Below are 144,179 nucleotides of genomic sequence, written 5' to 3' on the forward strand. Positions count from 1 at the left end.
AATACAGAAATCAAGATAAGATTGCAAAAATTAGTGTGTATCAAAGCTTACACTAAAACTGAAATGATAATATAAAATTCTTCGGAGTTCAAATACAGAAATCAAGAAAAGATTGCAAATATTAGTTTGTATCAAAGCTTACACTAAAACTGAAACGATAATATAAAGTTCTTCTGAGTTCAAATACAGAAATCAAGAAACGATTACAAAAATTAGTTTGTATCAAAACTTACACTAAAACTGAAATACTAATATAAAATTCTTCTGAGTTCAAATACAGAAATCAAGAAAAGATTGCAAAAAATTACTTTGATCGCACGCGTGGGTTTGAAGAATAGATGTGTTCGAATCTTCCATTGCCCCCAGACACTGTAGTAACTTGTTATTGGGGGGTAACTTTTAAGTTTCGAAATGAAGTGGAGGCAGGGTTTTTTTTATTTATTTTATTTCTACTATATTAGAAGAGTGAGTTGGATTAGAATTGTGCTTGTGTATGCCATCGCGTTCTCGAAAGGTAGGATGGCTTTTACAAAGGTAGCAACAAAAAGCATGAGTAGGTGGGGGTGGGGGCGAAGCAACAACTGGTAGAGACTAGAGCAATTGCTCATTCAGTGAAAAAAAAAACTTAGACTTGTTCTTATATTTGAGACTGCTTCATTTTTTGTATTGATTTTAGACTAACTTTATCTTCTCAAGTTAAGGATGGCGATTCTATTGTCTGGGTCACAATCTGTTGGATGTTATCCATGTTTTTTGCAATACAATCTATTGGATATTGTTGTATAAAATTTTATTTACTAATATGAAGATGTGAGTAGTTCAATTCAAAACTATAAAATAGTTCTATGAAAAAAAATAGGCAGTTTTTTTTTTTTTTTTTTTTTTTTATAAAGTCTTTTACTTTTTCTATAAACTTCAATATGTCTGAGAAAAAATAAATTCATAAAATTTATTATTAAATTTTAGGCCTAAAGCACAAGTTTTACTAGCCTCCCCTTGAGCCACGCCGATTGAAATATAACTGTAATTGTTATCTTAATTTATTTTTTCCTTCATGTGCAAAAAGGCGATCCTTTTTACTTTTATTTATATGTATTTTTTTTTATATTTTTATTTGTATGATTATAACTTAAAATGAAATTTTAAAATAGAGAAAAATGAATCTTATTTGGATCCCTGACTTATTTGGACACTAGATGATTGAAGCCCGTGCAACACAAAAAATAGTACCACATTTTTCTTTTTAGTCGGTCTTAAAAAGGATGATATATTTTTATGTTTAGAATCATTTAACTTGAAACTTCCCCTTTTACCTTTAATGAAATGATTTAAATCTACACAAATATTTATGACTTGTTTTAGACCACAATTTTCAAAGATCTTTTTTTTTTTTAAACTTCGTGTCTAGTCAAACTATGTCACATAAATTAGGACAGAGAGAGTACCTTTTAATAATATAATTATGGAATTTTTATTATAAAACATATTATAATTCAATTAATTGAAAATATCAATAAATTATTTTACTTAGTCCGCTTCTCGCATATATGACTTTCCTGGTTTAATTTTCCAATTGAAAGATTTGAAACACATCTTCTCCTACCGAGTTTCATGTCATCATCTCTTTCTACTCAATAACACCGAAAAGCGCTTTCACGTGTTAGTATCTGTTATAGTCTTAAATTTGTAAGTATAGATCAACTTCATCATTTTAAGAAAATATGTGTATACGTTTCTTGACCGTTTATATTTCGTCTTCTTGATAATATTCCTCATTATCTGTGTGAGACGTATGTATCTAAACTTATATCCAAAGGTGTAAGTTTTAAATCTTTTGATTTTATGACTTCTTTAGCGATTTTTGTGTTCAATTTAAATAGTTATTTCTTTTCATGAATTTGTCTTCTTTAAATTTTATCTAAGTGTACCTTTACCATTTTCTGAATTTATTATCATTATTTAAATGTCTTTTTTTTTTTTGTAATTATCTCTTACTTTTTCACGTGGACCCCGCCTTAATTTTTTTTTATTTTCACTATTATAGAAGAGTGAACCCTATCTTAATTTTTATTTTTTTATTTTAATTATATTTAACTATATTAGAAGAATGGATGGATGGTAATCCAAACTCACTCTTCTATAATGTATGTATAGTTATTGTTATTTTAATCTTTTTATATCGTCTAGTGGGAAAAGGCGATCCTTTAAAGATAGTTTGGATCAGTTGTGTCAGTTGTGGCTAAGGCAAACCGATTAGATTCTCTAAACGATCATTTGGACATGACATCATAAAACTTGAGGCTCAAATTTCTCTCTTTCAACTCCACCATTTTCTCTCTTCATTTCCACAGCACATAAAAGAAAAACACACACACACACACATAGTGACCCAATAAAGAAATGCCACTTCTTCAAGCTCCATCTTCTACTACTCTCACTTTTCATCACTTCACTTCACAACCCAGAGCAGGTAATTTTCTTTGAAGTAATTTATATTGCATTTTATGTGAAGGTATTACTATTAGTCAAGCAGTTTTGTTTTAACTATAACTTTTTAAATTTTTTAAAAACATTTTGTATACTAGTTAGTTATGTTGGCTTGTATAACTTTTCGTGTGGTTTTCAACTATGTAAATTTTATTTTAAAGTAGTTGAAGAATCTATATTGGAATTCATAGTCAAAATTAAGTATTGTGACCATCGCGCTCTGTACAGAGAGAGTAACAAACTAGTTGGGTTCAATTATATCAATCTTTTTAGTTATTTTTGGGTCTTGAAATTTGGTTTTGCTGAAGTTTGTGCTTTGTTTGTTAATTACAGGATTATATGTAGCTGACAAGTCTTTTCTTCAGGCCACTTTCAGTGGTTCTTGTTTTTCGTCTCAAAGATATGTGAAAGCCTTGAACTTATTGTATACCAGTTCAAGTTTGAGCTCATTTACATCTAAAGCTGCTTCAAACGGAGGTAATTTGATGCCCTCTTCAACTAAAAGCTCGAAGTGTCGGCTGTTTAGATGTTGAGACATAATACAATTAAGTTACTAATTAAAAGTATCTCTGACTAAAGCTTTTAAATGAGTTGGTCGCACAATTTAATATTGTATCAAAGGAGACAGGGGTCCTGAGTTCTAATCTCACTGTCAGTCAAAAAGCAAAAAGTGTTATCATGTATTTGGCGCACAAACACATGAAAAAGAATCAGGCTCACGCGTAAGGCATAATGTAATTAAGTAATTAAAAGTGTGTTTTCTCCATCTGCTAGAGGCAGAGCTAGAATATTTAGTTTATGGGTTCCGAACCACAATTCTTATTGCGTACTGGGTTTTGGGTAAAATATTTATACCTATTACATGGATTTCTTTATACAAATACAAGATTTGAGCCAAAGCTACTAGGTGTTGTAACCTGTAACTTTAAAGGCTGGTTCCGCACCTGCCAACAGCTTAAACTTTTAGATGAGGCTTGTCACATACACCAGCACCATAATTGTATGATGTTGGTCTTTTTGTACTTACTCTTGCTGTCGTGTATGCTTTTATTCTGCTACTCCGTTTTGTTCAGCTCTCTTTGGATTTCTCATTATGCTTGAGTAGTTCTTGGCTTCCGAAAGTCTAAATACATTGAGATTAAGCTCTTTATCCCTTTGAAATTTCCTCCCTTACATGTATTGTCATACATCGTTCAGTTTACATTTTTGCTCTTTGAGCTCTTGTCTAAATATACCTAAACAGATTCTGTAAATTGCAGCTTATGGTCCTTCAGTGTCAGGCCAAACAGCCGAGTCTGAAGTTCTAAAAGCCCTATCCCAGATAATTGATCCTGATTTTGGGACGGACATAGTGTCTTGTGGATTCGTGAAGGACCTCGTGGTTGATGACAATCCGGGAGAGGTCTTTAAAACAGTACATTCTAACCTTCACAGCATATATGAGAAACATTCTCCTAATCCAAATCTATTGGAATTTCAGGTGTCATTTCGGTTAGAGCTTACTACACCAGCATGTCCGATCAAGGACATGGTAAATGAAACACAACTACCACTATTTCATCAAGAATTGATGTGTATATCAAGTGGTACATCATTTAGTTTTCTTAGTTTCCTTTTCACTGCATGTTGTTGGCTTATCGTATAGGGATAAGGCAATAAAACACACCTAAACTTTGGTGAATGCCAACTACACACCTAAACTATGCGGGGGTCTTATGATCCCTCAGAAGTTATTTTTTTCGTATTATTTCTCCCCTCACAAGTACCTGGTAAAAGAATAAGTTAAAACATTGCATGTGCAATTTATAACACACGCTTATTCATTCTTGCATCCCAAACTAAAATACACCTTGCAGCATGACTCGTTGGTATAGTATATCAGATCTTCAACTATCTTTCCCCCTCCAAGTAGCTTCAATATTGCTAAATTTGCCTTAAACTCTGCCTCAAATGTACTTCTTGCACATTTCCAAAACAAATTCCCTCTTTGAAGACCCCTTTTTTAGTCTTGCATAAACACGTGATTGCCCATGCTGCGTTTTAACTTATTTTCTTACCAGGTAATTAGTGAAGGAGGTAAATTATACGAAAACGATAAGATCGGGGGGGTCATAGGACCCCCACATAGTTTAGGTGTGTAATTGGAAATTTCGCCATAGTTTAGGTGTGTTTCTAGGCCTTATACCTATCATATATTAGGGTCTAGGGAACATGAGATGAGGACATATTTTTGTTATTTCTTTTAGAAATTCATGCTCTTTGGTATCATGTGAGGGTGTTCTTATGTGGATCATCTTAAGTATGATAGGACTACAAATCTGACTTTCAATTTTTGGACAGTTTGAGCAGAAGGCGAACGAGGTGATTGCTGAACTTCCTTGGGTTAAAAAGGTCAATGTGACAATGTCAGCCCAACCAGCAAAACCTATATATGCTGGACAGCTTCCTGCCGGTCTACAAACAATCTCCAACATAATTGCTGTTTCTAGTTGCAAGGTGAATAATTCCACAATCTTCAGTTCCTATGCTTTTTAACTCATCAAACATTTTCTTCCAGTCTGTACTGAAGGTCTATCCCTGTTGTCAAGAGCAAATTAAAAAATAAGAAAATGGTTAGAGAAGGACAAATAGCCTTCCTCTAAAGCAGTATTTTAAGACTTGTTATGCTGCAGCAGTTAAATATGTTAGCTGGTGATTTATCTCTGAGAAAATGACAAAAATGGTCCCTTATCTTTGATAGTAGGTTCAAAGTAGTTCCTTAAGTATCAAGTCCCTTAAGTATCAACTGAGCAGTTTTGGTCCTTTAAGTTTGCCAAAGTGAGCTCTTTTGGTCTCCGTTAAATATTTACTAAACTCTAATCGTTAAATTTAACTGTCACGGTGAAAAAAAAAAAGAACCAGAAACACCAGAAATTTCCATCAAATCTAGAAACCGCAACTTAAAAAACTACGCCACAAAAAATAGATTAAAAATAACAGAAACTGCACCTCAAGAAATTTTACCAGATTCTTGAAATAGTCAAAAATAACATAAACTACAAAATCTATACTTCCAAATGTGAGTTTCTGATAAATATTTTCTATTTTTACACTTCAGGTTAAATTTAACCATTAGAGTTTGGTAAATATTTGACGGAGACCAAAAGTCTTTACTTTTACAAACTTAAAGGACCAAAACTGCTCAGTTGATACTTAAGGGACTATTTTGAACCTACTACCAAAGATAAGGGATCATTTTTTTCATTTTCTCATTTATCGCTCATGCATGTCTTGATATTATTGATCCTTATGTGTGTATTATTATGTGTTGCTTCATGTGTTTGGTATCTTCACATTTTGCTGTCTTATTTCTCTTACATTTCTGCATTCGACTACGTATTTTTTAAGCCGAGGGTCTATCAGAATCAGCCTCTCTACCCCATAAAGGTAGAGGTAAGGTCTGTGTACATCTTACCCTCCCCAGACCCCACTTGTGGAACTACACTGGGTATGTTGTTGTTGTTTGTGTAATTCGCGTTTTCCCAAATGTGCTAGGACTTGTAGTGTTGACTTAGCTTGTGTGGAGATTGTTGTGCTTTGACCAGCTTAGCATATGAAATCTCTTTTGTCCTCTTCTTTACTAATATTAACCTCTATAAACAACAGGGAGGGGTTGGTAAATCAACTGTAGCTGTCAACCTAGCTTACACTTTGGCTGATATGGGTGCTAGAGTTGGTATATTTGATGCAGATGTATATGGTCCTAGTTTGCCAACCATGGTGTCCCCAGAAAACCGGATACTTGAGATGGTAATTATCATTTCGTGGAGTAAAATATGTTTTTGCTATTGCATATAAACCACTGAGAGACTTTTTGTAGAATGCAGAGAAAAGAACCATCATTCCAACTGAGTACATGGGTGTTAAGTTGGTATCTTTTGGATTTGCTGGGCAAGGGCGTGCAATTATGCGAGGTCCCATGGTCTCTGGGGTGATTAACCAACTTTTGACTACTACAGAATGGTATGATATGCTTTGTATTTGACAAGAAGTCAAGAACCATTGACCAATTAATGATATTTTGAAATTTATATAACAGAGAAATTCATCAAACTTTATTGAAGTTTCCTACTTCAGAGAAATATTAAAAAGCTTTCTTTTTGTCAAGCTTTTCACTCGAAATATCGACATGTTTCAACTTGTAATGCAAATGAATTAGTAAGTAACCTGGAACAACTACTTAGTGGCTATCTTGAAGCAGATGACTAGCCTGTTTGGCCAAGCTTCTAAAATTAGCTTATTTTGAGAAGTGTTTTTACAAAAGTGCTTTTCAAAAAAGGACTTTTGGTGAGAAGCAGTTTGTGTTTGGCTAATCAATTTGAATTTCACTTCTGAACATCAATTAGTATTTGGCCAAGCTTTTAAGAAGTGTTTCTAAATGTATTTTCTCAAAAGTGCTTTTCAAAAAAGTACTTGCAGGGAGAAGCTACTTTTTCAGCTCCTCAAAAACAGCTTCTGCTAATGCTCAAAAGCACTTTTTGCTCTACTAAAAGCTTGGCCAAACACCTCACTTTGAAAAAAAAAAAAAAAAACTTTTGTCCTTGGAGAAGCTTGTCCAAACAGGCTATTAATCTTGATACAGGCGAGTATAGTACCTATTGCATTAATGTTTTGTTGTAAGATTAAGGCTTATTTAGGTAGGTTCACATATAGCTTTATAAGTCTTTTTTTTGGGGTAGATCATTGTAAATGATCCTCTCGAGAAAGATGTACATGCTTCAAATTTTGTGATCTTGAATTGCTTTGTTATCCTAAATGTATGCAACTATGCAGGGGAGAATTGGACTATCTTGTTATTGATATGCCCCCTGGAACTGGTGATATTCAACTTACTCTATGCCAGGTTTGCTTAATAACAATACGACTAATGTGTGCTAATGCTTGTGAGAGTCATTGGTGGTAATACTTTTTGCTCCTCTTGTTAGCATAATATTAAAATATTCTTCTTTGGCTGATTCAACTGTCCAGGTTGTTCCTTTGACTGCTGCAGTTATTGTTACTACACCTCAAAAGCTAGCATTTATAGATGTCGCGAAAGGGGTCCGCATGTTCTCAAAGCTTAAGGTCTGTTTCTTTTGTTGTTAATTCTCTTTATCAAGCTGAGAAGATTGTTTGCTGCTTCATTAAACATTTCACGTTTCAACGTACAGGTTCCTTGCGTTGCCGTAGTTGAGAACATGTGCCACTTCAATGCTGATGGAAAACGTTACTACCCCTTTGGCAGGGGTTCAGGGTCTCAGGTCTGCCCTTACCCTTTATCTGAGTAAACCAGATTTTATCTAAGGTTACTATGGTTTTAAGATCAAGATACTCTAATTTTTGCATTTTGAAACTTCTGGGGATGAGCTGAACTTGGGCGGCTCAAAATGGGTGGAGTTAATAAATGACTGAAATGGGCTAAAAAGTGGGTCATAACCCAACCCGCCCAATTCTTACTAAGTTTTAATTTCTTTGTTTGTTCTTTTATAAATTTTTAGTACCTAATAAGACTATATTTTATCTTTACTATGGCTTACATAAAACATATCAAATGAAAAAAATGTCTTTTTGAAAATATTTTGACAAGATTTCTCATGGGTCATTTTGGGCTACATATCAATCCAATTTTTTGATGACCTGAAATAGGTTGGGCTGAAATGGGCAGGTCATGTTTTCATGGGTTAATTTTGCCACCCTTCGGACTAACCAACCTGGCTGTGGAGATGCGAACAACAAATCTGAATTTTAATAAAACTTTATAATCAAATCTTCATTGCAGAATCTTCAATGCCGTGAGAACAATTTTCTTAGGGGTTGTTGGCATTGAGACATTATCATTAAACATGCAACTAACCATTGAAGAGTATGTTTATATAATTTCATTTGTATCTCGGCAGGTTGTCCAGCAGTTTGGAATACCCCATCTATTTGATCTCCCAATCCAACCAGCTGTAAGTTGCAACATTAACAACTCTTGACTGATTCAAGTATTTGAATATTTACATTTAGCACTTATTTCCACACTAATATAGTTAAAATCTGAACTACTGAAGTCTTTCTTTAGTTTATTTCTGTCACTAGCTTCAATAAGTACTTGTATAGTTGCAATTGTTACTTGGCGCATTACTGAACAATAAACTGATTTTGTTTTAAATTGTAAAGCTATCTGCTTCTGGAGATAGTGGAATTCCTGAAGTGGTGGCTGATCCTCAAGGTGAAGTTTCTAGAACGTTCCAAGAGTTAGGCGTGTGTGTAGTACAACAGTGTGCCAAGATTCGTCAACAAGGTGCGCTTTATTTATTTGTTTTTTTCTTTTCAAATGTTTATTCAAGCCAAATGCCATAGGAGGAAGAAGAAGTTTTCAGTTCTATTCAAGAATTCTTGTTAAGTACTCAAGTGAAACAAGCTTCATTTTGTTGGGAATATAAGCCAATATTTCTTAATCTACTTTTCCTAGAGATATTTGACCTATATATATTGATTACAGATTGCTTTTTTTTTTTTTTTGGATACAGTATCAACTGCAGTGAGTTATGATAGATCTTTCAAGGCGATCAAGGTCAAAGTACCTGATTCCGATGAAGAGTTTTATTTGCACCCTGCAACTGTAAGAAGAAATGATCGGTCTGCCCAAAGTGTGGTAGGCAGTCAAGTTTTTTAAGTTACTTTCCAGCTCGACAGACGCCTGCACTATTTATGACATGCTAAGACATTTATAGCAAAATCAATTGCCCTTCTTCCCATAGTTGTTTGGGATACCAAAAATCAACTAGAAGTACATGCATAATTTCTGTCCGCCATGCTCTCTCTTTAATGACAGTACTGTGAAACATTAGCCTATACCGTCTCTCTTCTTCATTAACTTTTGAGTTCCCAACACATAAGTTGATTTTAAATAAGGATCAATTTTGACGAACCTAGATTAGAATCATACAAAAAATAGATACTAATATTTATTAATAATTCTAGTTATGTATCGTGATATTTGCACCCTGCAACTGTAAGAAGAAATGATCGGTCTGCCCAAAGTGTGGTAGGCAGTCAAGTTTTTTAAGTTACTTTCCAGCTCGACAGACGCCTGCACTATTTATGACATGCTAAGACATTTATAGCAAAATCAATTGCCCTTCTTCCCATAGTTGTTTGGGATACCAAAAATCAACTAGAAGTACATGCATAATTTCTGTCCGCCATGCTCTCTCTTTAATGACAGTACTGTGAAACATTAGCCTATACCGTCTCTCTTCTTCATTAACTTTTGAGTTCCCAACACATAAGTTGATTTTAAATAAGGATCAATTTTGACGAACCTAGATTAGAATCATACAAAAAATAGATACTAATATTTATTAATAATTCTAGTTAGCATTTCAAAAACTTCTAAAAGTAACTCTGCTAGTGTTTTACTATTGGTGAGGCAAAGCAAACAGAACTGATTTTACGGAGGAAATGAAAACTTTGAAAAAGTCACTCTGCTTGTTCCTTTCAGTTGATACAAAACATTTTTCTGGATTTTGACTTTTTTTCTCATCTCTGACTTTGGTTCAGGATGAATGGACGGGTGAACAGAAACTGCAATATTCTGATATTCCAGACGATATTGAACCTGAAGAGATTCGGCCTTTGGGAAACTATGCTGTGGAAATAACCTGGCCAGACGGATTTAACCAGGTCTTTTCACACACCTATTTTTCCCACATGATAATTTTAAAAAAATATCGTAGGAAACCTAACATCTACAACTGAAGTGCAAAACTGTTACAAAATGAAAACTGTTTAACTATCTGGACTCATTTTGGTTTATACAAGTGAAATAAAGTGAGAGATCAGCCAAAAACTGATTAACTAATGAAAATACTAGTTTCAGTTGGGCTCTTTAATTGTTTGAAGCTAAGTCTTTTTTGGTTTATCTTTGTGTTGCAGATTGCTCCTTATGACCAGCTGCAAATGATGGAGCGCTTGGTTGAAGTTCCTCAACTTACTCCTGCATAGGTAAATGACCGTCATGTAGTTGAGGGCGTGGCCTTAAGGATGTGTTTGGTATGGCGACTTTCATCACACCAAGTACATCCCGGAATGCTTCAATATTTCTTACTTGGCCTAATTATTGGCATAAATCTATCGGTCAAACATCCGTTATTTATTTGTAGGGATGAATTAAAGATCCAAAATCAGATACAAATACAATTTGGAAGATCATTGCTCTTCTACCTTGCCAAAGTCACAACAAAATTACAGCTAGCTGGAACTACAAGGACTTCAGTGATGTTCCATTTTAACTATCTGTAGATAGTAATCTTCAGTACCATTTGTTCATAGTATTATTTTTGTAGCAATCTTCACTAGTGTGTAACATTTTGTCACAACAGTCTATGCTTCATTATTGTTGTAGAGCACGCTCCCGTGCTTGTACCTTGGTCAGTCAGCAAAAGAAAAGGTGATAGAATGAATTGGTGGTATAATCAAACCTTAAAATTGCGGAGATAATGAGTTGCAATGAACTATTATGTTTACTCATCAAGTCATGTTATCTCTAAAAATGGAAGCTGACTTTTTAATGAGGATATGTACATTTAAAACAGGAGATCCATTGTATGACCTTTGACCTTTTTAAGTCTCTGATTCAAGAGGTAATCAAAATGAATTAATTTGTTATCGGAGTTTACACCGAATCAATAAATTTAATTTTAATAGTTGAAAATTATAGTGATTACATCGTGGTTAATTTCATCAAAGTGTGTATGAAAATAAATGTATTGCATTCATTCATTCATTAGTTTGGTGTAAACTTTGGGGTGATGTAACGACTAAGTAGGTAAAAACTTAGCTACCTAAGTAGCTTAAAAACTAATCCGCATTTGGAGTTGACACTAACCTAATAAGTACACGACACATGTCTTCACATACATTTTTATCTCTAGATCATAATTAGTTAATGTATATTCACACCTAATCATGGTAAATTAATATGCTTTGGTGTAAACCCGAAATGCAAATAAAATTTTACCCTCCTAAATAATAGGGATAAGGCACTAGTACCCCCTGAACTTTAGTTAAAGTTCCAACGACACACCTTATCTTTGCAGAGGTCCTATTACTTCCCTGAACTATTTTAAAGTGTAATAAATGCAACCTAAGTACCGACGTGGCATAGAGAACCAAAGTCTTGGGAGGCAGTGATTTACATGCGCTGCCACGTGTATTTTCGCATTTTTTATTTGTTTTAAATTTATATCATTTTCTTCCTTTATGTTTACTTGTTAATCCAAAATATAATGGAAATATTACTCTATATTTAGAAAAATGAAAAGAACAATTGTTGTTGTTATTATTCTTGTATGAACTTGAACAAGAATTGGAGGTGCTGAACAAATTCGAATGTTTTTGAAGTTTTAAAGTTGAGATTCAAGTGCTAAACTCATTCTAGATCCTTAGTTGCTGCTGAGATTCGAAAATGGAGATTTTTTTTTTTTTTGAATCCACCTTTGTTGAACCTTGAAAATGCTTTAAAAACAAAAAATGGGTTTGTCGAAATTCTTGGTTTTGGCCAAATCGATTACTGGAGTTTGGTGATGGTTGTTGTGAAGTTGCACTTGATATTTGAGCTTAATTGGTTCTGATTTGATTGGGTTTTTGTTGAATTTTGAGACCCAAAAATGAAGAACATTGCATTTTTTTAAGTTCTTCAAAATCAGCCTTTTGTAATGTTAATTAGTTATGTGTATTAATTAATTGTAAAATTGTCCAATTAAAAAAGGACATGTGTTCACATTATTCAAAATTTTAGCTCATTTTTCGTTTCTCACATGCCTCCAAGAGAGTGAGCACACTCTCTATGCCACCTCAACATCGAAGGGTGTAATTATTACACTTTAAAATAATTTAGGAGGTAATGAAACCTCCGCAAAAATAAAGTGTGTTATAGCAACTCTGGCCAAAGTTTAGGGGTATTAGTGCCTATCCCTAAACTAATACTATAACAGTGAAAAGTTCTAGGAAACCATAATTATAATTTGCTAGTGGTGTGGCAATTGCATAATCAAACTTTGCTAAGTGCAAACACGAAATAATAAGTTTTTTTAAGTTTAACTTAATAAGAACTTAAGACCATTAGGTATAGAGTTTCTGGTAACTCTACATATCAAGTCTAGTATGGTTACCTAAAAAGAGTAGTGACGTGCTATAATTGATCAAATTAAATTAATAGTTTAAAAATTACACGCATTACACCATCACTATATACAGTGGTGTACGCAGAATTTTCATTAAGCAGTATCGATATTCATAGAAGAAAGAACAAAATTTAATTATCACATGCATAATATAAGGCATATCCTTGACCCAATGGTTTTCTTTAGTTTTAAGTTATAAGAGGTCTTGGGTTCAATACTTACTTAACCACAATTTTAAGTAAAAAAATGTTATTTTTCCAAAAGAATCACTTAAGTTCAGGTTCAAACCTACAACCTTGAAGACCAAAACTAGGCGTTAAACCATCTCAACCAGAGCTATACTTTATTAAGAGGTGTCATTTCGTTAACTACATTTCTTTATGCATAGTACTAATATATATATATATATATATATATATATATATATTTAGTAAAAATTTCTGACAAAGGGGTGTCGGGGATACCCTTCGCTCAACGTGGGTCCGCCCCTGACTATATATATGATTTAAAAGCCGGAGTATTATACCTTTTTTGTATAACATTTGGCATTCAGTAGTCTATTGACCTAACTAATTTAGATTCACATCGCGTAAGACCTATTAAACGGGAAAACGCTCCTTACTAGAAATCTCTCCATTGTCAAGATTCAAACCCTAAATATTTGGTTAAGGGCATGAAATCTCATCCATCCACTGAAACCCGTTGGTTGTTAAATACAATACATCTTTGTCACTGCCGCCAATGATCTTAGAAGCTCCAAAACTAAAACAAAAGAGAGACGTCAAAGAAAAACATGAACTTAACCACAAAAAAATATTTTAAAAAGATGGAATTAGTCAAAGTGTTGGGCTAGCGTTTGACGACTCTCTAGAATAATATAATATAATTTATGCTTGTAATAAGGCTTCATCTAGAAGCATTAGATAGGTAGGTGGGAAATTTAAGTAAGGTTAAAAGGCCTAATTCATTAGGTAACACCGTAACAGCTCAATAAAAAACATTTGGTGAAAACGTGACATAATTTGGTTCTAACAAACAAAACATTTAGGAACATGCAAATACAATGAATTATGTACTATAAAACAAAAACAAATAAAGTATTTAGTCATCACTATCACCATAAACTTTGAATCGCCCGTCGACATAGACAAGTAGAATAAAACTAAAAACTGGTGACTTCTTTTCTGTACTATTTGAGATTGAACAATTTCATCAGAATCATACTTCTTTTGTTAGACAAAATGTATGTTAATTCTCTTGATCCCTAACAAAGTTTTGACTTGAAGTATAACAAAAGATAAATTATGTCATGATCAAAAGTAGAGAGATAAGTTTGGATCTTTTTTTTTTTTTTTTTGGTAATATTTTGACATGTGAAGTTCATGCATTTCGTGCTAAAGTTCTTTAAATGACAAATATAAACACGAGACGATTTTGCCCAGGAGCAATTTGGTAAAATTAGAGATCCAATCAAATATCAATAATGAGAATGAATTCCTTTTCCCATCTTTTCTCTTTTTTCTTTTTAGAATAAGAAAAGGAAAAAGAAAGAATACAAAAGTGAATTCAACTTTCGGGCTCGATAAGAATATGAATGTCCCAAAGTGATAATAGGGAAAAAGTTCAGCAATTTCAAGTAGTAGATACACAAATTTAGGTCTTTTCCGTTCTCAAATTTTGGAAGTGATGTGATTTAAGCATTCAAATTAGACTTCAATTATCGGAGTACTATAAAAGTGTGAATAGATCACATCTACTAGCTTAAATGAGTAGAGATAACACTTTAATTCTTTTTATATTATTGTAAGTGCGTCATAATATCACAGCATTATTAATCCGATTTTTCTTCTGATTAAACACGTGAAGATTTTTGTTAATAGTTGATGATAAAAGTCTAATCGAGGATCTCTACTTGATCATAAAAATAAATAAAGAGCTTTTTTAAAGAAATTAAAAAACGAAGTATATACTCCGGACATTAAAAAAATATATATTCCAAGTCAATGAGTAGGATAAGATTGGGTAGGCAGATGCTATGCTTTGTTGATTTTGGCTTCATTGGCCCTACAAACAACATGTACAAACAACAATATCATTCAGTTAGAAGAAAAACCTCTTACACTCTATGAGAGGCCACAGATTTGGCTTGCCTATTGTTTTTTATAATCGTAGTGTTCAGATCAATTTACGTATACCTCAATTAATGATATCTATCACTTCCTACCAGCAGAGATATTGATAACTTTATTCATCAAAACTTAGAAAAATAAAAAAAAATTACCTAATATTTTTGTCTTCCGCCGGAGTTCTAGCTTATTGTATTTTACTCTTTTGCTTTTTTTTTATATTGGCAGAAAATATAAAATATAAAATGTGGGATGATCACATCCCACATTCTTGATGACAACGTTCCACCAAGTACAATCGGAATATAATTTAATGAATTAATAACCTTAAATTCTTTATCAGAAATTTCAGATTCGAGTCCTGGTGTGAAGTCAATTTTATTAGGAAGCGCTTTACCCTAATATGAAATTTATCTACGTAAATCCAAATTTAATCGAATCTTAATATGGATACCAAATAACGCGTAAGAAACCAAAAAATATAATATATAGAATATCTATCTTGATTACTGAAGGGAGTCCTGGAACAATGGAAAAGTTGTCCCTGTGTGAGTTATAAGTCATGAGTTTGAGGCGTGAAAGCAACCAATAATGCTTTCATTAGGATAGACTGTCTACATCATAACCCTTTCCCGGACCTGCTAACGCGATATGTTTTGTGCACCGTACTTTTATTTTATTTTTTATCATGATTACTAACGGGTCGTATGGTACATGGTATAAGCTGGAATATTCCAGCACTAATTTTGTATCATGTTTGGTAGAAGGTGGGATAAATTTATACCTTCTACCAAACAAAGTATAAATAAAGCACAAACTTAAGGATGAGATATCTCATCTTATCCCCAGGGGCGGACCCACATACAAAATACCGGTGCTCAAGCACCCATTAACCCCGACGTAAATCACGTATATCTTTATAGAAACTATACAAAAATTTGGTTATATTAAATCATCAGCACCCAATGAACAAAATGGGTGTTGGGTGCTATGGTTGGAGCGCTGAAATGGAGGCCCCGGGGAGATGGACGAGGGTTCGATACCTCACTACTGCTCACTGTCATTTTTTCTTGCTTTGAAGTCAAATGGTTTCCTTCTTTCTCTCCGATACAGGTTCTTCACTTTTCTTTTAGTTTTGGTCTCAACTTAGTGATTCCTCCTCCTCCGTTTATACTTTATTTATGTACTTCAAGTTTAGTTTTGTTAGATTATTTTTTTTATGTTAGATTATTTTTTTTATGTAATTTCTTGTGACAAAGAAAGAGGAAAAAATCATCCTCTTGTTTTTCTTGAGAAATGTTGGGTGGCTAAGAAAATCCTTAAAGTTATTTCATTTTTTTCTAAGAAATGAAGAGTTTTTTTTTTTTGGAATAATAATATAAATCGCATTTTCTCATTCACTTTTTTAAAACTATCGTGTTTAAATAGTTGTGCACTTATACTATATGATTTGTACTAACTTTATATTAAAAAAGTGAGCACCCACAAGCTTAAAATTTTGAATCCGCCACTGCTTATCCTATTAACCTTGACATTATTTTATCTCATCTCCAAATAAAATAAATTAGTCCTGAAATTATAATCTCGAAATAATTTAGTCCGCCCTAAAAATAAAAAGAAAAGAAAGCTCTTGGATGGGACCATGGAAAAGGCAAAAATAAAAAACAAAAAACTCTTAAATGGGACCATGACAAAGGAAAAAATAAAAACAAAAATCTCTCAAGTGGGACCAAAAGGTGGCCAAAATCTTAGCTCTATAAAACTACAAATTAATTCCTCTTTTCTCTTCCTTCTTCAGATAAACTTCCATTTTTAGAGCCACCAAATACCAATTCACAATGACTCTTTCCTTCTTCTTTTCATCATCGGAGTCTCGCCGGAAAACTCGCCGGAAAACTGGGTTCCGGCAACGATCTTTGACTATGGTCAAACAACAAAAAACAAGATTTTATATCCTTAAACGTTGTATTATCATGCTTTTGTGTTGGCAAAGTCATTCTGTTACTGATTGATAGCGCAAAAAAAAATAAAAAAATTGATCTTTTTTTTGTGAATATTTGTGAAAAAAGAAATGAAAGATGTGTTCTTTTTTGGTCCCTTTCAAATGGGTAAAGCTCTGTTTGGAGATATCAAAGATTGAAATCTGCAAAGTTGATCATTTTTGTGAATATTTGTGAAAAAAGAAATATCAGATGTGTTCTCTTTTTGTTTCTTTCAAATGGGTAAAGCTTTGTTTCAGCTTGTGGAGGATTTGGAGATATTAAAAAATGAAATCTTGATGAGGAATTTTCAAGAATTCCAATGGCCAGAATTTTAACAAGAATTCAGATTTGTGGAATTTGAATGTAGTCTTGGCTTAACTGGTAAAGTTGTTTCCATGTGACCAGGAGGTCAGGGTTCGAGCTATGAAAACAGTCTCTTCCAGAATCCCTTACTTCGAGCTATGAAAACAGTCTCTCGCAGAAATGCAGGGTAATGATGCGTCTATTTGTGGGCTGGTCCTTCTCCGGACACCGGGCTGCCCTTTTCAGATTGTGGAATTTGGAAGAGTGAGAAGTGTTGAATAATTTTGAAGATCTTGATTGAATTGTATTTTTGTAAACAAATGGAGGATCTTAAAGTCAACAGGCCATTAGTGTACAAAGGATAAGTTTTAGCAGTGAGCAAAAAGGAAAAGTATTGTGATCGATTGAGGATTTTGTTTCCTCTTTATTCTGTAATTTTTATTTATGTTTGATTTCTTAATGTTTATAATGATTAGAAGAGGAAATTTCCAGCACCAAGTAGTGTATTTTACTTTCTGCAAACTTCGCATTTCTTGGCTAAGCTTCTATCATGATTCAATATTAGAAAATCTTAATCCTGTAACGTAATTTTGAGTTAATTGGTTATTTATTAAGAGATTTTAAGTAGTCCTTTTTCAGTTTCCAAGTTTAAGCAAACAATTCTTTTCATAGAATGATAGAATAGATACGAGAAAGGTTAAGAAAAGAAAGGAAGACAAACATGAAAGAGATATAGTTTGGTTTTGATCCTTCCCTAATGTCATCCTTGTTATTAGTGAAAAGATACAAGGTCTCTTTACTCTTAATTAGGGGGTCGTTTGGTTGACGGAATGAGATGGATAAGGATATTTCATGGATTAATTTCATCTTCCATGGATAATTAATTTCATCATTTTTGTACAAAATGGTTCTCGAGACTAATTAATATCCATAACCAAATGCGGGATAAAAATAATATTTTATTTCTGAATTGTTATCTCTTTTCCCACCAACCAAACGACCCTTTAGAGATCTTAGTTTGAGCTCTGGAAATTGAGTTTTAACCTTCTAAGTGAGCTTTTTATGACCTAAATCGATCTGCACTAGTTGAGCCAATGTATTTCGAACATCATATGTTTGAAAAAAAAATCCGCTACAAGTAAAAAAAGTTATTGTAAACCTTGAGAGGGGTCCAAAGGGAAGAGGCAAAGAGGCAAGATACTCCCAAGTAGATGAGAGAGCTATGAGAGGCGGAATCAAAATTTAAAGGTGACGGGACACATGAGCGGACTTCTCAACCAGTGCCCTGTCGGACTTTTGATCTTAAGGGTTCCAAGCAAAATATATGACCGTTTTCAACAGATATACACACACACACATATATATATATATCTAGAATTTTTTAGTTTGCTGAGCGTAACGGGGTTCGATTACCCCTCTTATCCATATATATAGATCAAGGGTGTGGTTTAATGATTAATGAAGTGGGTTGAGAATCATGAATTTTAGGCTTCAAATTTCAAGGAGGTAAGAACACTAGGTGGTTTTGTCCCGTCTATCCAAGCCTTGATGGATATCTCTGCTGGTGGAAGGTAACAAAATATTCCGTGGAAGATGTTAGAGATACCGTGAGCTTACCTGAATATCAGGATTATTAAAAAATAAAGAAAGGGATATAGAATAGGATGATCTTACTAATCACATGATCACATCCCACATGCTCAACCTTTTTTGGTTTAGATACAAGTGAACCACCTTCCACTTGCATAGACGACAGCTTAACAACTTGAGCTTAGCTAGGGATTCCCCAATTTTGTCGAAGCTTTTTTACTCTTTTGCTTTTATATTCAGTTAGTGTGTTACAATTGATCGAATATAATCGAATAGTAGAAATATGAAAGAAACATTGTTTTCAAAGAATAACAGAAAGGTTCGGAAAATAAAGGAAGAGAAATGTGAACGAAATATAGTTTAGTAAATGTGAATGAAATATAGTTTAGTTTTTTTTCTTTTACATGTTGCATTCTCAGTGCTCATCGTTCCTTATTATTCGAGAAAAGAAATTAACCTTTATCACAGGGACGTGATGAAATAGTAAAGATTCCTTTATACTTAACCAAAAGATTTTTGAGTTGAACCTGAAATAGAGTTATCTTTAATAGGGAGACACGTAAAACCTCCAACATAGACCTTTTAGTTTACGACACATTCGAATCAATCTGATCAGTGTATTTTAAAATAATGATAAAAAGAATGCTACAAGTTGATGAGAGGGATGTAAAATAGGACGATCTTTCTAATTGGATCCACTGCTCTACTTTTTTTTTCGTTTAGATACAAGTGAACCATCTACCATTTGCATAGACAGCCTAACAAGTAACAACTTGAGGTTTAATTTTGCTAGAGATTCTCCAGCATATTTTCTCCAAGTTGGTTTATTTGTTCTTTTATATTAAATGGTATACTGTGTTACAATTGATAGAACATAAACAAATTGAATAAAATGTAAATTGCATCCACAAAATCGTGTTCTTTGCATGAACCCAAATAGAAAATAAACAGGTGACGATAAGCCACGCTCACAATAATATTTTCCCCATTTTATTTTTTATTTTTTGCCTATTTAGGCTTTAGCACATAATCGACATCCACCACTATATTAAGGCTCATTTATGTAATCAAATTTTGATATAATTTCAACACTGGAAAATTTCATTCATGTAATCAAATTTTTATATAATTGGTTATCTAATTAATGAGTATATGGAACTTTGAGGGCTTTTAGGTAGTCTTTTTTTAGCTTCCAATTTTAACTAACCATTCTTTGCAAAGAATAACAGTATAGATGAGACAAAGGTTAGGAAAAGAAAGGAAGAGAAATATGAATTAAAGAGTGATCAAGTTTGGTTTTGTTTTCATTACGTGTTGCGTCTTTATTGATGTCATCCTTTTCGTCATTTGATAAAAAGAAACCCACACGTGGAAGTTGCGATAATATGATGAAAGTTTGTTCTTTGTTAATTCTTAATTATATGGCTCAGATTTTACTTTCTCCTCATCAAAACAAGTGTCCACTTAGCCTTTTTTTTTAGATTAAAAAAAAATGTTCACTTATTAAATTAAGAAACAATTAACTTTATCTTTTCAAATTTGCCCCTATTAAATGTTATGTGATCAAATCTCAATGCCTATTTAATTAGGGGTAGTTTAATCAATTTACATATTTTTTTCTTGGAGTGAGTAGTTTTTTAAGGGGTGTGCAAATGGTTAAGTGAACTTTTTTTTTTTTTATCTGGAGGGAGAATTATATATATAAAAAAAAAATCTTCACCACTAGGAGTGAAGCTAAAATTCTAACTACCAATTTAGGAGAACTTAATAATTTTGGCTAAAACCCTATGTTGTGTTAAGAAATAAATTTAATAGTCCCTCTGTTCCAATTTATGTGATACTTTTCTCTTTTGATAGTCAATTTGACTAAAATTTGATGTTAAGTTGAATTAAATTAACTCAATATTTTCAAATTAAAATTTAAAAATTACATGAAAAATACTATAAGTTGCAACTTTTCTTATATCAATTTTGTGATAAAATACATTTTAAAATGTCGGTCACAGTTCGTGCAGTTTGAATCTCGGAAAGCGAAAAGCATCACCCAAATTGGGATAGAGGGAGTGCATATGAACAAATTATCCAGAACTCAGTAAGTTGCATTTTTTAAGATTCAGAACTCATAAACTCAAAATTATGAATCCGTCTCTGCAATAACCAATTGAAGGTATGATAAAATGTTAATTTATCCTTAGCCACATATCTCAAATTTGAGTCCAAAGAACATAATTATCTTCGATACGGAGCACTAGAACCTCCTAATGAGCTTTCTATAATCAAATCTCTCTATAACGATGTCATTTGCCTGGATATATTTTCACTGTTATAACAAAATGTTGTTATAGAGAAGATATAATTTAACAATAACTACAACAACAACATACCCAGTAGAATCCCTCAATCCCACAATGTGGGATCTGGGGAGGATAGAGTGTACGCAGACTTTACTTTCACCTTGAAAGGTAGGGAGGCTATTTCCGAAAGACCCTCGGCTCAAGGGAGAACAAGAAATTAGTTCCAAAGAAAACTTGATTAGTATAATTACATGTTACTATAGAGAAGTGTGGCTATGAATCGGATGCTTGGCAATTAAAAAAAAAAAAAAAAAAAAGAAGAAGAAGAAAGAAATCCTCTACAAATAGAAAAAGTTATTGTAAATCTTGAGAGGGGTCCAAAGAGAAGGGCCAAGATACTCAAAGGAGATAAGAGGGATGCACAAAGTAGGAGGAACTGTACGATCATCCCACTGCGTTTATCTTTTTAGTTAGATACAAGTGAACCACCTTCCATTTGCTTAAACGACCTAACAACTTGAGCTTTTGCTAGGGACTCTCCAATTTTCTTAAAGCCTCTTGAATTGTCCTTTTGTATTAAGTAATTTGATGTGGTACTATTGATAAAACATAAACTATCAACTTCTAAATATATCATGTTTAAATTCATTTTCAAATACCTTTTTTTTTTTTTTTTTTTTTAATTTCAACCAAGTATATCCATAGGCTTCTTTTTAGTTTCCACTCGGTATTCGCCCGTTCGGTACTAATATTGAGACACGATCAAATCCGAACTCGCACCAGAAAGTCTACATTGCAGGGTAGAACACTTCTTAATGAAGCGATTTCATATCTAAGGCTCGAACCCGAGACCTTTGATTAAGGAGGAAGGAGTACTTACTATATTTCATCACAATTCTTATTTGTATCTAGTAAGATTTAGAGTTATTATTTAGAGAAAAACAAGCAGGGATAGCTCAGTTACTATCAAAATACTCATGTTTAACTTCATTTTCAAATGCCTTTTATAAAATAATAATAATATTTCAACCAAGTATATCCATACGCCTTATTTTTTATTTCCCATTCGGTATTCAGTACTCACATTGAGGACTGCTTAAATCTAACTTGCACCAGAAAGGGTAGATTTCATATTGAGCATATTGAGCATTTCTTAATGAAAGTGATTCCATACCTAGGGCTTGAACTTGAGACCTTTGATTAATGATAAATGATTATTTATCATTCCATCACAATCCTTATTTGTAGTTAGTCAGAGGCGTATTTAGCATGTTAAATGGGGGTTCAATTGAACCTCTAACTTCCGACGTGGAGCATAAATTTATGTGTAAAAAATTACTAAAATTGTAATAAATAATAGATATGAACCCATAACTTTAAAAATATAATGGGTTTAATGCTAAATTTTTTAGAATTGAACCCATAAAATTTATATCTTGGATCCGCCTCTATATTTACTATTAGTATTGCAGATAAAGTAATTACTCACAGAACAGCAAGCGGGGATAGCTCAGTTGGGAGAGCGTCAGACTGAAGATCTGAAGGTCACGTGTTCGATCCACGTTCACCGCATTATACCTCTTTTTACTGCTTACTCCAAATAGCATTTTCTTTTCGCTTCTATTGTTGGATTTTTCTGTTTATATTATTTTAGACACCCCACTTGCGTTTGGGACATTTTGCTGTTTCATTCTCTTTCAGTCAAAGCTCTAACTAGTAAATATTCAACTTTTTGATAATTGAAATGAACTAAGTATGATTATACAAGAAAATTATTTGTATTTCTTAAAAATATTATATAATTGAAATTCCAAACTCCACTTTGTGGGATTTAACTGGATATGTTGTTGAATTATATAATTGAAATTATGAGATTAAATTGTGGTAGTTTGAAACAAATGATTTTTTTTATTTTATTTTTTTGGAATTTTCAATTGTAGAATCATGAATTCTATGACAATTTGGCTTCGAACTCTAGTGCAAAAATTTCACTATTAAACGATTCAAATTTCAAGTATACTGTGTTGGAGTTTCATTTGTAAGAATTTCGAACTCTAGTATAGTGTGATGGAGTTTCATTTGTAAGAATTTTAAACTCTAGTGTATATTATGATGGAGTTTCACTTGTAAAAATTTGCACTCCATAAAAATAAAAATTTAAACTCACGCGAATTTCGATATTTTGCACTCCATAAGCATCAATTTAAAATCTAGTAAGAATAATAACTGAATTTTTATCACAAATTAAGGTTTACTAACAGCGTAATTTATTTGAGAGATTGACAAAAATGATCCCTTATGTTTGCGTGTTGGTTCAAAATAGTCCCTTAAGTGCACTAAATAGTTTTGGTCCCTTAAATTCGTTAAAAATTAACACTTTTAGTCTCCATCAAATATTTAACAATAAGAAAAAAATTTAACCAAAACATCAACAAAGTCTTATGTAATTCTAAAATACGCAATACAAAAAGCTGGACTAGACACTAAAAAGATATACTGTAAAAAACCTTAAAAGCTGCACCAGACTCTAAAAATAAATAAATAAATAAAATACTAGCAAAAACTAAAAAAAAATGTATCTCAAAATGTCAGTTCTCGCTAATTTTTCTTCTTTTCATAATTCTCGTCAAATCTAACAGATAGAGTTCAATGAATATTTGACAAAGACTAAGGGTGTGTTCGGTATGAAGGAAAACATTTTCCGGGACAAAGACTAAGGGTGTGTTTGGTATGAAGGAAAACATTCCAATTTTCTCATGTTCGTTTAGACAAAATTTTTGAAAAATATTCTCTTTAGGAAAACAAGTTCTTTAAAAATAGGGAAAATGACTTTCCTAATCAAAGTAGGAAAAAAAACAAGTCCACAATTGACATTCGCCAATCATCCCCCCCCCCCTCCTCCCCCACCCACCCCGCACCCACCCTAATTTGTTTTTTTGGGTTTTCTACACCACCCATCCCCCCTCTCCCCTCCCGTGTAGGACCCCCACCCCCTCCAAAAAATATTATTTTTTTCTTTTAAAAAAGTTTTTTTTGTTTTCGTTTTTTACACACCCCCCCCATACACACACCAAGACCCCACCACTACCTCCCCAGCACCAAGACCCCACTCTCGCCCCCCCCCTGGCCCTAACACCCCACCACCCCTTCAAAAAAATTAATTTTTTTTAAAGAAAAGTTTTGATTTTTTTTTTCTTTTTTGATTTTCTACAGCCACCCACCATTCCCCCGCGAATTTTTCACTTCATAGTTAATTTTACCTTTATAAAAATGAAAAGTTTGCAGGGTTAAATTTGGTATGGGATGGGTTATAGTTGGGGGGGGTGGGTGGGATGGGGTTGGGTGGTGGTGAGGGATCATGGGTGGTGGTGGGGTGGATAAGAAAAAATTTCCCATTGTTTAAAAAGTTAAATTAAATATATGAAATAGAAAATTTGGAAGAGAGTGGGAGGTTGAATAGAATAGTGGGGTTGGGGTGAGTGAAGATGAAGTGGTTGGAGGGTGGTGTGGGGGTGGGTGGTATTTTTCGAAAAATGTTTTCTACCAACCAACCGAACATGAGAAAATAAGTAAGAAATTTACTTATTTTTTACTACCCAAACGAACATGAAAAAATAAGTAGAAATTCACTTATTTTTTAAGAACACATTTTCCAGGAAAGCATTTTCCTACATACCCAACACACCCTAAAAGTGTTTCGTTTAGTAAACTTAAAGGACCAACGTTACTTAGTGCATACTTAAAGGACTATTTTGAACCTATTCTCAAACAGAAGGACTATTTTTGTCATTTTGGTGTCAATGTAATTCCAACTAATGGCCCGTAAAAAAGGTTATATTTTTCTTCCCCAAATACTTTACAAAATTCACCTGGAAAGTTAATCCGCCCTAGCCGTTACGTCTCTTCAAATCTCACCTGTCCTCACTTGAATCTCCAATTCAAAAAACATAAATAAAATTCTATAACAAAAATAATCAATTCAAACTTAAAAAAAAATACAATTATTAATACCGCCTTTTCCATTTTTGAATTTCACTAACGGCCATTTCCCTTTCTTCTTCAACTTCTCTCTACAAAATCTCATATATAAATTTTAATTTTCACCATATAACCAACCAGCAAACATCAATGGCAACCCTTACTCCAGGTATCCTTTTAAAATTACTTCAGTCAATGAACACCGGTACACGTGTCACCGGTGACCACCGCACACCGCTGCTACAGGTAAATATTTTTAAAGCTATGTGTTCATGTCTACTATTTATCGTAATTTTTTATACATAAATTTATGTTTCTCCAATCCATGAACACGACCACATGTCACAGGCGACCACCGTACACCACTACTACAAGTAACCAGAGGCCGATCCAGGATTTAAACTCTCCGAATTCCAATTTCAAGATTTAGCATAGAACCCATTATATTTTTGTTTGACTTCATTTTTTGATCTTGGTTTTGCTGAATAACTTTTTCTGTCATAAGTTTGGCCTTGTGTTTCAGTAATAATTGGAGGTTTTGTTTCAAGATTGGATTTTTCTGCTTTTTAGTGATCAAGCTGAGATTTTTATTGGGTTTTGATCTATGTTGCTCGGACTCTCTAAAAAATATTGCAGCACCCTTGTCGGATTCTCCAAAAATACACTATTTTTGGAGTATCCGATACGCACCCATCAACAGTTTTGAAAAGTCTGAGCAACATAGGTTTCGATTCAGTCTTATTTTGGTTTTCTTGATTTTTGTCTTTCATTTTAGTAAATTTTTACGCATAAATATATGTTCTGCAGGTGATCGGAATAGTTCCTGCACTCTCCACAACTGATAATTCTCTCTGGCCCCACAATGGCTTTTACGTGCAACTCTCTGATTCGCTTAACTCCACTTACGTGTCCCTATCGGATCACGACACGGATTTAATCCTAACAAACAAGCTTCAACTTGGTCAATTTGTTCACGTTGACCGGTTTTGCTTTGAATCTCCACCGGTCCCACGTGCTGTTAATGTTAGACCAATTGCTGGTAGACACGGCTTCATTGGCTCCCCAGAACCGTTAGTTGCGAGGATTTCGAATGGAGGGTTTCTCATCCAACCCGTTTCGGATTCGGATCCTATTTCTGTTTATTTGTCAAAAAATGGAGCCGGGTCGGGTGGGGGCAGATCTAGCTCTTCAGGTATGGGTTTCCTAGAACTAAGTAGCTTTTGTTCATACAGTAAAAAAGATAAAATTACGCTCTATGTCTATTTTTGAAAATATTTATACCATGTAGCTCATACTTTGAGTTTGTTACCCGATTTAGCCCATATTTGTGTTTTATACACTATTATACAAGATTGATACATTATGTATAATGCTTTCCTTCTTGGCATAATGTTGTATAATATTGTATATCAGGCTACGTGGCATAATAATTTATGTCGGGCTATATATTTTTGAAAATTCCTCTAAGTTTTATAAATATTCTTTTTTTAATCGAGTTATCATTGTAAAATTTAAGTAGGTGTTTGGCCATAGAAACCGATTTTTTTTCACTTTATTTGGAATTTTTAATGTTGGAGTTGAAGATGGAGGAGTTGTGTTTGGTTATAATTTTTGCAAGGAATATTTGAATGTACTGAAAGTTGAAAAAATTTGAATACAGCGTTTCAAGTATTCTCAAAATTATTCCAAATAGAGTGATTTCGAAATATCTTAAGTATCAAATTTTCATGGCCAAAACCTCATTTTCAGATAAAGTGAAAAAAAATTTCTGAAAAAAGTGAACAATTCTCATGGCTAATCGAGTCCTTATAATTTTCGATTATTGTAGGAACTCATAAACTTCAAATGGATGCGTCTCTAGGTTCGGGGCCAAATTCAAAAGATGGGAAGGAAAAAGTCAAGGTTAGAGAAGTACTTGCACAGAAAGAAAATGTGGAATTGAACAAAAATTCTTCTGAAAAAGTTCAACCACCAAAGAGATTTTCGTCTCCAGCGTCAGTGAAGCAAAGATCAGTATCGGCAGGGAAGAAAAATATGAGTGGTGGTGGTGAAAGGGATCCATCACCAGCTGGGAAAGTGAAGAGATCAGCATCACCAGTTCCATCAAAAACTGTAGTGCCAAGTTTAGTAGCTGCAAAGGAGGAAAACAGAAGGACGTCGAAGGAAGCAGCTATTATAGTTCCATCGAGGTATGTTGGAAAAAACAATCCAAAGTTGTAGGAAACTAAAATTGGTCAGTATTTGGTAGTCAGAATGATATAGGAATAGGTTTTCTTATTTTGAGTTATAGTAGGTTTGTACTATTATCAATAGAGCTTCTTTCATTTCTGGCCCGTCAGCCAAACTTAATTACGGGCGCTAGCCGAAATATGCAAAACCTATATACTGTTATGTATATTGTACGTATATTATAAGTATATTACATGTATACTTATACTTAAATATACAAAACCTATACTTTTGCTGGCGATTTTGTAGATTAAATCAGTGAAAGGTATATTGGACTGTAATTATCTCATTACGAGTAGGGAGCTGCTAGCTATTTTCATAGTGTGGAGAATTGTCGAGCCTATTCAAAGTCTTATGAGATTATGAATAAATTATTTTTCTTCAAGGTATCGGCAACCATCACCTACAGCAGGGAGAAGGCAAGCAAGTCCATTGGTGGCGAGAAGGATGTCGTTATCGCCTGGCCGACGATTGTCTGGTGGTCTTAAGGGTGGGGATTCTTCTGGAAAGAAGAAAATGGCTGCTATTGCTGCTGGAATCTCAAAAGTTTCGGAAGCAATTGTGGGGTCCGGTAAATCAAGTAGAAAGGGTTGGGATGAAGGTCCAGCAAGTAGTGGTGACTCTTTTGAACAACCAGAGAAGTTTTTTTCAAAGAAAAAGCCGGATATTCAGGCAATTCTGAGAACACAGGTGATATTTCTTGGTACTCTGTTGATTTAATGTGCTCAATGTAATAATGTCTTTTGTTGTATGATTCATGATGCTGAGTCCTATGGATGTGCCTCTTTGTTTAAACCAGTTACCTTTAGGTTGAACTTATATGATTTGGTTGAGTTTCTTTTTTGAAAAAGAATGAATCTTTTATATTAAATTCCACCCATTTGGCAGCGAAAAGTAGTACTCATTCCGTCCCAATTAGTTTAAGAATAAAATGAAGACTTTTGAAACTTGTGGTCTAAATTGAGCAATAGATATTTGTGTGGCTATAAATCTCTCATAAGGGTAAAATAGAAAGTTTAAATTGACACTAAATATAGAAATGTGTCATTCTTTTTGGGACAAACTGAAAAGGAAAGAGTGTGACACATAAATTTAGACGGAGGGAGTAGATGCAATGGTACTCCAGGCATATTGACTTAAATTTCTTAATCTTTCTTTGAAAATACTTAATACTATTCACATACTTTGTAATTGTACCACTAGTCATTAGTTTTTGATTGATGATGGCCTAAACAATTTGTGTTTATTTTTCAGGCTGCTATTTCTAGGCGTTTGAGTGATGTAAGCTGTCATGCTGAGGATTTTGGAAGTGACGGGAAAGTAAAATCTGGTGTTGCTGAAAATTCCCCCCACTCTGAAAAGCCTAATAATGCAGCTTCAGTAATTCCAGTTCATGAGAAGAAGTGGACTGATGGCAGTATATCACTGCATTCTATGTCCTCAGAACTCGCGAAGCTTGGGAAGGTATGGATCAAAGCTTGTAAATCGAAAGTGCTAATATCCTATGTTAGCTGACTTTTTGCATCTACTGATTACATTAAGCTAGAGCACAACCATAATGTTTTTCTCTTTGTTGGAAATAATGATAAGAATGACAACTCGATTCGTTTTGGTGTTGGTGCATGCATACTGAGACAAAATAAGTGATTGCAAGTAGGAAGCCACATTACAGCAAATTAACAGTTGTTTGTCCTCTCCCTGTTTGTAATTGAAGAATGATCATTCAAATAGTCAATTTGCTGGTGCAGGAGGCTATGCAAAGGAGAATAATTGCTTCAACAGCTGCAGCTGAAGCCTTGGAAGAGGCCCTTGCCACTGAGACTATTGTTAGAAATTTGAGGTAAATGTTACCATCCTTTTAGAACTTTGCCATCTCATATATATGCCAAATGAGAAATTTTATAGCTTTGCCATCTTATTATTATGTCAAAATGTATGCAACTAAAATTATTTTGAGCTCAAAGGAAATGAATACAACCAATCTTAAAATTACTAAGATTTCCCTAGTAAAAAAGGAGCCAAGCCTTGGTAATTCTGATGAAAAAGAGAGCTACACTTCTTTTTGCTTCCTATTGGGGGTGGGCGGATTTGGGTGGATGGGTGGAGTTATAATGCTATGGAACTACCCTGTGATCTTGAGCACTCACAAGCTAATGAAGTTGTCTATCATAAATCAATGGTAATGAATTTTTTGACTTCTTGTTTAGTTAATATATGCTAGGTTCTTGAACATTGTCAATGTTGTTAAAAGAATTTTCTTCTCAATCTCCTTAATTTATACTTGTCTACAGAGGAAAACACTATTGGGACTATAAGGAAATTGAAATTGTAAAAGTCACACTTTTACAATTTCAATTTGGGTGGGTGGGTGGAGTTATAATGCGATGGAGGGGTGGGGGGTGGGGGTTCGGGTGGGCGGATTTGGGTGGATGGATGGAGTTATAATGCTATGGAACTACCCTGTGATATTGAGCACTCACAAGCTAATGAAGTTGTCTGTCATAAATCAATGGTAATGAATTTTTTGACTTCTTGTTTAGTAATATATGCTAGGTTCTTGAACATTGTCAATGTTGTTAAAAGAATTTTCTTCTCAATCTCCTTAATTTATACTTGTCTAGAGAGGAAAACACTATTGGGACTATAAGGAAATTGAAATTGTAAAAGTCACACTTTTACAATTTCAATTTGGGTGGGTGGGTGGAGTTATAATGCGATGGAACTACCCTGTGATCTTGAGCACTCACAAGCTAATGAAGTTGTCTATCATAAATCAATGGTAATGAATTTTTTGACTTCTTGTTTAGTAATATATGCTAGGTTCTTTAACATTGTCAATGTTAAAAGAATTTTCTTCTGAATCTCCTTAATTTATACTTGTCTAGAGAGGAAAACACTGTTGGGACTATAACGAAATTGAAATTGTAAAAGTCACACTTCTAGAGGTCATTTTCTTTGTACCAAAATGAAAAGTGAGGGGATTGTAAAGGAAAGAGTGGAAACATTTCATTGTTTCAAAACATGCAAATAAGAATTGCTTGTAGGACAATGCTTTCCAGGTTTCTCTTTCATTTTCTTATTTCTGATATACTTTTTGCAGTATGTTTGCAGATCTACGCTCAACATCCAACCCTAAAAACCCTCTACCAACAATTGATCGTTTCATGTCAATATACTACGAAGTAGTGAAATCAACAAGTGTTGCTGAATCAATCACCAGCAGTCGTGGTGTCCAAAAATCTATCGAGAGTATGACTACGGAACAACCAAAATCATCTCTTCTTTGGGTGGAGGCTGCTCTAGCAACTGATCTTGAAATCGTATCTCTCTTAACAAATCAGAACAGTGGAACTCAATCAGCATCAGCAAAAAGCTCTCCAACATATCAATCGACAAAAGCATCTAATAAGAATCCTTTGATGGTTTCAGCAGTTACTGGAACTTGGACAAGGGGTAATGGGATGAATGAGACAGTAGAACTTGCAAAGAAGTTGCAATCCGAGATGCAAATTTGGTTCATCACTTTCGTTGAAGAGTCGTTAGATGCAGGTTTTCGTGTGTTCAAGAATTGCTCCTCCCTGGCTTCTGATGGAGCTTCCTCCAACTGTGGTTCAATTACAGCTATTTTGTCACAACTCAAGAGAGTCAATAGCTGGCTGGATGGTGTAGTCTCTAAAAAGGACGAGCAATTGATACAGAAGATTGAATGCTTGAAGCGGAAAATTTATGGATTTGTCATTCAGCATGTCGGAACGACTGCTGAAAATTCAATCCCTTCATCTTAAGTTTTGTATTTTGTCACTTATAACTGGAGTTGAAGAAATTCTTCACCTCCATCGCTTAAGGCATTTTCCTCCACTCATGAAGATGATAGTCACTGCTATCACATGTTAATTCAAGTGTTTTTGCCTTTCATAAGTTGGTTAAATTAGTTTCTTTTCAGCATCTTAATGTATCACCACGCTCTTGGTAGTTCTTTTGTTGTTTACATTGTGTAATCAAATATTCACATCACCTCTGCTGTAAGTGCTAACTTGGGTATCTCTTGATGAAATCTTCTGTTCTATGTCAAAAGAAAGGAAAACTTGGAAGAAAAGAGGCAAATCTCACAAAAAGTTTATTGTCTGGATACATGTGCATTAGATATTATAGCAATAGTACTCTTCTCTTTTGCAGTTGATGTCTGCAAGTTTACAGCCAAGGAGAGTTGTAAATGGGAGTGGCTACAGATTTAACTTGAAGAAACTTATGAAGTCCTTCCATTCCCAAATCTCTTTCAAAGCCACTGCATTTGTACCCTCCATATGGACAATCTGGATCGAAAGCAAAATAACAGTTGATCCAGATAACTCCAGCTCGAATCGATCTTGAAACTGTGTTGGCAATGTTCAAGTCCTTTGTCATGACACCTGCTGCTAAACCATACTTTGTACAATTAGCTCTCTTGATAACCTCCTCTACTGTCCTGCAATTCATCACACGATGAAATACTAACCATATAAAGATATACTGAAATCGTTACTATTTAAAGAAAGATTGCTAGTATTGGAATAAACTTACTTGAACTTCATTACTGACAAAACAGGTCCAAATATTTCCTCTTTTGCAATTATCATGTCATCCTGCCAAATGCATTAAAAAGATATGGCATGATGTATATTTACAGAGACGGAGCCAAACTGTGTTTTGACTTTAATTTATGTACGTATTTAGTATATTTCTTATAGGATTTGGATTAAAGTTACTGGACTCGACCAAACTCGTTTTTGACCTGCTAGCTCCACCCTTAATATTTGATAGCAGCATTCAAATGCTAACACTCATAGTTTTAGAATGCTTACTTCAACATCAATGAATATGGTTGGCTCAATGAAATAACCCTTCCTATCCAACGCGTTGCCCCCAGTTAATAATGTCGCCCCCTCCCTCTTGCCATGTTCAATGTACGAAAGTACTTTTTCAAACTGGATTTTGTCAATCTGCACCAGGTAAACTGCATTTTAGAGGACACGTGGTAAACAAAGCAAATGATAGCAACAACATGTTAAGCAAAATTTCAAATGTCTACTTGTGGTCCGTGACGAGTATTTGGATCAAAAGGATCGCCAACCACCCATGTTTTCGCCGTCTCCTCCAATTTCTTGACAAATTTATCATAAATTGCTTCTTGGATGAAAAGACGTGATCCACACACACAACCTTCTCCCTGAAAAGAAATGGAAAGAGAAAAGAACACTATCTCACTGATTCGTTTGAGAACATAACAAGGAAAGAGAGTATGGAATTCAGTTTACCTTATTGTATATTGCTCCAACAAAAGCAAGAGATGCAATTTTGTCCACATCTACATCATCAAATACTATAAAAGGACACTTGCCTCCCATTTCTAGTGAGCCGGGTTTCAAATTGCTTGTTGCTGCAGCTTGCATTACTAAATGTCCTACTTCTGTCGACCCCGTGAAGGTTATCTGTAAGAACACTTTGAACGGGTGACATTAGCCATGTCGGTATGCTAACTTTTGTTAATACCCCACTACAAGTGGCTGAGCCACCTTTGTATAAGAGGCGTCAAATCACTGGAAAATTACAATGTGTAGAAAGGAAACTATTATTTTTATAATGTGTATATACTATATGTTGAATTCCCTTTTTCATGTGTTTACTTCTTTATATTTTGACTCACCACAGTGAAAATCCTGGCTCTACCACTGCCCACTACATTGCTGTGTTTTTCAACTTTCACAGACAGATGGGAATTACCTTGTCCACGTCCATATGAGAGCTAAGTGCAGCACCAGCAGTCGGTCCAAATCCTGTTACGACATTGATCACTCCATCCGGAATTCCTGCCTGTTTCAAGAAAGTATACAAGTAAACATAGCGTTCAGTGACACAAAATTATCTGTCTGATCAAGTAGTTCACAGTGCAAACGACAGCGGATGGAGCATTTGAGCTACAAGTTCCGCTGAATCCAGTATTTTTTAACAAATCTCAGATTCTAAACCTATAATTTCAAACGTACAATGAATTTAGTGCTAAGATGAATACCTGCTTAGCCAAATACGCATAATAGAGAGCTGAAAGAGGAGATTGTTCAGCAGGTTTAACAACCATGGTGCAACCAGCAGCTAATGCAGGGGCAACCTTGTACGCAAACATCTGGCTCGGGAAGTTCCATGGGATAATATGTCCAACAACACCAATTGGTTCGAGCAAAGTGTATCCTTGTATCTCGCCTGACATTTTGAGAGTCGTCCCATGAATTTTATCGGTTGCACCAGCATAATAACAAAGAACGTCCGCAACATTAGGTATTTCAATGGTCTTAATAGCACTAAACAACTTTCCTGCATCCATTGTATCCAATACTGCTATTTCCTTCACATGTTCAAGGATTAAGTCCGCAAACTTCAGCATTATCCTTCTCCTCTCCTGATTAAGCATTTCCAAAATGAACACAAAAGTATGTCATTCGAAATTAAGATAAAAACAGTCACAACTAATGAAATAGAAATCGTGAGTTATCCCATCTACAAAACTGTTAGTATCAAGACATGTTCGGAATGTTGACTGAGCGTAGACTAGTCTATTCAGGCAATCATAGGCTTACTAAAGCTAAAATTAACAATATAACTGACAGTAATATCTTGATAAGACACTACATTTTTCTTACTACTTATACAGGACTTACAACAATTTATGATGAAAATAAAAGTCCTTTAGGACTGATATACCTAGTAGAGTAGTGATTAGGATATATACTACACTGTTTTTTTCTGTTAGGATACCGATCTTGCTCCTACACCATGTGAATGAAGAGGTAAATTCTATTGATAATCCTTTTATGCACCTGGTTTATTAGCACTAAATATTTCCGAAATAAAAGGTGACAAAATGATTAACATAATGCTCTATTCACCAGAACAACCGAAAAAAGCTCATGGACCCTTAAAATTACAGCCATTCATGTTCCTTAAAGATGCATCAACGCAGCATCATATTGCTCTTCCATATTTTAGATCAAGAAAGAATTTAGTAATGCCTAACGCGAATTTGTATAAACAAATTAAGATTGACATTTTTCATCATTGACCATCAATATATTACTATTTAGTATTATAGAAAACAATTTTCGATATTTGAAAATCTTTCATTTTACCACATCTAGATATTGATTGTCTTTCTCTATAGTCAATGAGAGGGATATAATTGTTGTATACCTTGGGTGTTAAGCGAGGCCAAGGGCCATGATCAAAAGCTTCACGTGCAGCTTTTACTGCTAAATCAATATCTTCCTCGTCTCCTTCAGCAATTCTTGCAATCACCTCCTCATTTCTTGGATCTATCGTTTCAAACGTCTTTCCTGCAGAATAAATATCCGTATTTTGTTTACTTCTAGATTTAAGTCTATTACATTGCATTTCAAACTAAAGCCATGAGGAAAAGTACTGTCTTCTTCTCTTCTGATGCCTAGTTGAATTTGTTTCTAATTCAGTCCACTGGAAACACTCTTTTTTTTTTTTTTTGCTTATTATCTGTTTCAACACTCCATCCAGAGACGCAAGGGCAATGAGTGGATCTAGAGGCCTGGTTTCGGATTCACATGAACCCACACTGTGCATATATATATATATATATATATATATATATATATATATATATATATATAAAGAAATCTACTAAATACCAATAAGTATTTGACTGTGAACTTGATTCTTGTTGTAATATAAACTTGAGGTCCTTGTAGGAACACATAACTTTAAATCATGGATCCGCCTTTAATGAGAGAAGTAACTGCTTATTTGTAATATCAGTTCACCACTTTGTTTATCAGCTACTTTCAATCTGCTAAGTCAAACGGGCTCTAAAACACCATATTTATGGTTCCTATATACTTTACTTGGCTTTCTTACTCTCTAAAATTAAAGGGTGTCATCACATCTTCCGCACTTTTTTCCCCTTGCATCATCGAACTTTAGATGTCATAGTACTATAATATCATCAAGTAAGGGGAATTGAAAAACAAAAATTGGTTTTTATTCCAAACTATGTTGTGACTTGCGAAGACTATCCAAAAATGTCATGGGGTGCCCGTCGGATCCTCAAAAAGTAGTTCATTTTGGAGGATCCGACACAGGTACAAAATATTTTTGAAGAGTCCAAAAAATGTAGATTCCAACATAAGATACAACTGTTTTAGCTTTTTTGGAAAGTTCGAGCAACATAGATTCTAACGTCAGACTTTCACATAAGATAAACAAAATAGAGACGAGAAAACAAGTAAGAATGGAACCTGAAACAGAATCCACAAATTCTCCATTGATGAAGAGTTGTGTGAACTTAATCTTTGGAATCTTGAAGTTGGATTCTTGACTATCTTTAGACAGCATCATCTGTCTTTTTCCCCAAATATTTAGAAAGTTAGCTTGTTGTTATTGTCAGTGCAATATGGGTGTATATATAGGCATAAAGTGCCACAAATCAATAAAGTAAAAACTTGCATGTGCCTAATATTTGCACGTAACCAAGTTTATTTGACTCTAAGAGAAGCACTAATCACATATATTTAATACTCGTATTTCATTTTATCTGGCCGTGTTTGATATAACACGAAGATTTTTAAAGTACGGGCAAAAAATTTCTATGCACTTTTTTTCTCGTCAATTTTTCATTCACGAAGCAAATATTAGAAAACATTTTGAGGAAAATATTTTTTTCACGTTAATAACTTATGGTACCAAACACATTCAAGGATTTTATAGGCACAAAGTGCCTCCAAAACAATAACTTACCCAAGTTAATTTGACTCTAAGTGAAGCACTAATAACATATTTAATACTCTTTCCATTTCATTTTATCTGGCCGTGTTTGATCTGACACGAAGCTTTTCAGAGTACGGGCTAAAATTTCCTATACACTTTGGTCTCGTCAAGTTTTCATTCACCAACCGAATATTAGAAAATATTTGTCATGTTAGTAACTTTTATGGTACCAAAACACATTTAACATTTGATGTTAGTTGGAGGTTTCTATTAGTACCAAATAGTTGGGCCATTTGGCTCAGAAGAAAGCTGAAAACTGAGTATAAGCTGAAAACTGAGTAATTGTTCATGTATACATTTAACAGTTCCATAAAATGTTGGTCCTAATTTGTCGCAAAAAATGATTTTAAATAAAAAAAAAGAGATGATTTTGTTTGAATTTCAAATATTAAATATAACATGTAAGAATTTATAATCAGGTAAAAAATAAAATAAAATGAATAATAATTAACCCATAATATATATGACATTTTAAAATATGATTTTAAATTCATTTTACTGTACGTAAAATAAATTTTAACTATTATGTTGAATTTTACATCAAATTAACTAAAGTTGGTATAAATATCATATGTAGACAAATTTTCCTCAGTAATAGGCTACGGAGAGGCTACTGGCATTTTCAAATCAATGATTAGCTTTGAGTTAAAAAGAGATTAAAGAAGACTTAATGTAAGGCTGTAAGATAACAAAAGGTTACAGTTGCATGAATAAGATTTTTTCGATCTTAATTAGAAGTTTTGGGTTCAAACACTGAAAACGGAAAGATCCTGGTGAGGGGCACTTCCCCTTTAATAGGCCTTACAACAACAACAACATACTCAGTAGAATCACTACAAAAAAAAAAAAAAAAAAAAAACTAGCAACAATTTTTTTGTTGTTGCTATAGATTGATTATTGTTACAAAAAATATTTTTGATAATAAAAAATATATTTTGTTGCATGAACTTTTCCCAACGGCTGTTACTGCAACAACTTTTTTTTTTGTTGCCAAAAGTACTTTTCAATACTATGGCAACAAAAATAAATTCTTTGGCAACAAAAAAATCATTTGCCAACAATAAAATTAAGTTGTTGCCAAATGTAAAATTTTTTGTTGCGATTTCTATACTTTCTTGTAGTGAATCCCACAAAGTGGGGTCTGGGTATGATAGAGTATACGTGGACCTTATCCCAACCTTGGGAGGTAGAGAGACTATTTGCGGTAGACCCACGGTAAAAAAAAAAAAAAACAGTTCGAAGCAGTAAAAAATAAATAAATGGAAACGAATAAATCATGGCAAAAGACTATAAAAAGCTTGATATGGCAGTCCAAAAATAAGAACAGTAACTATCACAAAGTTTATCGAGGCTCTTATGCATATATTGAACATCGAGTGAGAAAAAGAAAACGTCGGGCCTCTTGGCAAGTTCACATCTTTTATTTAGCCAAAAGCTAGTCACTCATTGAGTCATGGGCCATCCTTGTAATTTCATAAAGCTACTTTTGGGAAAAAAACATAACTAGTGGGCTCATATTTTCTTAGAAGATATGGTTGCATTCAATTATTAAAGTGCAACATGCGATGCAATAATCTATTTAAATAATCATTTCTTCTTAGGCTTGTAAAAGAGTATATTTGAAGAAAGAATTGGCGCTACTAATAAACAAAATGAAGGTGCAATTTATCACGAGTTCCATCCATTTTAGCTGAATGCATTTGTGATGAGTCTTTAATTAGGCAGGTTAGAAACTAAGATAATTAGTTTTAGAGAGACATGAATTTTGAAAATGTTTATTATACATTAATTTAGAAATGAGATATGAGCTTAAAAGAAAAAATGACTCAGGCTTACACCAGTGAGTATCAAATGTCAACAGTTTGGATTTTGAACTAAGCTTTTGTGGGATGTAGTGCTCGTTTGGATGGACTTATGGAATAAGCCAAAAGCCATAACTTATGGCTTTTGGCCTAAAAATAAGTGTTTAAAAGCATTTTTTTATCTCACTCAAACATTACAAAAGTGTTTAAAAGCTATTTTGACTAAGAGCCTGTTTGGAATAAGTTGGGGTAGTCTAACTTATTTTTTTTGGCTTATAAGCTGCTTTAGATAAGCTAAGTCAAATGGGCCCAATTATTTTTTGAGCTTATTTTAAGCACAAAATGACTTTAAGCTGGCCAATCAAACACTCAAAAAAGCTGAAAACAGCTTCTAAGCAACTTATAAGCAACTTATAAGCCAATCCAAACGGGCTCTAAGAAGCACCTAAAATAAGCCAATCCAAACAGGCTGTTAATTTTCTCATGAATTTCTCTTTTTAGTTGGTTGATTATGATTTCATGTTACTTTTTCCTTTTTACCTTTCATGGTAATTAGATAAATAAATTGACTTTTAGGTTTCAAATCTCCATTTTAATAATTAATGTTGTTGTTGATCATAATATTATGCAATGGATGATTCACATTGCTCGGTTGCAAGTGCGGACCATTCTCGACCCGTTAACATGCATAATATAACGGAGCAACCAGCGCCTTCAACATCTCTCGTAACTTGTTACATTGTGAATGAAGAGAAACTATAGAGCTAAGAAAAACTCTCATGTCAAAGCCCTGAAAGTGATAAGTATGTTCAAACCTCCTTTGCTAAAAAAGCACATTGTACATATAAGGTCAATTTATATATATATATATATATATATATATATATATATATATATATATATATATATATATATATAATAGATGATGAACTTCCTTGATAAAAATGTTGTTTCCGCTACTGCTCTTAGATTATCTAGTCCATTTGATATCTCTAAATGAAATCTTCCTGTCATCCAATGGCAGCCTGAAGATTTGGGTTTGTAATTGTTGTAACTTTTCCAATGATTATGATACTAGTAAGTCCAAGTAATTACATTGTGAATCTTGGATACAGGCAACTTTTGGTACAATACGAAGAGTCATTGAATTTCTAAAGATCATTTCCAAGGAATATGCATTTCTTCTTGCATTGGAGTTAACTCAGCCACGCTTAAACAATGTCAATTCTATATTTGAACAAGTTGAAACACTTGCACTGTCAAACTGAATTCTCTATAGCCAAAAATCCGAAGGCACTAAAACACCCAAAAAGATGTACTTCAAAGAACAAGTTTTTATTGTCTGGTATACATGTATAACATGAGATACTACGACACTAATATATTTCCTTTCTTGAACACAACGTCTACAAATTTAGTGCCAAGGAGAGTTGTAAATGGGAGTGGCTACAGATTTAACTTGAAGAAACTTATGAAGTCCTTCCATTCCCAAATCTCTTTCAAAGCCACTACATTTGTACCCTCCATATGGGCAATCCGGGTCCAAAGCTAAGTAACAGTTAATCCAGATAACCCCAGCTCGAATCGATCTTGAAACTGTGTTGGCAATGTTCAAGTCATTGGTCATTACACCTGCTGCTAGTCCATACTTTGTACAATTAGCTCTCTTGATAACCTCCTCTACCGTCCTGCAATTCATCACACGATGAAATACTAACCATATAAAGACAAAGGCGCATCCAGGATTTAAATCTTATGGGTTCAACTTTTAAGATATTTAACATTGAATCCATGGTATTTTTAAAGTTACAGGTTCATATCTATTATTTATTGCAATTTTTGTAGATTTTTACACATAAATTTTTGCTCCTCATCAAAAGTACTAAGTTCAGATGAACCCGATACTGATACTCTGCATCTGCCTTTGTATAAAGATATGCTGAAAACCTTAGTATTTAACAGAAAATGACTGCTAATATTGGAATCAACTTACTTGAACTTATCACACTGCCGCTTTTCTGTCATACATTCACTCTAAAAAGTGAAGAAAACTCTTTAATCATCACCAATTCAACATGAGAGCTAAGTGGAAGAAGAAGCGTATGAGGAGATTGAAGAGGAAGCGCCGAAAGATGAGGCAGAGATCTAAGTAAAATGTATCTCACAGTTCCTAATGGTGTTTAGTTTTATGTTGTTTAAGTTTTAGTTTGAAATGGCAGTAACAATGACTGGTGATTTTGTCCTAGTCGCACCGAATTCAGATTTTGATATTCGTTTTTGGGTTGTGGTATTTTTTTCATTATTATTCGTGTGTTTTGCTCTATTTTATTTACATCGTTGCTCTTGATATAGTACTTTGTTTTGATTTAAAAAAAAAAAAAAAAAAAAAACTTACTTGAACTTCATTACTGACAAAACAGGTCCAAATATTTCTTCTTTTGCAATTGTCATATCATCCTGCCAAAAGAATTATGAAGATGTAAGTAACATACTGTATATTTCATCTCAGCATTCAAATGCAACAATGATAATTTAAAAATGCTTACTTCAACATCAATGAATATAGTTGGCTCAATGAAATAACCCTTCCTATCCAATGCATTGCCCCCTGTTAGCAATTTTGCCCCCTCCCTCTTGCCATGTTCAATGTATGAAAGTACTTTTTCAAACTGTTCTTTGTCAATCTGCACCAGGTAAACTGTGTGTTAGAGGACAGATGGTGAATGAAGAAAATGATAGCAAATAAAATTTCAAATATATACTTGTGGTCCATGACGGGTAATTGCATCAAAAGGATCGCCAACCACCCATGTTTTCGCCATCTCCTCCAATTTCTTGACAAATTTGTCATAAATGTTGGGTCCATCTCATAATTTGAGGAAGGAAACATCTCCCTCATTTTAAAGAAGAAAACAAGGAAGAAAACATTTCCCTTGTTATGAGGAAGAAAACATATTCCTTGTTTTAAGGAAGAAAACATCTTCCTTGTATTTGACAAATTGTCAAGTGCTTGCTTGAGTCACAAATGACATCAATAGGTTCATTTCATCCCTATAAATAGGGAAGCCTTCTATCATTTGTAGCATAACCAAGAGTAAGAGAGAAAAACAGTAAGGAAACACTTGAGTGAGATATAGGTATTAAGTTTAGGATTGGTTTTTTGTAATAGTTGAGTGTGAGAGTTGCTCCTCCTATTATAATTCTGTTCCGGTTATGAATAGAAGACTTTTCCAATCCTAACAAGTGGTATCAAGAGCTTGGTTAATCTTCCAGGCCAATCTTTTAAAGTTTCGTAAAATTTTCAGTCAAAAAATTTTTGTCCCAAAATTGTGCTCTGAGTATACCATTAGAAAGATCTCGTTCCGAGGATTCTGAATATATATTTTTCGGAATTTTTTGACCACCGGAAGACCTAGTCCAGTCAAAGTTTCTCTGTCCACCATCGCCGCCGCCGCTCTGCCACCTTCCGGCCACCAGCTCGCCGGAGAAAACGACCGGAGCAACCCGATCCGACCAACCCGTTTGTCCAAACCAACCAGTTTGACCAGAACTAGATCTGGTCAAAGTCCAATTGCCACATCATCCTTTTGTTGACTCTTTCAACCAGCCAGTGGTTAAACCGGCCCGGTTCGGTTTGAACTAGTGCAGCCCGGTTCACTCTGTTTTTGTCCGGTTTTCAGATTGGTCAGACCGGTGCCCTAGGTTTTCGACCATTCCGGATTCAACCGTGAGTCCCGTTTTGCCTGATTCTGCTTCCACAGTCCAGTACAAGCAGATTAGGTGCACTTTATCATGGAGAAATCATCATCGGATACCATGATTCCGCTAACATCCTCAAATTATAACATGTGGAAACCTCGTATGGAGGACTTTTTAAATTTGAAGGATTTAGCCGAGCCGCTCGAAAATAAAGGTGCCAAACCCGACAAGATGACAGTCGAAGAATGGGCAAGAATGAATTGGAAAACGGTCGCACAAATTCGACAGTGGATTGACCATAGTGTATTCCATCATGTCGCGCAGGAAACGAGTGCTTACAAACTTTGGGAAAAGCTTGGGAGCGTGTACCAAGCAAAAACGGCTCGAAATAAAACATTGTTGATGAGGCGATTGGTAAATCACAAGCTACGTAGCGGTACCTCTGTCACAGAACACACAAGTCAGTTCCAAGATCTCGTGAACCAGCTAAGTGCAACCGAATGGGTTCTCAAAGATGAGGAGCAAGCAATCTTGCTCCTAAGTTCTCTACCTGATAGCTGGGAGACTCTTGTCGTCACTCTTAGTAATTCCGCCCCCAATGGTAAGGTGACCATGCAGATGGTCACGGACGCCTTAATAAATGAGGAATCGCGAAGAAAAGAAGCCGGGGTAGATCAATCATATGCCCTTGTTTCTGAAAATAGTGGACGCAACGGAGGTAGAAGCGGAGGTAGAGGAAGAGGCCGAGGCAAATGTAGAGGTCGAGGTCAAAGTAGAGGAAGATCTCAAGTTCGAGGGAGATCACGAGAGCGGGGAAAGTCCGTCGATACCAACATTTGGTTCGAGGGCTATTGTAACTATAGTGGCAACTATGGACACAAGAAGGTGGAGTGTCGAAAGCTTAAACGGGAGCAGCCTCAAACTAACCAGAGTTCGAGCAAGGAAGATGGTGAGACCATGGTCACCGTGTCACCAGACATTGCACTTGTTACATGCGGAGAGGAAGCATGCCTACACGTGGGCACAAATGATATTGAGTGGGTGATTGGTACTGCTGCATCATTCCATGCCACTCCACACCGGGATTTGTTCAGTACTTATAAATCTGGAGACCACGACGTTGTGAAGATGGGAAACACCAGTTTCTCGAGCATTATTGGCATTGGTGATGTGCACATAAAAACCAACAATGGAAGCTCACTTGTGTTGAAAGAGGTTCGTCATGTTCCGGATCTGAGATTGAATCTGATCTCAGGAGTAGCTCTGGATCGACAGGGGTATGGAAATCTGTTCAAGGATGGTACATGGAAGCTTTCCAAAGGCTCTATGGTTATTGCTAGAGGACATATTTGTGGTACTCTTTACAAAACCAATGTAAAGTTGTATCGACCGAGTCTCAATGCAGTTGAAGAAGAGACATCACCAAACTTGTGGCATAGACGATTGGGCCACATGAGTCTGAATGGATTGACGACTCTTGCAAAGAAAGAAGCCATCTCAATAGATAAAGACGTAACTTTGGATCCCTGGGATCACTGTTTATTTGGGAAACAACATAAAGTTTCTTTCAGTTCCAGCAGAAAGAATCGTTCCGAGTTGCTGAGCCTTGTCCACTCTGACGTGTGTGGACCCATTGAAGAAGAATCTCTTGGTGGTAGCAAATACTTCTTGACATTCATCGACGACGCATCACGGAAGGTTTGGGCTTATTGTCTCAAATCGAAGGATCAAGTATTTGATCGTTTCAAGACATTCCATGCTATGGTAGAAAGGGAGACTGGAAAGAAGCTGATTTGCCTCCGATCCGACAATGGAGGCGAGTACACTTCCCGGGAGTTTTTGGCATATTGTGCTAAACATGGGATCAGACATGAGAAAACGGTGCCACGAACACCACAACATAACTGTGTAGCTGAAAGAATGAACCGCACTATTGTTGAGAAAGTCCGATGCATGCTCAGTATGGCTAAACTGCTAAAGCCATTCTGGGGCGAAGCTGTTCTGACAGCTTGTTATCTTATAAACAGGTCACCTTCAGTCCCATTGAACTTTGAAGTTCCAGAAAAGATATGGCCTGGGAAAGATATTTCATATTCTCACTTGAAAGTGTTCGGGTGCAAGGCATTTGTGCATGTATCCAAGGAGTTGAGGCAGAAGCTTGATCTCAGATCAACTCCGTGTATCTTTATCGGCTATGGAGATCAAGAGTTCGGATACAGGCTGTGGGATCCCGAAATGAAGAAAGTGATTCGAAGTAGAGACATCGTGTTCCATGAAAACCAGTTTCATAAGTGTGCTCCAACAGTTAACAAGCAACGAAGTTATCATGCTCCAGATGATGTCCCTGAATCACCACACATTCCTCTCAACAACGAGGAACTTCGTGATAATGTCCATGATGAACAAGAAAACATTGATCCGGCAGATGTTGATGATGATCAAAACGAATAAATTCTTGAGCAGGGGGAGCCTTCACCCCAAGACGCAGCTGGAAATAATCAAGTTCGACGTTCTGCACGAGGGTTAATCCCTCAAAGGTCATACTCGCCAACAGAATGGATCCTTCTTACCAGCGAGGGGGAGCCAGAGAGTTTTCAAGAAGCTCAATCTCATTGTGAAAAATCCAATTGGCGACAGGCCATGGAGGAAGAAATGAATTCTTTACAAAAGAATCAAACATATGAGTTGGTGAAACTTCCTCCGGGAAAGAAGGCCTTGAAGAACAAATGGGTTTTCAAGCTCAAGAAAGATGCTAGCGAAAATATCGTGAAGTACAAGGCGAGGCTCGTAGTCAAAGGTTTCCAACAGAAGGAAGGAATCGACTTTGATGAGATTTTTTCACCGGTTGTGAAGATGATGTCTATCTGAGTGGTTCTCGGATTGGTGGCAAGTATGGATCTTGAACTTGAGCAGATGGACGTGAAAACAACTTTTCTGCACGGTGATTTGGAGGAAGAAATATACATGGAGCAGCCCGATGGTTTCCGAATCCCAAAGAAAGAGCATCTCGTTTACAAGTTAAGGAAGAGTCTCTACGGTCTCAAACAAGCCCCAAGGCAATGGTACAAAAAGTTCGACTCATTCATGCTGAAACATCAATACAAAAGAACAACTGCAGATCATTATGTGTACTTGAAGAAGTTCCCCGATGGAAAATTTATCATCTTTCTGCTCTATGTGGATGATATGCTGATAGTAGGCCAGGATGAAACTATGATCAACAACTTGAAGAAAGATCTGTCTAAGTTCTTTGATATGAAAGACTTAGGCCCTGCACAACATATCTTGGGCATGAAAATCATTCGTGATCGAAAGGCAAAGAAGTTGTTCTTGTCACAAGAGGAATATGTTGAACGTGTGATCAAAAGGTTCAACATGAAAAATACCAAGCCTGTTGGTACTCCACTAGCAAATCACTTCAAGTTGAGCAAGGAAAGTTGTCCTTCTTCCGAAGAAGAAAAGAAGAAGATGAAAGCAGCGCCCTACTCTTCAGCAGTTGGAAGTTTGATGTATGCAATAGTGTGCACAAGGCCAGACATTGCTCATGTTGTCGGTGTTGTGAGCAGATACTTATCAAATCCAGGAAGAAAACATTGGGAAGCTGTCAAGTGGATACTACGGTACCTGAAGGTACATCCAGACTGTGTTTGTGCTATGGGGGAGCTAAGCCGATTTTGGAAGGTTACACTGATGCTGACATGGCAGGAGATTATGATAGCAGGAAATCAACTTCGAGTTATATAGTCATATTTGCAGGGGGAGCTGTGTCATGGCAATCCAAGTTACAAAAGTGTGTAGCACTATCAACCACAGAAGCCGAATACATTGCCGCAGTTGAAGCTGGGAAGGAGCTTATGTGGCTGAAACGTTTCCTTCAAGAACTGGGTTTCCGACAAGAAGAATACACAATTCATTATGATACTCAAAGCGCTATGGATCTCAGCAAAAACTCGAGGTGCCACTCACGCACAAAACATATTGACGTTCGATATCACTGGCTCAGAGAAGCAGTCGAGCAACATGAACTGAAGCTCTCCAAGATCAACACAAACGACAACCCTGCAGACATGCTGACCAAGGTGGTACCGAGAGACAAGTTCGGATTGTGCAAAGAACTTGTCGGCATACACTCAAACTAAAAGCCAGTGTACTCTCCTTCAGGTGTATGGGACTGGAGGGGGAGATTTGTTGGGTCCATCCCATAATTTGAGGAAGGAAACATCTCCCTCATTTTAAGGAAGAAAACAAGGAAGAAAACATTTCCCTTGTTTTGAGGAAGAAAACATATTCCTTGTTTTAAGGAAGAAAACATCTTCCTTGTATTTGGCAAATTGTCAAGTGCTTGCTTGAGTCACAAATGACATCAATAGGTTCATTTCATCCCTATAAATAGGGAAGCCTTCTATCATTTGTAGCATAACCACGAGTAAGAGAGAAAAACAGTAAGGAAACACTTGAGTGAGATATAGGTATTAAGTTTAGGATTGGTTTTTTGTAATAGTTGAGTGTGAGAGTTGCTCCTCCTATTGTAATTCTATTCCGATTATGAATAGAAGACTTTTCCAATCCAAACAATAAATTCCTTCTTGGATGAAAAGACGTGATCCAGCCACACATACTTCTCCCTGAAAGAAAATGGAAAGCGAAAAGAACACCATTTTATTGATTCGATTGAGAACATAACAAGGAAGGAGAGCGTGGAATTCATGGAAAGCGAAAAGAACACTATATTATTGATTCGATTGAGAACATAACAAGGAAGGAGAGGATGGAATTCAGTTTACCTTGTTGTATATTCCTCCAACAAAAGCAAGAGGTGCAACTTTGTCCACATTGACATCATCAAATACTATAAAAGGTGACTTCCCTCCCAATTCTAGTGAGACAGGTTTCAAATTTCTTGTTGCTGCAGCCTGCATTATTAAGCGTCCTACTTCTGTCAACCCCGTGAAGCTTATCTGTAAGAACACATTATAAAAGGGTGACATTAGCAACGGAAGTATGGCAACTTTTGTTAATACCCCACTACCCGTGATGGATCCACTTTTGTCCATTGACACCCCTTCGCTGGAATATTACACTGAGTAGATAGGTAATTGTTTTTAATGAATATCTACTATATGTTGATTCCCCTTGACTTCTTCATATGCTTACTTTTTTTTATATTTTGACTCATCTTAGTGAAAATCCTGGCTTCACTTCTCTATGTTTTTTTTTTAACTTTCATGGACATTTGGGAATTACCTTGTCTACATCCATATATGAGAGCTAAGTGCAGCTCCAGCAGTAGGCCAAATCCTGTTACGACGTTGACCACTCCATCTGGGATTCCTGCCTGTTTCAAGAAAGTGAACAACATAGAAAACATAGCATTCAGTGACATAAAATTACGATGGCGGATGGAGTAGTTGAGCAACGGGGATCAACTGATCTCGATATTTTTGACAGGGAATATGGATATATACTCCCTCAGTCCCAAATTATGTGGCACACTTTTCCTTTTTAGTCTGTCCCAAAAAGAATGTCATTTTTCTATAATTAGAAACAACTTAACTTTAAATTCCCTTTTACCCTTAATGAAATGATTTATAACCACACAAATTTCAGAAGTCCTCCTTTCCTTCTTAAACTTTGTGTTTAGTCAAATGGTGCCACATAAATTGGGACGGAGGGAGTACGTAAAAAATCACAAACCTTCAAGAAACGTTAGATTCTGAACCCGTAATTACTCAAGTACAAGGGGTTTAGTGGTATTAAGAACGTTAAATCTTGGATCCACCTCTGAGTGTAGATGAATACCTGCTTAGCCAAATAAGCATAATAGAGAGCCGAAAAAGGAGATTGTTCAGCAGGTTTAACAACCATGGTGCAACCAGCGGCTAATGCAGGGGCAACCTTATACACAAACATCTGTGTTGGGAAATTCCAAGGAATAATGTGTCCAACAACACCAACTGGTTCAAGCAACGTGTATCCTTGTATCTCGCTTGACATTTTGAGAGTCATCCCGTGAATTTTATCGGTTGCACCAGCATAATAACAGAGAACGTCCGCTACATTAGGTATTTCAACGGTCTTAACAGCACTAAACAGCTTTCCTGCATCCATTGTATCCAAGGCTGCTATTTCCTTCACATGTGTGAGAATTAAGTCTGCAAACTTCAGCATTATCCTTCTTCTCTCCTGCTTACGTAGTTCCCAAATGAATACGAAAATACGTCATTTGAAATTAAGATAAAAACAGTTACAATTTATGACATAGGAATTTGTGAGTTATCCCATTGACTGAACTGTCAGTATCGAGACAAGTTTGGAATGTTGGCTAAGAGTAGACTAGTCTGTCCAGGCAATCATAGATTTGCTAAAGCTAAAATTAAAAATATAACTGATAGTATATTAATCTTGATAAGAAATTACATTTTTCTTACCTCTTAAACAGGACTGAAAAGAATTGATGATGAAAATAAAACTCCTCTAGGACTGATATATATAGTACTAGTAATTAGGATAAACACTACAGTGTTATTGTCTGTTAGGATACCAATCTTGCTCCTACACCATCTGAAGGTAGAGGTAAATTATATCAATAATCCTTTATGCTCCTTGTTTATAAACACTAAACATTTCAGAAACAAAGGCGAGTAATATGATTTTACATGATGGTCTATTCACCAGACCAACCTAGAATGAGTTCCTAGACCTTTAAAATTACAGCCATTCATGTTCCAAAAGATGCATCAACACAACATCATATAGCTCTTCATATTGTAGATCAACAAGGAATTTACTAGCCAGTAAACGCAAGTTTTTTATATAAACAAAATAAGAATGACATTATTCATCATTGACCATCAATATAGTGCTACTTAGAATTATAGAAAACAATTTTCTATATTTGAAAATCTTTCATTGTACTACATCTGGATATCTGTTTCTCTTTATAGTCAATGAGAGGGATATTTGTTGTTGTATACCTTGGGTGCCAAGCGAGGCCAAGGGCCATGATCAAAAGCTTCACGTGCCACTTTTACTGCTAAATCGATATCTTCCTTGTCCCCTTCAGCAATTCTTGCAATCACCTCCTCATTTCTTGGATCTATGGTTTCAAAAGTTTTTCCTGCAGAGTAAATGTCCATAGATTTAGTATCTCGCATTGCATTTCAAAATGAACTCACTAGGAAACATATTACACCCTCAGTTCCATTTTATGTGAACCCGTTCGACTGTGCATAGAGTCGAAGAAAGAAAGACTTTTGAAAGATATTGTATTAAACATGCAGTTAAATTCTGTGGCCAGAAATTCATGTCATTAAGAGTAACATTAGAAGATCAAAGTTAACATTATAAAATGTGCCATTCTTCTTGGCATATGTTGAAAAGAAAAGACTTACACATAAAATGGAACAGAGAGAATACCTTATTCCCTTCTAAAGCCTAGTTGAACTTGTTCCTAATTCAGTTCAATAGAAGCTATCTCTTTTTGCTTATTATCCGTTTGAATACTCTATCTAGACACATAACTATTTGTTTGTAATATCAGTTTCAACACTTCGTTTATCAGCTCTAAACACCATTTTTATAGCTCCTATACATATTTGGCCTTTTTACTCTCTAATTAAATTTAAGGGTGTCACCACATCTTCCACAATGTTTTCCCCTTCCATCATGGAGATTTAATGTCATAGTATAAAATCATTAAGAAGGGGAATTGAAATGGAGAAATTGGTTTTTATTCCAACCTATGTTGCTAGGACTATTCAAAAATGTCGTGTGCCTGTCGGATCCTCCATAAATTAATTCAGAGGATTCGACACGGGTGCAACAACATTTTTGGAGAGTTCAAACAACATAGATTCCAACATCAAAATTTTGGAGGATCTGACTGTTGCAACAATATTTTTGAAGAGTCCGAGCAACATGGATTCCAACATCTGACTTCTCAATAGGATAAACAAATAGAGACAAGGGAAAACTGATAAGAATGGAACCTGAAACAGAATCAACAAATTTTCCATTGATGAAGAGTTGTGTGAACTTAATCTTTGGAATCTTGAAGTTGGATTCTTGACTATCTTTAGACCGCATCATATTTTTTGGTTCCCAAAATTTAAGAGAAGCTGGCTTGTTATTATTGTCACTGAATTATGGGTATATATAGGCATAGAATGCCACCAAATCAATAAATTTAAAACTTGCATGTGCCTAATATTTGCACCTAATCAAGTTTATTTGACTCTAAGAGAAGCATTAATTACATATTTAATACTCCTGCCATTTCATTTTATATGACGTTTGACTTGATACGAAGTTTTTCAGAGTAAATTTCCAATACACTTTTGGCTTGTTAATTTTTCATTCACCCATCAAATATTAGAAAATATTTTTCATGTTAATAGTAACATTTTATGATACAAAACACATTCAACATATGTAAGTTGGTTAGGCAACCCATGATTTGGTTTTAGGTTTCTATTAGTACCAAATATTTAGGCCACTTGGCTGAGAAGAAAGCTGAAAACAGAGTAATTGTTCATATATACAATTGAGAGCTCCATAAAATGTTGGTCCGAATTTGTCGCGAAATACTGACAAAGTTCATAAATATAGAATTATGCCAAATATTTTGGAAAGTGTCATATAAATTGGAATGCATGAGTAATAGAGTAATTAATCATGATTAAGTATTAGGGAAAATTTCAGAGACTTCCCTCACGTCTCGCTTCGTTTCAGTGACCTCCCTCACGTTTGTAATATTACGGCTACCTCTCCTGTTTAAACTTTTTTGTAACAATTATTTTATTCTATTTATTACTAATAAAAAAATAATATATCTGGACTGATTTGCCCTCCTAAGATCATGCTCTTTTCCGCTAGCTTACTCTACCAAAATCTGCATTGACGCTTCATCTTCTCCGGCGAAATCCATTGTCCAGCAACACATCATGCGATACTGTGATGGGTTGTTGTATATCTCAACTTCTTTCCTTTTCCCTCTCTCTTCTCCCCTACAATAATCAAACAAAATTCAAGAAACCCCCATTTACCCTTTTTCTGCCGTTTTTGCCTCTACATTTACATACAAACAAGAACAACCACATGCAATATTCCTGAGTTGGGTCTGTAGAGACCATTATTCAGCTATTACTAAGGTGGTGGAGCTAAATCATACTAATAATAATGGGTTGTTGTAAATCTCAGCTAGCAGCAAAATTTGCATTTTTTCCTCCATCACCAGCTACATACCAAGTCAAGAAAAGGGATGATGGAAAGCTTGTTGCAGTTTCAACTACTTCATCTATGCCTAGTTGTGGTGCTACAGATGACCCAAATCTTAATGTGTTTTTGGTTGACACTAAAAAGGGAAACAAGATTGTAGCTTTTTACTTGAAAAATCCATATGCTAAGCTTACTGTTCTTTACTCTCATTGAATGAGCTCTCTGCCCTCAAAGAACAGGTACTATAATATTCCTTTATTTACTAGTTGTGCCAAGAAATAGCTTCAGATGTAGATTATGCAAACTGTGCTCCTTATTCACATTTCCGTCGGGTATTAAAAGGAGCCCTTCTTTGTTCTCTCCTTGGAACAGGGTTATATGGCCGTATATGGTATATTTGTATGTGATTGTAGAAGTAGAATTTGATATTAGTGTCCGCTAAATCTGGTTTCTCTCCGATGCCAGCACTTTATGTCGATACAAAATTAGTGCATTTTGATCTACTTTACCTGATTTAGAAAAGAAAATAAAGGAGCATGAGGGCAAATCAGTCCAGATATATTATTTTTTATGAGTAATAAATAGAATAAAATAGTTAGTACAAAAAAGTTAAAACAGGGGAGGTAGCTGTAATATTGCAAACGTGAGGGGAGGTCACTGAAACGAAGCGAGACGTGAGGGGAGGTCTCCGAAATTTTCCTTGTGTATTACATTGAAAAAGAGTAATACGTATTTATATATTTATAACCATTAAGTGTCGATAAGTTTTTTTATCCAATAATTATATGACACGTATAAGCTTTTTACCTAGTTCATTTATTACTCAAAAGCTATTAATTTAAGTAAAAAACTAAATGGATTTTTGAATTTCAAATATTAAAATAACATGCATGAATTTATAATCAAGAAAAAATAAAATAAAAATAAAATGAATAATAAATCTTAACCAATAATAATGTATATGACTTTTCAAAATATTGTTTTAAAATCATTTTATTGTACATAAAAATAAGATCTTAACTTATGTTGAATTTATATCAAATTAACTAAATTAGGTGTAAATATCAGCCCTGGAATGGAAAATAAAAAATCCTTCTAGGAAGCACTTCCCCCTTAATAGGTCTTATCCGTTACAGAATTAAATTAATCGGGGCTCCAATGCGTACTCATCTTTTATTTAGCCAACAACCAACAAGGCTAGTCACTCATTGAGTCATGGACCATCCTTGTAATGATCATTAAAGCTAATTTAGAAAGAAAGAAAAAGAACAAGGTAAACAAGTACCCGAATATTATCTTACAAGATCTGATTTGTATTCAATTATTTAAAGTGGAACATGCGATGAACTAATCTATTTTTAAATCAGCATTTCTTGTAAGACTTGTAATAAAATATATAATGAAGTATCCAACAATGTCTCAATATGAAGAGTTCTGGGACTACTAATAGACAAAATGAAAGTGCAAAAATACGAGTTCCATCAATTACACTTAGTTGAATATATTTGTGACAAGTATTTAGGCAGGTTAGCCTGTTAGAAACTTAGATAATTTATATTAGAGAATCATTAATTTTTAAAATGTTTATCAGTTAATGTAGAAATAAATGAGCTTAAAACTTAAAAGAATAAATGACGCAGGTTGTGGGATGAATAATTTTCTCATGAATTTTCGGTTGATTTATGACTTCATGTTAATTTTTCCTTTTAACCCTTCATGGTAATTAGATAACTTGACTTTTAGGTTTCAACATCTCCATTTTACTTACTAATTAATGTCGTTGTTCATCATAATATTATGAAAATGAAGATTTACATAGCTCGATTGTAAGTGCGGATCACGAAAACATGAATGTGAACCAAAATTTAAAAATTACTAGACCCATTAGCATGTATATAATGGAGCAACCAACACCCTTTTAACATCTCTCGTAATATATTACGTTGTGAATGAGTAAATTAGGGCTATGAAAAACTCTCTCATGTCAAAGTTTGAAAGTGACAATTTACTATGTATTGTTATTGACACTCTCTTAGATTGTCTAGTCGATTTGATACCTCTAAATGAAATCTTCCTGCCATAGAATGGCAGCTTGAAGATTTGGGTTTGTAATTGTTGTAGCTTTTCCAATGATATGATTCTAGTGAGTCCTACATTGTGAGTCTCAGATATAGGCCACTTTTGGTACAATACAACGTTAAATTTTGGGAAAATGACATAGGTACATACGTAAAACTCTTTATTACAAAATATATAGATAGTTTTTCTTATTTACAAAACATAACGATATTTTACGAAACAGTCATATTTTTTTATTTTCTTTTGACTTTTTTTTTAATATTTTTTTTTAAAATTAATTATTTAATTTCTTTTTAAAATAATTTTTTATTTGTTTTTAAAATAATTTTTTATTTGTTTTTAAAAAATATTTTTTTTTAGTTTTTGAAAAATAATATTTTATTTTCTTAAAAAAATGCTCGAGGCTTAAAAAATTAACTCAAATTTTTGTGCATGAAATGTGTATATGTGGGCAAAATTTTTAATATAGTTTTCATACACAAAATTGTGTGCGAAATTTTAAGCCTTGCATATTGTATGAAAGTTTTTTGTAGTTGTATTCATTTTCTTGAAACCTAATATGAACTTTATACACAAAAATAGTGAGCAAAATTCTAAATCTTGAGCGAGATGTATACATTTCATACCTTTTCCATACATAAGATTTTGAGCGTAATGTGTCACGACCCAACCCCGTAGGCCGCGACTAGTGTCCGTGCTGGACACCCATACGTACCCAATAACCCAAATCAGCATATTAGCAGAATGTATCAATATAAAAGTCAGTTGGCGTTACTAGTTATCATAGATGAACAGATATAGTACGTGGAAGCCAATAAGGCTTTCACAGATCATATCAACCCAAAACATATACAGAACCCACACATGTATGTCTACAGACCTCTACAGAACATAACAGAATCATAAGACGGGACAGGGCCCCGTCATACCCCTGAATAGCATATATATATACAATAGCAGCAGACTGTACCAACATATAGGCTCTGGACAAAAGAGCACTCCCAAAATAGCAGAATAGATATCCTAGGCAGGCGGTCAGCAAATCTGTCATCTGTACCTGCGCGGCATGAAAACGCAGCCCCCGGAGGAAGGGGGTCAGTACGAAATATGTACTGAGTATGTAAAGCACGGAACGTAGTAAACACAGTCATAATCGAAGCAGAAGATACAGAAAATGAACTGAATATCCAGATTAGCAAAATGCTGATCATATAGCATAAATAGTATTCGCTGAAAACATATGTCGTACCTGGTCCCATCACGGAACAAGATCATAACCGAAACAAAACTTACAGAGGAGTGAGTGTAACATCCGAAGTATCAAATGCATATTTTCAAAACATGAGGAGTGTGTACAGAAACATATACCATATCATATCCGACCCATGCTAAGGGACTCGGCAAACAGAACGTGGTCACCCCCTGACGCTGGTGCCACAACATATAAGGAGCAGAATAGGGTATAACCCCGTAACATAACATATCATATCAGATGGCCATATCAGATCATATCATATCAGAATGTGTGTACATGGCACAGCATACTCCACAACCCATGTACATATATACCTGCCCCCTCACATCGAGGCACGGCGAACAATGCAGTGGAAGTCGCTTGAGAACATATCCTGGCCCGGGCTCAGTGTGGGAAACATTGAGGCATGCACGAATGGAGTAGTGAGAAACTAAATGCAATAAAAATACCATATATTTCCAGAGACTCAATGAGGCATATCGAATGACAAATCAAACCAGCGAAATCGGACAGAATCATAGTAAGTGTATGTCGTATGTCATAATGAGTTACAGAAGAATAATCCTTCTGGGATCATTTTCATATTCCAAAATAGTTTACCAGACTCGAGGGAATCATTAAAACAATTTTCCTTAGTAGTTAAAAGGATAGTTAAAACGTTTCATTTTATATTGTTCGAAAATAAGGCAATAGTACAATAAAAGGCAAAGCGGGAATAGTGGGAGACTAAATGAGACACAAAATATCATACCTTTACAGAGATTCAATAAAGTATTTAGAATAGGTATCATTGGTAGTTAGAAGAGTAGTTAAGGCGTTTCCTTTAGAACCGCTTGAAATTAAGTTATAAACACACAAAAAGGGTAAAATCGGAAATAGTGGGCCCACCTCGGGACAACGAAGCGGTGGGCTCAAATTACGTATATTAAGCTTATGGGGTCACCTATAGAGGTTCTAAGGACATTTCATAACTTTCTAGACAATTTGCGAAAATTTACACAAGTCTTTATCAAAACATACTTATAGGGTTCAATTCCATTGAATGAAAAAGGGATATTTTCAAATGCGGATTCCGATGAACAGAATATTTTCCGAGGCTCAAATCCGATCCTAGTACACCTAGGACATGCCAAAAGAAGAATCGGGATAGCTTTACATACCTTTTTCGCCCTTTACGCTAGTTCAAATTCAATTCCCGTTTCCTTCAAAATCTACAATTGGTCACAATTACCAAATATCAACTTCAAGCCTTTAAGAATTCAATCTTAATTCATACTTGTCTACGGAAATTTGGGCAGCATCTCCCCTATACATATAGCATCCCCGAGAATTTAACTCGGCCAAAATAATTCAACAACAACCCAACAACAACACCAACAACAACAACAATCACTACACAACACAATATAGCATAACTAGTCCTCTTTCCAACATAGTGCAATAACTTTCATTCCAACTTCATATTTTCAAATCAATATCAACATTCTCGTATTCATTACTAACCAAGATCATTACAACACAATTCGGAAGCATTTCATATCATTTCCGCAAAATATTCACAAGATATACAAACTTTCCACCAAAACCATAATCCATCCAAAACTTCTAATCTTCAATCTACATATTCATAACATATTTCCATCTTCCAATTTCATCAACCATAATCATAATTTACATCTTAACGACTTCATTTTCACAATTTCATAAATCTACCATAAAATCACAAAACTTCCCATAACAACTTAACAACCAATCTTTCATGCTATTATGGACTTACATCCCTCCAAATCCACCAACTAACATAATAATTCACATTTAGAACTTCACTTCCATAATTTCATAAAAACTACATTAAAATCACATAATTTCCTATAACCATTTTCAACAATTTTCCATACCAACTTGAACCATTTCCTTCCATTTCCATTACAAGGCTTCAACAACACAATTAACATAACAAATAAAATTGGTTCATCCTTCTACACACATACATACCCACTTTGCAAACTTCCATATTTCCATAATTTCCACTCATTTCTACATACTACAACATAAACAAACCTTCATAACATAAGAAAAAGGAATTGATTCTTACCTTTTTCTATAAATTTCTTCACTTGAACAAGTTGTCAACTTGAAGAAATAAGTGCTCCTTCTTCCAAAACAACTACACCAAGTTGTAAAGGACCCTTGAATTAGTGGAAATACCACAAGCTAATAATTTTTGGAGGAAGATTTTGAGGGGTGAAATTCCCCTAGCTATGGCCGAAATTGCTCTTCATTTTTTTTGCTCTTCTTGTTTTGTTTTAGTTCTTGAAGTTTCTAATGGATAAATGATGCATATATGGCCCCTTATATTAATGGAATAACTACATGACATAACAAACATATAGTGGGTATTAACATTTAGTAACTATATATATATATATATATATACACACACAAAAAATAGAATATCCATCAAACTATTCATTCCAACCTAACCCTCCCATCTCTCGCCCCTCTCTTCTCCCCACTGCTTCGCTGCCGGCCACCACCGACCGCCGAAGCTCCGGTGAAATGCCGTGCCCCTTCACCACCGTCACTGCCAGCCCCTTCCCCTTTTCCCTTTCTTCTCTGGCGGTACCCCTTTTTCCTTTCTACTCCGGTGCCAAAAAGGAAAAAAAACTCAGATCTATACCGGAAAAGAGTCAATACCGATGGATCTGAGCATTGTTGGAAGCAAAAAAGAAGGCCCACGTCACCGGATCTGAGCTTATATTTTGACAAATCTGAGTTCATTATATTTTGACACATCACCGGATCTGAGCTTAATCAAACAAAGTCTAGAATTTATATTTTGACTACAATTTTACATATTTGTTCTTCATTCGTTACTTTTTCCATGTCTGCTTTTAACACAAGATAGGGGCATGGTGGATAATACAGTCCAAAGGCTTCGACTATTATCCAATATATCCGTAGCTTAAATATACCCTACGACTAGGCATAAAATACTGTAACTCTTTCATATCACCTTTGCTAAACAATAGTTTTCAGCAAACACGTAGCACACACCACACCATATTAGTTACAAGGACGAAGAATAGAATCAAACATGAGTGGCACCACCATCTCGCCGCCGCCTACTCTGAGCTTCAGACCTGAGCTCCGGCCAGTCACCGCCGTCACCGGATCTGAGCTTCATTTTCACTGTATTCAATTTTGTTTATTTTTAGATTGTATTCTTTTTGTTATTTTTGTGTATTTAAATTTTTGTTTGATTTTTAGTGAATACAAAGAATATTTTTTTTGTATTCAATTTTCCGGTGTTTGGGGTGTATTTTATGAGTGTATTCATTATTTTTTTAGTGCAAAATTGTGTTTGGGGTATATTTTTATTTCTGTATTTTGAAGAATATTTTTTTGTATACAATCGATTTTAAATATAATAAAATGAATACAGTGTATATGTATTCAGTTTTTACTTATTGTATTCATGAATACAACAAGCTAATTTATGAATGCAGATAGTTATTTCATGAATACAGTGAAAAAAAATTATTGTATTCATGAATACAGCTAAAAAAAAATTGAATACACATGTGGGAGCTAGGCTGATTTGCTACAGAACGTAAATATTGAAACATTAGCTATGCAGTTTGATTAAACTCCAAATGTTTGCTATTTATGTAAAATGCCCTATATTAATTTGGCACATGGAAAATTATTAAAATTGTGGGCTTGGGCCATAAGATGGCCGGCCACCCCTCTCCCCTGGGCTTGATTTTTATTTTTTATTTTTTTGGGCCAACCCGGTTGGTCCCGAGGTTGGCCTAGCCCACTGACCTTTCGACCTTAAAACGTCCATATCTCCATGTACCGACGTCACCTGGGAACCCACGACCTATGGATTGAAAGCTAATTCAATTATCTACAACTTCTATTTCCTGGTATTTTTCCAAATTCCAAACTTATAATACAGTTTTTTCCCCCCAAAGTCAGGTCACCCGAAAACGTTTTCTTAAAAATATTCGTTTGGAGGACTTCCACTTTGATTTGGCCCAAGGGCCCTTCTTGAGTTGTGTTTAACTTCACATATGTGATTCATATAATTTGTCAAATGTCCCAAAAAAATCTTGACGTGTGGGCCCCACCTCAACTTACAATTAATCCGACGTTCAAAAATACGGGATGTAACATAATGTTTAAGCGTTGAACGAGATATATACATTTCATATATTTTTCATACACAGAATTTGAGCGAACTTTTTAAGTCTTGAGCAAGATATATACATTTCATACACAAAATTTTGAGTGAACTTTTTAAGTCTTGAATGTTGTATGAAAGTTGTATAGAATGTTGTTGTGGTTGTATTAATTTTACAGAAACCTAACACGAACTTTATACACGAAAATCTGAGCGAAATTCTAAGCCTTGAGCGAGATACAAATTTCATACCGTTTTCATACACAAAATTTTGAGCGAATTTTTTAAGCCTTGAACGAGATACACATTTCATACAGTTTACATACACTAAATTTTTAGCAAACTTTTTAAGTCTTGAGCGAGATATACACATTTCATACACAAAATTTTGAGCGAATTTTTAAGCCTTAAGCAGGAAAAAAATTATTTTTTATTTAAAAAAAATAATTAATTTTAAAAAAAATTAAAATATTTTTCCTTTTTAAAGAAAGTTTGTATGAAAGATGAAAATTCGTTATGTTCTGTAAATTAAAATGTTTCGTCATATTCCGTAAATACTTTTCTTATTATGTATTTATATGTCATTCTAAGCTGTTTGGCACAATTATTTAGTAAATGACCCTCTTTTTGTTTCTCTCGTAACTTATGGATCTTTAGACCAGGCTCTAAAATTCCTTTTTGATTAAACTGAGAATCCTATGAGAAAATGTTGGACCATAATCTAAAATTTTGCAAGTTAATGCAAATGTTAAACCATAATCTAAAATTTTAAGTTATTGCAACGTTAGACCATGGTCTAAAATTTTGCAAATTATTGCAAATGTTAGATCACAATCTAATATTTTGTCTGTAAGGTTTATATGAGCAAACATTAGAAGACTAACATTGTCCCAATGGATAATTTTCCAAGGACAACAGTTGCACTAGTTTTAAGAATAGGGACAAAATCAAAATGGTGACCTTAAAAGAGTCATTTGCGAAAATTAGCCAATACAAAGGAGTAAGAGGCATTTTTAAAGGGCCTAAAGTCCCGAACCTCATTTCCAAGGAATATGCATAATCTTTCTTGCATTGGAGTTAACTCAGCCAAGCTTGGAACAATTTCATTTCTATATTTGAACAAGCTGAAACACTTGCTGCACTGTTAAACTGAATTCTCTATAACCAAAAATCCAAAGGCACCAAAACATCCAAAAAGATGTACTTCAAAGAACAAGTTTTTATTGTCTGGTATACATGTATAACATGAGATATTACGGCACTAATATATTTCCTTCCTTAAACACGACGTCTGCAAATTTACTGCCAAGGAGAGTTGTAAACTGGGGTGGCGACAGACTTAACTTGAAGATACTTATTGAGTCCTTCCATTCCCATATCTCTTTCAAAGCCACTGCATTTGTATCCTCCATATGGGCAATCCGGATCGAAAGCAAAGTAACAGTTTACCCAGATAACTCCAGCTCGAACCGATCTTGAAACTGTGTTGGCAATGTTCAAGTCATTGGTCATGACACCTGCTGCTAGTCCATAACTTGTACAATTAGCTCTCTTGATCGCCTCCTCTACCGTCCTGCAGTTCATCGACACAATTTGAGATACAATTTAAGTTATATACACTATATTGTGAAGATTTTTATACCATCCATGTAGCTAGCCACCATTTTTATCCTACTTATTATAAAGATTCATCTGTTAGTGTATAGAACTGAAACTTCGATACGATTTAAGAAAGAAAAAGAATGAAGTGAAGGATAAATGTATACGCATACATATTGAATACTATATCAAATGATCCGTATTTTTTCTATAAAAAATAGAAGAATTGGTGTGAATCGATCCGACTTCTATATGCTCCCCACAAACTAGAAGAAACTCCTGGGAAGGTCAAAGAAAGAACTTGTGCTTCCGATGTTAAGAATTCTTCCAATAATTCCGAGCCCGATCTTTTCAAAAAGGTGTGTAGTGCATAGAACTGAAACTTCAATACGATATAATTTAAAAGTTTACTCTGAGAGAAATGCTAATAAGGGAGTGGACTTACTTGAACTTCATGACTGACAAAACAGGTCCAAATATTTCTTCTTTTGCAATTTTCATATCATCCTGCCAAAAGCATTAAGAAGATGTATAGCATACTGTATATTTCATCTCAGTATTTAAATGCAACAATGATAATTTTAGAATTCTTACTTCAACATCAATGAATATGGTTGGCTCAATGTAATAACCCTTCCTATTCAATGCATTGCCCCCAGTTAGCAATTTTGCCCCCTCCCTCTTCCCATGTTCAATGTACGAAAGTACTCTCTCATACTGTTTCTTATCAATCTGCATCAAGAAATATAAGTTAGTATGAACATTGTAAAAGTAGCAAATTATATCTGTTTTAGTGATGTCAAGTAGCAAAATGTGAAAAGAGAAGTTCAAATATATGTATACTTGGGGTCCTTGATCAGAATTAGGATCAAAAGGATCGCCAACCACCCATGTTTTCGCCATCTCTTCCAATTTCTTGACAAATTTATCATAAATTCCTTCTTGGATGAAAAGACGAGATCCAGCCACACAAATTTCTCCCTAGAAATTAACACAAATTACCTCATTGATATTTTTGAGATATAATAAGGAATGAGAATGATTCAGTTTAATTACCTTGTTGTATAGGATTCCAATAAGGGCAAGTGGTGCAACTTTGTCAACATCGACATCATTGAATACTATAAAGGGCGACTTCCCTCCCAATTCTAGCGAGACAGGCTTTAAATTGCTTAATGCTGCAGCCTGCATTACAAGACGCCCTACTTCTGTCGAACCTGTGAAGCTTATCTGCACAAAGCACACATTACAAACCTGTATGATTAGCCAAGGCAGTATTTTATGTTTCATTTCCCTTTCTTTTTTCATGTACAATATGTCAAATGGGAATCACCTTGTCTACGTCCATATGTGAGCAGAGTGCAGCACCAGCAGTAGATCCAAATCCTGTTACGACATTGATTACTCCATCGGGAACACCCGCCTGTTTCAAGAAAATCATTGAAAAAGAGAAAACATAAGATTCATTGTCATATAAGTTATCTTAAATGATAGTATTAGGGGTGTCGGGCAGGCGGGTCAAAATGGACAAAGTTAATAAATTGGCGGGTCAGTAATGACTCGTCCAAAAGTTACTTGGGCTGAAACTGATTGGGCTAAAATGAGCTAAAAGCGGGTCATAACTCAACCCGTCCAATTCTTCCTAAGTTTTAATTTCTTTGTTTGTTCTTTTATAATGTTTTAATTTCTTTCTTTTATAATATTTTAATTACTTAATAAAACTATAAAGGGCAGCTCGGTGCACTAAGCTCCCGCTATGCGCGGGGTCCGGGGAAGGGCCGGACCACAAGGGTCTATTGTACGCAGCCTTACCTTACATTTCTGCCAGAGGTTGTTTCCACGGCTCGCACCCGTGACCTCCTGGTCACATGGCAGCAACTTTACCAGTTGCGCCAAGGCTCCCCTTCTACTTAATAAAACTATCTTTTTCTTTATTATGACTATATATAAGATATCAAATAAAAAAGAGTTTCTATGGGTCAATTTGGTCTACATATCAAGCCAATCTGAACTACATATCAACCCAACTTTTAGATGGAATGAAATGGGCTGAGCTAATAAATGGGTCACGGCTTGGACAGGTCATGTTTTTATTGGCTAATTTTTCCAGCCCTAGATAGTATACTTACATAGTGCATATGAAAATGAAGGATTACCTGCTTAGCCAACTGAGCATAATACAGAGCGGAAAGAGGAGTTTGTTCAGCAGGTTTCACAATCATAGTGCAACCAGCTGCTAATGCAGGGCCAACCTTGACAACAAACATCTGTGTCGGGAAATTCCAAGGAATAATGTGTCCAACAACACCAATTGGCTCGAGCAAAGTGTACCCTTGCATGTTGCGTCCCATTTTGAGAGTCGTCCCATGAATTTTATCCGCTGCACCAGCATAATAACGAATGGTGCTTGCTGCAGCAGGGATGTCTATGTTCTTTCCAGGAGCAAATAATTTTCCTGCATCCATTGCATCCAATGCTGCTATTTCCTCTGCATTTTCTATGATTAAGTCTGCGAATTTCAGCATTATATTTCTCCTCTCCTGAATGTATCCCCAACGCAAAGTAAGAGAATGCAAACTTAATTTAAGCCTTTGCAAAATGAACCATAACTCTTGGACAAGAATAATTAGTTTAACAATGAGGCTGAGCACAACATCTTGATCACTAAATGATTTTCTCAAAGTGAGGCTATATTTTCATTGTTGCATCTCTTAGACAGGACTAACAATCATAGATGATGAAAACAATCATATATGATTACAGAAAAAAGAACTCATTTAGGACAGCTGACACAAGCTGAACATTTTGAAGTGAACATATATCAATTTGAATAAACATTATTGGGGTCTACCATAATTTGGCTAACGGAATAAGGCAAACACAAGGTAATATTATATCTTAGAAATTTAGAGATATCTTTTTTGCACTGTAGTTAGAGCAGTAATTTGACTGCAAACTTAAATCATGACAGAAGACTAGTGAAACATTTACTACTAGTCAGCTGAACATTTTGAAGTGAACATATATCAATTTGAATAAACATTATTGGGGTCTACCATAATTTGGCTTAGGGAATAGGGCAAACACAAGGTAATATTATATCTTAGAAATTTAGAAATATCTTTTTTGCTTAGTGGTTAGAGCAGTAATTTGACTGCAAACTTAAATCATGACAGAAGACTAGTGAAACATTTACTACTAGTAGGACTTACTAAAGTTACAACCATTAAATCACATTAGTAAGGTGTTTGTTTCAAAAAATTTCATTAGAACCTATTTGACTGACCACGTAGTGTAAGAAAAAATGAAGACTTTTGGAATTTGTGATCTACAACATGCCATAACAATTATGTGTAAGTAAGACTTTTGAAAGTTGTGAGCTTAAGACTTTTGAAAGTTGTGAGCGTAAACATGTTAAAACATTTATCTGATTATTAAAGTTTCTCAATTAAGATAAAAATGGGAAGTTCAAATTAAATTGTTAACAAACAGACTAAAAAGGAACTAGGTTCGCATAAATTGAAACGGATGGAGTATCTTGTTCCCCGTTATTCACCGGACCATCCATCAATAATTTTTTTTTTTTAAAAAAAGGGAAAAGAATCTAGTACTTTTTATTGATTATAATTTTTTCTGCTTTAGATATCCTGGTCTCAGGTTCTGTTCCAAGAAAGTTCTCAAACTTAGCTTTCTGTCACTATTATGATGTAAGCATAGAAATTGATCGTAAATAATACTGTTACCTTTAAAAAAGATTTCAAACATTAAGAAGCTAAAAGAAGAATGAGAGAAAAATTCTCTGTCCTATTACTATCAATCCTTTTCCCATATTGCAGAAAAAGGTAACGTTACTTGTAATCGTCTACTTCCCAAAGTCTTAAAATAAATTAAAATAATATTCTGATGGCTGTAACGTTACCATCATTTATATATATCGAGTCCAGCTTTATCTTCCAATACTGTAGGAACATCAATTTGCTACCAATAGAAACCAAAGGAGGATTTGTGGAAAAAATAAAACAAGATTGACACTGTTCATCATTGACCATTCATTAAGTATTGTTGCAGCACACGTTTAATGACCAAACCAATCATTTCATACTCGAAATTCTTTACCTAAAAGGGGTTTTCTTTTCACTTTACTGCTGGTACCTGTTGACTATCTTCTTTTATTTGTACATAAAATAATTTATTTCGAGGAAAAAATAAAAGACGAAACATAGAGAAGAATGTTAATGTTATACCATAACTTAGTTATTATCATTTGTCTTTTAAAATTTTATAAGCTAATATCATTTGTCTTTTAAAATTTTATAATTCCATAGGATTAAATATTTGATAGTCTTAATTATAAAAAGCATTTGTTTAAATTACTATTTACCATCTTCAAATATTTCACTTAATTCAGCACTCTATTAATTAAACGGTAAAGGTAAATTTGAGAAAAAAAAGTCACTTTTTAAAAAAAAAAAATCAAATATTTGTAACAAATTCAATTTACCATAGTAATTACTCCCTCCATTCATTTTTTCATAGCAGTGTTTGATCCAACACGAAATTTAAGAAAAAAAGAAAGACAGAAACTTTTGACACCTACCTAATATACCTTTTGAACTTGTAATCCTAAATAAGCTATGACATTTCTACAACTCTAAAAGCATATCGTCAAGGATAAGTTGGAACACTTAAACTTAAAAAATTTCATATATGTCATTCTTTTAAGAACATGCTAAAAAAAAGGAAGGTGTTCCTATTAAATAGAACCGAAGAATAGTACCCCCTCCGTTCTGCTTTACGTGACAATATTTTCATATTAGCCCATTCAAAGAAGAATGCCACATTTCTATATCGAAAACATCTAACTATGAACATTCCATTTTACCCCTAATGAAAGTTTTTGTAGTCACACAAACATCCATTTTTCCTTAATGAAAGTTTTTGTAGTCGCACAAATGTTCTTATAACAACAATAACAACAGCAAACCCATTGTATTCCCACAAAGTGAGGTCTGGAGAGAGTAGAGTGTGCGCAGACTTTACCCTTATCTTAACAGGTAGAGATATTGTTTCCAATAGACCCTCGACTCAAGTAAAACATAAACACAGCTAGTGTACACAAATGTTTTTATTGTCACACAAATATTATAAGTAGCATATTTAAGATCACAAAATCGTCTTTTTTGTTTTTTACTTAATCTCTATATTGAGTCAATATACGACATATAAATTGAGACGGAGATCGAGTAAAAATTTACCGAGGGGGGTAAACGAGGCCAAGGACCATTGTCAAAAGCTTCACGGGCAGCTTTGACAGCCAAATCAACATCAGCCTTGTCACCTTCAGCAATTCTTGCAATTACCTCCACATTTCTTGGGTCTATCGTTTCAAACGTATTCCCTGCAATACATTGTACACAATTCACAAAATTAATAAATCGCATGGCACAAAATACCAAAAACACATTAATAGGTATGTGTCCTGTGTCCACCAGTCAGTTTCTGGGGTACTAGGAAAGTATTATGCACGACTCATATTACTTTAGGATTTGATTGTGGCACTGGCGCATGGTTCAACTCATGAGGGACCTTTCTTCTCTCATGATGAGTGAGACTATTAGTTGGAGGTGTAAATGAATGCAGGTAAATTTGACATATTTCGAATAATTTAATGATAAATAGGTTCATTTTTTCTTGTTCTGCAGCAATCGTTAGTAGGAGGATATTTTCGAACAAAAAAAGTAACTTCGAGGGTATTTTTAAGTCAAAAATGTAATGTCGAGGGTAAAGTTGATTTATTTCAAATAGTTCAGGAGTATTTGACTGTTATAACTCAGTAAATTTGACCTAATTCTTCTTGTTTTGCAGCAATCGTTAGTAGTAAAGGTATTTAAAGCTGTTTAGAGGCATTTTTTTTAGCCAAAAACGTAACATCGAGAATATTTTTTAACAAAACACTAAGTAGGCGTTTGGCCATAGAAACCAAAAAAAATTTCACTTTTTTTTTTTTTTTTTTAATTTTGGAGTTGGAGTTGGAGTTGTGTTTGGCCATAGTTTTTGCAAATAGTTTTTTTTGTTGTTGAAATGTACTTTTTCAACAAGGTTTTGGTTGTGAAAAAAGTGAAAAACAAAATTTTCTTGTTTTTCAAATTTCTTTGGAATTTTCATGGCCAAATACTAATTTTTTTAAAAATTTAAAAAAAAATCCAGAAAAAAAGTGAATAATTCTTATGGCAAACAGGTCCTAAGAGAGGGTAACCTATTTCAAATAGCTCTTTGACCGTTATCCCTTCATTGAATCAAAGAAAAATGACTGTGCTAACACGGTAAATGATAACTCTCATTCAAAATTTATCAAGAAAGAGTAAAAACCAACTCCCAAAACACAAAATCCTAACACCCCCCCCCCCCCCCCCCCAAAAAAAAAAAGAGATAAACCCCATCACAAAAACCGTAACCGTTTATTATATATTATAGAATCATTCAAAAGTAAAATCTGCAAAACATAGCTGATTTTATTCATTGACACAATTTAACAAACAGAGAAAAGAAAAACAGATAGCTGATTTTATTCATTGATACAATTTAACAAACAGAAAACAGGAAGAAAAACAAAAAGAGAGTAAAACAGAGTAACAAAGATTAGAAGGTATTAATTAATTTACCTGAAACAGAATCAACGAATTCACCATTGATGAAGAGCTTTGTAAACTTAATCTTTGGAATTTGGAAGTTTGACTCTAAATTCCCATTTGATTGCACCATTTTTTTTTTCTCTTAATTTGTTTCTTGAAAACGGTCCCTGGATATATATATATTTTTTTCTGCTACTATTGCTGTGCTGCGTTTTATGGGTCTATAGAATAGAAGCAGCACATACATATATGCAGCATATATATAGGCTTAAAATATGGTGGGGTATTTTTTTCGTGGGAGGCGGTTAAAGAAATAAGACTTTATAAGGTAACATTTCAGATTTAAGTAATCTATGTACGTAAAGGAAACCTCGTAAATTATGTAAGTGACTTAATAACACTTTTAAGGTGACAATTATCTTCAAAGATTTAAGTAATCTTATATACATAAAGGAAACTTTGTCAATTATAAAGTTGACTAAATAATGGACACCCTTTAAATTTATTAGTAAATTACATTTAGATACTCGAAGTATAGCTTGTTTCAATTAAGCGCCTGAAAACATGATAAATAGTTCTATTAGACACTTTTAGTTCAAATTTTCAAAAAGAAAAAAAAACTTTTGCGCGTATTCTCCAGGCTAATTATGTAGATAAGTTCAACACTTAAAATATGTCATTTTTGTTAATTATACACATCGACTTCAACTTGACCAGGCCTGAAGTTTTACCGGTAGTTGAGGTTAATGCGTGTAATTAAAGAAAATGACATATTTTAAGTGGCTAACTTATCTGCATAATGGATACTTGAGAATACGTATAAAAGTTCTTCCAAAATTTGAACTGCAAGTGTCTAATAGAAACATTTTATTATTTGTTCAGGTGCTCAATTAGAACAAGTCGTAGTTCGAGTGTATAAATAAAATTTACTGGCAAATTTAAGGGCATGTGCATGTATTAAGCCAAGAAATGCGTTACCTGTTTATATCATATTAACGTTACCTGAGAGTGTAAAATTATTTTTGTTCTATCGATAGATGTAATCAGACTTTTCTATAACAAGCATTCTTTATAATAATATTTCACTATAACGGTCAAGTTTTTTTTTTTTTTTGGAACCGATTTTCATGTTAAGTTATATTATATGTTTTATATAAAACATTTTACTATAAGTCAAAAAGTATTAAGACAAACGACATCGTTATAGAGAGATTTGACAGTATAAATTAAGTCAACTTATATATACTAACAATGTAAAAACTCAAGTAAAAATCTTAGTACCTTGTCTTATATACCAAATAACGTAGAGAATTTTTATACTATTTTTCAGTCACTTTCCTACTCTATTTTCAAGATTATGAATCTATCTTTTTATGAAGGGTTACATATAGGTAGGGGTGTACAAAGTACACCGACAAACCGCATCAAACCGATAAATCAAGTCAAACCGAGAAAAAAAAACCCGACTAGTGGTTTGGTTTGACTTGGTTTGGTGTTGAGAAAAAAAACCCGATCATAATTGGTTTGGTTTGGTTTTAACTAAAAAAAGTCAAACCGAACCAAACCAACCCGACATTACATGTATTCAATTTTTAAAATATTTTATACATAAAAATATTTATTTGTAATGGAATTTATAGATATTTCTTTTATTTTTTCGTAGTTTTTTTTTATCTATTATCATATTATTTAAGCTTGAACTTAGAATTTTGAATGTCAATAAGTTTTATATCCTATGGATATTTGTAACTCAAATAAAGTTCAAACCAAAACCAGCTCAACACTAACGCTAACAAAAGAAATTCAATTTACCACTAGGAATGACAATAATGTTGGATATCTATTCTTTAGTTTTGCATAATTAGTTTAGAGAGTGAAAATACATAACTTAAGTTTTTTTTCTTTTTCATGTAACTAATACTTATTAGCCGTGCTTATTTTAGCATGACTTAGTATTTTTAGATTATGGTCATTTTCTTTATGGCTTGTTAATTAGCAATATTTATTTTAACCGATTTTATTAGTTTTTGTTGAATATTTTAATACAATGTTATCACTCTTCTCACATTTTGTGTTATTTTCTTAAGAAACACATTAATTATATAGTTGTATCTTACTAGGACAGAAATATTTGAAGTAAAAGTTATATGTATTATATGTATTGTATCAAGACTATTCCGAAAAGAAAAAAACCGAAAAATCCGAAAAAACCGAATAATCCGAGAAAACCCGAGGTTGAAAAACCCGAATTTTATTGGTTTGGTTTGGTGTTTAAAAAATCCGAACCAACCCGGTCCATGTACACCCCTACATATAGGCATCTTTTGAATATTGGTAGTGTAATTTTTTTATTAGCAAGGTATATAAATTAAACTTCAACTTTTTATACATTATTAGGTCAATTTACCTAGAAAAGTAACTCTCCGTTGTAAGCTTGATATAACAAATTAAAAATACGGTAGTAATATGTTACACATGGTTGAATTGATCTGATAATACAAAAAAAAAAAAAAAAAAAAAATTGTACAATAAATATAATTTGACATATTATAATAACTTAGATGTTATATTTATGAAGTTATCAATTAATGTTCATTATAAATATTTATATGTGATTATATTATAAGTAATCTTATCATGTAGATATAGAATGTAAACTCTTGCTTCAAAATTTTGGGGTGAGTTTCCGAAAAAAAAAAGTTCAATATTTCAGTCAAACAATAAGAAATAATTTTTTTTTAACATAACTTTTCTTTTTGACGCAGTAACGGATTCATGAATTTCACCAAGGGAATTTCCATCTATCATATATAAATATGAAAATTAACCTTATATATACAATAAGTAAACCCCCTTTTCACCTCTCTAGGTCCGCTCTTGCCTTGCCGTTTACTTGAAAAATGGTTGTCAAAGTTTTCATATAAAATGTTTCTCAAACGGTCTAAGTAAGCATCACGTTAGGTCGTTAGCAGCCAGAGATGTATGGCCTTAGGCCTTTGGTCAATAAAGACAATTTGCTATTTTTAAAAGTTAATCTTAGAGGTGGAGATTTGACGCTCTTGAGGGTCAAGATACTTTAATACAATGTATATGGTTACTAAACAACAGTATGTGTAAACATCTTAGCCAACTATCAAAAGCACTTGTCACATACATTATTAAAGTCATGGACCGTCCTTGTCATTTTGATAAATTTGATTTAAAAAGAAAGGATCGTGATTAATGGAAGAAAAACGTATAGAAAATGAAAGAAAACGGGAAACTATATATAAATGCGTGATGAAATTAAATTATACCGCTATATATAAATGCGTGATTAAATTTGATTTAAAAAGAAAGGATCGTGATTAATGGAAGAAAAACGTATAGAAAATGAAAGAAAACGGGAAACTATATATAAATGCGTGAAGAAATTAGATTATACCTCTAATTATGTAAGTTGAAAGCTACTTCTGGTATTTAAGTTATTGGTATGGAACAACCGTTGCTTCTTTTACGTATGCATTTATTCGCAGAGCGGTAAAATGATGATATTGATGCAACCTAACAAAGATTTTGTAAATTACATAAACTCCATGGAGCTTTTTGGGCTATTATGAATATATATGGAGGTGCAGAAAGACTATCACCAAAAAAGATTTTTGAAGATGCTAACTGCGTAATAAGTAACATTCCAAAAAACAAGGACATCACCATGTGTAGAGCAACATGGTGCATGCATTTTCTAGAATGTGAAGATGGGGTAGAGTTGTACTCTCATTCGGTACTTACATTAAATCAACGACGAAGTCAAAATTCAGCTTACGAGTTAGTCAGAATTCAACAGTTTTGGCTCATATCATGTATTTACATTTAAAATTTACTAATTATATAGAAAACATTAATTCAAAATCCAATAAGTTGTATTTTCTACAATCCATAAGCCATAAACTCATAATTGTAGCTCCGTCTCTATATCAAACCATACTAGACTACCAAGGTTAGGTCAAAAATTAATGCCATAGACAAATTATTTTTGCTCTTATAGGTCACATAGACAAATAATTGTTGCTCCCATACTCCAAGGAATATGAATAATATATGCTAATTATTGATTAGATCATACTTGGTCAAATTTGTTTATGCTTAATTACGTTGTGTTAATTCATTATATGAGTTGGCCAAACAAAAAGTTCAATTTATAAGAGTTAGGGCAGTAGAGATCATTACCCTAGGATCTATATCGTGCCCAGGGGTGGCTCAACCGGCTTGATGGCCTAAAGACGAAATGTATTAAAAGATTCTTCAACTTTTCGTAAAATTCATACAATAATACAATATGAAAAAAGCCTACATGATTTTTATCTAGTGGTGAGACCACAACACATGATGTGGGGTTAAGTGCACAGTGCAGTATCAAATTATTTCCTTTGCCAAAATATGATATTTAAGTGAAAAGGGTACACGAGGTATCCTATTATCCATCGATTTCAAACCTTGTGACATTTGCCTTGGAGATTTCTTAGTTTAAAAAAAAAATAGACACAAGAAAAACTACTTCCGATATATGGATCATTCAAATATGATAAAAGGAATAGCTAATTCCGAAAAATTGAGTTGAATTAGAAAGTGAATAGTCATAAACTTGAAAAAATTCTTCACATAGAAAAAGACAAATTAGAATTGATGAGAAGGTAAATACACTATTTAATGCAATGAGAAAAAATTATGGTTATTTACGCATTCAACTGTACAACCTCTAACAAATTTAAAAATCATTTATAGTAATTACATGATTTATACTTCTTCTGTCCCAATTTATGTGATACATTTTTCTTTTTAATCTGTCAAAAAAGAATGATATGTTTTCTTATTTGACAACGATTTAACTTTAAACTTTATTTTTTACGCTTAACGAGATATCTATCACCACACAAATATCTTTAGCTTATTTTAAACCACAATAATTAAAAGTTTTCTTTTATTTTTTAAATTTTATGCCTAATCAAACTATATCAAATATATTGGGACGGAGGGAGTATAATTTATTTGATGTAATTTATATTTTTGAAGTCTTTTAAGTAATATTGGGCCTAAGATAAGTCTTCACTTACCTTACTTATGATCACCGGTCCCCACCTGATCATGTCTGATAATGAGATTACAGATAAGTGATACGTTAGGTTTGCATTAAATTATAATTTAATCACTTCTGAGTTTCTTTCACTTTGTGATTTTAAAAGAGTAAATGACGGAGTCTTACATCAATTAAGTACTCGAATGACCTTAGCATTACAGTTGCTTGCAATTATTCTATACAAAACAAAGCCAATAAGTTTCATTTGTCGACTCATTTATTATTTACTAGTTGTTCAATTGAATCTCGTTCGTCCAAAAATTGTATTCCTCAACTATAATAAAAATAATTCTTTTGTATGCGGTTGAATTTTGTTAATATGACAAAAAAAAACTCTTAAGTATAATTTTTTGTATTTATTGAATCTCTTGATTAGAATGAGTGCTAATAATCCGAATTCGTTTTTAAATTTTTGGTGGATTTAATATATTCAGAATTGATATGACCTGTTTTTTGACTCGCTCCATAAAAAAGGGCGCTAATTCCCTCAAAATAGAGAACTTCAACATAAAAAAAAAAAAAAAAAAAAAAAAGAAGAAGTTATGATTAGGTGCATTTTCTAAGTCATTTGCCCTAGAGGTTAAGGGGGTGAGACTTGACATTTTCTCCTAAACCTAATACGTTACTCTTAGAAGTACCGAACTTATAATTAGGTACATTTCCTAAGCCATTTTTCTATCATTACACACAAGTAACATATAGTTTCTTTTTACCATATGATTAGTGATGGTTTATACTTTATATAGCTCATCGCTCAATTGTATATGTAAAATTAAAACAAAGTTTGTGGTTTGTGATATACAAGAGTAACAGAGTTTTTGTAAATTAAATTATAGTAGTGATTCATTTTATTTTATTTTTGTTCGATCAATATGTGCTAATTAGTCAAGTGCGTTACACTTGCAACAAGGGTATAAATATGAATAAGAGATCGATAAATTTGTCTGGTGTATTTTATCACTTTATTATTGTATTGACCAACGTTTTTATTGGAATACCATTTCTATCGAATTCCATAGGAATATGCGTTATTTTAGTGCTGGTGTAGATTAGGCTTGTGCACAAATTGGTTCGGTTCAGTTTTGGCCATCACCGAGTTGAGATTTCAAATTTCGGCTTTCTAAAATTTTCAACCAAACTCGATCCATTCTAGGTACAATTTGATTCGTTTTTTATTGTTTCGGTTCGGTTACACAAATCGATTTGTTCGGTTTATTCGAAATTTAAACAAGCAACAATTTCATTTCAGTTTTAGAGTAAACATAACAAAAAATAATGAGATCCTAAACTTGCAGCCTTATAACCAAGACATTAACCAAGAAAAAACCATAAACTTGCAAGCATAATATCATATAAATAGCAAAACAAGAGCTTGACAACTTGTGCAAGCATACAAATCCGCCAACACCACATTACATATACCAAATTAGTCATATTAGTCACTAGTGGCATACAAATTCGGTTTGTTCAGATCGATTCGGTTGATAATTGAAGCAAACCGTATCTAAACCGTTAAACCGTAATATTTTACAATTGCATTTGTAATTCGAAATCGAATTGTATTATCCAAATTGATTCGAATCGGTTCGGAAATTCGGATTGAACCGATTAGTGCACTGGCCTATTGTAGATAGTTTGTTGGTCCAATTGTATTCGATCTTCAGTGCTTTATCTCATCAGTATGAATATAATCTCCAACAAATTAAGGGCGAAGTCTCCATAAGAGGTTATCAACAACAAAAAAAGATACATAAACGGAAAACTAGCCTCATAAATGATTTGGCCCAAAAAAAAAAAAAAGAAGAACTTGTTTCCTTTTTGAGTCCGGAACCAAAATGCCCCAAAAAAACCACTTTGAACCAAAATACTCCAATAAAAAAAAAATTACAAAACTACCTTTAGCGCAGTAATTTACTCAGTAAAATACTGCGCTAAAGCAGTTCACGGAGACGGAGCCGTTAACTGCTTCAGCGCAGTATTTTGCTGCGCTATAGAAGCAGTTAAAAAAAATATATATAACGCAGTAAAATACTGCGTTATAGAGTACCAAAAAAAAAAATTGGCCACCTTTATTTTCTGCAACACTTAGTGTTTTTTTTCCATACTTTGACCAATGATTAGTCGTGTATCAAGACTCCGAAACGTCAATATTTTATATAGAACCTGGTATTTTTTTCTGCGTACAATAATGTAGGCTCAATACATCAAGGATACGTAAACGTTCGGATTGTCATTTTAGGGGTTGAAAAGGTGCCCGAAGTAAGTTTTATTTGTAAACTTTAGGTTTTATTTGTAAACTTTAGGTTTAAGTGTTCTATATACATAGACGTCCATTTTTGTTTGAAGACTTGTTGTCATTAGCTTAAGGTTTTTTATTTTTAGGGTTTAGATTTAAGTGTGTTATTTTTTAAAGCGTAACTTTATTTCGAATATATGCGGTTTTTTGCGCTCGGACGTCCGATTTACGCGATTTTTTTTTTTTTTTGGCAATATACTCGAAAGGAAGTTACGCATTAAAAAATAACACACTTAAGGAACTTAGTGTTTTTTTTCATAAAAAGATTGCAACATCTTATTTTAATAAATCTTTTCTTTGCAGCACTTAGTGTTTTTTTCATACTTTGACCAACAATTAGTCGTGTGTCAAAACTCCGAAACGTCAATATTTTATATAGAACCTGATATTTTTTTTGCGTACTATAATGTAGGCTCAATACATCAAGGATACGTAAACGTTCAGATCGTCGTTTTAGGGGTTGAAAAGGTACCCGAAGTAGGTTTTGTTTAAGGTTTAAGTGTTTTATTTTTTAAGGTTTTGATTTAAGCTTGTTATTTTTAATCAAGACATAACTTTATTTTGAATATAAATATAATTCTAAAAAATATAGGAAGAAAAACTAGTTGTAAAGTGGTCAAACTTTAGATGGTCATAACTTTGCGCTCGGACGTCCGTTTTACGCTTTTTTTCTTTTGAACTTGCGTATTTTTTCGAGATCTATGCGGACAAACTGCCGCAAGGCGGTTTGGCCGAGCCGATTTTTTAAAAAACAACTTTTATCCCATTCAATTTTAATTTTTCCCCAAATTGGCGTGAACGCAATAGATTTCAACGTAAAAATCCCGGAGTAATGTAGCTGTGAATGTCAATTTCACTTCTGCGGTTTCAATTTTTGAAAATAAAGCTAACTAATTTTCTCGACATATAAAGTTGACTAAAATAACCTTACAGTCAAACACTAAGTTTTTTCAAACAAAACTTACTTCGGGCACCTTTTCAACCCCTAAAATGACGATCCGAACGTATACGTATCCTTGATGTATTGAACCTACATTATTATACGCAGAAAAAAATATCAGGTTCTATATAAAATATTGACGTTTCGGAGTCTTGACACACGACTAATCGTTGGTCAAAGTATGAAAAAACACACTAAGAGTTGCAAAAAAAAAAAAAATTGCCAATTTTTTTTTTTAGTGCTCGCTATTTTATTGCGCTATACAAACAAAAAAAAATATTCTTTAGCGCAGTATTTTACTGCGCTAAAGCAGTTAAAAACCTTTTGGCAACGGCTTTATTTTCAATAAATCTAAACCCTAAAAATAACAAAACCTTAAGCTAATGACAACAAGTCTTTAAAACAAAAATGGACGTCTATGTATATAGAATACTTAAACCTAAAGTTTATAAATAAAAGTTACTTCGGGCACCTTTTCAACCCCTAAAATGACGATCCGAACGTTTATGTATCCTTAATGTATTGAGCCTACATTATTGTACGCAGAAAAAAATATCAGGTTCTATGTGAAATATTGACGTTTCGGAGTCTTGATACACGACTAATCATTGGTCAAAGTATGGAAAAAGACACTAAGTGTTGCAAAAAATAAAGTTGGCCAATTTTATTTTATTTTTGGTACTGTTTCTATAACGAAGTATTTTACTGCGTTATATAATTATTTTTTTTAACTGCTTCTATGGCGCAGCAAAATACTGCGCTGAAGTAGTCAACGACTCCGTCTTCGTGAACTACTTTAGCGCAATATTTTACTGTGCTAATACTGCGCTAAAGGTAGTTTTGTAACTTTTTTTTTTTATTAGGATATTTTGGTTCAAAATTTTTTTTTTTTTTTTTTTTTTTTTGGCTTTTTGGTTCCAGACTCTTCCTTTTTTCCCTAAATAGGCCAACGTACGAATCTAGGAAGTTAGGCTTACTCATTACTCTTGGTAGGAGGAGTTAATAAGGGAATATATCGTTGTAAATGACCTTGCAAATCACTCTTTTCGGTATTACTTACTTGTTATATTTTACAAAAATAATTATTTCAAAATACTTGTCGGTTTGAAATTAACCAAGAAAGTATTAACGATCTATTGCTCAATTTTATTGTAGTGTTAAACATTTATTGGGAGCGAGATATATGGTGGAAGATCGAAGAATAAAACGATAAATTAGTCAAATACTCAGTATTAATTTATTTCTTAAAGAGTGTAAAAAGATTAATATTATTTAAATAGGACCCGTGGGAATAAATTCGAAGATGAATATTGGAAAGGAGAATAGAGTCTCTTTTCATTTTCCCCAATTGATTGACCAGAAAGATACGATCTTTTGTTTTTTATTTTTTCTATTTAGCACTCGGTTCAATATCCATATTAGAATACGATTAAATTTTGATTCGACGAAGAGACCCATATTTCAGGTAAAGCGTTCTCTAACAAACGCGGTTTTATACCCAGGTTTCGAACCTAAGAATTTCTTATTAAGGATGAAAGAGTACTTACGATGTTAATCTTAATGATAGCTACATTTCTCCGTGCAGTGTTTTTTGAAGGAAAAGAAAAGGAAAAATAAACTAAAATCCACCATTTCACATCACCAATTAAAGGAAAGGGGAGAACAAATTTAAAGACAGTATAACATGTAGTTCGGTAAATGAAATAAAATCTTAAAAAGGACAAAAATAATAATTAAAAAAAAAATTAGCTGCTAACCTCATTCCACAGGACTAAAACAATTAAAATGTATACTACTTCAAGCAGTAACTACAGATAAGAAGAAGAAGAAGATAACAAGAAAACAATGAAAATGATGTCATAATATATTCTTGTCATATAAGATAACAAGAAAACAATGAAAATGATGTCATAATATATTCTTGTCATATATCATCTAATCATTTGTTATTTAATTAGAATTCGTTTTTGCCCCAAATCCGTGTCTACCACGTATCATAGGTTTGATAAATACAAATTGTAAATTAAATAGTCAATTCAAATTAAAGTAAAAACATAGCTTTGTCAGCTCAAAAATTATATTATCTTCGATTTTTTCTCTTCTCATGTTTAGACAATAAAAGCTCGTTAAGATTCAGATTACGTTATTTTTATCTCTTCCTTAAAGGAGTGGTTAATGATTATATGCCTTTTCGAAGTAGTAAAGCGAGTTTGGAGATAAATATTAATGTTTTTTTTTTCTAAAAGAACAACAATTTTGGACCAATTTTCTTTTATTGAAGTGACAGATAAAAGAGCAGCCTTGTGTCTACCACTTATTTGTTGTAAACTTCATGAAAACATCAACACTGGGACAAAACTCACTTATCCTGAAGCAAAATTATATTAAATCATAACTTAAAGAAAGTTGTGATTTTACAGCTATGTCCAATCCCAAAAATATAGAGGCAATTTCGAATTTAGTCCAGTAATCTACTCTTGTAGCTTGTTAATTTCCACATAATAATGAAAGAGAGGGGTAAATTAAAGGTGCACCTCAAATAATTATAGTAGGCAAGGCATTAGGGAGTTTCATGGTATACTGTAAACTTTGGTTCGTTGATTTTAATTTTCGATTTTTAAAAATGGCTAGCATTAAAAATCATACCAAATTAGTTTGGTATAGTTTGATATTTTTAAAATTTGATTTTGATTTGTACTGTACGATAAGCTAATAACCACGATATAGTTGACTTCAACTTACCTACAACGGAGAATTATGACTTTGATAATGATAGAAACTTTTCATACTTGATATTATGTTATTTTTGACACTTCAAGTTTGATATTACAATGTTACAAATAGCGAATTCAATCATGACTACTCTGAATTTGGAAGAATTAGAAATTGGATGCTACTTAGAAAAAAAAAATATACAGATAACATTAAATATATTTTTTAGGATTGACATTCTCGATTAGAGTTCATAACGTCTAAATGGGGTGGGACATATCTCTATTTTTCTTCAAGAAATGCAATTGTAGATTGTGGAGGGATGGTAAATATATTTTTATTTTTAATCAGAGGCCTGACGGTCTTCTCCTTTGATAGGGAACATTTTCATCGAACCTACAAATAATACGGACACTGAATACCAAACATCGAATAGGAAAAGAAAAATGGCTAGAATTAAGCGTCAAAACACCCTTAGCTTTCTTATAGAAACTTGACATAACGCCAGTATTAGAAGCATATACCGGATTTTGGCTCATTCTCTAAGTCGGGATCCTTTCATTATAGGAGTAATAGTCCATTGCATAACATCAACATTAAATAACAATTTATTAGAGACACACTTATCTGTTCTACTTGTCAATCACATTAATTACCTTCTCTTGCTTTTGTTTGTCTATATATCACAAAATTGGACCCTTAGTTTGATTTGTTTGTTTGGCAAACATAAAAGAAAATAACAAAGAGGAGTATGCACGTGGAGAAAAATCTAGAAGGAAAAGGTTTGTTGATGCACCACCAAAAATTATGATGGGATGAACGTACCAAAAATTATGATGGGATGAACGTACATGATTCTCCATCTTTAATTATCTATAAAAGTGTCGAGTTCAATTTGAATACTAAGAATGAAAAAATGGTAGGAAGCACTTTCCATTTAATGGACATTATGTGCCGTAAACAAATTAATCGGTCCCCAATATAAACACCAGAATTGGACGAGAAATCAAAAGAAAAGAAGGAACAAATTTATGTAAAGAGACAAGTCTAGAAGGTCATATTTATTCATTAGCTTTGGGTAAAATTAATGTTTTCCCTTTGTCTCAAATTATCTGTCGTAGTTATTAAAAATTGTTATCATTATTTGTCATTTTGGAAGTTTAAGGCATAAATAATTAATTTTTTCTCCATTTTACTATTAATAGAATTTTGTCATTAATGGAGATGACACATATAGAGTAAACATTTAATGGGGGGAGATATAACTCATACATAAATAAGGGTAAAATAGGTCAAATACCCCATCTTAATTAATATTTCTTAAGGATGTGTAAACAAAAAAACGACACATAATTTGAGACGGAAGGAATAACTTTTAAAGATAAAACTGGGAGGTCTTCCACCTTTTTATTCAAAATTAAGAAAGATTAATTAAAATGGGACTGTCGTCGTTGGCAATAGCGACCTTGGAAATTATTCCTAGTGATAGCATATTTTTCCAATTCTAGATAAGGTGTACTCATTAGACGGAAAAGAAGAAAAAAAAAGGTCCATCACTTATCATAATTCAACGGATAGGAAGCAGGTTGTAATCTCTTTGATTTTACCGGAGAAATTGAAAATAGAGTATTACTGAATTATTATATGGTAATCACTATAGGCATTCAAGATATTTTGTCTAGAGAAACGATTAGATAGGACTACTATTACTATTAAATGTATCGTTAAGTAACGCCGAATCAAATTATTTTTATTTTTTTCTGTTGCAAAAAAGAGATCTCTTTCCAAACAAGAAGTCCCATTTCTACCGACTTCACATATTATTGGAATCTCTAGTTCGATAGGACAAGGAGTCCCAATTATTAATCTATGGAAATGACTCTGTCTCTCTCTCTCTCTCTCGCTATGTGTGTGTATATATTGCGTGTGAGTAAGTTTTTTCGTTTGTATTTGTGTGGGGGCTTCGGGCAAATCAAGGGATGCTTGTCTGAATATATGGTTTAACAATTGATTATCACCACTTTACAACCTATAATACTACTATTTGTTTATCTAAATCTGATATGAAATTCTTAAAGAGCATATCAAGGGCTTAAATAAGCATTATTACTATTTTAATCTGGTAGCAAAGTTGACTACATAGTGAATGACAAAATAAATTGTTAACGGATACATCAGCTGCTATCCACATTCTACAGCTATTAAAAACTAGAAAAATAACTACCTCAGAAGGAGAAGAAGAAATCAAAATGTTAAATTAGGATCAATGTTCGTCACTTAATTGTTTTATGGTTTGGGACAAACATAGAATAATAGAATATCTATCAAGCATGACGATAGTCGATAGTTATGAATTCACTAATAAAAAATGTTGCGATATACTTCGAATTGATTAAGTCCTGGATATTGTCGTCTACCACTTCCAAGAACTTGGATATACACATAAAAAGAGGAGTTTAATTAATTTTATCCATTGACAATATAGAAATAATCGTGTGTTCGAGTCAATTTGTGCGCGTTTTGATCAATTTTGATACTTGTTATCCCTCATTGGCAAAGGTACCTAGCAATGACAGAGTCACATGTATCCAAGGGGCATTACTTTATGTAGATAGGTAAAAGAATTTTTTTATGCATATATACTATGTGTTGAATTCTTTTGATTTCTTCGTATGTATATTTTTACATATTTTAACACTATTTTGTAAAAATTCTAGTTCCGCCACTAATTTCGTGCTAATCACCCAAAGCTTGAAGAAATGAAAATTTTGCCGAAAGTTGAACCCGCTAAAATCCATAATTCTCAACACACCTTATTAACATTAGGCCACATCTGTGGGTGCCACAATTAGGTTACTCGGAAAGGCAATAACATATAACTTTATGTGATAGAATTTACTTAAGTTATATACGCTGACTTTGTAATGACTTCTTATGACATTAATATAATTTAAGCTATTATTGCATGTTACTGACAATTTCATCTAACTCAAATCAATAGTATTATTAAATAGTTACCTGCAATTCTTCAAATGCAATTTCTTTTTAACCGCAAATAACATTGTCATTGCATCAAACTTAAGCCCAGATAAAAAGTATGCATTGCAGCTGAAAAAAATGATTACGTTATAATTGATTAAAGTGCATGCTTGATAGTGTAAATATTCTCGTTGTCGTTACATATAACTTAAACAGTTAAACCCAAAAGAGAGAGATGTTACAGCCAACGGGAGATGTTACCTAATAACTAAAGTTAGCATTCTAATATTATTTTGCAATGTTTAGGGCGTTGATGAACCACAGGCTTTTTCATCAATATTAATTTGCTATGTTAGTTGTTAATGACGACCTTACGCATGGCTTTATGTAGCAAATTGAAATATAAAATTTTATACACATCATGCAACATGTTACTTTCCAAATTTTAACTATTTTTGGTGCTGGTCATATAGGACTATATTACAAAGATAATGAAGATAGTACGCGTTTATAATTAAGGGAAGGTAAAGTCCAACAATTTTATCCCTCATATTTTATAACAACTTGTATAGTACATGTGACGGTTTAAAGTTAAGGATTTTGACTGGCTTCATTTTATAATTGCAAAAGTAAAATCATATGTATTAAAGAACTCGTGATTAACAGAAAATGATGAATTTACATGTTACAATTGTATAGGTTAAACGAACTCTTGATTCACGTAAAATGATGCAATGAAGAAACTAAAAGAATTGTCAAATCTCCTTTCTCAAAGGGTTTATACTTTTTGACTTGTAATGGAGATACTCAATAAACTACAATTAAGTTTAAGTTCAATGACCATATGGTGAAACTAATTATTTATATAATTAAATCGCCTATAAAGTAATTACATATATTGTTTCTAATTTTTAGCATATTTAATTTGGATGAAAAGGTGGTGCCTCTTATATCCATTGTCGATTCAACATTAATTTCATGCCTGAATGGAAGGATTCAGAGGTAGGACCCACATGAAGGGCTCTGAGCAGAGAGATCGTGAACCGATAAATGAAAAAGGTACATCACTCTAAAATAATTGAGGAATGTAAAATTCACTAATCATGTAAAAAAAATTATTTAGATTCAACGGATACAACTTACATCAATTATAATTACACATTTAAAAACTAAAATAAAAACAATTGAAATTTGTTACTCCATAGTCCATCCATTTCCATATTCATCCGTTCGAAGAAAAAAAATGAGACGTTTTATATTTGAAAATAATTTAACGTTTAACTTCTCAATATACCTTTAATGGAAACTTTTATAGCCGCACAAATGTTATATATATAGCATGTTTAAGACCATAAATTTCATAGTTTCATAGTCATAGAAATATTATGACATATTTAAAATGCAAGTCACAAAAGATTTTTTTTTAAATCAAATCAACTTATGTTAAATAAATTCAAACGGGCAGAGTATCTCGTATATAAGCATGATATTATTACGTCATAGATCGAATCAAGTTTCCACTTTGAATAGTGAGATTTAGTTAATCAATAATTTTAAACATAAAGACATCATTCAGTTGACATTTTGTGAAATCATCAGAATACATTACGCAATCTTGATATATTTTACGGATTGAAATTTATCTTTCTGACGTTTCAACAAGACCAATTCCAATTTTAAGATTTAATTGAATTTTCAATTTTATCAAGTTGGAGTGTCGGTCAACTATGATGACATGTTAATCAAAACGAGGAGCATCAATTATAGAGAAGCATCAATTACAGAGACCAAATAATAGCCTGTTTGGCCAAACTTCTAAAAACGGCTTATTTTAAAAAGTATTTTTTTCAAAAGTACTTTTCAAAAAAAGTACATTTGGCCAAAAACAGTTTGTGTTTGGCCAATTAATTTAAAAAGTAATTTTGAGCAGCAATTAGTGTTTGGCTAAGCTTTTAAAAAGTGCTTCTATGTGTATTTTTCTCAAAAGTACTTTTCAAAAAAGTGCTTTTGGGCAAAAGCTATTTTTTTTAGCTTCTGAAAAACTGCTTCTGCTACTCCTCAAAAGCACTTATTTTCTCTCAAAAGCTTGGTCAAACACCTCACTTTTTTTAAAATAAGCACTTATTGAAAAAATAAGTACTTTTGGGGGGAAAATAAGCTTGGCCAAACAGGCTATAAAAGCTGTATGTGAAAACTATATTTCTGATATCAAATTTGTGATTTTGAATTAAACGAAAAAAGTGTGACGATTTTTTATTTTATTTTTATTTTTTATTTTAATTTTATAGCGCCATCACTATGATGGAGGAGTTTAGGCATGACTCCAACCTGTATATTTCCAAAAGATCATAATTACCCGGAGGAGGACTTTTCGGAGGTGGTCTTAATTTTTGCCAATCAAATTTGTGGTCTTTAATTTTTGCCCGTTAGCACTTTTCACGCGGCATAAGTTTAGATTTCACTCGGCATATAAGTTTAGATTTTCGTATATAATATCTCACAAGTTCGCCGTACACAACAAAACTTTCAAAACTCAACATAAAAATGGTCAAAAACACATCAAACTCCACAAAAAACATGCACAAAAAAGGATAAAAAACATATGTACCAAAAAGCATAACTCCAATTTCTAAACACGACAACAAATTCTAAAATTACTACACAGCTTATACCGCTAACTTAATTCCTACAGAACTTATGCCGAACGAAGCAAAAGTTCAGTTTCTGGAGATACAGTAAATGTTACAGCCAAGCAAAGCAAAGCCTGGATATTTTCATTAAATTAGCAGCAGAAGCAAAATATAAAGACCACACATACGGGGGCAAAAATAAGAGTAACTTACATAAACAACTATAGTTTCTAGGCTTCTAACCAATCGTAGCTATTGTTTTTATAATTACAATTCGTAGCTATGCTTTACCTGTTTCGCATGTATGCGCATGTATTCAAATACACAGTTCCAAAATACAGTTAGCCAAATACATATGTATATAGATCAGTCAAACAATACATATAGTCAAATACTCTACTTTGCCAAAATACAGTCAGTCAAATACATATGTATATAGATTAGTCAAACAACACATACAGTCAAATACATCTAGTTTGTGCAAAAATACAATCAATCATTTTACACATACCTTATAGCTACGAGCTGTAAATACAAATACCTTATAGCTACGGTTTGTAATAGAATTAAAGTGTAGTTATTATACTTAAATACCTCTTATATATTAGCTACACGGCTACACCAAGTAAATTTCCCAAAAATTAAAAACCAATGCGTTTGAAGGCCAATCCGTGCAAAAAGTTCAAGTTTAAATCCAAACGGAGTGTACTGGGCCTGAAAATCACTTCAACAAAGGCCTCATTTTTTATCCAGCCAGCCCAGCTTAATAATAATCTGGTTCATATACAAGGCCCATGGGCTTAAATATAGTTTAAAAACATTTTTTTTGTGCGGATTGTCCTTCAAAGGCACTGGTATTTAATTTTTGTCCCTCAAATTGGTGGTCTTTAATTTTTGTCCTTCGCCTAATACCCCGAGATTCTTGGTTCGAACCCCAGCTCAGTACAAAAAAAATAAAAAAAAAATTGCAAGGCAGAGGTTTGGTTTCGCAAGGCAGACTCTGCCTTACAAATCCAAACTCTACCTTGCGATTTGTTTTTTTTAATTTTTGACTGAGCGGGGGTTCGTACCTGAAACCAAGAGATTTTTTAGTGAAGGACAAAAATTAAAGACCACCAATTTGAGGGACAAAAATTAAAGATCAGTGTCTTTGAATGGCAATCGTGCAAATGACCGGTTTTTTTTTTTTTTTTTTTAAAAAAAAAAAAAAAAGGTCAAAATTGATTTGGTGGGCTTGCGAAATCGGAATGGACCATCCGGGCCTACTTATTTATCACTCAGGCCTAAGAAATGCACCAATAGCCATTTTTTGGGCCATTGTTTAAGTTTAAACCAGAATTTGCAAATTATTTAAAGTTTAGCTGACACTTATAACAAGGCTTTTCATCTCGTAATCGCACACTTAGATCATATATGTTCATCACTTTATTCTTAGATGAGTACCAATTGAAAGCTGAACTACACAATTCGAACTCAATGACACATTTCGTCCATTTTTATTTAATTTTATTTAATTACACATCGTAAATCTATACAACAAAAATTATTGACAAAAATTCCGAATTCTGAAATTTGAGCTGTGAAATTCGAACTTAAGGACACAATTTCATGAAAATATGCATGATTTGGTCATCAAATTGTAATGAACCTATATCAAATTGGTCATTTTGTCCCTTTTTCTTTTTCTCCAACAACCTGAAGTTGGAATCACAACAATTGAACTTCAAGACATAGGTCTGAAGTTTGAACCATGCACATAGTTCGAACTTTAGGACATATAGTGCCCTGAAGTTTGAGCTGGAAAAATTGAACTTCAAGATACTATAAAGCTAAAATTCTGAAGTTTTAAATTGAAAAATTTAACGTAAGGACAAAGTGTCATGAGGTTTTAATTAAATTGATAAAAACTGAACTTAAATGCAGGGTGTCCTTAGGGTTGAACCGAAAGAATTGAACTTAAGGATACAATATTTTGAACTGAGGAAGCAAAAAAGAAGAATGAAGCAATAGCTGCCTACTATTTTGAGTTTTGACTAAACATTGAACCATTTACAGATGCTGACTAAGACTCAACTATCCTAAAAGTATTGCCTTGTGCCATTTCTCCTAAAAGGAGAAAAAGTGCTAAAGTAAAACTCTTTGCAAACAATAGAACATATAGTATAAAGAACATCTTTATATAGTATATGTAGTACATAATTGTATAGATTTTATATACTTAGACCACTTTGCATCATGAAGTAAATTCTTAGATACAGCCTCAAACTTAGTCATACAAGTTCAGTTGTTGATTCTAATGTTGCCTACACCGTAGCTAGCTTATGTAAGTAGCAAATCCATTAAAAGGCACTATTAAATATGCATGCATGAAGCTCCCACATTAATCCAAAATTTAAAGAACAAAACCTGCCCAAGGAGATTAAGAAGCTCCTGCTTGCATTGTCACTAATTACTTGATTTATATATCTCTTAATCACTTCAAAAGGAGTTTAGATGGATCAGCATAACGAACAGAGAATGATTTGAAAAGATGATCAGGTTCATCCAAACTGAAGCCTTTGTCAAAATTCTGTGAGTAAGTGTATTCATCATAACAAGGAACTTGAACATGCACAGACCTAGAACTCTCAAGCCTTGATTTCTTCTTTTCCTTCTTCTCTTTTGACCATTTCTTCCACAAATTTTTCCAAATGGATCTTTTGCTACCTCCACTTTTAGGAAATGATTCTTTCACTCCTTCAATATCATCTTGATCCTTACTTCCTAGTCGAATACTTCTGCTTCTTTTAGGAAATGATTCGTTCACTCCTTCAATATCATCATGATGCTTACTTCCTAGTCGAATACTTCTGCTTCTTGTGCTAAAGCTTCTGTACCAATTCTTCACATCCATTGTAAGCAAGATCTTTTTGTTCAACAACAACAATAACAGTTACGTCTCAATTCCACTTAAGTTAGAATCAGGTATATATAAATTCTCACTGATCGAGAATTGACAAAAAAATAATCAATTGCTCGGAGTATAGTGAGATTTGTATATATGGTTGTGAAAAAGTATGGATCTGGGAGTGAAATTGAATTTGGACATTTAAAGGAATTGGCTGTAGCTTATTATGACAATTGGAGTTTTAAGCATAATGGTCCAAAATAGCCAGCTAGAAGGAATATTTAAAATGCTTTTGGGAGGAGATCAATTGGACAAAGATGGTGGACTTAGACTTTATACCATAAGGTTCGGCTGGTTTAATTTGAACAAATAAAACAGATGGCGTTATTCAATTCAAGATTATTATGTGATAACGTTTTATGTCTTAAGTATCATACTTATCAAGCACGTGATATTGATTATATTTTGTTTAAGGGGTTTAAAGTAAACAAAAGAAATGTAACTGTTGGATTAGGTCGTTGGCAAATGTTGCGGATTTACACTTTAACATATGTCCTGTGCATCTAATTATAATAGATAAACTTATAGGGAAAGAGTCTTTTTTATTTGAGCAAAACAAATTGAATTGACTTTAATAGCTCTACAAAGTAATATAAATTTGTCCAGCTCATTTTTACCTACAGAGCAAAACAAATTGAATTGGCTATATACACTCACATTTAAAGAGATTTATGGAACGTAAAGGAAGTTCTAGTGTAAATATATGTCACGTACTATATGATCTGAGATAAACAAAAAACGGAATATACGATCCTCCCGCTATATTGTACCCTTCGGATTTTCAGGATTATATCAATGTATTTATTGATTGATGTAATTAAACATTGGGTACGAATAAAGTTTTATTATGTGAGTATTATTGTTCCTATTTACAAATCAAAGTATTGGTAGTGTATTTCAATATCAAACTTACAATTATTATATTTATTACTTTTGCCACAATTTACACAGGGTTTCATTCGATTAACGCAACATCAGATTTTTGACTTCTTCAAATAGCGCATTTATCCATTTTCCTTGCTTTTTTAAGATGTAATTTCCATAATAACATGACGGATTTTTGTGAATTGTGATAAAAAAAAGAATGGAATGGAATTAAATTTAATACATATAAGCCCATCGGAATATCTATAAGACAAGTGTCCGTGGGATTAAATTTTGAGTTTATATATATATATATATATATATATATATATATATATATATATATATATATATATATATATATATATATATATATATATATTGTCAGCAAAAAAAAAAGGTTTTTACATTATCAAGTCACTTAAAGGATATCTATAGACTACAGATAAGATTTCATAAAATGCGAGTTTTGTAATCTTGAAATTAAGATATATTACGTGCTATATAGTGACACTAAAGCCTTTGCTTGAGGCCCCACAATTTAGGGGCCCCATTTTCTAATAGTAGTATGTGCATATATTATACTTTCTTCTTTAGAAAAATAATGAATACTATGGAATAGAAACTACAAAAATAAAAAAATAAAAAAAAAATAAAAAAAATAAATATATATATATATACAAAAAAGGAAAGAGAACTTTTGGAAAGTAATATTGATTATCTTAAAAAAAAAAATTATGCAATAGGAATAACACGTTTAGATCCGGTATACTGAACACAAATCTTGTAAAGTCATTTACATTTGGCAATGGAGTAAACGACTCAAATTATGTTTCTCATTTTTTTCGTCTTACAAGAAAATCCGCAGTCTTACTTTTTTCACCTTCATCCAAGTAATATATTTTTGTGTGTGAGAGACTGGCTGAGCGTGTGTGAGGGTGCACTTATGCGACGTTGTTTTTAAAAAAAAAATAAAAAAATTAAGGCCTATTATTATAGTTTGGCTTTAGACCACCAAATTTGTTGAGCCGCCCCAGGTGCTATAGCAGGTAAAAGTGACACCGCGATGCAAAAAATCCTCCCATTGACACTTAATATAACTTTAAACTCAACTCTTAAATTAATATGTAATTATGTAAATAAGGACTACATTATATTTCAGTCATGTGAAATTTAGAATCTTCCACAACATCCTTCGCAAGTTGCAAAAAATTTTAGTTTCATCCTGTCAATATGAACCAATTCCAATAAAATCCACAGATATGAACACACGGGCTCCAAGAATCCAAAGTTAAAATACAAAAACTACCTAAGGAAAACTAATTAAGCTCCTCCACTTTGCATTTTCACTTATCAAGTGATTTACGTGTATATCTCTTGATCACTTTAAAAGGATCAATTTCGACGGATCAACATAACGAACAGAGAATGATTTGAAGAGATGATCACGTTCATTCAAATTGAAACCATCATCAAAATTTTGTGAGTAAGTATATTCATCATAACGAGGAACTTGCACATGCACAGACCTAGAAAACTCGAGCCTGTTAGGAATCAATAACCTGGAAATTAAAGTTACTTTGAATGTTTTTACTGTTTTATTAAGTTTTCGTGTTGTCATTTTAGTCCTTTAGGTTTTTGCTTTGTGTTTTGCAATTCAGTCCCTAAGGTTGTTAGGAGAAGGGACAGCTGTCACTAAAATCCAATGCTGGATTTGTATATATCCAGCTGCTATGTACTGCATTTGGTATCTATTGAATGAAACAACTTTCTTCTTCCTCAATTCTTCTCTTCTTCTTTCTCTTTTCTTATTTCTGTAGAATTTCTCCTGAAATTCATAGTAACAAGAGGCACTCTCTTGTTACAAATGGCATCAGAGCCAACTGGGCTCATTGCTTCCGCCGCCATGGTTCCGATTTCAGATCTTCAGAGCTTGCAAAATGAAGTTAAAGCCATGCAAGTCCAACTATCTTCATTTGTTGAAGATTCCGGGAAGAGGTTTGAAACAATGGAAACAACTCAGACTCACTTTCAATCACAGTTAGATGAGGTCCGAGAAGCTAATAAGAAGCTGGATTTCATCATCTCCAACATGGGATTGGCCTCACGAGCAGGTTCTGCCCCTTGTACACCACCAACCGCCATTCAATCTTCTCAACCTATCAACACCAACAGCTCCTTGCAATCTGTTCCACCGGGAACTTCTGTTTGTCCAGTGATTCAAGAGATTGGAGGAACACCAGGTAACAAAACCCCGATTCAAAATACCCTTTTTACTCCTTCCACTTATCCTATAGGTAGAGGATTCACTTTTCCTCCTGCTCCAGTGTTCAATAGCCCTCCAATTTTTCAAAACCATCCTTACCTCCAATTTTTCAAAACCATCCTTACACACCTACTGCTTCTCCTCTTTTACCCACACCTGTAGACCACACTGATTCTTCTTTAAAAAATTTGAAGCCTAAAATTAATTTTCCAGAATTTGATGGAACCAATCCAAGGGGTTGGTTGAGGAAATGTGAGAAATTTTTTGAACTTTACCACATTCCTGAACATGAGAAGCTAAACTATGCTTCTATTCATGTTAGGGATAGGGTAGATGTGTGGTTGGATAGTTATATAGTCAACAATAGAGGAAGGATAACATGGGCTAAATTTTGTGTTGAAGTCTGTAGGAGGTTTGGTAATGTAAGGCCTCAAGATATTGTGGATGAGTTTAATAAGATAATGCAGGCTGGCAGTGTTGATCGATATCAGGAAAAATTTGAGGAACTCACTAGTTACATGTCCATTATCAATCCCTTGTTGAATGAAGCTCATTTTGTGTCCAGTTTCATTAGTGGCTTAAGACCTGAGCTAAAACCTTTGGTGAAGTTAGCCAATCCCTTAACCATAATGGATGCATATGAAACTGCTAAAGTATATGAAGAATCTTTTTCAGCCTTAGCCTATCTTGTTTCCCCTCCCAGACAACCTCAATACAACTCTTACCCCAGAAATCCCTCAATTACCTATCCCAGAACCCAAACTAATCCCAAACCACCAACTTTACCAACCCCAAACCAGCCTTTAAGATTGACTTACCCCACTAAAAAACCAAACCCAAGAGCTGCCCTCAAACCAAACAACTTGGAGACTCTTAGAACTCAGGGACTTTGTTATAAATGTCATGAGAAGTACTTCCCCGGACATCAATGTAAACCTAAGACCCTTCATGCCATGGAAGGGGTGGAAGGTGAACCAGAACCGAAAGTTGAAGAGTTTGTTGATGTTCCAGAAACCTTGGAAGAGCCAGTGGAGGAACAAGCTGAAATATCAATCAATGCGATACTTGGCTTGTCTAATACTAGTAGTCCCCATAAGGCCTTCAAAATTATGGGATTTGTCAAAAAGATTCCAATAATTGTGCCCATTGATACTGGTTCCACTCATTCATTTGTGGATCTTATTGTGCTTAAGAAAATTAACAAACAAGCACAATTCTTGTCTAAAACAATGAAGGTGGTGGTAGCTAATGGACAAATCTTAACTTGTGATAAGATTTGTACTGGTTTTAATTGGAAAATGCAGGAGGAAGGGTTCATTTTTGACATCAGAGTGCTAAAAATTGGTGGTTGTGACATGGTACTAGGAATGGATTGGATTGACATGATTGCTCCAATCATTCTGAACACTAGACCCTTGAGTTTATCATTCTTGAAGGAAGGAAAAATGATCACTCTACTGGGAATGACAAGAAAACAAAACATATCTCAGGTGGACAGCAATGAATTATACAAGATGCTCAAGTTAGGCATTTGTGACATTATGGCAAAAATGTGTATGATCAGTCAAGGTCATTCCTCAGGTGGTGGGAACCAAGCAGGTGTTATACCCTATTTTAACCGGAGTCAAAATAGTTTATAACATTCCGGTAATTCCGGGGTTAATTAAGGTTAAGGAGTCGCCACCTAATTATTTTGGTGAATTAGGACACCTAAATTTATTTAAAGTGATTTTTAAAGTTAACTCCGTTTTAAAGGTCTACGAAACTTAAGATTCTAGGTAAGGGTTCAACTAATTTAAAGGGAAGGTATTAGGCATCCTTTAAATTCCATTAATGATGGTTAACCGACCGGACTTAAATCAACTAGGCTGAGTATATATAAAAAAAATCTAAAAAAAAAAAGTGCGTTTAAAGTCAAGCATCGAAAGAAAGTGATTGACTAAAATAAGCTGGAAGAGCAGTGTTAATTTATACTGTTTAAATTAATTAAAGTAATTGATATGTTGACAAAAAAAAACTTCTAATGCTGGGTTGAAAAGTGAAAAGGCTTCAGATTTGAGTGAATTAAAGAGTTCAAATACATTTTTTTTCGTATGAAGAAACAGCTAGTGTTTAAAACAAGCTAAGCCGCAACGTTTTTTTTTTTAAAAAGAACAAAAGGACGGATTTGTTAATTATTCTTGTAATCTCTGAAGGAAAATGTTAACGATTCTAAGCTGGAAATCAAGATAACGTCTACAGTGGCACGAATTATAAGAATACCTTATCCTAAAACTAATAAGAAGTGAGGGATTGCTGAATTATATATCCTAAAATACATGTCATAAAACGGAGAATTTAAATGGCTAACTACGGATGAAGCGTCATATGATAAATCTAACTCTTCTAACAGCAAATATATAATATAAATAACAGTCGGTCTCGGACATAAGTAAGCAAACAAGCGAACAAATTCAACAATCAAGGGAGTATGTCCAGGTTCAACACGAGCAACAAATCTCTTCGGTATCCCGCTGTTTGAACAGGACGACGGTGAGAAGGAATAAGGAATATGCAGATAATTGGCCTGACGTAGTGGCCTCGTCGGGTCCTAAGATGCCATCGAGTCCCAGGGGAACTCTTCGACTCCGGCATTGTCATGCAAAACAAAGAAAAGTAATATAAGAGGCAGCCCATTATAATAGTAAAACAGTAGAGCAAGCACAAACAACAATCTCTCCTCAAAATAGGCACCAAAATAAAGAAACAGTCCAACCAAGTATAGTAAACACTTGCTGCAAATTTGCAGCAGCTAAGTTAATCTAAAAGCAGTGTTTTCAACCAATAATACCTATCACAGTCAACATATGCAGCTGTATAGAAAACACACATCAGGAGAATAATTCGGGAAAAGTGGACAGGATGATACTCGTGTTTTAAATCTCGAAAATGATTTTAAAGAAGGTTTCAGCAGTTTATAAGACCGTAAATGTCAAGCTAATATCTGCTTGATTCATTAAACACTAATGGCTCAAAACATAAAAAAAAAAAAAAAACAGGACAGAAAGTAAGCTGATTACAGAAATGAATTTCGATCGCTCAAATTAGTTTGTCTTTGAAATCGTCAAACAAATGCAAACGAGTATATCAAACAATAACGTGTCCTAATATGCATGTGACCTCTTTGTGCCAGAGGTAGGCCTAACGTTTGTTTGAAGCGTAAAGTGTGCCATAATACGTCATCTCATTGCTTTTGATTAATTAAACAAATTCTATTTCCCAAAATAAAGTACAAAATCAACGTAATATTTATTACATATCAAATGAATACAACGTAAAGTGTTTCCTAATCTAAGTAAAGTAAATACAATTCCTATGTCTAATTTCTAGCTCCAGTTTGTGATGTCCTTGATCTTCGTCATTTGTTGTACTCCAATGTAAATCCATACCTGTCATAGAAACGTTAGTCATTCCCTCCCTCCTAAAGTTTAATTAATTAGAGCAAATAGTCAATATTTAGGCACAATTATCCTTCAAACATGCACATAAAGTATGATTATTGTCACTTGGGGTCATGAACCCACTTGGACGTTTGGTAAAGTCATTTAATGGGTTTAATACACCAAGGGTATTAAACCTCCTAGGTCATGAGATGTATGTTCCTAATGAAGGGTGTTGGTTTAGCTCTATCCTAGGTTGACTAAGAACGGGTTTCTTATGACACAAGGTTCTCCCAAGTGGACAACTTGGGAGTGGAAAGTCCGTGGCTGTCGACTGCACCGCCGATCGACTAAATCCACAAGATCGATCCAACTAAAAGGTGATTTAGTAGTGCACGGCCGCGAACCGCGAAACCGCTTTAAGTGTGTGAATTTGTGTGAATTTTCCAGGGATGGAGAAAAGTGGAACGGAATGACAATTTATCAAAGTAGTAACACTTAAACAGTTTATATCAAACAAACAATTAATAGCATGTACAAACAGTTAACAACAAATAAAGTAATTTAAAACAAGCACACAAAGCCTAATTAAAACTAAGTCCGTTATGGTTAGAACCTAAGTGAATCCCCAGCAGAGTCGTCAAGCTGTTATACCCTATTTTAGCCAGAGTCAAAATAGTTTACAACATCCCGGTAATTCCGGGGTTAATTAAAGTTAAGGGAGTCGCCACCTAATTATTTATGGTGAATTAGGACACCTAAATTTCATTAAAGTTATTTTTAAAGTTAACTCCGTTTTAAGGTCTACTAACTTAAGATTCTAGGTAAGGATTCAACAAATTCTAAAGGGAAGGTATTAGGCACCCTCTAAAATCTATTAACAATGGTTAACCGACCGGACTTAAGGCTAATTAAAAGGGCTAAAAAATGTAGATGTAACATTTTACAACATTTAAGAAAGTATCTTTGTGAGTATTGCTAAAGTTATAGGTAGATATATAAGGATGTTGTTTAAAATAGGACTCGTAGGATTAATTTTAAAGGTTGGGATCTTGCGGAAACGTCCAACTAATTTAAAGTAATGATTTAAAGTTGGTACAGTAACATAAATTTAGTCATTGGAAAATAGCAGTAGTAGACTGGAATTAAGTAGTGAACTAAAGGAAATCAAACTTTGTATGGTCGGCCAAAGAAAATCATTCATAAAGTTCATATTTTAAGGTGGATTAAAGACATCTATCTGGACAAATGTGGGTGTAAAATATAGATATATTTAAGAAATGAGTATGGGAGAGAACTAGATGACTTTAGATAAAAACGATTCGTCTCGATATCATATTAAAATACCCACGTTTTGCGAAATCATTTCCTCCTTTGAAAATGTTGTTGACGACGCTTTTATTTTATGAAAATACAAAGTTTTGTCATGGAAGAGGTTGAGAAGTACCAAAAAAGAGTCCAAATGACTTCATTTAATATACCTGATATAAAATCCTCTAAATTAAAATCTTTGTCAAATTGTTCCCTTTTATACGATAAAAGTATTCCTCGCTACTACCTAAAAAAAAAAAAAAAACTATATAATATTCCAGCTAGTATCTTATGCTTATTCCGAGTTTTAGGAAGCAGCAAATACGTAATCAAAGATAAATGTTAGCCACACCAACAGATAAAAGATAGTATCGTAAAATAATGTAAGCCATTTTCGACTTTCACATGCGATAGGAATGCTCTGTAAGATGCCGCTAATGCAATGTAAGAGGGAGTTCACGGTGAGTGTCTATATGCGGACTCCGCAGATGGTGTCGTTGAGTCTCAAATGAGATTCTTCGGCTCTGGTGTACGTGCGAAACAAAATAAAGAAAATAAGAGGAATTAGCAAAGGGAATTTAATTCTCAACAAGTAAGATATTTAAACGTCTCTTCAGTTCCAAATAAAACTTTCGTGTGACCAAGAAAAAATGGATTTCATATATTTTCTACCATCATGTGCTTGCAGTTAAATAGATATAAGACAGAACCCGAAATTCAATCAATCATTTTACTAACAAGGCAGTATACCCTTATATACTAAATATACAAACTTATGTACATTCAAATGTGTATGAAGTTGAACATACCCGCTGTTAACATTCTACGAAAGCCAACTATACCAAACAGAAGCAAACAAAGGGAAAATCATGCCAATGTATTTGAAATCCACAAATCATACATACAGTTGCGTACAAAACCAAACAGAAATCAGCCTATACTATAACGGATCTGAAGAATTCTTCTAAACAAGAAAGAAAACATTTGGTAGTTTAATTATCTGTTTCCAACTCTTATATCCAACTTAAAACAGAAACGGAATACCCTAACGAGAAACTCATGTTTTAAGAGGAATTGATACCCGTAAAGATTTTGAAATTCAAACAAATGTCTAGTGAATTTTACAACTGCAGGGAAGGGAAAACTGGTAACATTTGATGTTTTTCAGGCAGTTCTCAGAGAGGGAAAAGAAAAGGGAAACATCAAGTATATTTTCAGTTAACAGAGAAATCTGAACTTAAAATGGGTTTGAGACAATATCGTAAAGAATCAGCAGCCAACAAATTGTCATCGAACATTATGGCTTAGTTATCTTGTGCAGGGAGCAGCAGATAAACACAGATTCAGAGGAGAAGGTACTGGGTATTAAACTAAGTTTTGGACCAAAGATGAGACTGCCCACACAATAAGAGTCTATCATGGAACCCATTTAGACAACTGAATAGATCACTACTGCCCTAATATCACATTCAATTTTATAGAGGCGCCACACAGCATAAGTTCAACTGTTAAGGCAATCCATGAACTAGTCCTAGCTAGGTTAATATTGTGGGATTCCCAAATTATCATGAATGTATATAGTAACTAGACAACGACAACTGTGTAAACATCAAACTAACAAGATTAAGCATCAACAATAATCGTATTTACTAGACAACTACAACGACTATGTAAACAACAAACTAACACGATTAACACTTCATCATATTTAACCAAACAACTCATGATAACTATTTAAATAAGCAGCAAACTAGCAAAATTAACACTTGTCATATTTCAACTAAACAACTTACCACGACTATCTATGAAAGCGGTAAACGAACAAAGTTGACATTAATCACATTTTAACCACACAAGTTACCACAGCTGTTTAAATAAACAGCAAACTAACAGAATTAATAACAAGATAAAGATTTACCCTTTTTTGGCGCAGTGAACAGGGGTCATCGACGTCGAATCTACCCTTCTGTTATGAACAGAAGCGAACCCCACACAAATGGGTATGAAAATCTCTATCGCGGCCAAAATCCACCGAGACAGAACGAGATGTTTGAGCAATCTTAAAGTTTAGAATGCCAGTCAAAAACGCTAAGGATTTGTAGATGTTTTTCGCTGTTTTTGCAAAAACCCGTAAGAGGTGTATTTATACGAAATGCATGCTAGAGTTAGGGTTCGAGTGAGCGGGAATTTGGAAGTCAAACCCGTGATAATCCGAACATTGAAATCCTTTCACGTGTTTTGATTCGAATTTTATTCAAAAATGGCTAAATTTTTCTCTGATTTTGGAGATTATTGCGTCTTGAAGTAAAAAAAGGAAAACTCTCCTCTGTCAACGACAGGGTGCGCATATTAAGCAGCCGTAGGGACAAGTTTCTTTGCGTGGAAATGGAAGGACAAGGCTGTGTAATGTTAAGGGGAACTGAGGTTTTGCTAAATGGAGGGGAGAGAGAGAGGAAGGAGAGACGAGAGAGAGGGAAAAGAAAGAGGAGGGTTGCGGCGTGTTCTTTGATTAGGGTAGGAAGATGAAAATTGAAAAGTTGGGCCGGGTCGGGTAGTTAGCGGGTATGGGCTGAACCGGGTAGAGGGACAGTGGGTAATGGGCTGGTGAATTACCGGCTAGTGGACTGATTTGGGCTCAAATGTTGGTCCGAAAATATGGGTTCTTCTTTCTTTATTTTAATTATTTTTTGGGCTTCTAATTTAATAACTAGTACACTATATACTATGATAATTAGTGATTAATATGTAGAAAATAAAGGACTTGATAAAGTATAATTAATTTAACGAGTACAAAATTCGAAAATAAAATGATGACGAACCCTTTTGAAATTTGTGATAAAGTAATGCTAGTAATGTTGATAGTAAAATAGTGAAAATGAAAGTAACGATATTAATAGTAGTAGCAATAAAAATAATAGTGAGAAAAAGTGTTTAGCTCGTCAATAAATTTAGAAGCCCAAGGAAATAAATTGGAATAATGGAGGGATGAAATTGGGTGTCAACAGCAGGTTCATAGATAAAAGCAAGAACCAACTGAATTACCTCTTGCTAGAAACTGTGATCATGCTATTCAACTCACTCAAGGAGCTCAACCTTTCAACCTAAGACCATACAGGTATTCCTTTGACCAAAAGAATGCAATTGAGGGTATAATACAAGATATACTTAAAGCTGAGATTGTAATGCCTAGTCAGTCCCCTTTTGCTTCACCTGCTCTATTGGTTAAAAAGAAAGATTCTACATGGAGGTTGTGTGTCGATTATAAGAGGCTAAATAGCATGACTGTTAAAAACAAATACCCTATCCCTATTATCGAAGACTTACTGGATGAGCTCAATGGAGCCAATGTTTTCTCAAAAATTAACCTTAGGGCAGGGTACCATCAAGTGAGAATGAAAGTCAGTGATGAACATAAAACTTCTTTTAGAACTCACCATGGTTTGTGGCAGTTTAGAGTAATGCCTTTTGGATTAACAAATGCTCCTGCTACTTTTCAGTCCCTTATGAATGATGTGCTTCAGTCTCAATTAAGGAAGTTCATACTTGTCTTTTTTGATGATAGTTTAAGATATAGTAAAAATGAGGAGGATCATTTGAAACATCTGGAAGTAGTACTACAGGTTCTAAGGCAGCACAAGTGTTTGCCAAACAAAGTAAATGTGACTTTGCTCAATCACAAATTGAGTATTTAGGTCATATTATTTCTGGAAAAGGTGTAAGTACTGATTCCAGGAAAGTTGCTGCTATGGTGGACTGGCCCCAACCATCTACACTCAAAAAACTAAGAGCATTCTTAGGATTGACTGGCTATTATAGAAAGTTTATCAAGAACTATGCAATCACAAGTAGGCCTCTAACTCAGTTGTTAAAAAAAGGAGGTTTCAAATGGGGACCTGAGGCCTCAAAAGCTTTTGAGAAACTAAAAGGAGCAATGACAACACCTCTTGTTCTTGCATTACCGGATTTCAATAAACCATTTGTGCTAGAAGTGGATGCTTGTAATAGTGGTGTGGGTGTTGTACTAATGCAAGAAAGGAGACCTTTGGCTTTTATGAGTCAAATGCTGAGCAAAAGGCATATGGGACTGTCAATATATGAGAAGGAACTCATTGCCCTTCTGATGGCAGTGGACAGATGGAGACATTACCTTCATCCCAACCACTTCATCATCAAAACTGACCATTTTAGTTTAAAGTTTTTGCAGAAACAAAAGATCAATACTTGTTTACAACCCAAAGGTTTGACAAAATTGATTGGGTTGAGCTATGAAATTCGTTACAAAAAGGGAGTGGAAAATCTGGTTGCTGATGCATTATCCAGGAGAAATGAAACAACAGAACAAGCTCATTTCCATGTGATCACTCAAGTACTAGCATGCTGGATTGAAGAGGTCCTCAACAGTTACAAAGAGGATCAGAATATCACTCAAGCCATTAGTGCCATCAGTGTTGATCCCAACAACAATCAGAATCTTAGTTTGCAACAAGGCTTATTGAGGTACAAGGGAAAGGTTTGGGTTGGCAACCATGGGGAGTTAAGGCAGCAACTAGTAAGGACCATTCACACTTCAGGATTAGGAGGTAACTCTGCAGTAATGGCTACTTATCAAAGAGTGAAGGTTGTGTTTTACTAGCCAGCTATGATTGAAGACATTAAGAAAATGGTGCAAGAATGTGATATGTGCCAAAGATGTAAAGATGAGCAGGTGGCTTATCCATGATTGTTGCAACCACTACCTATTCCTGAGAGAGCTTGGGAACACATTTCTATGGACTTTATTGAAGGATTACCAAAGCCAGAAGGAAAGGATACTATTATGGTGATTGTGGATAGGTATAGTAAGTATGCTTATTTCTTATCTATATCTCATCCTTTCACAGCTGCACAGGTTGCAAGAGTGTTCATGGATCAAGTTTATAAGTTGCATGGTCTGCCTAAAAGCATTGTCTCTGATAGAGACAAAGTGTTCCTTAGTTATTTCTGGAAAGAACTATTTAAGCAACTGCAGGTTCATTTATTGTATAGCTCAGCCTACGATCCTTAAACTGATGGACAAACAGAGAGAGTTAACAGGTGCTTAGAGAACTATTTAAGGTGTATGACTGGGCACAAGCCTAAGGATTGGCACAAATGGTTAGCCTTGGCTGAGTTCTGGTACAACAGTAACTATCATTCTACATTAAAAATGACTCTTTTCAAAGTGCTCTATAGTTATGACCCTCCCCAACTTTCATTTGAGCTTATAGCTCAGTCTACTGTGGCTGTTGTTGATCAAGTATTGAAAGAGAGACAACTGATGGCCAAAGTTTTAAAGGATAATTTGGAGAAGGCTCAAAATAGGATGAAACACTATGCTGACAAGAAAAGAACTGAAAGGGAGTTCAATGTTGGTGACTGGGTATTTTTGAAATTACAGCCTTAGAGGAAAACTTCCATTGCAATCAGAAAGAGTCTCAAATTAGCTTCAAAGTTCTATGGTCCATATCAATTTTGCAAGAAGTTGGGGCCAGTTGCTTATGAATTGAAGCTACCAGTTACAGCAAAAATCCATCCTGTCTTTCACATTTCTCAACTCAAGAAGAAGGTGGGAGCTCACATTGTTCCTGATGTTGATCTACCAATCTGTTTTACCCGAAGGGCAACCACTGGTAGAACCAGTTGCCATACTTGAAAGGAGAATAGTGAAGAAAGGCAACAAGGCTACAACACAAGTTTTGGCGCTGTGGGAAAATTTGCTACCTGAAGAGGCCACTTAGGAGGATTACCAGTTCATGAAGTCTCAATTTCCAACATTTGATCCTTGAGGTCAAGGATCTGAAGGAGGATGGATTGTTAGGAATCATAACCTGGAAATTAAAGTTACTTTGAATGTCTTTACTATTTTATTAAGTTTTCGTATTGTCATTTTAGTCCTTTAAGTTTTTGCTTTGTGTTTTGCAATTCAGTCCCTAAGGTTGTTAGGAGAAGGGACAACTGTCACTAAAATCCAATGCTGGATTTGTATATATCCAGCTGCTATGTACAGCATTTGGTATCTATTGAATGAAACAACTTTCTTCTTTCTCAATTCTTCTCTGCTTCTTTCTCTTTTCTTATTTCTGTAGAATTTCTCCTGAAATTCATAGTAACAAGAGGCACTCTCTTGTAACAGAGCCTTAATCCTTTCATCTTTTCCTTCTTCTCTTTTGACAACTTCTTCCACAAAATTTTCCATGGATCTTTTGCTACTTCCATTTTTAGAAATTGATTCTTTCACTCCTTCAATATCATCATGATAATTTTTTCCTAATCGAATACTTCTGCTTCTTGTGCTAAAACTTCTATACCAACTCTTAACATCCATTGTTATGATCAGCAAGAAAGTAGAGTTAACAAGAAGATAATGAGATGAGATTGTAAAAAAGTATAGAGTTTGGTTGTGGCTATTTATGAACAACAACAAAATTCCCATGCTAATGTCATTTAGTTACGGATTATAAGAAAATCTAATTAGCGAGGAGCTATTTTGCAACAGATTAGCTAGGGATTACCGACAAATTCCGTAACTAATTCCATGTTCTCTTGTAGAGAAAATCCTGTACTGTGCACGGGCCAAAATACTGGTGAAAATGTTAAAATTGATAGATAAATTTATAAATTTTGAATTGATAATATTAGAGCTCCCTTTTAAGAAAGATGAGTTTAAGTTTTATGCACTGTCAGTGGAAAAAATTCTTACACGATCAGGTAATTTTAAAGGTAATTACTCACAGTAACTTTTAATTTGAAAAGTATTACCTTTTCTAAACAATTTAATTTAGAAAAGGAAAAAAAAAAACGTTTAAGGCAAGATGAATCCTACTTATACTGTAACTGAAATATTCCAAGTTGTAGTTGTAATTAGAATTATTTCCTTTTCCAAATTTATGACTTTTCTTCATAGTTCTGTCCCAACTCCATTGTCAAAATCGATTAAATCACTGATTTAGGTTTCAGTTCTTTAGTTCATGGAAAACATAATTAGGTTTCAAAGACTTTATTTAAGTAATTCAAAAAATTTACAAGTACCGATTATGGAGATTGAATATATAAACTTAGAGAAATAAAGGAACCTTAAATTACATTGACTCATTTGCATCTTCGCTGGAAATTGTTAATAAAACACATAAAAAAAATTGGGTCATCAGTTGCTTATGTTTCTATTGCAACACCCTTTCTCCTTACTCTTAATTAAATAGTTGAGAGACAAAACAGAGAAAACCAAAGAGTAACTTAAATCATTGTGATTTGAGAGATCATGTAAGACGACGGTTTGAAGAGGTGAGAGAAACTGAGGAAAAACTAATAAAAAGCAGTATTTAAGGAGAATAATTAGGGAATAATTTGTGACATGCTATAGCGTGTTAATATTACCTGATGGTGTAAAAAACGTGTACACTGACAGTGCACAAAACTTAAACTCAATAAAGATATCATGGAAGATTCTTGATCTAATTCTCCATACAAATTAACTTAAACAAATTGTAATAGAAAAATCATGAAAATCTAAGAAATCAAAAAATTAGCCAGTAATTGTATATAGGATGAACATGAGAAAAGTGGTCATCTTAAGCAACTATTCAGCTTATTGTAGCTAAAACTTTTAGGAAACGTATTGATCTATAGTTAACTTAGTGAAAATAAGTTAATTGGACCCTTTGCAATTTCAATAGAAGAAAACGATCCTACAAAGATTTTGTTATATGTTATTTTCAGATCTTTTATATGAAAATATATATCTTTTAGGTGTAATAATAAAAATCTCTTATAAAAAGCATAAAATTAAAAATAAATTTATATAGGACTATAAAACCAATTGACTCGTCACATGCTCAGTGATGTTATATTTTGGTATATGTAGACAATTCTTAAAAATCAAATATTAAAAATATCGAACCATAATCTTTCAAAATCGTATCGTGGATCAATAAATTGAAGTCCCTACTTGCTTTTTCAAGATGTAATTGCCATAATATTAATTTAGCAGAATCCTTATCCCAATTTGTGAATTGTGATAACAAAAAAGAATGGGAATTCTACAAAAAGTGAGAGAAAGGAGCAGCCCAATGGAATATCTAAGACAAGAGTTCGTGGGATTAAATTAAATGTGTAAAGAATATTTCCAAAGATTTGTGATCAACTTGAATTGAATCAATATAATAAAGCAGATTATAGTGCCAAAAATTAAAGTAAGACAACAAAGGGAAATGCTAATTAACTCAGTCCAAATCTCTCTTATGATAGGAGTTCACCTTTATAAAAAAAAAAAATTAAAAAAAAAACTCGAGCATAAGAATTGAGTGATTTTACATATGCACCACGAACGACTTTTCACTTCATGGTATTTTAACTTGATCACCATGAACAAAGTTGTGTAACCTTTCTCACACTTAAAAAACTTTGTTACTCTCTTGTATAGTTGAAGATGATTTTGACCCTTCATAGTGTAGGATTTTATTTTTCAATACAATGCTCAACTTTTTCTCTCAAAGAAGCTGAATAAATGTAATTACAGTAGGCCTCTTCAAACGTTCCAAGTATAACAAGATGAAGAACACTGTTTCTTCTTGTCCACGAATTCTTCCTTTAACTTGATTGATTTTGAACTAAAATAAAGCCTTAGAACATAACTTCATACCCAAATTCACATATACAACGACGAGTTCAGATAATAAACCAACACTGTTTGTGCAAAATTCTGTGTGCGATTGAATTACAATATAAACTAATTCCAATAATAGACAGATATGAACATATATAAAGGCTCAAAGAATCCAAAAGTTATAGAACAACACTAGATCTAAGTTCCTGCATGCAATGTGCATTTTCACTTATCAAGTGATTTACATGTATATCTCTTGATCACTTTAAAAGGATCAACTTGGATGGATCAGCATAACGAACAGAGAATGACTTGAAGAGGTGATCTGGTTCATTCAAATTGAAACCATCATCAAAATTTTGTGAGTAAGTATATTCATCATAACGAGGAACTTGCACATGCACAGACCTAGAAAACTCGAGCCTTAATCCTTTCTTCTTTTCCTTCTTCTCTTTTGACAACTTCTTCCACAAAATTTTCCAAATGGATCTTTTGCTACCTCCACTTTTAGAAATTGATTCTTTCACTCCTTCAATATCATCATGATTATAATTTCTTCCCAATCGAACACTTCTGCTTCTTGTGCTAAAGCTTCTGTACCAATTAACATCCATTGTGATGATCAGCAAGAAAGTTGAGTTAACAGGAATTGGATATGGTTGTGGAAAGAATATAGGATTAGGAGTTATGTGGATTTTGAAGTACTGTTAATTAGGAAAATGGTGGCTATTTATCACAATTGGAGTTACAAAGAGAAATGGTCCAAAATGGCAGCAAGATAGCTAGTAGGAAATAGGAATATTTAGCACGCTTTAGGTAGGAGATTTTAGACAAAAATGATGGGCTTAGACTTTAATTTATAAATTCCAAAATGGCAGCAAGATAGCTAGTAGGAAATAGGAATATTTAGCATGCTTTAGGTAGGAGATTTTAGACAAAAATGATGGGCTTGGACTTTAATTTATAAATACCAGAAGGAACACTCGGTTTGACAAATAATCAAATAGTTGCATTATTTAATTCAAGGATTAAGATATTGTGAGAACGTTTAGGAATATATATATATATATATATATATATATATTTTAAGTATAGTATGTAGCATGTGATAGTGATTAAACAATGTTGATGATTAAAAATGATTTAATTTAGAGTTAACAATACATCTGATTCCTCAGTCATTGATAAATTCTTTTTGTTTTTTTGGGTCCTTATGAGTTATAATTTATGATTCAACACATTTAGCCTTTAATTAATTGAAATTTATGTGTTTTAAGGTAGAGGAGAGAAGAAATAGTAAAACAAACCTTAGCAGTCAAATAATATTTAAAGGGGTATGTATAAGAGGTTAAGTAGTTGGAGCTTCATTTCAACTCAAATTTCAGATGCCTTAACTACAAACTTGAATGATACTTTCTCGTCATCCCTCAATTTGCGGCCTTTCTTAGATTTAAGTTTTGTTTACTTATAAAAATATGAAAGAATTTTCTCCAACCCAAAAAAAAAAAAAATCTCTTTCCGGTCAGCTTATTCAAGCAGACTACATGTTGAGAAAATCAATGTCAATTAACAAAACTCAAAGAACTGATGCTACAATATGACAATAATAGTTCCATTTATACCTTGGTTAATGAAGCATGTAGTTTTCCTAACCTTCAACACACGAGTAGCTAGTGCACAGGCTAAGTAACTTGATTTTCAAATGCAATGTTACAAAAATTCAAAGTGTTAAGTCCTAGATGCACACAATATTTTTTTTCTCTCTGTAGAAAAGAAATACGTACTAGTTTCTTATGACGTTGATCTACAAGGTGTGGTATGTCCAAGCTGTAAGATATTACAGAGCGATATGTAGCGGAAAGAAGATCGACATACTTCCAGCCATTGTCGCGGAGTCGTCTGAGTTGTCGTTGGCGTTTGTTTACAAATTCTGGTGAGAGTCTTCTAAGTACTCTACCTTACTATTAGATGGTGTGGAATTTCATAGAAGATTGTGCTTAGGGACCAGAACCAGATTATGCCATATATATAGTTGTTCCCAGGGGCGGAGCTATAGTTATATAGGGGGTTTCGGCCGAACCCCCAGCTTTTTCGTAGACCCTGTATTTGTATTAGAAAAATTAGTACATATAAATAATATTTACTTGCGAACCCCCATATATAAGCAAGCAAACGGTTTAGTGGCTGAGTAGTGCCTAGCGAAGTACTATCCCACTCGTGATGCAGGTTCGAATCCCGCTAGCACTCATTGCTTTCTTTTTTGTTTTCTTTGATATAAAGCACTGCTTTCTTTTTTCCCTTCTTTTTTTTTTTTTTAAAAAAGGGGCTGATTTTATTAATATTAAAACAAAGGGTCCACAAGACAAAAAAACAAAACATAAAGCAAAAAAACAAAAGGGAAAGTGCAGTTCAACGAACCACAAAAAAATGGAAATCTAAATCTATAGAAATTCTCCCATCTAAGCTCAGCTATTTGAGTTTCTTTCTTCAAGCTACTCCAAATCGGTACCCATTTAGCTCGAATGTTGCAGCGGAAGAACCCATTTTGCGTTTGTGTCATCCAGATTGTGCAAATATCCAGACTCCAGTACGGTATCCATTGTTATCTTCAATTTCCTCTTGTTTCTCTTTGAAATTGTTGTCTTATCCAGCAATTGTTGTTCCCTTGTTGTTTGTTGTAGCTCCGAATTCCTGAATTTGACATGTATCAGTATGATATTTATCTACATGTATGATATTTATCTGCATATAAATTGTACCAACATAGAGTGCAATATGTTTCTCTTTAAATATGAGACCAAGCTTAAGATATTTTTTTGCAAAATAAATTACTTTAAGATTGTGAACTATGATTAATTAAAGAAGTGCAAATGCTGTTTTTAGATGAGTCTACACTAAGATTATTTGATTGTTAAATGTTAATAGCCTTTAAAAGCTATGGTGAACTACAACAGATTTATATTGCTTTTGTATGCTCTCCAAAATTTGAAGTGTAATTTGTGTTTTCTTGACTTTTAGGATCTTTAAGCAAAAGTCAAGATGATCATGAATTTCTTCAAGCCTCAAGCTCCTTCAAATACTATTCCTAGCTCTCCTTTGCCAAGTTCTTCGTCGCCTGTCAATCTTTTCAATGCATCGGATAATGACAAAGTGTTGGCTGATTTGGATCTTAAATCAGATCCTGCTGAAAGAAAACAAATGTCGAAATTTTCTCCTAATATACGTTACCGAGTGAGGAGATATTACATACTAAAGAAACCTTGCCAACCTGAAGAATTTGAATTTCCAAGTAGAGATATTGGAGGAGAATTGCGTCGTTTTAATCCCGATTGGTTTGACGATCCATATTCTCAATGGTTAGAATATAGTGTTAAAAAAGATGCAGCATTTTGCTTATGTTGTTACTTGTTTAAAAATGAGCTTGGAGGATATGGAAGAAAAGTAAGTGATGCTTTCACAACGAAAGGTTTTCGAAATTGGAATAAAGGTATAGAAAGGCTTAAAAAGCATGTGGGAGAAGTGAATAGTGTTCATACTCGATGTTTCATGATGATGCTAGATTTGATGAATCAAGAACAATCTATTCTAACTTCATTTGACAAGCCTTTTGAGAAATTTAAAGGTGATTATCGGGTTCGCTTGAATGCTTCGGTTGATGTGATAAGGTATCTTTTAAAAGAAGGAATGCCTTTCCGGGGTCACAATGAGTGTGTAACTTCTACAGGAAGGGGTCATTTTCTAGATCTCTTAAAGTGGTATGCCGATAAGAAGGAAGATGTGAAAAATGTGGTACTAGAAAAAGCTCCAAAAAATAACACCACGACTTCTCCCGATATCCAAAAAGACATTGTGAATTCTTGTGCAAAAGAAACAGTGAATGCAATTATTGAAGACTTGAACGGAGATTACTTTGGGAAAAATTAGAGGAATTACTAGTGCTCGGTGAAGTTCATACGGGAAGTGGATTAAATCAAGAACTTGGACTTCAAAGGCCTGGTGATACCCGTTGGGGATCTCATTTTAAGACGGTACGTAACTTCATTTCCTTATTCTCATCAATTGTGCATGTACTTGGAGTTCTTGCAAATGAGGGTGCAAATTATCATGAGAAAGCAATGGCAAAAAGTCTAGTGGAAGACATTAGATCTTATGAGTTTATCTACATGTTGCATTTGATGTTGAAAATTTTGGCGATTACATATGATTTGAATATGGCTTTGCAACGAAAAGATCAAGATATTGTTAGTGCTATGAAGCTTGTTGATTTCACAAAAAGAAAATTGCAATCAATGAGGGAATCTGAATGGAATTCTTTGGTAGAAGACGTCTCCTTATTTTGTGAAAAGAATGGTATTATGATCCCTGAAATGAATGAGAAGTATGGTCTTGGAAAGTCGAAGCGTAAAAGCTCAAGTGTTATATATTCTCATCATTTGCGTGTGGAAGTTTTTTATGCTGTTATTGATTTGCAACTTTCAGAGCTTAACAATCATTTTAGTGAAGTGAATACTGATCTACTTCTTGGCATGGCTAGTTTGAGTCCCGAGAATTCTTTTGCAAATTATGATAAAAACAGGATCATGAAGCTTGCTACTTATTATCCAAATGAGTTCGGTGCTTCCAAGCTTGATGATCTTAGTTTTGATCTTGACAATTATATTTACTATGTGAGAGAAGTGGACAAAGCTTTTTCAAATTTGAAAGGACTTGGAGATCTTTCGATGGCGTTGGTTAAATCAAATATGCACAAGACATGGGGACTTGTTTATTTGCTTGTGAAGTTAAGCTTGATATTACCTGTGGCTACTGCAACAGTGGAAAGAGCTTTTTCCTCAATGAAGTTTATTAAAAATGACTTGCGAAGTAGAATTAATGATGACTTTTTGAATGATTGTTTAGTTTGTCATATAGAGGATGAAGTATTTGAAAGTGTACCTAATGATGCGATCATTGATCGTTTTCAAAAGATGACAACTCGTCGAGTGCAATTGTAATGATAATGCTTATATTTATGTAGTGTATAAGTAGTTTGTCGCCTTTTTGAATATATTAAATACCGATACTTGTTCGTTAGTTTAACGGTTGTTATACATTAGCTTGAGGTCGTTGTCCTGTCTTATGATTCGAACCCCCAGACTTGAAATCCTGGCTCCGCCTCTGGTTGTTCCTCCATCAAGAACAGTTTTTGACAGTTTCCATAGATAAGGAGCAGCAATTTTTCTGACGTTATGGGCAGTTGCAATATGTGGAGAAGTTGGGAGTTTATCTCCCTTTGTATACGGGCAATAACAATAGTTCAAGTATTGAACTTTAACTTACACAAGCATGATAAAATGCACAAGCAGTTGTGGACTACGTCCACGATATTCATGTTGACTAGAACAAGATTGAGGTGTAGTTTCCACAGTCCTTGTAGCTTCTGTAGGAGCTCAATTGAAATTTTTTAACTTACATGGATAAGGACTTGTTATATTATGTTATGCTATTTAAAAAAACGGGATAGGCTTTAAACAAAAGACCTGACTGAATTGTGGTGAAACAAAAAGCTGATCATGAGACGTGTCTATACTTTTCACTGGAATAGACGATGAAAAGCCTTGGGTAGGAACCTACTTTAGTTAACCTTATCCTTGAGGATGTTCTTTTTACAAGTATCTCCTTTTTTTAAAATTTTCTTTTACCTGTTCAAGTTCTCTCTGTCTACGTCTCTCTACCCCAAGACGACGGAATGAGAGAGAGTTTGTATAACTTTTTGCACTCTTGTTTGTAAAGTCACTTTTATGAATTTGTTTTGTATTTAAAAAGTTCTAGCTCTGTTCCTCCATGTGCTCATTCCTCATTTTGCACATAGGATTAATGTTTGAAAAGGCTGTATTTCTTTCTTGCATCATTGGGCATTCGTTTGTTCATGACTTTGTTATTTGCCTAAGATTAATGTTTGAAAAAGCTGTAGTATTATTTTATTTCTATGGTGGTTTTTGTATCGTAACCTTCATAATAATAATAATCCCATTTTCTTTACTTATCAAAGAATTTAAAAAAAGTCGAGAGGAATCTCTATTTATTATATCGAATTTGGGTTCGTAAATTGAGGGATTATTATGGTTGTTGTAGTCTTCTTTAACTGTTGTCTTCACCGAGATGTTAAAAAGAGCATAATATAGTTTATAGCTTAAGTACTACTATTGTTGTCAGTGGCGGAAACAGGAATTTGAGTAAGAGTGTTCGAACTTATAAAGTATATAGGAGTAATTTCTTTAATGAGTGGGTGCACCAAAAAATTTAAATCTAACTACATAATATTTAGCTTTCCATTTTGCATGCTAGTTTGTCCTCAAAGTATAATTCATCACTAAATTCGAAATGTACTTTTGTTTTCCGCGAAAAATTTTAGTTGAGCAAAGAAAATCAATCAAGGAAGTCCAATAAAAAAACATTACCAGACACAAGTAAAATTAAAAAGTTGGAAGGTAACAAAAGTGAATAAAAAGAGAAACATAGAGGAATGAACTAGGAAACCATCTCGATAGCGTTTGATGGGTGGAGACGATGGGATTTTAAAAAAAAAAATTGAAATAATTAAAAGGCAAATGAGACGGACTTTATTTTTGAATAAAATTACAAAAACTATCAGCGCTTTGCGTGAGGGAAAAATATAATAAATTTAGAAATATATTTTTTAAAATTTAATAGAGATATTTTCAGGTATATACATATAAAAATTAATAGTATTATATATTAACGAAATAACGACCATCTTTATTATAATTAGAGTTTGCATACTAAATCACAAATATAAACTTACTGAAAATGACTACTGGCCTATTATTATAATTAGGGTGTATTGGGCTATTGGCCATAGATCCAATAGTATAAGTATCAAACAGTGTGTGTTTTAAATTCAAAACATGAACGAAAATAGCTTCAGTGCGGAATCGAAGGCACGAACTGAAACCAAAATTGAACACCCTTTGCCAGTTGCCACTGAGCCGCACCATCTTGATGTCCCAAGAGTGTTCATTATATAATATATATATCCATAAAATATAAAATTTGACCAATTAACCCAATATAATTTTCCTGCGAAGGGTGTTCGGCTTACCACGCTTGGTATAGAGTAGCTCCGCCCCTGAGCCTTACAGAAGGTGTGCTTATTTATCATCGTAACCTGTTAAATGGTGGATTTATATGACTGAGAATTACTTGCTAAAAGTCCAGAGCAATCCTTGTTGGTTAGGTTGGTAATGTAGTTGTAGGTGGATTCTTCATTAACATGCACAAAGGAGAACTTCAATCTGTGTTCTCTTGAATTGCCTCTTAATGTTAGTATCTCATGCAGATCAGTGATATTTCTGTTGAGGATTACGTAACTGCTACTGCTAACAAGCATCCTACATAAATGAATATGTTAATTGCTTGACTAAGTCTAGGTATGTTTTGCAGTAAAGTTTTAAGTCATTCTTATTTTGTAGTTGTATGTCTGGAACCTTAGTTCGACTAAAGTTGCTCACTTTTTGCAAACTTAGAGGACAAACGATGCTTAGGATTATACACAGAGGACAAAGTTAAGCCTATCCTCAAAGATACGGGGTAAAAAGATTTTTTATTTTTTTTTATTTTTGAGTGAAGTTCTCTACTAGGAGTATTTAGTAGGTATTGGTGCAGCTTTGTTTGCGCAAATATTTAACTTTTGTGAGGAAGGTTTTAATGATTTCAACCTCAATTTATTCATTTATATTTGCAGAATTCTCTTGGTTTGATTCTTTTAGAACATGGGTTGCTATTTTTAGCTGAATGTTTCTACCGCATCATTCTATATAATGTAAACTTTTAGTGATGCGATAGTTGTTATGTTTTGTAAGTAGAGAATAAGATGTTTCCCTCTTTTGCTTTTAAATATATACTTGTATACTTTATAACATACTTTATGAAAGTGTAATTATATTTATCTTTTATTTGCAGGATGAACATGCCTAAATCAACACTGTTAACCATATAGCCCATGTAATAAACAATAGATTTTTTAGATTTACTATTAGGATAGAATGTAATGACATCTCTTATATTCTTTTGTTCTTTTTGTAAGAAAAGACATATTTAGGAGCATTTAGTTTTTGGAAGTTAGTAAATATTTAGTGTATCAGTTTTATGGATTGGCCTTTGCAAATATATTTAAATTTTAGTTTATATATTTATTTTTATTTTTTAAAAGAAAACACGTGTTGCGTATATAGCAACTACTCACAAGTTGTTGCTAAAGGTGTACAGAAAATGTTTGCTTTATGCAATACAAATTATTGTTGCTAAAAGCCTTTATAATAGATTACTAATAGTCCTTCTGCCAATATTTTGCAACAACTAATATTGTTGGCAAAAAAAATAATTTTTCGCAACAATAATTTTTGTTGTAAAAGAGTTTCATAAGCCACAACTATTTGAGTTTTTACCAACAAAATATAATGTAAGGCAATAATTTTTTTTGTTGCGTTAGGTCAGTTTTTTGCAACAATTATTTTTGTTGTTACATAAACTTTTCGGCTCTTATTGCAACAGCGTACAACAACTTTTTTATCGTTGTCAAAAGTACTTTTGGCAACATGCAATATATGGCAACACAAATTTTTGTTGGGAAAAGCCTTCTTTCTTGTAGTATCTTTTGAAAAATTAAATAGAATATTGTTGACCTAATAATATAAAAACTTAAATTGTAATGTCCTGAAACTCCAAAAGTTATAGTTAAAAACAAAAAATAGCTTAGAAACAGAGAAAGGAACCAACATTGCATTGCATGACCACAAAAATAGCAAGAAATGTGAATGATGTAAAGAAGAAATGTTCAACTAATCTTGATGGGTAGGAAGAAACGAAATTTCAATATCACATGTCAAGTATAAATAATGGAATAGTATCATCATAATTTTAACATCTATGTTTAATCTTCGTTTGATTAGATTTCGTAAAATTATTGTTATAAATATATTTAGTATGTTATGTTATGCAAAAAAAACAAAAAAAAAGGAATCCTTTAAATTGGTCAATGCCCAATTATCCTTTCCAAATTCTACTCCTTTGTCATCTCTGATGGAACTCAATTACAACAACACACGGTAAAATCTCACAAAGTGAGGTCTGATCGATGGAACTCAATTATAAAAAAATTCTCCAAATATTTTTCTTTTTAAGACGAGAAAAAAGCGCAACAAGTTTAGGTGCAATAAATAGAGTAGAGTAAACTGAATTTTGTATTACAAATAAGTATTCTTTCCTCACTAGTCACTTCCTTTGATAGCAAAACTCTGAAATTTTTCCTTTCTGAATAACAGGAGAAAAATACATAAACAACTTAAATAATGAATGAACAAATCAATTAGCTAAAAAAGAACAATACTCCATATAAGTGTATTAATGGACCAAGTACGTAATTGCGAGTGCAACAAGTAGAAGAACATAAGCAACCCCTTGATCGATTGCTGTGCCTGCAACAAATTTATCAAATCAATTTAGCTAGCATGACCATAGATTCCCAAAAAAAAATTAAAAAAATTGATTTGGATGAAGTTTTTCAAGTTTTAAAAATGTGGTTAGCCATAGTTTTTAATTTTTTTTTGGGAATCTATGGTCAAATAAACATATTTCAGTTTTTGTTTTGGAAAATATGAAACAATACTTATACCTATAAGTTCTAAAAACTATCAAGACTACCCAACCATACAAAACATACATACTTGTTAATCCCAAATTATGCATAACATGATATTTTAATGAAAATTGCTAATAACACACTTACTAGCTACTACAATTCAAATTACAATACGAAGATCCATCCATTCAAGAAAAAGAAACAACGGCAATAACTAGCTTAGCTCGTTCACTTTATAGAAGAGACTGCTTTAATTGTGGAAATATGGTAGATTCGGCTTTAATGGAGGCACATGGTAGATAGAATTAGTTGGGTCACAAATAGATAGGGTACTTTTATAAAATATAAAAGTTTGGGGTAATTTTTAAAAGTTTTGAAAAAGCTAAAACATAAATCTTGACCCAAAAATAGGTTTGAGCCTGAATTTGAAATTTGAAGATATGTTATTTTATGATCAAACAAAAATTTGAAAACAAATCTTCAAAATATGCTCCCAAAATCTATGCCAAACGGGAGCTTAGTATCTTCAATAAAGTGTATTTATGAAAAGTCCACAATAAGGAATAACAAAGTGATAAGTAAGAATATGATTCTAACTTATAGATAGCGTAAAAAATATTCTATATTATCAATATAATTTAATATATTATATCATATAGGATATATAGGGATAGATATATTGTTGAAATTATGAGTTCGGCGGACCAGTAACTTTTGTCCATCCAACTTTATATTTGTGTTAAGAAATTCATCTAATTTGTATAAATAATCTATCTGGCCCAGTTGGTCTCAAGTTCTGACATTTAGAACCCATAAATTAAAAATCTTGTATCCTCCTCTAATATAAGAATATTGTATAACTTGTCTTCAAATTCTAGGTTATTATTCCAGATATTACAGATAAAGAACTTATCAACACCAATAATATAATGATTTTATTCATTATCATGTCATATTGCTCTAATCTCCAGATTCAAAAACACACACTTTTTATGGTGAGGTACATGTATAAGTTAATTTAAATATTCTTTACATCGTCGTTTATATAAGTTAAATTCGGACAAGAAGTTACATTTATAGTTAACTAGAAGTTGTTTAGGCTGTCCATTAGTTGTATACATAAATATTACAAAAGGTCAAAAATAGCGACGGACAACTTCTGTTATTAAAAATTCGTCTCTAATAAGTACTATTTAATGATGAATTATTAGAAAAAAATGTTAAATACGAGATATATCGCAATAGATTAGTAATTAAGTTTGTCTAAGTTGAAGGAGAGAAGAAAAATAGAGAAAAAAACTAGTTATTTACCATCATTAGAAGGAGGAGGGGCAGAAGAAGGAGCCATGCCTTGTCCAAAACCAAACTCAACAAGTGCCATCAACATGAATCCAATAATTATATATGAGAGGTTCATCAATCTCACTGAATTCATCTTCAAATTCAGAAACAAAATTTTGTATTTTACACAATAACACAAGTGAAATATTTCAATGAAAATTTAAGAGATATTCAGAGAAGAGAAAGGAGAAAAATGGATGTTGGAGAAAGAAGAGGGTGTTTTGCTGAGTTTATATAATAAAGTCTAATTGTGTGAAATTTCTAGGAAACAAAGAGAAAAGTTGTAGTTGTGTGGGTGAAAGATACGCGGAGGAGTATTTTAGTTAAAAAAGAAAAGAAGATTCACAAAGTTGATTTTATTGACTTGGAGTTGGTGGACAGTTGTTTGACTCGTTGACGGATTACTATTTTCCTTCGTGAACACTTTTTTGTTTGTATTTTAGTCATTTGAATTAAGAAAATAATGATGTTTTACCAAACATAATATATAAGTACTTAAATTATACGGAAAAGGGTCATAGTTATCCTCTACTATCGAAAATAAGTTATATTTGCCCTATGTTATACTTTTTCAACATATCTATATCCTAAAGTCGTACTTAAAAGTTATATTTATCCCTCACCCCGTTAAAATTGGCTATATTACCTGCACCCATTGAAGACAAGTTCAAGGCGGGTTCAAATCAAGACCAACCAATTTGGCGACAATGAAGAGTTTCGTCAAAAAAAAAAAAATCTGAAGTGCTACATGTGGAGACGAAGTTTCAATCATATTTTCAACATTCCTACTGCTTCATCTTTAAAAATAAAAATAAAATATTTTTTAAACCATTTTTACCTAATAATATTTTAACAAATTTTTAACCGGTCATGGCAAGCAGCAGTGATGAAGATTATGTGAGGAAGATGAATTAAGTTTTGTCAAGAAAATCCAGGCCAAAAAGGGAGATTTGTTAGGATTTTACCCTGATTTTCTTACCATATTTGAGTTTTACTTTTCTTTAGAAGGAAAGTCAAAGTATAACCATAATCGTTTTACTATTCATGAAAGAAAAATATAATTCTCTTCCATATTTGGCTAGTCATTTTCTTGAAAAAAAGTTTTGGACCTCTATAAATTGAACAATCCTTCTCATTTGACACAACACAATAGCGTCCACGATTTAACGTAGTCATTAAAGAGTCTTGTTTAGGGGGAGATTATTCCCCCAATAGAGTTTATGCTTCTTTATTGTTTTTCAACATGTAGGTCACTTGACCAAATCATATTATAATATTATGTCTTTTTAGCATATTTTATTTGCTCTTGATTTATCGTGATTCAATGTTTGCAATTGTAAGCTTCCGCATGACGCCCTGTTATTTCGATCCCAACAATATTTGCTCTTTATTATCGAAAATAGGTTATATTTGCCCTATGTTATACTCTTTCAACATATGTATACCCCAAAGTTATACTTAACAGTTATATTTACTTCTTACCCCGTTAAAACTTGCTATATTACCCGCACCCATTAAAACATCACTTTATTCGAGAAAAAGGTTTTTGATGGTACCGTACATAAACTCTTTGCAGCCTTGAAGCATCATTTGAATCCTTCAGCGACAAGCTTGAAGTAGTTTTCAAAAAATCACTTCAAGAGGAACTGTGGAAAATGCAAAGTTAATCATTTTAGAATTATCATTGATTTAATTAGAAAAGTTTCTGAATTAATCACCTAAGTGTAATATCTTGAAAACTTATCTAGATTTTTAGAAATTTCTTATACACGTATCTAGAACAACATCTTCAACTACCCTAGATAAGTATAGTTTGTGCGTGCATTTGTAACCAAATAAAATTCAAGAAATAATTTTTTCCATAACCAAGTTTTCATATCTGAAATCATCCTTCTCATTTTTAAAGCTTCCTCTTTTTTAGTTCAATTTTTCTACTTTAATTATTGATCTTAGCCTAGCGGAAAACTTTCGACTGTAACATCCTCTCCATTATACATCATGTTTGAGTCAAAAATAATACTTTGCCCAAATAGTTAAATTCGTATTAAAAGTTAAATAAGGTTAACTATAGTTGGTAATAATTTGATAAAGATGGTTGAATTAACACAAGCGAGTTACTAAAGGTTGATAAAGAATAAGTAAACAAAGGGAAAAAGTAAACTTATGCTAACTGTGATGAATATCAGTAATGGATTTCTCCTTTGCCAAGAATGAACAAGAGCTTGATGATAAGAGAATCAGAATAATAATAATCAATAGAAAGTAATCGATAATATTTTCTTTTAGTTAGTATTTGATACCTAGATATATAAGTGAAAGTACTATTTATAGATATTTGATCCTATTTGATGTCATTCCCGTTGTGTATATGTAACGGTAATCATTAGTTGCTGAACTAATTATTGTCATTTGATTCCTTAATTCTGGTTGTCAAAAACCGTTTTGCCGTTGCTGCATTAACTCTATTTAATGCGTAATCAAGAGGGTCTCGTATGTTGTTCCCGTTGATGTTCTCTTCGTTGATCATGTCATCGGTATCAATTACCTCTTCGTAAATGTTATGCTCGGCATTACTATCAAATCTTTCTATGCCATTATATTTAACTAATGCGTGTCAACTATATGCTGGTCTACGTATTAAGCGCGATTTTCACCAGTACACATCAACCAACATATTTTTATAGCCAAAATTATTGGGTACCGTACAGAACCCAAAACTTGTACGCGAAGTCCAACCCTGCCTACAATCCCAGTCATATAATTACATTTATTTAAATGAAAAGTCCTCTTTGGGCAAGTAACATTGCATTTTGTCCTTTAATTACTAGTTTATTTATTTTATGCTGTATATAACTCTAGAAGCAGGCAGCTGTCCGTTGACAGCTGTCAGGTTAAAAGTATATTGCAACTTGTCATGTATACTCTATTTTTGTTTTCTCCTACCACACGCACCTCACTCTTTATCTCTTTTTTTTTTTTTTTTTTGACCTTTTACTCACCAATAATAAATATTTGAGTTTGTGATATTGAAGCTTCATTCTGAGATATCTGTATTGAAAAATTTTAAAAGTTTTTTCCGTTTTGGTTGGATTAATTAATATCCAACATTTTTATAGTTTAAAGATAACTATCTATTTTTTGTTTGTTATGTTATTAATATTCACGTAGCAATTCACTGAGCACATAGCGGATCATCTGCTGATTTATTCAATGAAAAATAAAATTAGATAAAGCACAAGTGATCTAATTATTTCGAAGAGAAAATTATGCAAACTATTTGGTAAAGCTTTCAAGTTAGAATGAATTTCCAAACTTAAATTTATAAAGAACTTCATAAGATTGCCATGCTTTAAACTTGAGACTTTTCATACAAGATTTATGTAAAAATTTAAAACTTTTTACTTATTTCAAGTTTATACATATAAATAACTGAATTTAATAGTAGAATTAATAAAGATTGGGGCCGTGCTAGCACAGGGCTTTGCATCTAGTTATTAATATAGAAATGCGAAAATCTGTTTAGTACCCTTAGAATTAATACCACCATTCCTATGGAACGACGTTGATTTAGGCTAAACAATGTCGTCAAGATTTCCTACTTATTTGAACTGAAGTCGGATTTTTATGTTAGACTTAATTGATACTCCCTTCGGTTTAAAAAGAGGACTCACTTGTCAAATCAAAAAAGTATTAACCTTACGTTTCTAAATTTGCTCTTATTAAGTATTAAGTGACTAAATCTAAATAACTATTTGATTAGGGGCATTTTAGTCAAATTACATATTTTTACCTAGAAGTTAATATTTTCTAAAGAGGTGTGCAAATGGCTAAGTGACATTCGTACTTTTCTGCGCACGGTTCAGCATAGTGAAGAAGAACACAGTTACACGACATTCAAGATAATTGCGTATTTATAATATACCGTCTTAATTTATCCTATTTCATCCGTTCTTGGATTATTTTGAAGGATGCATGCACCGAATATAAACAGTTCAGTGAGATTTCATTCTTGAACAAACATACATTTTTATTTCATATATAGAACTCTATATTGCTTCTAGTTGAATGTTCAATATCTTCTTATTTTTTGGCATGACGTTTTGGTGGTTCAAAAAGGCGCAACAGATTCGGTACAATAGATAGTAATGTAAGAAAAAAATATTGTATCACAAATAATGAGTATCCTTTCTTTATTTCCTTTAATCACAAAATTTGGAAATTTCTCCATTCTGAATAACAGGAGAGAAATACATAAAGAATTTAAATTATCAATGAACAAATCAATTAGCTAAAAATAAAAATACTCCATGCAGTACTAATGGAGCAAGTACGTAATCGCGAGGGCAACAAGTAGAAGAACATAAGCAATCCCTTGATCAATCGCTGTGCCTGCAACAAATTTAGCAAAACAATTTCCTCAATAAAGTGTATTTATGCAAAATATACAAAAAAAAAAAAAAAAAAAAAAAAAAAAAGAGTGAGAAAATAACAAACCAAAAAAGATGATTTAACTTACATATAGTGTAAAAGAATTTTATGTTATTATTTTAACTATATGAATTACTTTTCAGATTACCATTTCATATATTATGGACAGCTGTTAACATGTTAATATTTTTCAAATGAATTGCTTCAATAAAGTGTATTATTGGAAAATATATACTAAATTAATCCTGCCGTGTATCATATAATTTGGATTATATCTAAGTTATTGTTTCAAATATTATAGAAAAATTTATCTTATATATTCTAACAATATATTAAATTATTACACTATTAGATCACATTTACATGTTATAATAGGTGAGTTTCCTTAATTTCAAGATTAAGGAACCCTACTTAATTTTATAGAGAGGTACTTGTATAAGTTAATATCAAAATTCTTCTCATATTGTCGTGTATATAAGTTACACTTGGACAGGAAATTACCTTTAATGTTAACTAGTGTAAATATTCGTTTACGCTATCCGTATATATACAATGAAACATAAAAATTAGTGGCGGATAACTTATGTCGCTGCATAAATCCAACCTAATTCTATTCATGACGGATCAACAACGTATTATCAAAAAACTTTATTAGCTACGAGTTATTTAGCGACAGATCAGTCATTAACTTACCGTCATTAGAAGAAGGAGGAGGGGCAGAAGAAGGAGCCATGCCTTGTCCAAAACCAAACTCAACAAGTGCCATCAACATGAAACCAATAATTACAGATGAGAGGTTCATCAATCTTACTGAATTCATCTTCAAATTCAGAAACAAATATTTAATTACAAGAAGACACGAAGAGAGTTTAAGAGATAATTAGAGAAGAGAAAGCTCTTTGTCAATTTACAGAGGAGGAAAAATGGATGGAGAAAGAAGAGGGTGTTTGTTGAGTTTATATACTGAGTATAAATTATGCGTGTGAAATTTCAAGGAAACTAAAAAAGTTGTAGTTTGGTGGAAGCTACGCGGAGGAATATTTTAATTGAAAAAGAAAAGAAGATTCATAAAGCTGATTTTATTGACTAGCTGGTAGGCAGTTGTTTGACTCATGGGCGGATTAGATGTTTTATTAATCAAAAGTTGTTATAAAATAAAACTATGAAGTAAATACGCAGAAGAAATATGTAGAGAGAATATGTAGAGAGAATATGTAAAGAGATATCAGATTATATTATTTCTGCTCTTTCAACATTGCATCTGTGCATCCTATTTATAGGAGCAACAGAACATGGGATATTTTGAGATATTTTAGAATATTTTGGGATATTTATAACTTAATGGATATCCACTATTTGGGATATTTATAACACTCCCCCTTGGATGTCCATTAATAGATGATGTACCTCGTTAAAACCTTATTAAAAAAAAACCCTGTGGGAAAAAGTCCTAATGAAGGAAAAAGAGTGCACATATCTAGAAATACGCTTTGAGAGCTGCCTCATTAAAAACCTTACCAAGAAAACCCAATGGGACAAAACTTGGTTAAGGAAAAAAGAGTACAACACGTATTTCACTCCCCCTGACGAAGACCAAGATTCAGATGTCGGAGTCTTCGCATTCCAATCTTGAATATCATCTTCTCAAGAGTTGAAGTTGGCAAAGATTTAGTGAACAAATCTGCAGGATTGTCACTTGAACGGATTTGTTGCACATCAATATCACCATTCTTCTGGAGATCATGTGTGAAAAATAACTTTGGTGAAATGTGCTTTGTTCTATCTCCTTTTATGAAACCTCCTTTTAATTGAGCTATGCATGCAACATTATCTTCATATAATACTGTGGGCATTTTTGTATCACACTTCAAGCCACATCTTTCTCTGATGAAATGTATCACTGATCTCAACCACACACATTCTCTACTTGCTTCATGAATAGCGATTATCTCAGCATGATTTGAAGAAGTAGCAACAATGGACTGCTTGGTCGATCGCCATGATATAGCAGTACCTCCGCATGTAAACAAATAGCCCGTTTGAGATCGAGCTTTATGTGGATCAGATAAATAACCTGCATCTGCATAACCAACAAGATCTGTACTACAAAAAACAGACCCATATCGCTAGTTCCCTTCAGATATCGCAATATATGCTTAATCCCGTTCCAATGCCTCCGTGTAGGAGAAGAGCTATATATTGCTAGCAAATTAACAAAAAATGCTATGTCAGGTCTTGTAGCATTAGCAAGATACATAAGTGCACCTATTGCACTAAGATATGGTACTTCAGGACCAAGTAGCTCTTCGTTTTCTTCCTGAGGTCGGAACGGGTCTTTGCTCACTTCAAGTGAGCGAACAACCATAGGAGTACTTAAAGGATGCAAATTGTCCATGTAAAACCGATTTAAAACTTTCTCAGTATAGGCAGATTGATGGATAAAGATCCCTTTTGCTAAATGTTCAATTTGCAGACCAAGACAGAGTTTTGTCTTTCCGAGATCTTTCATCTCAAATTATTTCTTCAAATATTCAATCGCCTTTTGGAGCTCTTCTGGAGTTCCAATGAGGTTTATGTCATCAACATAAACAGCAAGTATAATGAACCCTGATTTTGTTTTCTTAATAAAAACACATGGACAAATGGCATCATTTATATATCCTTCATTTATCAAGTACTCACTTAGGCGATTATACCACATACGCCCTGATTGTTTTAAACCATATAATGATCTTTGTAATCTGATTGAATACATTTCCCGAGACTTTAAACCAAATGCTTCAGGCATTTTATATCCTTCAGGAATTTTCATATAAATTTCATCAAGTAAGCCACATAGGCTGTGACAGCATCCATCAGTATAAATAATGTGACATTTTCTGATGTTTGGACTGCTGGCCCAATAAACATTACGTTTACCAAGATGCATCATTTTACTTGGTAATTATTTCTACATCAACATGCTTTAAGAGACGTAGTACTTAGATCCTCACAATCTTATACAATATTGCGCGCCATATTGTATCAAAGATATCGTCGACAAGATATCATTTTGTATCGGTTCGCAATTCGACATAACTTACTGAGATCTCATCACTTCATCATTTTCAGGTACCTGAACCTCTCATAAGGTTTATGAAGTGTTATGTCGTAGCTCTTCAAGAGCACACTGCCTCTTTATTATGATCATTTGCTCCTCTCTTTTTCAAATATTATTATATTTGGAACCGATTCGTCTACCGTGTTTCATGCATCTGTAGAATTGTCCTTCCGGGACATTAGGAGCATTTTGCAGATGAAATATGAAATAGTTGGGTCAGCAAATGATTCCAGCATTTGACTTGAATTATCTGAGGATCATACTGATGATAATTCACAACATATTTCTTAGCTGCTTATTCTCTCCCCCTTATTTTAGTGACATATGTCCCCATTTTCTTTGGGAAAATCCGTCTGTGTGCATCATGGTATATCCATTAATCATGTACCGCACATCAAATGCTAAAAGATGGAAATATCTAGTTCCTGACCCTGAACCAAATATGAGGGGAGAATATATCAAAATTTATTGATCTGAAGCATACAAGTGTTGTTGTATGCAATATATCATATCTCAGACCAACATCTGAAACTTTGTTCTCATAAGCAATGGTTTAGCTGTATTATGGAGGCATCTAATGCCAAACCAACTTATATATAAACCAGCATTATCAAGATGATTGTCTTGATTACATATTCTGAAAATTGTGCTTCCAACTCAATCATTTTGAGCGAGCAACTTCGTAAATGTCAAACTGCCAGTTGACAATAAACATACATGTGACTGTCTCATAGATGCATCTATTTAAGACATCACATTATAGGTGAAGGGGCCCACATTAACCTTATATATTTTTCAGAATTTTGGGGATTCAGTCCCAACATTAGCTGGTTTAATCAACTTATTATGAGAACAAGCAACACAAACAAATTCTTGAAGAATCTTCTAGTTCTTCAATATGTTTTTACTACTCAATTAGCACATCAGATTTTCAGGACGATCAAAATGGTCTTGTCAACTGATAAAATTATCTGTACCCGTAAACTTCAAGTTTACTATCACGAGTGCTATTTCTTTTAATAAACTTCTGGTTTACTATTGCATGAAATTATATATCAATAAACTTCTGGTTTATCGTGGTATGTGATCTCATCATGCTCGGGTAAAATTTCACATGTGTATTTCTTACCCGTAGTAACTTGAAGATATTTAATATTCCGATCATTTGTAGTCTCAATATGATAACCATTTTTATTGTTAGTAAACTTCCGGTCTACTATAGTGTTCCGATCGTACCAATTACGATCTACGATGAATGGTATTATCATATATAACATCTTCAAGAGACTTCAATTTATTTATCATGATCAGATATTATTTGGACACTGCTAGTGTCATGATACTTGCAAATAAATAATTAGCTCTTCTGGAGCTTTTGATCATTAATTTCTATTACCAAATATTTCTCAAATACTTTTGGTACCATGAAAGTAAATTTCGACACTACTGGTGTCATGAAATAAATATTGAATTCTAAACTTCAATATTTTAAACATCTCCTTCAGGGAGATTCATCATTAACATCTGAACATTTTGTATCAAAGAGGCAACCACATAGTTATTAATTCCTTCAGGGGAAAATACATTAATTGTTATTTCCTTCGAGGAAATCAATAACAACTAACCATAATGTATTAATGTGGTTATAGCAGAACCATTCTACTCTGCTCCCTTTTCCTTAAAATGATACTTTAATATGTTTCAACGTACGACAGGTACGTGTAGCAATGTCTGAATTTCATACCACAAAAATATAACATCTACATTCCTTGTATTTTATCCCTCCAGGAGATAAGTTGTGGTATTTGTTCATTCACTTCGGGGAATGAAACCTGATTATTTAAAGGTGCTTGAAATACGACGCTAATCAATAGCTCGTTATTTTGCTCAAACACGAGAAGACATTGCTTCAGAGTATTTCTCAGATATTTTGGTAATGCTTTCTGCTTCAGGAGTAAAGTCTCAGAGTTTTACTACTTCGGGAGTAAAGTTTCAAGTTTTACCACTTCGGGAGTAAAGTTTAAAGGTTGACTAATTCAGGAGTAAATTTCTGAATTCTACTACTTCGGGAGTAGATTCCAGAGTTGTACTATTTCAGGAGTAGAATTAAAAACCTTACTACTTCAGGAGTAAATACATAGGCTTACTACTTCTGGAGTAGAATTCAAAGTTTGCTACTCGTGGAGCAAAATTATGAGTTTAGTACTTCGGGAGAAAAACATATAATATTCAGAATATTTCTTCTCAATTATTCTACCTCTTCTGGAGATGGATCATAATATTTTCACAATCAAATGCACGTTTATATTTATAGGCTTTACTATATATTATCACATTCACTTCAGGGAATGGATCTATATTTGCAACATTTATCAAAAGTTTTCATTCTTCAAGAATAAAACATAATTATCTGAACGTGCCTTAAGCATATCAAATCGTGATAGCTTATAGCCTCTTTTAAGATATTGCTACTTCAGGAGCAAATCGAGGCATACATATAATGTGAAGAATTTTTCTCTAACACATCTTCAATCATAAACACAATAAGCCCGTAAAAATATTACCACTTCTGGTGTTCACTGATATAAACTCATTTAATCATTTCATATTTGCGAACTAACCTTCCAGTAGAATATTGGCATAAGGCCTTCAGCAACTTTGGTTTCAAGATATTTTGTCAAAAAGAGGCCGAAGTGCTATGTTCCATAGTAATATTTAAAAAAAAGAAAGGCCATGTTTCTTAGTTCTTACTACGCTGATGGTGAGCTTCTCCCAAAAATCAGTTTAAAATTTTCGTAGTTGTTAAAGTCAACAACAATCAACCATCAAAACAAAGATAGAAAAATACTTGGAACATGTTACCTGGACTGTTTAGACTAAATAAGTACTGCAAGTCCTTTACTTTATCTCCAGTGAGGCAACGACTTGTACTCAGTGTAATTCCAAGAATTGCACCTTCGAGACTTTCAAAGTATTTGCTCAAGATGGCTAAGGCTCGTGCTGATAACGTGTTATAAAATAAAACTATGAAGTAAATACACAGAAGAAATATGTAGAGAGAATATGTAGAGAGAATATGTAGAGAGATATCAGATTATATTATTTCTGCTCTTTCAACATTGCATCTGTGCATCCTATTTATAGGAGCAACAGAACATGGGATATTTTGAGATATTTTGGAATATTTTGGGATATTTATAACTTAATGGATATCCACTATTTGGGATATTTATAACAAAAGTATCATTTTACCACCTACTATTATTTATACATAATCCTTTTCTGAAAAAAAAAAATGTCTATATAAAACGTCTAACACCATCTGAAAAACGATGCATAATAAACATTAATTTGGGATAAGAAGCAATTCTGTAGAAATCGTCTATGAAGGAGAATTCAGAATTTAAAATTTATGAGTTCGTACAATGCGCGATTCAATATACAATTTGGACGTGATTCACAATAAAGTATCAAAGATATTCAATGAATTTTATAATATACGTGCAAGGTGAGGCAAAAGCTACTGAGTCTTTGTGTACTCGTCTGTTGTACTCGATCTAGATACGCCACTGTTAGTGCACAACTACAATTGAGGTCATTGTACAAGTACGCGAATTGTGATAATGAGTCAAATTGTCATGGATCTAGTATATAACTTATTGCTTCATCCAAAGTCAGTGCTTTTGTTCGAAATTTATATATGTGGTAAAATAAAATTACTTACTAAATAAGAATGAAAAATAAAGTTTGAACCAAATAAATTACATAAACTATGATAAGATTTTCAATTCTAATTTATAAAGTTCAAATTCTGAATATGCCGCTAAATAAGTTTTCAAAATGCCATCTGCGTACTATTATTCGCGATACATAATTTAACAATATATTTTAAAAAAATTAAAACTAATATACACATATTTTTCGTTATGGCGTAGAAGGCTCGGATAGTCGCTGTTGATGGACCACGAGAAAGTGGGAGTGACGCTAAGACTTTGAATAAACTAATTCAACAATCAAATAGGAAAGTTCATATTGCATTGGTCAGCTTATTTAGTCGCCAAATTTGCATGGACTTGATGACTTTTCTAAAATATTTTTTCTGATGATTGTACATTATTAAATTATTATATACATCATCAATATAACTAATTCTTTATATTATCGAAGTCAGACAAAGAATATTTATCGGTAAACTTCTCTAGAACTTATGGTCTACAGTCTTTTAAAACATAACATGTTACCTGTTGGCTGTGATATAACATAAAGTTTCCTTGCATTAGTGGCGTATACAACTCAAACCACATTGATTTTTTTTACTTGTGAAGAACTTGCTTTGCATCCACTAATTTGAACATGCTGAAAATGAAACCTCGCAATTTCCTGTCCCCATTAAGGTCATATTCACTGTTTGGTTTACAAATATTATAATATTGGGTCATTTCTATCCCCTATCCAACAATCATCTTTTCCTTTACCTAACATCTTCTACTCTTTTTTTTAAACCTTTAAAAGAGCTCCGTTTTCTCTGTTCTTGAGTGAGGTTTAGACATGTGACTATGTGAGTAATAAAGGAGAAGAAGATTGAAAAGAAAAAAAAAATGAAAATGAACTTTCAATGTAATTGGCATCTTGATTTTTATTTGGAAATTCAGTGGTACCTTTCTACACACGTCTTTGGCATATAGGAAAAGTTAAAGAACAACACGCATACACGGTATTCTAGAACAACTTCGTCATCCATATTTAAATAAAAATAGACATTATAACTATGGTTAAATAATAAATTTCATGTAAAAGATATATGACATGCACTTTGTTGATTTGTGCATGTATATACTTTAAGCAGATAATATTTTCCCTTGCATGTTACCAATGAAAGACTTTAACTTTTACATCGATAGTGTGAATTCTTTTGATACTATCGAGTCACATAAAAAATAATCACCTATAAAGTTAGAATATAATGATTGTAAGAAAAATTATATGATCAATGCATGTAAATTACAATCCTTAAATGAAAAAGCACTCGTGTAGCAACATGAATATTTTCTCATTTTCATTTTTTTTTCTTTTAGCATGTAGACTAATAGTACATTCTAAAGGATTAATAAATAGCTTTGGTCAGTAATGACAAGCTACAGTTTAGAAAACCATATCTGATGAGGGATGGCGGGAAATCATATACTAGTAATAAACCAAAACAAAACCTGTTTCATGCTTTCTCTGATGTTTTCACATTTTCGCAAGAAATATAAATTATTTTTTTCCATTGTACCAAAAAAGAAATATATATATAAATATTATGTGTAACACAGAATTAGATTCCCATTCTCTTTTTAAAAATTGCAATATTCTTCACAGTACTTTTAAAGTTCCTTTGGGACTTATGAGTTCAACTAGAAATTCTAATATATATAGTCCAAACACGTGTATGTTTTTTTAACAAACACGTGTATGTAGTTCTTTACTCTCTTTTGTTGTCAATGAAGATTTTGAGAAAACACAAACAATTCATCGTGAATTTTAGGATAAGTGGTATGATTTTGATGCTAAAGTCGTGTCAATTAGTAGTAAAATGGGAGAGCGACTATGAGTTTCAATATAATTTGATCAAGGCCAAACATCACCAATGCTTACAATCTAATAATATCGGTCCAAGCTCACATACAATAAGTGTGAGTTAATTTATCGTTTGTCCTCCAACCTGTTCCTCGACCGTATTTTTGTAATAGAAGTTATTTATATTCTCTAATAACCACTTTTATGCTCTTGGAATTAAAAAATAGCCATTATTATGAAGTTTCAAATTTCACAATTAGAATTTAATGATATGATAAGGACTACTTTTAAATTACATGACTAAAACGTGATTAACCCGTGCTATTACTACCAAGAAGAAGAGAAAACTTGATGAAATGCCTGAAAATATATACAAAACGAAACTAGCCATGCTTAAGCACGTATTGGGCCGAGTACTTGATTCCTGAAAGCCCTAAAGTGCGTATGGGCTTTGCGATTGCAATTGTCCTACAATTTGTTTTGCATGGATTATGCTTCATAAGGACTGGTCTTTAAGTTTTAGCCTTCATATCTGTGGTCTTTAATTGTTGTCCTCTGCTGCTTATGAATGAAAATATTCAGATATCCTTTGCTCGGCATAAGTTCTATAATATTCTTATCTTCGGCAACTAAACCTTTGTCTCGCTCGGCACAAGTTCTGTAGTAATTAAGTTATGAGTTGTATAGTATTTTTCAAATTATGTCGAGTGTTGAAAGTTTTCTCTTTTCCGGCATAACTTGTGTGAATGTGATGATACATATGCCGAAGTTAAATGCTAACTGTGCCAAACGAAATCTAAATTTATGTCTTTTTTAGATTATGTTGAAAGTTTTGCTTTGTCCAGCATAACTTATGAGATGTTATGATTCATTTGCCGAAACTAAACGCTAACTATGCCAGCCATATTTTAATTTATACCGCCAACAGTGATGAAAGACAAAAAGTAAAGACCACAATTTAAGGGGCAAAATTACTGACCACGCCGAAATAGGGGAACTTGTGAGAATAACTCATTATCCTAAGGGACAAAGGATGCATAAGCAATCATGAAAGGCCCATTATCGCTCCAAAATGTAAATTGTTCTACCACCCGCGTTATTTCTCTTTTCTTCATTCCTTTCATAACAAGGAGGGATGTGCGAAAATAACAGTTTTTATAATCTTTATTTAAAGAAAATTTGAAATTTATAATTTGTTAAAGTTTAGCCGTTTCATAATTAATTTAGATATGCAAATTTGGAGTTGAAATCGTGAATCTAAAGTTAAAAGATTCAGACTATCGAATTTGAAGTTTGGCTCTGCAAAGCTTAACTTCAAATTTAAGAAATAAATTTAAATTCAAACCTTAACTTCTTATCCAAATTTTTGCTTTGGCAGAGCTAAGCCTGGCAACCGGTTTGCCATTACCGGTTTTAACCGGTAACCGGAACCGGAACTGGAACCGGTAGAACCGGTTAACCGGTTCCGGTTAACCGTGTAATGGTTTACCGGTCCGGTTCTAATATTCTGGAAACCAGAACCGGACCGATTTAACCGGTTAACCGGTGAAAATTAAAAATAAAAAAAAAATAAAAAAACTGAATATATATACTTACTTATATGCTATATATACTTGTATATATGTACTATATACTTATATACTATATATACATATCTACTATATATAGTATATAGTACATATATATAAGTATATATAGTATATATACTATATATATTAAGTTATACACATATATAAGTATATATAGTATATAAGTATATATAGTATATAGTACATATATACAAGTATATATAGTATATAAGTAAGTGTATATAGTATATAAGTAAGTATATATAGTATATAGTACATATATACAAGTATATATAGTATATAAGTAAGTGTATATAGTATATAAGTAAGTATATATAGTATATAGTACATATATATAAGTATATATAGTATATATGCTATATATATTAAGTTATACACATATATAAGTATATATAGTATATAAGTATATATATTATATAAATATATATAGTATATATATTAAGTATATATTGTATATATAGTAGATATGTATATATAGTATATATATTAAGTTATACCTATATATAGTATATATATTAAGTTATACCTATATATATATATATTAAGCTATACCTATATATAGTATATAGCATATATATATAATAAGTATATAGAGTATATAGTACATATATATAAGTATGTATAGTATATATATTAAGTTATACATATATATAAGTATATGTAAGTTATACATATATATGTGTACGAAAAGCACTATTCTGTATTGCTGACTTGCTGTTAGGCTGTTAGTCAGTAAATATTTAAACTTTAATTATAAAGTTGTATAACATATGTAAATATACCTACAATATACAAATAAATACTATAATATATATATATAATACAAAAAAAAAATAAAAAAAAATTAAGCAATCCAAACCGGACCGGTTCCGGTTTGGACTTTAAAACCGGTAAACCGGAACCGGCCGGTTTCCTAACCGGTTCCCGGTCCGGTTCCGGTTGGAACCGGTTGACACCCTTAGGCAGAGCCTTAATTCCAAATTCGAATATTGGCTCTGGCACAGCCTAACTCTAGATCCAAAGGTCTCAATTAGAATTTGATTTTTTAAAACTTCAGATTTTCATGTATGAAGTTCAGTTTTTGTATGAGTGAATTGCAAAGTCCGCGTCTTTTGTAGCACAAAAAAAAAAAAGTTGAACCAAACTAGCACAAAAAAAAAAAAAAAACGTTAATAGGTTTCACGCACTAAATTAGTGCGTGAAAGGACCAAACTTCAAAAATGCAAGTTCGGCCTTTCACGCACGAATTTCGTGCGTGAAGGAAGCTTCGGTCAGGCCGCAGCAATAAATCATTTCCTATACTTCTTCCATTTTTTCTTGGTCTTCTTGCAATTGTTTATTAATTGATTGTGTGTATAGTAAAATGCACATACGTTCTGTACCAGAATTATCACGAAAGACTTGAAAGTGACATTGTAAGAAATTGGAAATTGTTATTAGTATTTTAATTTTCATTATTGAGAAAGACAGGTATTGTTTACTTTGTTTGTGCACAGTGACGGACCCAGAATTTTGAGTTTGGGAGTGCTTGATAATAATAGAGAAGTAAAATTATCACTTCATGCGTGCTCTATTAACTATTTATATCTATTTTCTATACAGCTATACACTCCGTGACTGAGTTCAATGGGTGCTGGAGCACCCAAAATTTGCTAGTGGGTCCGCCCCTGTTTGTGCAAGGTTCGACCACTATGGAGGAGAGATTATAATAATTTGTCTAAGCAGATAATAAAAAAGATTCATGTTCTGAGCAATATAAGGACCTTGTGGTGTAAAAAAAAAAAAAAAAGGGAAATAATTTTGTGTTGAACACGAGAAAGAAGTATAAGAAATGATTTATTGTTGTGGCCTGACCGAAGCCTCCTTTACACACGAAATTCGTGCGTGAAAGGTCCAACTTGCATTTTTGAAGTTTGGTCCTTTCACGCACTAATTTAGTGCGTGAAACCTGATAATTTTATTTTTTTTTTGTGCTAGTTTGATTTAACTTTTTTTTTTGTGCTACAAAAGTCACGGATTATTGAATTGCACAAATACAATATTTTCGTGCTCATAGTATGAGATTTGATCTCGTTTAATAAATTTAGCTAAATAACTTGCGGGTCAAAATTTGGTTGTAGATCATAAGAAATTCAAATGAGTTGGGGCAAAGACGTGTCATGCCACAAGTCCTAATGGAACACCAAGATTTTTAGTATAAATTGTGTAGTAATTTTGAAATAAACTATACACAAGCTCTATGGATTATCAGGAGTTTTTTTATGGATGGGCAAAGACTTGCCTTGCCACAAGTTCCGGTAGATAACTAGAACTTTAGTACAGATCATATGGTAATTTTAAAACAAATTGCTCAAAAGTCCTGAGATCACCATGACTTGCCCACAAATTTCACCAACACGTTTTTGCTTTAATATCTACCCAAATCAACTTCAAATGAATTCAAATTTAATAATCAACGTTCTACTACTGATCCAACAATTTTGAATAGTTAGATTCAACTTAAACCTCCGACAATTAATAAACTCGCTTTGTCGTTTTCAACAATATCTAACTCAACAAAACCCGACAATATGTCTAACTTTTTATTTGAGATGCTATATATTCACCATCTTTTAAACATGAAAAGGGGTAACAGTATAAGGCGGTGGAGGAGTAGTGTTGGGAATTTCAATCCTGTGTATGTCCTCTAGTAAAATCAGACTAAGAAAAGCATCATCATCCATCTTCTCCTTGTCCTCTCCCCTTTCTGTTTGTTTGCACAAAAAAGTCAAGTGTATAACAGCCCTAACGTCACTTTGTTCACATGAAGACACAATCCTTGCATAGATAAAATAAGAACTTCAAAAAGATAATAGAGAGTTTAACTTCCATGAGTACCGTTGCATTCCCTTTCAAGGGACCCGTTTGATGATATATAATGTTTAAATTGGTTAGACGATCTTTTGTGCCTTTTTATGTTTAATTATATTTATGAAATGTTTGAATTGGTTATCAGTCACATGATACCGTCTAGTTTTGTTACAAAAAGAATGGCCACAGTAATATGGAGAAGTTTTGCTTCAAGAATCACATAAACCATTTCTTGTAATTGCCTAGATTGTCAAAATTAATTAAATTAGAAAAAAAAATATCATAAAAGACAAATTAGTTAAATCACAATTTTTTTTTATAATAATAGCAATCAAGACATTTCAAAATATATGCAATAATTCAACTCATTTCTAACCATTGATTTAAACATCAAGGGAGTTTATAACCCCATTCAAAATGTGAAGGGGGTATTATTTCCTAAACCCAAAATGTTAAGGGGGCAAAGTGGAGTTTTTCAATGACAAATTTGATTGAGTGATTTTATAAGAGAAAAGCCCTAAGTTGAGTGACTTTATTGATACAAAACAAAGTTCAACGATTTTGCTACATAATTCCTCATAGCTGAGTGACATTTTGAGATATTTACTCTAAATGAGAACTTCAAAAAGAAATAAAGAATTTAACCTCGATTAGTAGCGTAGCATTCCCTTTCAAGGGACCCTTTTGATGATATATAATGTATGCTTTTTGTTCTTTTCTTTTTTTCATCATTAGAAGATAGAGAGGATTACCTCTAATTAATTTCTACGCAACTTATTTAATAAGGGAAAATATCATTACCTTCGGTATGTAGACTTTAAAACTCTTTTTAAAAAGAAAAAAAAAATATGGCTATCCTCCCATCTCTTTTGACAATTATATATTGGAATCGTGAATTCAACGATATCTCATGTTTGTGGCCCGTCCCTCATATTTATGTTCTTAAAATTCTGAATTTGTCATTGATTAATTAGATGTATATTAGATCTTTTCTCTAAAATATGTTAATATATTGTAGAAAAGGTTTTTATTCTATTAATGTATATATATAAAAATTGAATAAAAGAATAAAGTATTATTGACATACAAAAGAACCTTAGCAACTATAGCAAGTGTGCCATGCTTTAGTTGTGCTTTTCTCATCGGAATCAATTTCCTAGCCACTCCAGCGTGATAACAAAAGGCAAACTCACGCTTATTAGAAATAAAGGTTTTCTCGCCGCGAATTAGTGAAAATTTGTGTTATAAAACATGATGTTCCCCTCTCATTCTCACTGAACTAGCTTACTGGGAAACGCATGGTGGGAAAATGCTGAGAAACTTTCTAATTTTTCCGTGTGAAAACACTACTATTTTTTCTTTTATCGCTGATTCAATATAATATATGTGAAAATAGAAATTTCAATGGGAAAATAGTGAGTATTTTTAGGTTTTGTCATACATTTGACTTAGGAGAGGCAATTACTACTAGTTTGGCCAAAGGACGAACAGATGACTCAATTCTCCAATAAGTGTCATCAGCGTACTAGGAAAATACGATTCTCGGATGTCCTTTTGCAAAAGTAAATCCTTTTCTACAAGATCTTATCTTTGAGATGAGATAGCAACTTAATTGGAGATCATTATAATATGAAGATTAAATTTTAATAAGATCATTCAGTGAATATACTTTTATGAAACAGTTGTATTTTTGGTTCTTCAATTATTAATAACTTATAATTATGATCCTCATGATATTTGAGTAATCAATCACGCTTAACCTCCAACTAATTGAAATTAAGTGTTTTTAAGACGCTGACTTGAAGTTTGAGCTAGCTACAAGAATTGTACTTTAGGACAAGAAGCGAATCTAGCTATAATTTAAATACATTATAAATACTGCCTATGTTTTAAATAACATACACAAAAGAGGTTACTGTTGCACGTAACTGTATTCTGTAAAGGTTAAAATGAGTTGAATTAATAAATGAGTTAGATTATAATTCACCGGATATTTGCTCTCGTCAAAATGGAGGTGTCAACTTGAGCTAAACACTGAATCATTAACACAATTTGCCCAACTCGAAGTCGTTTTTCATCAGTTAGTTTGTTCTTTTATAATTTTCAGATCAAACTAATTAATAAAATCTTTTTCTTGTATTTATTATGATCATTTCAAACAATCCAAACTAAAAAATAAAAAATAAAAAAAGCTTAATTAACACCCTTATAAGAGATATACTAGCAAACTATGCTCGTGCGATGCACGGGACCTAACATGATTAATTTGGTTACTCAATTTATTTAGTCTTTATGGTTTGTATATTTTGCAAAGGATACTGTGATTCTCCTTAGTGAGTCTCCATATTTTTTTTCTTTTCATCTTATTTTTCCTCTTAATTTCTCAATTGTTGTTAAAATTTATCTTATTTTAGTTATGTCCGCCTCTTTTTATATTTAGTAAGTTGACAATTCAAATATCCTACATGTCAAGTTTATAATCACAAGATTCAAAGGATATTTTATTATACTATGTATATTTTTAATTTAGAACCACAAAATAGTCTATCTTTATTTCTTAAACTCCGTGTCTAGTCAAACGTAGACACTTAAATTGAGACAAAGAGAGTACATGCCAAATGAAGGAAATGAAAGGACAATTAAGACTTTGCGAACCTGTGGGCACACAAGAGGTAGAATTAATGTTCAACTTCTGAAATGTACACATATTAATCTCTGCTTAAAGTACCATTTCAGTTGCTTTTAGTACAACTTATTATTGTTGTGTTTATATATAAGACGAAAAGAAGAAAAAAAATATAGAATAGAAAAATAGGCATATATTTTTAGTAATGTGGCCAAGTAATATCGGACGAACGGAGTACTTCATGTTTATAAATTCTTAAAGAACGTGAAAACTCAAGTATAGTAATGTGGCCAATTAATATGGGATGAAGGAAGTACTTCATTTATTAATTCTTAAAGAACGTGAAAAGTCAAGTATTATGGGACGGAGGGAGTACTTCATTTATTAATTCTTAAATAACGTGAAAGATCAAAAGTGAAAAAGTAAAAGTATACGGGAGAAATAAATATATGTTGGAGAACTAAAATTGAAGTGCATACATGTATACATAAGAAGAGAATAATTATTCAGTAATAACGTAAAAAGCCAAAAGTGAACAAGTAAAAGTGTACGGCGGAAATAAATATGTGTTGGAGAATTAAAATTGAAGTGCATACGTGTATACATAAGAAGAGAATAAATATTCAATACTATGACATATATCTACGTGGGATTTATTAATTCTTAAAGAACGTGAAAAGTCCAAAGTGAACAAGTAAAAGTGTACGGAGGAAATAAATTTGTGTAGGAGAATTAAAATTGAACTGCATACGTCTATACATGGGAAGAGAATAAATTTCAGCAAGAACGTGAAAAATTAAAAGTGAATAAGTAAAAGTGCACGTAGGAAATAAATGTGTCGGAAAATTAAAATTTATGTGCATACGACTATACATGAGAAGGGAATAAATATTAAGTATTATGATATATGTCCACGTGGGATTAAAAATAGTTGGGTAAAGTGTACAAGTTATATAACTTATGGTACAAGCATTCATTGCGTGTATAACTTGTAAAGCTTTTGGTACAAGTTGGGTATGCTGTGTTCATCCCTTTAAGGCACTTATATATATTAGACTAAACGGTCTATGCAGCACAGGCCTAACACTTTAGATTATAGTGCATCTATGTGTATGTAGTTGTCTTTAAATAGTGAATATATATATATATATATATATATATATATATATATATATATATATGTTGATTTTCTAAGGTAATATTTCTTTCTATTATATTGAGGATAATTTCTATTATACTGCGTTCGGTATTTTTTATGCTTTTTCTTTTTATAATTGTCTTTATCATAACTTTGTGTCGTGTAAACTACGCTTTTACAAAAGTTCATTTCATTTTCTTTTAACTGTTTTTGTATTTGTATATGAGTACATTTTTCTTGTAGTATATCCATTATATATATATATATATGAGAGAGAGAGAGAGAGAGAGAATATATATTATGTTTAAAACACGATTAATATAACATTGTAGTTTGTGCTCCGTATCTAAAATTTTATTATATTAATGTTTGCTACGAATACAAAATCGGCAAATTTATTAATATTTTTTAAAAGAGAAGACTTGTTTAAAAGGAAACTATTTTCCTCTCTTTGAGATAAAACAATAACAATATTTAAGCATCAGTTGATACTTTCAATTTTAATTCGATTAATTTAAAGGTGTAAAATACTTATTATTTTTTTATCAAATTTTGATTTGGATAATTGTAATTCAAATTATTAAATTAATTTTACATGTTTAAAACGAAATAAAGTAGAAATTTATTTTCTATTTAAACGAAGAAATACTATTTTTAAATTTTTGGTAAATATTCTCGGTTTAGCTCATTTTACTTGTCATGTTGTCTTTTACTGTACAATAATTTCATTTGCTCCCACTAATTGATTGATACGCACGTGACAATGAATCCATCATTATTGACTTAATGAAATACTTTGAAAATTACATGAATATTGTTTGATTTTTTAATATGGAGTGCACTTTTTTTTTGACATTATTAATTTGCACTATTTTTATGCATATATATATATATATTTACAGTGAGTTTGGAGATGGTGGGTTCTACTTTTTTTTGTTTTTAAATATATATTGCTTGATGTTGTTTAGTATGAGGTCCACCCTTTATGGGGTGCACTTTTTTTTTTTGGACATTATTAGTTTGTACTATTTTTATGCATATAATATATATACATATACTATGTTCAAAACACGATTAATATAACATTGTAGTTTGTGCTCCGTATCTAAAACTTTATTATATTAGTGTTTGCTACGAATACAAAGCCAGCACCTTTTTTTTTTTAACATTATATTTTTTTTAATATGGGGTTCACTTTTTTTTTTTTTTTTGATATTGCTTGATTTTGATAATATAGGTCCACTTTTTTTTCCCATGAGTTTGGAGATGGTGAGTTCCACTTTTTTTTCCCTTTTTTTTATTGCTCGGTGTTATTTAGTATGGGGCCCACCTTTTTTTTAAGGGACAGCGACGACGAAGCATGGGTCTAAACCCATGCTTTTTTTATTTTTTATATTGCTTGGTGTTGTTTAGTATGGGCCCACCCTTTTGGACATTATTAGTTTGCACTATATTTATGCATATAATATATATATTATGTTCAAAACACGATTGATATAACATTGTAATTTGTGCTCCGTATCTAAAACTTTATTATATTAGTGTTTGCTACGAATACAAAGTCTCCACTTTTTTTTTTTGACATTGTTTATTTTTTTAATATGAGATTCACTTTTTTTTTTTTTATATATATATATATATATATATTGCTTGATTTAGTCAATACGGGATACTATGTTCAAAACACGATTAATATAATATTGTAGTTTGTGCTCCGTATTTAAAACTTTATTATATTAGTGTTTGCTACAAATACGCACATGACAATGAATCCATCATTATTGACTTAATGAGATACTTTGGAAATTACATGAATATTGTTTGATTTTTTAATACGGCGTGCACTTTTTTTTTATATATTATTAATTTGCACTATTTTTATGATATATATATATATATATTAGAATTATGGGGCCCACAAATTTTTTTTTGCACTTTTTTTTTGACATTGTTTGTTTTTTTAATATGAGATTCACTTTTTGTTTTAATATATATATTGCTTGATTTTGTCAATATGGGATATTATGTTCAAAACACGATTAATATAACATTGTAGTTTGTGCTCCGTATTTAAAATTTTATTATATTAGTGTTTGCTACGAATACGCACGTGGCAATGAATCCATCATTATTGACTTAATGAGATATTTTGGAAATTACATGAATATTATTTGATTTTTTAATATGGGGGCACTTTTTTTTTACATTATTAATTTGCCCTATTTTTTTAATATTAGTTGTTGTTTAATTTATATGGGGCCCACAATTTTTTTATATTAAATTGGAACGAATATATATATATATATATATATATATATTAGAATTATGGGGCACATATTTTTTTTTAAAAATATAAGTTGTTGTCTAAATGGGGCTCATAATTTTTTTTATTAAATTAGGACGGACGCAACTCATTCTTCTTAATAGCAGTAAGTAAAATTTATTTAGTTAGTGGATGATTTGGATGTATATCGTTTTGCCCAAATTTTCTTCCCATAAGTCATTATCAAAGAAATGGAGCATCTTATAGTAGGATGTCTATCAAGTACTGACGCACTTCGTTTTCCTTTCAATTTTAAATTCTGCTTTTTCTTCTTTTCATTGACTTAAATATGATATCCACCAAACGAATTTGATCATATCCCTATAGAGTATTAGAATCCATCACAAAAAATAATTGTTCCATTATCCACTAGAACATGCAGATAATTTGAAATATATCCCTCTCCTTCCAATTTTGCGTGATAGTTAATGAAAACATAGATTCTCACGTCTTTTAATAATTGGTCCCATGCTATAATATCTCTTAAGGTTCCATTCAGTTGGTCTAGAATTGATGTCATTTCTCACCCACCCTACCCCACACTCCAACTAAATAATAATAATAATAATATTATGTCGATGGCTCGAAACATATATATTTAGAGGATCAAGCCACTTAAAATTATGTTATTAGAAAAACTCAAATTACATGAAAATTTTACCTGGAATTCCCCCCCCCCCCCCCCCAAATTTTAATGGAATTCCCCCCTCCCCCCCCCCCCCCCAGATAATTTCTACAAATTTCATTCAAAATCTAAAAATTCCTTAATTATAGAATATTTATCTGGCGATTTACCTTAGGGTAATAACGCTATGATAATAACTTTACAAATCAACTAGATTGACCTTTGAAACTCTAATGTTAGAGCTAAACAAATAATACATGACAAAATAAACAATTGAGAAAGCTAAATATTCACATTTGAAAAGTAAAATCTGACTCCTGGAGACCACAACCTCTATTCTTTTTGTCAATAATAATATCAGTAATTAAACATCAAATAATGTCAACAAACACAGTAATTATCTGTAGTTGCTTATTCTTGTTGATCTTATCCATTATATTAATTTTGGTCCATGATAATTGTTAAGTGCTGATTAAGCAATGCCAACTGCAATAATTAAGTGGAGTAACACTAAAGAAAAAAGGATCAGTTCACCTTTGAAAATAAATTTGTCAGTCCCGGACCTTCTTTTTCCTGAAATTAAAAATGCCTTTTATAAAGGATTTAATACACTATTAGTATATTACAAATAAATGTTAGTCATTATATTGATTCCATCCCTCGAGCACAAAAGATTAGGATGGTTGTCTGTGGGTTTATATATATATATATATATATGTATTTCTATTATATATAAGTGGCTAAGGAGGACAAACACTGCATCAAATGCTTGTACCGAAAGCTTTACAAATTGTACACGCAATGAATGATGGTACCAAAAGCTATATAACTTGTACATTTTACACAACTACTTTTTTATCCCACGTGGACATATATCATAGTATTTAATATTTATTCCCTTCTCATGTATAGACGTATGAACTTCAATTTTAATTTCCCGATACATTTATTTCTCCGTGCACTTTTACTTGTTCACTTATGACTTTTCATGTTCTTTCTGAATATTTATTTTCTTCTCATGTATAGACTTATGCAGTTCAATTTTAATTCTCCTACACAAATTTATTTCTTCCGTGCACTTTTACTTGTTTGCTTTTGACTTTTCACGTTTTGTAAGAATTAATAAATTCCACGTGGATATATGTCATGGTACTAAAAATTTATTACTCGTATGCACTTCAATTTTAATTTTCCGACACATATTTATTTCCTCCGTGTATTTTTACTTGTTCACTTTTAATTTTTCACGTTCTTGCTGAATATTTATTCTCTTCTCATGTATACATGTATGCACTTTAATTTTAATTCTTCGACACATATTTATTCCCTCCATGCACTTTTACTTGTTCACTTTTGCCTTTTCACGTTTTTTAAGAATTAATAAATGAAGTACTCCCTCTGTCTCATATTACTTGGCCACATTACTTGACTTTTCACGTTCTTTAAGAATTAATAAATGAAGTACTCTCTTTGTTCCATATTACTTGGCCACATTAAACGGCCAAGGTGGATGAACACACCAACAATAAGTTGTACAAAAAGCAACCAAACTTGTACGCTAAGCAGAGACTGACATTTGTACATTTCAGAAGTTGAACATTAAATCTACCTCTTGTGTATTTATTTTTTAAGTCCCCACGGGTCCGCAGTGTCTTAATTATCCTTTTATTTCCTTCATTTGGCATATACTCCCTCTGTCTCAATTTAAGCGTCTACGTTTGACTAGACATGTAGTTAAGAAATAAAGATAGACTTTCAAATCTTCTGGTACTAAATTAAAAATGTATATAATATAATTTAAAAAAATCGTTTTGATTATATATATATAAAATAAAAAAATCCTTTGAATCTTGTGATTATAAACTTGACATGTAGGATATTTGAATTATCAACTTACTAAATATAAAAAGAAGCTGACATAATCAAAATAAGATAATTTTTTTTTTTTAACAACAAATGCCCAAGCGGACGAACACAACAACAAGAAGTTGTACGAAAAGCAACTGAAATTGTCCAGGACTAACATTTGTATATTTCAGAAGTAGAACATTAATTCTACCTCTTGTGTGTTTACTTTTTAAGTCCTCGCATGTCCGCAATGTCTCAATTGTCCTTTCATTTCATTCATTTGACATATACTCCCTCCGTTTCAATTTAAGTGTCTACGTTTGACCAGACACAGAGTTTAAGAAATAAAGATAGAGTTTTGAATCTTGTGGTTCTAAATTACAAATGTGTATAATATAATAAAAAATCTTTTGAATCTTGTGATTATAAACTTGACATGTAGGATATTTGAAATGTCAATTTACTAAATATAAAAAGAGGCGGACATAACCAAAATAAGACAAATTTTAACAACAAATGAGAAATAAAGGGGAAAAATAAGAGGAAAAGATAAAAAATATGGAGACTCACTAAGGATAATTGCAGTATACTTTGCAAAATATACTAACTATAAAGATTAACTAAATTGAGTAATCAAATTAATCATGTTAGGTCCCGTGCATTCCGCGGGCATAGTTTGCTAGTATATATATATATATATATATATATATGAGTCGTCCTTTGACCACGAATAAGATTTTTTTAAAAATATATTTGTAGATTGTTTTAAATAAATATTTATTTATCAAACATGCTGCTATTATTATTTTAACTTCAAATTGTTTTAAATAAATATTGATTTACCAAACATGCTACTATTATTATTTTAACTTCAAATTGAAAAATAAAACTTAAAGTTTGAAAAACAGGTCTTGAAGCTATTCAAGTTTTCATTTACACAACCTCTAACACTATTTTCATATCTAAACACGGCTCCTACTTTCAAACACCCTATTGCAATTTAATTTAGGTACGACTTTTTCCAAATCTCAATCAAATTATATCCAAATGTCTACTAATTATCACGAATGTGCTCGACCTTCCTACTTTAATATTGTACTTTAAAATGTTGTAACACATGGCCTTTGAACTCGTATGTTGCAACATAGCCTAAATTAAGCTGGTAGCTTGTAAGACTCAGGGCGAAGTTACAACATCAAGTATGTGTTCGGACAAATTTAGAAACTTTTATGCTTAAACCTTTTATTGCGAACTCAATTGCAACATAACCTGCATTAAGCTGGTACAATATTTAGAATGATTTATGAATTGAATGTCAAATTTAGAATCCATAAAGTTTAAATTCTGACTCCACTTCTTATAATACTGCACCCTCCGTCAGAAAAGATTATCTTAAACTAAGTTGACACAGAATTTAAGAAATAAAGGAAAATTTTTGAAATATGTGGAGACTTTTGAAATGTGTGATCCAAAAGATAAGCCTTAAATATTTGTGTGGTTGTAAATCATCTCATAAAATTATATTGTTTCTAAATATAAAAATGTGTCCATCTTTTTTAGACAAACTAATAAAGAAAGTAAAAGACAATCATGTTTAGATGGAGGGAGTATTTTATAATCAACAGAGAGTAGAGAGAGGCAAAATTAGTTCCTTGCATTATCATAATCTTTACTGTACATATAACATATGCAAGAGGAAAAAGGAGACCAGGGTACTTTTCCATTTATTCTGTCAAACATATATATAGGAAAAGTAAAAACTAAACTTCTAAGTAGATTCAACCGATTTGGGTGAAATTGAGGACATGTTATTGTCCTTATTAACAGGCATGGATTTTGATCTCTTGAACCATGCACTTGTTGTCTCACCAGAAGGAGAACTACGGTGATACCTGCACCTGATATTCAAAATTTCATAAGTAAAGATATATACTATCACCGTTTCAAAAGAGTGATCATCTAATGTTTTTAGGAGCAAAACAAGAAATTTTATAAAGGAAATTCAAAAATTTCAAACTCCAATTTAAGTACTTCTCTTTTAAAAAAAATTATGTGTCTTACCTCCTTTTTTAATATATTTAAAAAGAATGATACTTCCTACCTTCATTAACTCTTCATTTTCCAACTATTTGATACTTCCTACCTTCATTAACTCTTCATTTTCTAACTCTTTGTCTAGTCTAACTATGACACAACAAATGAAATATAGGAAATAATTTTCAAATACCTTTGACATTACCCTGAAAACCTCTATCATACCGAGATTCTCTCTCTCACACACACATATATATATATATAAGTGGTTCAAAATTAAAAAAATAAACACACGAAAAAGTTAGAATTTCAACATTTACTATTTATACATAATAATAATAATAATTTTAATTATGGATAAACAGTATAAATCTCTACCGAAGGGGGTTCATCCCCCTTAGCCGTATGTGGCTCCACATACGCATATATATAGAGCGGCAGGGGATCATCCAAAATCTCATTCACAAAAATTCACTTATTTTCTTTACGTATACATAATAATATCTTGGTGAAAATTCTACTCCGACAGCTACAGTGTTTGTGCAGTAGTAGTTTTCAAAAAAGAAATTCAATTGAACCGCTAAACTAATCGTGGCTACGCCACTTCTTGTGAGATACAAGGATCTGCTACCAATTGGGACATCTTTAGTAGAAAAATCATACTATATATATAAGATTAAAGTTATTATTTTAAATATACATATAGTAATAGTAAATATACCTGAAAGATCCTTTATGGGTAGTCGGCGAGCATAAGCACTGTCCTTTCGGACAGTTTGCCGGCAGTGATTCTCCGGTGGCATTATCGGAGGTAGTAGAGACAGTAATAACTTTATGTGAAGCCATTAATTTATTTATTTTCTCTATGAAGAAAAAAGAAGAAGAGAAATGAAAAAAAAAAAAAGGCTCTCTGGTTGAAGAAAGACAGATGTCGAGAGCTTAGTATTTATAAGACAATAATTGGAGGATTATATTTATATTGAAAGCAAGTAATAATTATATGAGGCTGGAAAGTAAATCAGTTAGGTCAAGTGGTTTATTTATTTATTGGTGTTTTTTTTTTCCTGCCTATTCCATAATAGTAGGGTTTTTTTTTTTTTTCTGCCCTTTGTTTTGTCATCACCTGGTTTTGGCTAAAATTTAAAATAAGTGAAACACGACGTCCCCACGTTAAATGTCGTACTCGTTCTGTTCCGAAAAGTTTTTTTTTTTAATTTTTTTTTATATTTAGAAATAATTTAATTTTATGAGATAATTTACAATCACACAAATATTTAAGGCTTATTTTGGACCACACATTTCAAAAGTCTTCATCTATTTCTTAAATTTTATACCAAGTCAAAAGAGAATAATCTTTTTGGGACGGAAGGAGTAACACAAATATTTAAGGCTTGGTTTATTTGTTTCATTTTATGTGATATATTTTCTTTATCCGAACAAACAGGAAGTCCTTTTTCTTTCAAAGTATTCAATTTTAGCATTGATTTCTTTTATAGTTCCGACCCACATTTGTTCCGTTTCATTTTAAGTGTTTACATTGTATCTCTTTTTATATTGGATAACTCTCCTAGTTCGAAACTTACATGGTATGCATGTTTAAGATTACAAGATTAAAAAAATATTTTAGTACATTATACATATTTAATTTAAGACCACAAAGATTCAAAAGTATTCCTTATTCTTAAATTTCATATTTAGTCAAACTAAATATTTAAATTGAAATGGTGAAGCACTAAAGAGAAGGAGGAAATGAGTGAAGACAACTCTTAATTATTTGGATAAAAGAAAATGATCCTTTAAAAAAAATATCAGATCTCTTTTTCGTATAAAAATTAGGCATTGATCTCTTATTAAAAGGTATAACACTAAAAATAAATTTATAAAAATTATAAAATTAATTGCCCAAACAACGAAATATTTTTATCCCAATACCCGTACCGTCTCTACAATAAGTATTTCACTCGGTTTAAATTTTAATAAGGTGATCACATAATGTGAATATGTAATAGTATGATATAAAAACAAACAGAAATCTCAATTTCGAATTTTAATGTCACTCATTATTAACAAAAAAATTAACCTCGTGCGACAAATTCAAAATTAACAAATAAATGTCTCATTTCTTTAATAGTTAATAAATATTTTTAATACATGACAAAACTCAAACACATCCAAATGGGCTAATTTCTCTCTCTTCAATAAATAAGAAAAAATTATCAATATGTACAGTTCGATCAAACTTATTTTTCAATATGTAAAGTATACATGGATTATGTATATTATATGTACCTAATGTATATTATGTGTATAGTATATGTTACTAGATGGCGTATGCCCGTGCACATACTTTGGATTGTAGTGTATCTATGTGTATATAGTTGTGTTTGGGTAGTAATAATATATATATTTATATTGCTAATAGACATATATAAGTTTGCACTGTTTTTATGCATATATATACTATGTTCAAAACACGATTAATATAATATTGTAGTTTGTGCTCCG

At 32.9% G+C, this 144,179-nt stretch overlaps 7 protein-coding genes, 4 long non-coding RNA genes, 1 other non-coding gene and 1 pseudogene across 13 annotated transcripts; 5 read left to right on the forward strand and 8 right to left on the reverse strand.

The window, feature by feature from the left end:
• Nucleotides 1-2,232: 2,232 nt before the first annotated feature.
• On the forward strand, nucleotides 2,233-10,992 carry LOC132636777 (fe-S cluster assembly factor HCF101, chloroplastic). 2 transcript variants are annotated; one of them, XR_009581410.1, is made up of 16 exons: nucleotides 2,233-2,470; nucleotides 2,821-2,964; nucleotides 3,747-3,889; nucleotides 3,968-4,018; nucleotides 4,828-4,983; nucleotides 6,133-6,276; nucleotides 6,347-6,489; nucleotides 7,300-7,369; nucleotides 7,495-7,590; nucleotides 7,677-7,766; nucleotides 8,403-8,456; nucleotides 8,668-8,791; nucleotides 9,021-9,145; nucleotides 10,054-10,176; nucleotides 10,429-10,569; nucleotides 10,656-10,992. XR_009581410.1 is itself a non-coding variant. In XM_060353801.1 (16 exons), exons 1-15 carry the CDS (start codon nucleotides 2,401-2,403, stop codon nucleotides 10,495-10,497), a joined length of 1,602 nt encoding a protein of 533 aa, XP_060209784.1. In that variant the 5' UTR covers nucleotides 2,234-2,400; the 3' UTR covers nucleotides 10,656-10,992. The 2 variants fall into 2 exon arrangements, 1 of the variants encoding a protein (XP_060209784.1); XM_060353801.1 differs by having other exon boundaries at nucleotides 2,234-2,470; nucleotides 10,429-10,497.
• An 11,479-nt stretch (nucleotides 10,993-22,471) lies between these two features.
• On the forward strand, nucleotides 22,472-22,544 carry TRNAF-GAA (transfer RNA phenylalanine (anticodon GAA)). The gene has a single exon. It is a non-coding gene; the product is annotated as a tRNA-Phe (tRNA).
• A 2,336-nt stretch (nucleotides 22,545-24,880) lies between these two features.
• On the forward strand, nucleotides 24,881-31,115 carry LOC132636778 (uncharacterized). Its single transcript, XM_060353802.1, has 7 exons — nucleotides 24,881-25,196; nucleotides 25,758-26,142; nucleotides 26,779-27,139; nucleotides 27,566-27,869; nucleotides 28,434-28,643; nucleotides 28,928-29,019; nucleotides 30,280-31,115. Exons 1-7 carry the CDS (start codon nucleotides 25,101-25,103, stop codon nucleotides 30,962-30,964), a joined length of 2,133 nt encoding a protein of 710 aa, XP_060209785.1. The 5' UTR covers nucleotides 24,881-25,100; the 3' UTR covers nucleotides 30,965-31,115.
• Nucleotides 31,116-31,264: 149 nt separating this feature from the next.
• Nucleotides 31,265-35,631, reverse strand: LOC132636780 (aldehyde dehydrogenase 1-like). Its single transcript, XM_060353803.1, has 9 exons — nucleotides 35,474-35,631; nucleotides 34,401-34,543; nucleotides 33,229-33,612; nucleotides 32,940-33,029; nucleotides 32,474-32,647; nucleotides 32,248-32,385; nucleotides 32,021-32,158; nucleotides 31,740-31,801; nucleotides 31,265-31,644 (listed from the first exon to the last, which is right to left on the reverse strand). The coding sequence occupies exons 1-9, from the start codon at nucleotides 35,571-35,573 to the stop codon at nucleotides 31,371-31,373; spliced, it is 1,503 nt and encodes a 500-aa protein (XP_060209786.1). The 5' UTR covers nucleotides 35,574-35,631; the 3' UTR covers nucleotides 31,265-31,370.
• Nucleotides 35,632-39,045: 3,414 nt separating this feature from the next.
• LOC132636782 (aldehyde dehydrogenase 1-like) lies at nucleotides 39,046-49,621 on the reverse strand (annotated as a pseudogene).
• A 3,950-nt stretch (nucleotides 49,622-53,571) lies between these two features.
• On the reverse strand, nucleotides 53,572-56,353 carry LOC132638769 (uncharacterized). Its single transcript, XR_009581881.1, has 3 exons — nucleotides 56,149-56,353; nucleotides 55,214-55,264; nucleotides 53,572-53,855 (listed from the first exon to the last, which is right to left on the reverse strand). It is a non-coding gene; the product is annotated as an uncharacterized LOC132638769 (long non-coding RNA).
• Nucleotides 56,354-59,324: 2,971 nt separating this feature from the next.
• Nucleotides 59,325-66,783, reverse strand: LOC132636781 (aldehyde dehydrogenase family 2 member C4-like). Its single transcript, XM_060353804.1, has 9 exons — nucleotides 66,504-66,783; nucleotides 65,097-65,239; nucleotides 61,998-62,381; nucleotides 61,175-61,264; nucleotides 60,898-61,071; nucleotides 60,685-60,822; nucleotides 60,436-60,573; nucleotides 60,287-60,348; nucleotides 59,325-59,815 (listed from the first exon to the last, which is right to left on the reverse strand). The coding sequence occupies exons 1-9, from the start codon at nucleotides 66,601-66,603 to the stop codon at nucleotides 59,542-59,544; spliced, it is 1,503 nt and encodes a 500-aa protein (XP_060209787.1). The 5' UTR covers nucleotides 66,604-66,783; the 3' UTR covers nucleotides 59,325-59,541.
• An 18,463-nt stretch (nucleotides 66,784-85,246) lies between these two features.
• Nucleotides 85,247-86,323, reverse strand: LOC132638770 (uncharacterized). The gene has a single exon (XM_060355543.1). The coding sequence runs from the start codon at nucleotides 86,037-86,039 to the stop codon at nucleotides 85,620-85,622; it is 420 nt and encodes a 139-aa protein (XP_060211526.1). The 5' UTR covers nucleotides 86,040-86,323; the 3' UTR covers nucleotides 85,247-85,619.
• Nucleotides 86,324-88,824: 2,501 nt separating this feature from the next.
• LOC132637972 (uncharacterized) lies at nucleotides 88,825-99,624 on the forward strand. Its single transcript, XM_060354975.1, has 9 exons — nucleotides 88,825-89,200; nucleotides 89,437-90,822; nucleotides 95,087-95,159; nucleotides 95,275-95,315; nucleotides 97,038-97,391; nucleotides 97,541-98,533; nucleotides 98,738-98,961; nucleotides 99,067-99,351; nucleotides 99,451-99,624. Exons 1-9 carry the CDS (start codon nucleotides 88,825-88,827, stop codon nucleotides 99,622-99,624), a joined length of 3,906 nt encoding a protein of 1,301 aa, XP_060210958.1.
• A 7,064-nt stretch (nucleotides 99,625-106,688) lies between these two features.
• On the forward strand, nucleotides 106,689-107,567 carry LOC132637973 (uncharacterized). The gene has a single exon (XM_060354976.1). It carries the CDS (start codon nucleotides 106,689-106,691, stop codon nucleotides 107,565-107,567), a length of 879 nt encoding a protein of 292 aa, XP_060210959.1.
• Nucleotides 107,568-111,797: 4,230 nt separating this feature from the next.
• LOC132636783 (uncharacterized) lies at nucleotides 111,798-113,857 on the reverse strand. Its single transcript, XR_009581412.1, has 2 exons — nucleotides 113,525-113,857; nucleotides 111,798-112,049 (listed from the first exon to the last, which is right to left on the reverse strand). It is a non-coding gene; the product is annotated as an uncharacterized LOC132636783 (long non-coding RNA).
• A 3,858-nt stretch (nucleotides 113,858-117,715) lies between these two features.
• LOC132636784 (uncharacterized) lies at nucleotides 117,716-119,121 on the reverse strand. The gene is made up of 2 exons (XR_009581413.1): nucleotides 118,676-119,121; nucleotides 117,716-117,943 (listed from the first exon to the last, which is right to left on the reverse strand). It is a non-coding gene; the product is annotated as an uncharacterized LOC132636784 (long non-coding RNA).
• A 22,561-nt stretch (nucleotides 119,122-141,682) lies between these two features.
• On the reverse strand, nucleotides 141,683-142,389 carry LOC132636785 (uncharacterized). The gene is made up of 2 exons (XR_009581414.1): nucleotides 141,784-142,389; nucleotides 141,683-141,741 (listed from the first exon to the last, which is right to left on the reverse strand). It is a non-coding gene; the product is annotated as an uncharacterized LOC132636785 (long non-coding RNA).
• Nucleotides 142,390-144,179: the final 1,790 nt, after the last annotated feature.

This window comes from Lycium barbarum, chromosome 4 (genome assembly GCF_019175385.1).
Source record: "Lycium barbarum isolate Lr01 chromosome 4, ASM1917538v2, whole genome shotgun sequence".
NCBI classification, from domain to species: Eukaryota; Viridiplantae; Streptophyta; class Magnoliopsida; order Solanales; family Solanaceae; genus Lycium; species Lycium barbarum.

What these genes read in the sequence shown, in the direction of transcription:
- LOC132638770 (XM_060355543.1), bottom strand. Translation starts at nt 86,039, where the DNA reads ATGGATGTGAAGAATTGGTACAGAAGCTTTAGCACAAGAAGCAGAAGT.
- LOC132636781 (XM_060353804.1), bottom strand. Translation starts at nt 66,603, where the DNA reads ATGGTGCAATCAAATGGGAATTTAGAGTCAAACTTCCAAATTCCAAAG. An exon ending in ATTCGTTGATTCTGTTTCAG is followed by an intron (nt 65,240 to 66,503) that starts GTAAATTAATTA and finishes AATGTATTGCAG; the next exon opens with GGAATACGTTTGAAACGATA. An exon ending in TTGTCAGTCATGAAGTTCAA is followed by an intron (nt 59,816 to 60,286) that starts GTAAGTCCACTC and finishes GATGAACTGCAG; the next exon opens with GACGGTAGAGGAGGCGATCA.
- LOC132636778 (XM_060353802.1), top strand. Translation starts at nt 25,101, where the DNA reads ATGGCAACCCTTACTCCAGGTATCCTTTTAAAATTACTTCAGTCAATG. An exon ending in AACTCGCGAAGCTTGGGAAG is followed by an intron (nt 28,644 to 28,927) that starts GTATGGATCAAA and finishes TTGCTGGTGCAG; the next exon opens with GAGGCTATGCAAAGGAGAAT. An exon ending in ACTATTGTTAGAAATTTGAG is followed by an intron (nt 29,020 to 30,279) that starts GTAAATGTTACC and finishes TACTTTTTGCAG; the next exon opens with TATGTTTGCAGATCTACGCT.
- LOC132636777 (XM_060353801.1), top strand. Translation starts at nt 2,401, where the DNA reads ATGCCACTTCTTCAAGCTCCATCTTCTACTACTCTCACTTTTCATCAC. An exon ending in CATGTCCGATCAAGGACATG is followed by an intron (nt 4,019 to 4,827) that starts GTAAATGAAACA and finishes ATTTTTGGACAG; the next exon opens with TTTGAGCAGAAGGCGAACGA. An exon ending in GCAGGGGTTCAGGGTCTCAG is followed by an intron (nt 7,767 to 8,402) that starts GTCTGCCCTTAC and finishes GTATCTCGGCAG; the next exon opens with GTTGTCCAGCAGTTTGGAAT.
- LOC132637973 (XM_060354976.1), top strand. Translation starts at nt 106,689, where the DNA reads ATGGCAAAAAGTCTAGTGGAAGACATTAGATCTTATGAGTTTATCTAC.
- LOC132636780 (XM_060353803.1), bottom strand. Translation starts at nt 35,573, where the DNA reads ATGATGCTGTCTAAAGATAGTCAAGAATCCAACTTCAAGATTCCAAAG. An exon ending in TTGGAGCAATATACAATAAG is followed by an intron (nt 32,386 to 32,473) that starts GTAAACTGAATT and finishes ATTTCTTTTCAG; the next exon opens with GGAGAAGGTTGTGTGTGTGG. An exon ending in ATACTCGTCACGGACCACAA is followed by an intron (nt 32,159 to 32,247) that starts GTAGACATTTGA and finishes TACCTGGTGCAG; the next exon opens with ATTGACAAAATCCAGTTTGA.
- LOC132637972 (XM_060354975.1), top strand. Translation starts at nt 88,825, where the DNA reads ATGGCATCAGAGCCAACTGGGCTCATTGCTTCCGCCGCCATGGTTCCG. An exon ending in TTCTTTTAGAACTCACCATG is followed by an intron (nt 97,392 to 97,540) that starts GTTTGTGGCAGT and finishes AAAAATGAGGAG; the next exon opens with GATCATTTGAAACATCTGGA. An exon ending in AGTTCAATGTTGGTGACTGG is followed by an intron (nt 99,352 to 99,450) that starts GTATTTTTGAAA and finishes CAATTTTGCAAG; the next exon opens with AAGTTGGGGCCAGTTGCTTA.